Source organism: Phocoena sinus, chromosome 1, assembly GCF_008692025.1.
Source record: "Phocoena sinus isolate mPhoSin1 chromosome 1, mPhoSin1.pri, whole genome shotgun sequence".
Lineage (NCBI taxonomy): Eukaryota > Metazoa > Chordata > Mammalia > Artiodactyla > Phocoenidae > Phocoena > Phocoena sinus.
Window position 1 is genome coordinate 31,587,543 of NC_045763.1, and position 144,179 is coordinate 31,731,721.

The 144,179-nt window shown below is 42.0% G+C and overlaps 4 protein-coding genes and 1 pseudogene across 7 annotated transcripts; 1 reads left to right on the forward strand and 4 right to left on the reverse strand.

Annotated features, from left to right (window-relative positions):
* Positions 1-20,198: 20,198 nt before the first annotated feature.
* Positions 20,199-35,528, reverse strand: RRAGC (Ras related GTP binding C). The gene is made up of 7 exons (XM_032630121.1): positions 35,138-35,528; positions 33,236-33,439; positions 32,069-32,268; positions 29,420-29,534; positions 28,097-28,239; positions 25,926-26,074; positions 20,199-21,737 (listed from the first exon to the last, which is right to left on the reverse strand). Exons 1-7 carry the CDS (start codon positions 35,372-35,374, stop codon positions 21,586-21,588), a joined length of 1,200 nt encoding a protein of 399 aa, XP_032486012.1. The 5' UTR covers positions 35,375-35,528; the 3' UTR covers positions 20,199-21,585.
* A 3,278-nt stretch (positions 35,529-38,806) lies between these two features.
* On the reverse strand, positions 38,807-45,932 carry MYCBP (MYC binding protein). Its single transcript, XM_032630170.1, has 5 exons — positions 45,824-45,932; positions 45,557-45,629; positions 41,684-41,732; positions 41,309-41,438; positions 38,807-40,038 (listed from the first exon to the last, which is right to left on the reverse strand). The coding sequence occupies exons 1-5, from the start codon at positions 45,905-45,907 to the stop codon at positions 39,994-39,996; spliced, it is 381 nt and encodes a 126-aa protein (XP_032486061.1). The 5' UTR covers positions 45,908-45,932; the 3' UTR covers positions 38,807-39,993.
* A 1,099-nt stretch (positions 45,933-47,031) lies between these two features.
* Positions 47,032-48,878, reverse strand: GJA9 (gap junction protein alpha 9). The gene has a single exon (XM_032630109.1). The coding sequence runs from the start codon at positions 48,714-48,716 to the stop codon at positions 47,172-47,174; it is 1,545 nt and encodes a 514-aa protein (XP_032486000.1). The 5' UTR covers positions 48,717-48,878; the 3' UTR covers positions 47,032-47,171.
* Positions 48,879-55,221: 6,343 nt separating this feature from the next.
* RHBDL2 (rhomboid like 2) lies at positions 55,222-111,393 on the reverse strand. 4 transcript variants are annotated; one of them, XM_032630133.1, is made up of 9 exons: positions 111,147-111,393; positions 86,012-86,093; positions 84,260-84,526; positions 79,618-79,766; positions 75,398-75,510; positions 62,694-62,794; positions 60,967-61,027; positions 56,556-56,617; positions 55,222-55,788 (listed from the first exon to the last, which is right to left on the reverse strand). In XM_032630133.1, exons 3-9 carry the CDS (start codon positions 84,503-84,505, stop codon positions 55,609-55,611), a joined length of 912 nt encoding a protein of 303 aa, XP_032486024.1. In that variant the 5' UTR covers positions 84,506-84,526; positions 86,012-86,093; positions 111,147-111,393; the 3' UTR covers positions 55,222-55,608. The 4 variants fall into 4 exon arrangements, with proteins under 4 accessions (XP_032486024.1, XP_032486031.1, XP_032486047.1 ...); XM_032630140.1 differs by lacking the exon at positions 111,147-111,393 and adding an exon at positions 87,162-87,512; XM_032630156.1 differs by lacking the exon at positions 60,967-61,027 and having other exon boundaries at positions 55,233-55,788; positions 111,147-111,285.
* Positions 80,218-80,965, forward strand: LOC116757608 (annotated as a pseudogene).
* Positions 111,394-144,179: the final 32,786 nt, after the last annotated feature.

Sequence of the window (144,179 nt, forward strand, 5' to 3'; positions counted from 1 at the left end):
AGGTCTTACGGCAGCAAGAGTCCTGGTGTGGGACACCTGGATGCCTGGGAGTGACCTTGACAAAGACTTTCCCCCTGGATCCTCAGTGTCCCCACCTCAAGTGCCATGATAAGGCCCAATTTCCCGGAACCTGAAGCAGATCGCGTCCCTGACCAGGGTGTAAAGATGGCCGCTAAGCCAAGGCAAATTCAGGTGGAGCCCCCTTCCTCCTAGAAAGCAGAGAAGCCACCTGGAGAGAAGGAACTTGACTGCAGAAGGGAGGGGAGAGGGTGTTTGTAAACCTCACCTGCCCAGGAGGCAGCTCCCAAAAGAGTAACACAGGACCCTGAGGGCAGAGCCCCTAGGACTAGGACTTGGATCCCCAAAGAAAGAGGCCAATGAAACAAATCCATGAATTCGTACCATACACTCCAGAGACATCAGGACTGACCCCAGCCCCCTGGGTCCCACCTCCCCCCTACTCGGGGAAGGACAGTGTTTGCCCCATCACCATCACCACGGCCACCTCCTCTACACAAACAAACCTCTCTATCCAGTGGCTGGGCCCAGGTCCCGAGGTGTGCCAGCCAATCGCTTCTTCCCAGAGGTGCGGCCGTGGGGATGGGGAAAGGAGGGGTGACTCAGCCAGCCACTGTGCGTCTTGGGTGGGGGAGCGTCGCCGTGGCTAAGAGGCCGTCAGTGACTGACCCAGGGTCACTAGTGCGAGGCTCAGAACGCCCGTCTGGGGCCCAGAGAAGGGAGAAGGCTTAACCGTGGGCAACTTCTTAACAGACCGGATCGGGATAGGTCCGGTGGCCCCCGCTGCGGGCCCTGCACGCGCATCCCCGGCTGCCAGAGCTGAAAGCGCCGCCACCCCGCGGAGGTCCTGGAGCCCGGGACGCCGCGCCCTCGGACCTCGCGCCGGGAGAGCCCGGAACAAGCCCCCGCTCATTCCAGGCAGGGGAGCCTGGACTGCTTCCAGCAACCCTCTTCCTCTGGTCACTTGGACTCCGTCACCCCGGGTTTGCGTGCCCACAGCAGCGCCTCCCACGGACCAGCCCGCGGGGCCTCCGGCCGGACCCTCCTGAGCTTGGCGGCAGCCTCCGCTGAGCCCCCGCCGGCCGCGGGGCGCGGCGGAGACCAAGGCTGCCATCTAGCGGGCGCGGCGGGTAGGCGCCGTGAGGGACCCGAGCCGGGCCGGGGCGCGGAGGGCTCCCAGGGTCCACTGCAGCCCGGACGGGTTTGGAAGCCAAGCATTCGGAGCAAATTTCAGCACGAGTTGTGTGACCTTGGACAAGTCCCCGACCCTTCCTGAATCAAACCTGCGTTCCTGGTAAAACGGAGAGGGTACGACTTCTCCGCTCAGGGTCGTCGGGAAACACGGGACGGGGAGAGAGGCGCATCCCCCTTCCTCCAGGCCAGTCCTCCGCGCGTCCGCTTCACACCCCACTCCTGCCCAAATGAGTCTTGAGCAAACCCAGTCCCCCAAGACGGTAGAAGAAGGCGGCGCCACGGAAAGCCAGCAAAGCAGGAATCCACACTGAACAGCAGGATCCTTTTCTAGGAATTGTAAACCCAGAATTGTAAATAAAATGCTAATGATTTATTCGTGCTCAAACTCCGGGGGCTGCGTCGCAGCTTTTGAAGACAATTCCAAGGGAAACTTTCCAGGAAGGCGGGCCTCCCCGCTGCGCCTTCCAGGGCTCTCCGGGGGCTTAACAGGCAGTAGTTCTCTGCGGAAAGCTCTGAACTGCCCTTGACTGAGAACTGGATGGGGTTAGAGGAGGACTGGTCTTTTCCTTCAGTCTACAACTGAGTCAGTCCCCGTCAGCACACGCTCATCATTCATTCATCAAATATTCGCCCATCACCAAGTCCCTACCAAGCCCTTAGCTGAATCCTGGTGGTCCAAACAGACGTAGAATTCACATCTGGTTGGGGAAGGTTGACTTAATAAATGATCCCAGAAATAACTCCATGCAAATTACAGTAAGGGCCTCAAAAAAAAAAAGAAGAAGAAGAAGAAGAAAGGAAAGAAAGAAAGAAAAGTATAGATTTTTAACTTCCAGGATGGATTCCATAAAAGTTCTGGAAGCTTCCAGGGGCTCTGGGGGTGGGGCTGGGGGGTGGGGCTGGGGGGTGGGGCTGGGGGTTGATCCTGTAATGCGCCTTGAGGGTCCTAAATATTTTAAGGTATTTCTTCAACGGATGGGCTTTAAAACAAATGAACAAACAAACAAAAATAATTCAGCAAGATGCGTATACATCTGCTGCTGCCATGGTAGCCGTCGTGATGCCTGACCTGGCTGGGTAAGGTTGGGGTCACTGAGCCCATCAGACCGCTGTCCAGCCAGCCCAACCCACGAAGCAGCGCAGACAGCCTCACTTTCAGCTGCTTCTCCCACCAAAGCAGGAGGCTCAGAGCCAGCCCGAGAAGCTTCGGTGGCTACAAACCCTACAACTCAGAGCAGAGAGACTGGAGCAGCCCCACTCAGCTCTCCAGAGCTCTCTGCCAAAGCACATCGCAGGCTGTGTTTATTTTTAAGAAGACCTCTCTTCCCCACATTCCCTTTTATGTAATTTCTTGAGAAATGGTGAGTTTCTGGTTAACACTGACCTTTCTAAGGTCTTTTGAATATAAGACACAAACGTTACTAAAGGATGATCAAAATTCCTGCCTCCGTCACTAAGCTGGTTTTTGCACTTGGGAGACCTCCATCAGCCCACCAAGGAAACAGTTCCTTCATGACTGGTCACTGGAGACCCTTTTGTAGAGGAGATTCAGGCATCCTGCAGAGGGCTGCTCTGAAGAACCTTTATTCTTCCCTTCAGTGGACAAATGTTCTTGATATCCTGCTGTGGACTGACTCTATACTGGATCCTGGAAATGTAAGACAGATAAAACAGCTCCTGCCCCTAGGGGGCTCGCAGTCTGTGTCAGGCTCTTCCTTTGCAAAGCAAGGAATTCTGGGATTCCCTTCCCTGGCCTGGCCGTGTGGAGATCGGACCCCAGCACAAACCTGTGTCCTTTAAATTAGTGTATGTTCACTACCAAACCTAAGGTAGATAGCTAGTGGGAAGCAGCCGCATAGCACAGGGAGATCAGCTAGGTGCTTTGTGACCGCCTGGAGGGGTGGGATAGAGAGGGTGGGAGGGAGGGAGAACGCAAGAGGGAAGAGATATGGGAAACATATGTATATGTATAACTGATTCACTTTGTTATAAAGCAGAAACTAAAACACACATTGTAAAGCAATTATACTCCAATAAAGATGTAAAAAAATAATAAATAAAAATAAAACAATCAGGTCCCTAATGCTCTAAAAAAAAAAAAAAAAAAAAAGTATGGCATATAATCAGGAGAGCCAGAACCAAAGCCCAAAAGACAACCTCTCTGAGGCACCCTTGTTCCAACTCCCACCCTCTAGGCTGAGCTATATCACGCTTATTTCACAGGGCTGGGTTCTAATAGGTTTCTTTAAGACAATTTCCGTGTAAAAAAAAAAAGTACAAGCAACGAAAATGAACAAAATTCAAGTACAGGAAACAACATGGATGAATCTCATAATGTTGGAGCCAAGAAACAAGACACAAAAGAACACATACATACAAGATGATTCCATCTATCCAACGTTTAAAAGCAAACAGCAATAAGCTATTTGGGTGGGAACGTTATGCAAAAAGGCAAGGAAATGGTCAAGGTAGGATTACTTCTAGGAGGGATGGGGTTGGGATAAGGAAGGGACATACAGTGGGCTTCGAGGGAGTGGGTAAAACTCTAGTTCTTAACCTGGATTGTGGCTGCAGTAGTATTTGCTTTATAACTTATTTGTCAAATCATGTCTGTGTTTTATTCACTTTTCTATATATGTGTGATAGCTCACAATGAAAAACACATTCAAGAAAAAGGAAGAAAAGGAATGTCCAGCCTATTTTTTAAATGTGTTAAAATTTTTTCAAACTGAATTCTTCAGTTTGGGTGTCTCTACCCTGCCTGAATTCTCTATAACTGCTGTATCAACCTTCTGTTTGATTCCCTCATGTGACTGCAGCAAGGTCTAATCCTGACTCAGCTTTATAGATACAGAGATGGGGAAGAGCTCAGCCCAGGAGACTTGACTTCTAGTTCTGACGTGTTACTAATTCACCGTGTGACCCTGGGCAAGTCCCTTTCCTCTCTGGGCCTCAGTTTCCTCGAGTGCACAATGAGGGAGTTAGAGGAGATGATTTCCCCAGGCCTGTAGTTATGTGAGAGGTACCTAGTATGTTGGATGAGATTTTCTCTGTTCTAGAAACCCCTTTCCATCTCCCATGGGACCCGTACCCTGGAGCCAAGCAAATCCCACAGTGATGTCACATTGCAAAGGAAGTGAGTGGTGAGTGTACATCCTAAAAGCAAGGCCATTAAACACCCAAAGTGGCTGTCTGAAACTGCCACAAAGGCTGTTCCTGCAGGGTGGGCACCCCATCTCTCACCACTTCCCTGAGTCCACACCTAGAGAATCACGGCACCGTCAGTTCTCAGATGCCACCCCTTGGCGGAGGCAAGAGCTGCCTTTGGGCATGATGGACCCTGGGGACACGAACACCGCTAAAATCCCATTGATTAATCATGTCCCACCCTTGGATCAATGGCTGGCATTAGGCGAGCTTAGCACAGTTTTATTACTCTGACTGGCCTCTTGCAGATGTTATAGATGAAGAAACAAAACGAGGAGGAGAGGGAAAAAGGACAAAATCATTAGTCTGAAAGGAGCAAAAGAGCATCCTCTCTATTTTGTATTCAGATTTAGAGCGTCACTGGGAGCACACACAACAATCCATTTTTATGCTGTTTCCAGAAGTTCAGTTCAGCCTCCTGACTTCCCGCTTTACCTGATAGCTAAAATCCCAGGAGCATCTGGGCCATAGCAATGGCCAGCCTGGCCTCTGAAGCCATTCCAGGACCCCGCCAAACACTAAGGTCCCATTCATTCATTTGTTTCTTCATTTCTCAAAAGGGCAGAAGGCTTTTGCCTGATGTAGGGAAACAAGCCTAACCCTCCACCAGATAATCCATCTTGAAAGGGTCCTATTTGCTCTGAAGGTACTGGTCCTTCCACAGGACTTGTAGAGAAACCTGCTACACACCCAGTCTCCACCTTGCCAAAGCTTTGGTTCCAGCGGAGGAAACCCTCGGCCTCTGCTCACTGAAGCTCTACCGAGAGACGCTTTGAATTAAGACCAGAAATGCTTTTAAAAGACTTGGGTCCCTGGCTTCTAATGATGACCTCTTCCTTAATTTTGTGATGGCTTCATCTGCCTCCTTCCATCATCTAGGTAGCTATAAAAAGCTAAACACCTCCTACTAACCCCATTAGGATGAAAGCGGAGGATTTTATTATTCATTTTTAATAGGAAGAGGCTCAAACTCCCTCAGGAAGTGTAAAAGGTAGGGTTTTGATGTATCTGATGTGGAGAGGTTGCAACAAAGCAGAACCCCTGAGAATGGGAAAGCCTTGTTGGAGGACGAACAGGAAAGACTGGGGTGACCGGCTCTGCACGGAAGGCAAGGATCTCAGGCAGCCCCGACCGACTCCTCCAAGGTGCAGACTGATCTCAGAACCTGCCTGGGAATCCAGGAATAACCCGAATCCCCTAGAACACCGTCTCCTGATAATTGTCTGTTAAGCATTTGCAACTCACACACAAAGGTAACTAATCGGAATGGTTCCCTCCAGGACCACGCTGTTCATAACAGTAATAAAGCCCCTGCCACAGACAGCATCATTATCCAAACGCCATTAATGTCAATATTCATATCAAATGCCATCTGGCAAAGGAGCCTGCAGGCCTAAACCCCTCCTACTCTAGGACTCTGCAGCCTGGTGGGGTGAGGGCGACCCACAGCCCTCCTCCTCTGCAGCCTGATGCTCAGGACGGGCCTGCCTGGGAAGCCAGGGCCCGGCCAACAAGCTGATCCCAGGAGGGGACTGAGGTATATGCAAGGAAGAGCAGGACAGGAAGGGTAAAAACATCTAATTTATTCACTGCCATTGACTTTTCTTCAAGTCTTCATTATGAAGATGCCACCAATTTCTCCTTCACATTGTCATAATAGGAAGCTGACTGAGTATTTATACAAACCTTGAAGGGATCATTGTTTGGAAGACAAACAGAACTTAACCGCCCGCCAGTCCTCGGGGTGGCCTTGCAAGAGCGTCACATCCAGAACCCCACACTGAAGTTGAAAGAGCTTTCTGCAGGGAGTAATTAGGTGACCCCAGAATACAAGTTCTTCCTGGAGAGGGAGGCTGGGTGCTTCGGGCACAGCTCAGCTCCTCCTCTGGGCTGGATCCTGTTTCCCCAGCCCCTGCATCCGTGTCACTGGGTGGCCTTCTGAGAACCAGGGGCCAGCGGGCCATGAGGCCATCATCCTTGAGCGTGGGCATGTGAGGGCAAGGGAGAAGTAGGGAAGCTTGTAGGTGTGGGCTTGTCAAAGTGGTGCTGAGCACAGGCAGAAAGAAATATAGGAGCAGGCTTCAAGGAGATCCTCACAAACCATGCTGAACCTCATTTTTCCCACTGTCAACTGTATCTATTATGATTATAAATACCTATAAATGAATCAATGCATACCCGCTGCACAGGGCTATGGTGAGATTTTGAGTGAAGCAGTAGTAGAAGCTGATGATTGATGATAGTGATGGTGTTGATGGCTACCATTTATTGAGTTTAATATGTGCCAGGTACAAGGCTGAGTGCTTCATGTTTTACGTCATTTAATCCTCACCACAATCATGTGAGGCTAAAAAGAACTGATCTCCATTTTATACAAGATGAAACAGAGGTTCAGAGAAGTTAGGTAAGTTACCTAAGCTTACCCTAGCTAAATAACCTAGTAAGTAAGAGAGCTGGAGTTTGACCAAATCTACCCAGCTCTAGTGTCCAAGCACTTGACCACTATTCTGCCCCCCTCCCAAAAGCATTTTGTAAGCTCTGATATACTGAGCACAGGATCTTGAGTGAGAAGGCCAGGGTTCCAGTCCTGGCTCCACCGATTCCTAGCTGTGTGACCTTGGGTTTGTCACTTTGCCTCTCTAGGTCACAGTTTATCTGCCTGCCTCACCGAGTGGCTGTGATGCTCTTAGAAGATGAGGTCTGAGACTTTACCCTAATGGGTAAAGCACTGTACAGATGAAAAGAGCAGCCACGATAAGCCTCGCTCCTAGGAGAGCAGCGTGGACCAGCAGGAAACAGCTGGGGAGCAGTGGAGCAACTGCAAAGAGGAGTGCAAAAGGGAAGCACCAGGGAAGGAGGCTCTGTTTGAGCCCAGTGTCTGAGGCAGCCAGAAAGCAGAATGACCGTTTCCAGCCACTGTGGGCTCTCTAGAGAGCAGACAAGGCCCAGGGAGATGTGAATTGGGCCACAGGCGAAGGACAGGCCTTTGGCCCCACAAAAGCCTATCTGGGGACAATGCACTCCCAGAACCAGGGGCCTGGACAGCGGGAACGGGAACATAATTGCCCTTAGCAGCAGCCGTAGCACCTTTCATACTGAGACATGACTGGCTGGCAGCACCATTTAGAACTGCTCTGACATGTACTGTCTCAGGGAAAGTGAAAAATGTATCACAAGACAGGAAGCTCTTCTCTAACCCCACTTGTAAATCCCTTTGCAAGAGATACAGGACTCAATAAAATCAAAAGAAAAACAAAAAGAAGTGAGCTTCCCAACATTGGAAGCATCCATGCACAGCCCACCAGGGCTGTCCCAGGGAGGAATTCCTTCATTGAGAGGGAGGTCTTCAGTCCCAGAAATGTAGTTCTATAGCCACCCTTTGTAATCACCCAGCACAAAGTCTTCATATGGGAGACAGGGACAGACTTGGAGAGGAGACACAGCTATTTTCTGGAAGAATCGAAGTCTTTGACACCAACACAGTACTGTTCCCACTCTATGTAGCTCCTGTGATAAAGTCGAATCACCCCATATCCCCTCTCATTCCCTGCATGCCTCTTGGGGCCAGCATGGTGGACTCGTGCCAAGGATGGGGTAAGTTTGGAGGTCAGGACAGGGCTGGGGTTCCCTGGCATGGGAGAGCAGAAGACACCACTGCCAGAGGAGAGCAAAGTCAGAATGCAACTCAGACTCCGGAGCAAAGAGACACATCCAGCGCGGCAGGTCAGGATCTAATGGGAAATCTGTGTAATTGCACCAAATGCCAGCCAGCATTTAGAGCTCACCTTTACAGCCAATGAGGACGTGACTCGTGGCTTGGTCAGCCCTGTTCAAAAGAGACCTGGGTAGGATGGGTGCTTGGAGTGAATAGGAGCAGTTCCTGCCACCAAGTACCCAGGTGCTAACACCCTGACCTTGACCACCCACTGGACCTCTGAAAGCCTTGGGCACATCTTCTTTGACTCCAACCTAATACTGCAACCCTGGCAGAGGGAACTTTTTCCTTTTCCACTTTCCCCTAATGCATTCAGGCAGAAAAGTCATTAATACTTCACAAAGAATGAAAAATCAAAGGAGGAAGACAATTTTTTACTGTATTTTTTAAACATTTGGGTAAGAAAAATCAGATGTCAAAAAAAAATCCCCATTTACATCTTTTAAAATACGAGCAATTAATATTTTCCACGGAGGTTCACGCTCCCTCTCTCCATTCTGTTTGCAGGGTATTGTTAAGCCATGCTTGGTAATTTGTGGCATGTTTAAATATTCAGTCTGTATTTCATTTGGGCTCCACATTTAATTCAGCCAACATGTTCATTTTAAGATCAATACTGTCATAACTATGTTGAAAAATTAAATTATTGTAACTTTATTTACATTTCTTAAAAGTACTGTGAAAATTCTTAACCAGGACCTAATCAATGTTAGAGTCTAAAAATATGCCACTCTGCATGAAGCTATGAAAAGATTAATGTACATTTTTTTACAAGAAATTAGTAGCTTAATGAAGTGGATAAAAACGCTGTCACGGTTTTTATTGGATCTAAATTGCATGTAGTGGAGGTACAGTAAGTGCCTTCTACATAATGACATAATGAGTCATGACTGGTGCTGGAAGGCTAATTTGCCCTTAACTGACACAAAACCAGGGAATTAACATCCCAGTCGCTCTACGCCAATAGCAGATGCATTATTTCATTGCAGAGCAGGGTTTTTAACTAAACTCTTAACTGTAGAAATATTGATCTATTCTTCTGTGAAATGATGAAATTGGAATTTTTTAAAAGGACATCTTAAATTATGGCTGTTGCGGTGACATTTGTTTTCACAGTACCACGTCTGCCGACAGAGCAGATGCAACAAGAGAAGTTTGATGAGGCTCCTACCTGTGTTACGGAGTCTTTAGTCAGACGAGAGAGGAAGGGGAAATTTTGTATGAGAGAAAATGCTGGAGTTTGAGAAAATGACAGGCCGTCTACAGGAGCCCCAGTTCTGGAGAAAATGTTCTTGGGCATTGTCCCAGCCCATGAACTGGTTTACTTTGAAGAGTGTTTAGTGCTTGAAAGTTGTTTGGGGTAAAACATCACCAAAACAATGATATTCAGCTTAAGTCTGAAATAATAGTTTAGTGGTTCAAGGTAGTCTGGGGGGAGTTGAAGGAGCTAGAGACCCTTGTAAGACACAAGTATAAACTTAGAGACACTGTACTACCATGGTTTCAATTTTGTCGTACATTCATTCATTCTGCCTCTATTTATTGGGCACCTACCAAGTGCTAGAGATGGATAAATACAGTCACTTCCCTATGGGGGCTAATGATTGCTTCTGTCAAACAGTGCAATGCAACATATTTCTTTGTTTAACCAAGTGAATTAAAATTCTTCTTACTTTGAAAGTTTTGCAATAAACCTGGTAATAACGGCAGATACTTTGAGCTATCGCAACCCAGGAATTTAAAAGAAAAAAGAACAGTATACCGACTAGCAGATATACATCTGACACCTCTCATGTGTCTCTCTTGACACTCTCTTGACAAAAAATAATAATAAAGACCGGCAAAATCAGATTCTTTGTGACGGAGGAGCTGGGAGACCAAACCTATTTAACTCGATTCAACAAGCTTATATTATGGTCATGACGTAAGCCTGGGCACCCAAAGTAACTACATGTGGTTGGATCCAGTGGGTCTCAACAACACTAACGGACAGTGAGTCACAAGGGGACAGCCTTATTTAATTGGTGTGGGATGGTCCTGGTATCGCTATGTTTTTAAATCAGCCTCAAGTGATTCTAGCGTGCAGCTGGGGTTCAGAACCACTGCTTAAAAGGCATACGATATAACAACAACAGAGACTGCTCAGACCACACTAAGTTGGAGGACTTGATGATCAGGCTCTGACTAGGAGGGAAAAGGAAGAGAGCCACACGTGGGCCAGGTGAGGAAGCACAAAAGAGGTGCAATTTGATGCACTGGAAACCGCAATCAATTTAGTCTCCCTACTCTGAGTCTAGGACCATGCTTGCTCTACTGCGTGTTAAAAACCACTAAACCTCTCTTCCTCATCTTCCCTTCAATAATTATAGGATATTTTTAAATGCGTATATAAATATATATGCTTAATTATAAAAAGGATACATATTCATTGTAGAAAAATTGGAAAACACTGTTTAAAAGGTAAAAAAAAGAAGAGACTTTAAATCTGTTATTTTAAAGATGTATACGGATCAATCAATTTTAAACCATCCTAAAATTGACTGCTAAAGCATGTATGGAAGATTCTGTCCTTACACTCTCATCCAGCATCATCCCTTGAAAAAAATGTCCATTTGATAAAGAGAAAGGGAAGCCCATTGTTTTTTTTAATTTGCATTTCTTCTATTACTTGTGAGGTTTTATGGTTTGTCATGTTTTGGGCCTCTTCTACTTTGTGCGTGCATGCCACATACTAATATTTTTTCCTTGTTTTATTTTGGAATGTGTTTCTTACTGATTTGTAAAATTATATGAAGAATATTAACTTTGTTGAGAGCTCCCTGGTGGCCTAGTGGTTAGGATTTGGTGCTTTCACTGAACCCGTGGCCTGGGTTCAATCCCTGGTCATGGAACTGAGATTCCACAAGTTGCTCAGCGAGGCCAAAATCTATATCTATATCTATATCTATATTATATCTATATATAGATAGATAGATATAAAGTTTGTCTATTACACATTGGCAAACATTTTTTCTGGTTTAATCCTGTTTTGTTTATAGTACATTTTGACATAAAGAATCTTTCCATTCTTACGGGGGGGAAAAATAACAGAACTCCTTGTTAATGGAGTTCTCTAATATCTTTCTTTTATTTATTTATTTTTACATCTTTATTGGAGTGTAATTGCTTTACAATGGTGTGTTAGTTTCTGTCTAATATCTTTGTTTCTCCTCCATACCCTCTTTGAGTGTTGACAAGCCCCTGGGACTTGGAATTAGAAGATCAACATTCCCTTACCAGCTGTGTAATTTAGGGCACCTGACTTCACTTCTCTCTGAAGCTCTGTTTTCCTTCACCTGCATCTCAACTTTTGTCAGGATGAAATTCAGCCACCACTCTAATGGCAAAAACTCTGCTATCCCGTTCACTGATAACATCCTCAGGACCTAGAACAGAGCCTTATACTCAGTAGGCACTCACTAAATATTTGTTAAATTAGTGGAAAGCATCTGGCCTGGACCCTGACCCAGGGCAGGCAATCGGTACATAGTGGTCACCCACAGCAAGCCCAGACATCACTGTCTTGAACGGGTCAGAATTTGTATCTCCTAGTCCTGCCGTTTACACTTTTTCCATTATTCCCCAGCCCAGTAATGTATGTATTGAGTACATAGTCTAAGGACGGGCCTGTTTTGAGCACCCCTGGTGGATACGAAAGAGGGCTACTGCACAGACTCTGCCCTTAACTTAGTGATGGCTCTTGTAGGATTTCATTACACATATAGAATAATTAAAAGAGGAGATGAGATGGGCCAGAATGTGGGCCAGGAGTCTTACTGAGAAGTGAGATCAAGAAGGGAAAAGCAGGGCTTCCCTGGTGGCGCAGTGGTTGCGAGTCCACCTGCCGATGCAGGGGACACGAGTTCATGCCCCGGTCCAGGAGGATCCCACATGCCGCAGAGCGGCTGGCCCCGTGAGCCATGGCCGCTGAGCCTGCGCGTCCGGAGCCTGTGCTCCGCGGCGGGAGAGGCCACAACAGTAAGAGGCCCGCGTACCGCAAAAAAAAAAAAAAAAAAAAAAAAAAAAAAAAGGGAAAAGCAGGACCAGGGAAATCTTGTTAAAGGAGGAGGTCCCCAGCAAGGGATTTGAAGGATGAAGACATTTCTGACATACAGAGATGAGAAGGCTGGTAAGGCCAGGTGGTAAACCATGATCCAGGCTTGCTTTTTTTCCTAAGACTATTGGCCTAATGTGCTACTTGACCACAAGACAATTACATTTTATATTCATGATTTCACTCACCGGGACTATTTTACTCGCTCATTGGCACTCACACCATCTGCTCACGTACTGGTTTCAAGAAAAGCTCTCCTTTTCCACTTAGAATCGGAAACCCAGGGAAAAAATGTGAAATCCAGAACATTCAGCCTAGTCAGGTTTTCATTTCTGTTCTAAATCAGCCTCCTAAGTGGTTTGTGTTCAGACTCACAACTGTTCTTCACCTTTCTGAGTGCAGACCCATTGAAGAATGAGAAGAAAAACCAGGTTCCTTCTGTCCAGTTGGTACATGTAATTTTGCACACAAATGCAGGAGCCCTCGAACCCCTGGTAGCCCGTCCAATGACTCCTAGAGTCATATAGTGAACTCCTTGCATCAGAAGTTGGCCCTGAAAAGTATCCAGCAAACCCCAGGCTTCAAATTCTGTAATTATTATAATCTCCTGGGCCTGAAGAACATTATTTTTGGCATATTGCAACTGGCCACAAAATCTGAATCTTTCTGGTTCACTCCTTTCCAGAGATGATTTCCTTTCTCACTCACTACCTGCCTGAGTTCCTAGCTAAGAATCACAACCCACATAGTGTGTAGGTGTATAAGTTAGGATAATATCAACTGCTACAACAAATCAAGTCCATAATCTCAAAGACTTCACATCAGAGACATTTATTTACAGTTTATGTAACATTCCAATGCAACTGTTTCTTGTTAGCAGATAAGCCTTGCACAATGTGTCCGGGGGATCCAGGCTCCTTCCACATCAGGGCTCTGCATTTTCAGCAGTGTTGCTGTGCTCATTGGCAGCCATCTGGTGGAAAGAAAGGATCTTGCATGGAGGATCGTGCATGAGAGGATTTTATGGGCTAGGCTTGGAGTGCTGTACACCACTTGACTCACATTCTTACGGCCAGAATTCAATCATAACAGCCCATAATTGCAAGGGAAGCTGGAAATGTTATTCCTGTGCCCAAGAAGAGAAAGCTTGTTTGGTGAACAGGTATCCTGCCTCTGCCACAATGGATGACTACATCTACTCTCAAATTGCTCTTGGGCAAGCTGTTCAGAGTCCCCATTAGCCATTTTCCTTCCTCCTTTTGTAGACTCAGCCTCTAAGGAGCTCTGTTACTACCAAGAAGGCAGGCCTTTGCTCAGGCATCAGATAGATGGGACTTCAAGTTCACGTTCTGCCAGTAACTAGCAATAGTTCTTGGAAGTTCTCTCTGGGCCTCATTTTTCTTACCTGTAAAATGGACCACAACACAGCTCCAACCTCACGACATTGGCGGATTGCATGAGAAGCACAAGTAAAGCTCTCAGCACGATAGCTGCAAGTTGTAAGCAGTCAAATAGTCTAATACCAATGCTAACTGCTAATAATAATTATAACAAAAATAATGCTATTATTATCATTGGCTAGTCCAGATTTTGAAAAGGAAGAATCTAAGAGACAAGCCGAGGCTCCTGTAAGAATTGAGATAAAATGTGATACAGGTCTGGCCTGGGTAAGATAAAAAAAAGAATACCAGTGTTCAACAAGTACTTTTATAACCATTATCTTGAATCTGAAGAAATCAAGAATAAATAATTTCAGGATTTAATAAGTACATTGGGGGCTTCCCTGGTGGCGCAGTGGTTGGGGAGTCCGCCTGCCGATGCAGGGGACACAGGGTTCGTGCCCAGGTCTGGGGAGGATCCCACATGCCGCGGAGCGGCTGGGCCCGTGGGCCATGGCCGCTGGGCCTGCGCGTCCGGAGCCTGTCCTCCGCAACGGGAGAGGCCACAGCAGTGAGAGGCCCGCGTAACGCATAAAAAAAAATAAATAATAAAAAAAAATAATACATGGGAAGAAGAGAGTAAAGGACCTATAGAGTTGAAAAATGGTCCTGCTGTCCAGTTCAGAGGTTTTTCCCAAGTCTCCAATACTCCTAGGCAAAATTTAAGGTCTATTTTGTTCTCACCCATCAGGTCTCTCACTGCATTTCACATTTCAGTCCACCTGGTTTTCCTCTCACTGCAAGGATCATTCTGACTTCTTTCCCAGCGATCCTCCTTCCACTGATCTACCGTGGCCTTTGCTTAGTCCTGCCCCCACCAGCTCAGTGTCCTCTCTCAACCCTCAGCTCAGCCCCCTTCCCCTCCTTCCAGCCTCATCACTTGAGTTGTCCAGAGAACATTTCCACTAAGATCCTATGACCCCTGACACTTAAATGAGTTCCTTTTTGCCAAATAGCCTGCCTTTCTCAATGATCCCATTTCCATCAATACCCTGCCACAGGGGTCATGTAGTGAGGAAACAGAGCCCAAGGAACCTTCAGTCCTAGAATCTTCTCTTCTAACCAGGAGGGAACTACAATGCAGCAATAAAAGCGTCCTCCAAGCACAGAAATGGCAGGCAGCTCCAATTTCCAAACACAGCTATTGGAAATGGTTAGGGCTCTAAGGTTTACTTCTTAGCTCATCTTGAAAAACTGTAAAGCCAATGCCTTGGCTGGGACAAGGCCCAGTACAAAGAGTTCCACCATTGCTTTTCGGAATAAGATAGGCTCAAATAATTAACATTCCCTTCTCAGCTGACTCATTACCTGGAACGGGAAGTTTGCATGCCTATTTGAATAGAGACAGGAGAGAGAACAAAAGGAAAGAGCATATACAACTTATCAAAATGAGTGTACCAGCACCTCTCTTAAAAAACAAAAACAAGGGACTTCCCTGGTGGTCCAGTGGTTAATACTTGTGCTCCCACTGCAGGGGGCACAGGTTCGATCCCTGGTCGGGGAACTCAGATCCTGCACGCCATGCAGGCAAAAAAAAAGAAAAACAGCAAAAAGACATTGCAGAAGATTAATATTCCATTTTTACAGACCAAGCTTCTGTCTGTTCTGCAGGCTATGTTGTATTAAACCAAATTAAGTGTCACATGTCTCCTGCTATTTCATCACTTTAGCTCAAAGATGCTTTTCTTAATTGAAGTATAGTAGATTTACAATGTTGTATTTGTTTAAGGTGCACGGTAAAGTGATTCAGTTTTATATATATATAACTATATATAACTATATAACTATATATATATGTGTATATATACACATACATGTATGTTTTTCAGATTCTTTTCCATTATAGGTTATTACAAGATATTGAATATAGTTCCCTGTGCTATACAGTACATCCTTGTTGTTTATTATATATATAGTAGTGTGTATCTGTTAATCCCAAACTCCTAATTTATCCCTCTCCCGCCTTCCCCTTTGTTAACCATAAGATTGTTTTCTATGCCTGTGAGTCTGTTTCTGTTTTGTAAATAAGTTCATTTGTATCATTTTTTCGATTCTACATATAAGTGATATCACGTGATATTTGTCTTTCTCTGACTTACTTCACTTACTATGATAATATTTAGGTCCATTCATGTTTGCTGCAAATGGCATTATTTCATTCCATTTTTATGGCTGAGTAATATTCCATTGTATATATGTACCATATCTTTATCCATTCCTCTGTCGATGGACATTAGGTTGCTTCCACGTCTTGGCTACTGTAAGTAGTGCTGCTATGAACATTAGGGTGCATGCATCTTTTTGAATTAGAGTTTTCATCTTTTCTGAATATATGCCCTGGAGAGGGATTGCTGGATCATATGGTAGCTCTACTTTTAGGTTTTTTTTGTTTTTTTTTTTTGTGGTATGCGGGCCTCTCACTGTTGTGGCCTCTCCCGTTGCAGAGCACAGGCTCCGGGCGCGCAAGCTCAGCAGCCATGGCTCACGGGCCCAGCCACTCCGCGGCATGTGGGATCTTCCCGGACTGGGGCATGAACCCGTGTCCCCTCCATCGGCAGGCGGACTCCCAACCACTGCGCCACCAGAGAAGCCCTGCTTTTAGTTTTTTAAGGAACCTCCTTAAAAAGGTTTTCCACAGTGGCTGTTTCCACAGTGGCTGCGACAGTGTAAGAGGATTGCCTTTTCTACACACCCTCTCCACCATTTAGTATTTGTACACATTTATTATTTGTAGACCATTCTAACCAGCATGAGATGATACCTCATTGTAGTTTTGATTTGCATTTCTCTAATAATTAGCAATGTTGAACAAAAAATTGCTTTTTAAAGTATAAGGATCTTACAGTGGAAGTTGCAGCACTTTTCCAGAGACACGTTGGTAGTAACGGGTACTTGGAGGGGCCAGGGGGTAACTAGTTTCCTTCCACTAAGTTCCTCATTATAACTGTCCTTTTGCAATTTTCTCAATTACATTTTAAACAGTTCTGAAGATGCATTGATGTATCTAGTTCTTTTTACATTAAAATTTGTCTTTGTAGAACAAAGTCACAGCTGGGGCTTGTGGAGAGATGATATGCCCGTGGAAGGATAACGTGCTAAAGCCTTTCCTTTGCAGTGTTTTAGCTCTCAAGTGTGAAATAATTACAACAAACCTCATCTGAGGCAAAAGAAAGTGATGAAAGCAGATATTATCATTCAAATATGTGGCATTTCCTTCCATGGGAGTCTTTAAGAGCATACACATCTACAGCAGATGGCTTAGGGAACAAGTCGTTCTGCCTGCTATAGGCATGAGGATGGTGTGGTCTTCTTAAAGCCCCTTTGTAACCCGTAATCCATGAAACAAAGAATGTTATGACCTTCATCCTCTCCAACCCCTTGTTAAAAAGCTGATAATGAATAGAAAAAGTGAAAATCACAAACTGCTTCACTGCCAATACAGTGTCTCAAGTCATCACTGAATATGATTTCAGGAGAAATAACTTAAGCAATCCTTTGGATCTCTAAATTAAGTGTACACTTGGGTGATACAGGTAATTTAAACTTTCAGAACAGAACCAACGGGCAGGAGCCGGAAAGCTTGAGTTTAAATAATACAACACCGCCACCTACAGGTCAAGCACTAAGGAAATGGACACTGCAGCCAGACCGGGTAAAAAGCTAGACAAGCTACTGCCCACGCCAGAAAAGCATCACTGCCTTCACATGAAAGCTGCAATTAAGGGAGGCTTCCCCGGTGGCGCAGTGGTTGAGAGTTCGCCTGCCGGTGCAGGGGACACGAGTTTCGTGCCCGGGTCCGGGTCGGGAAGATCCCACATGCCGTGGCGCGGCTGCGCCCGTGAGCCATGGCTGCTGAGCCTGGGCAGCCGTAGCCTGTGCTCTGCAACAGGATGAGGCCACAACAATGAAAGGCCTGCGTACCGCAAAAAAAAGAAAAAAAAAAAGCTGCAATGAGGGACATTTAAGTGAGCACGGGTTTTTCTTTAACATACGGGATATTGGAGAAACTACAGAGTAGAAAATACGCTTTCCCCATCACTACCTATAAAGACAGGTGATGAGCAAGTCACCAAGGAAGCAGAGAACAGACCCACCATGTCAAGGTGCTGGGGAGGGCGAGTGGTTAGACGGCTTTTGTAGAAGATATGGCATTTAAGCTGACCTTGGTAGGATGAACAGAATTTCTATAAGCCAAGGGAAACAGATTCCAGGCTGAAGGAACAGCTTGAGCTACTAATCTCAATTGTGAAAATGCACAAAATTTCCTCTTATTTTACCACCAGTTCACTAAAGGTTGTATTAAGACACTTGGGAAATGGAATAAAAATCCTATTTCCAATCCCACTGAAAATATTCCAGTAAAGTGTCCTTTGGTATATTTATTATATGCTGCTTGAATAGGCATTTCTTAAAACAGTCAAACTTAGGAACGTGGGATACAAACCAAGGTAAACAGATTTCTCTATTGCAGGTCTTTTCAGAGAATATTTGACTGTACATAGTAAATCTCCAAGAGACTACAGAAGGCTGTTTCCAAAGTTTAACTATAGAATTCATGTTCTGCAAAACACCCCATGAGTAAATCCTCCCTCCCTACTAGGGAAGCAAGGTCAAGTGGTGATTCAAGGATGCAGGCTCTAGAATCAAACTGCATGGATTCCAATTCTAGCTCCACCACTATTAGGCCTCTCCAGGCCTGCTTCCCCATCTGCAAACAGAATAGAGGACCTACCTCACCAGGTACTGTGAAGATTACATGAGGTAATACACATAGAAACCACCTGAAATAATCTGTAGTAGGTGCTGTCCCTTCATGTCCCTCCTGTGTGCTCTTTACACGTCCAGTCTCCCAAATCTGTAGGAGCAGTTCGAGGAAGATGCTATTAACAGAAATACACTCCAGCTATGCCCAGCTGCCACCTATAGTCCCTTGGAAGACTGTGCTCCTTCAGGGTTTCTGGCAGAAAGAAGGGGAGTGTTTTAAAGTTACTTTGCTAGCTTAGGTGAAAAAACAGAATGATATACGCTAATTAACCTCTTCTGGATATAACTGGAAGAGCTTTCAGCATTTGCAAACAAAACAGGACAGATAGAGGTCTTAACAAAGCCCACGAATCACACACATTAAACTTGTGACAATCTTAATTTTATCTTTAAAATTGCTTGTTTTCTTCTGTGTACACACAGAAATTCTAAATGTAGGAGGTAAATTAATACAATTCCAAATACCTTGAGCATTCTGTATTGGGATATCATTACATACGTGTCTGTGTGTGTACATACATGCATGTGTGAATGTATATATGAATGCGTGTGAACAGGAGAGGCAGTGGTATGTAGAACAGCTCAAACACCCTGCTGCAAAAGATTTAAAAGGTTTTATTTTACCATCTCTCCCAGCTCTCTGAGGTAGCCAGCTGAAGATAAACACCCATTGAGATGCAAAACATTTCAGGCAAACCCTCCTTGATTTCTGATTTTTCCATTTCCTTTTCCTGAGTTGTCCCCTTTCTTCATTCACTTTATTTCTATTCCACCACTTTTCACCTGTTCTCCTTAATCACTCCCTGAATTTATAATTTTCCACAGTAGTAGGAAAAAATATTTCTTGGGCACCTATATGCCATGGTACACTCATCTTGAGGCATCGTCTCCATTGAGCCAACGGGAGCCTGAGGCTGGAGATGAAGGCAGGCAGCACTGGGCTGCAGCACAGGCCCCCACTTCACTACTGACTAGATCTATGACTGGGTTGCCCCCTGGTTTACCCAGAACAGCGTAGTTTACACCCATTGCTCTGGCATAATTATTAACAGCATCCCTTCCACTCTCAACAGTACCCTGATTTGGAGTTTAACATGTTCATCCCGTCTATTACCCTAGACAATGTTCTTTACTCCTCTGGACCTCAGTTCCCATAATTTGAAAAAGGATACAGGATTAGATAGTAATTTTAAGCTTTCTTTTAATCTATTTTTTGTGATTTCCAATTGTTTTAAAATTAAAGTAATCCAGTCATGAAATTAAAGATCTTTCAACCTCTACTTCCCTCCTTTCTATAAACTGATGTATACTTTACTCCAACCAGTTGAGACCCAACCTAACTATGTAAGCAGAACTTAACATTGAAGGATCAATAATGAGTATCTCAGAAACTGAAGAAATGAAAAATGAGCTGGAATCAGTGCAAATTTTGTATAGTGTATTCTATTCATCTCATCCCCTGAACCACTTCCTGGTTTGGATATCATACATCAATTATGCCAGGCCCTGGATACTCCCCACCATGAGTGAGATCTGTTGGTATGAAATACCATTTTTACCTAGACCTCCTACCCTAAACAGAAACGGGCCAGGAGATGGTGTCTGGACACAAGGCATGAAATTCCTGCAACAGGACAGAACTTGAAGTCTTGAAACATAAGGCATTTTAACCATATGAGGCAGCAAAAGAAGAAATGGATGACAGAGCGGGACAAGCCAATGTTCCATCACCCCAACCTTCTATTACCTTAGGCAAATAAAAAACTTATTCTGGAGTAAATACATTTATTGATACCCATTTTATATAGTTCAATGAAATAATCTATAAATATAAAAGCATTTTTTTTTTGGATATCACCATGGTCCATGTAAATACTCAACAGTCAGAATCGTCTGCAGGAAGCACTCCAAGTCACACGGTTAGGTTTACAGACCTGAATATACATATTTCATTAAACAGTGGCACTTATGTACTCAAGTGGTCCAGTGGCTTTGGAATACATGACTACTGGGCATGTGGAGTAAAAATAACGTGTAAGTTTAAGTCAATGGAAAAGGGTATCAACCTTTAACAAAAAGAAACAATTATGAATTAATATCCTAGGTGAAGAAAGTACCACAGTTGACACTTGGCGTCAGAATACTGAAGACGAAGTATGTTTAACGACACGTCGTGGTGCCATGTGCTCTCTTCAAGTCCCAGTGGGCAGTCCACCAGCGCCTTAGGGCCATTCAGGATCAACAAAACAGCAATTCTTAAAGGATCTCGATAGCTTAGAATAAAAGGAATGTGGGGGCTGGTATCAAGTTTAAAGAAAAGTGAGCTACGTAATTCAGTGACATAATGCATTTCCCTCCTAAGAGGAGGAGATTGCGGGGAAAACAAAATTTTTTTTAATTCCCTTTGTTACAGTGATCAGAATCATTTATCTAACGTGGGAGCAAGAACCCAGATATCTGGTACTCAAAACACAGGTGCAAAAATTTTCTTCTGTTTTAAAGTTTGTTCTTCAACACTTCCGAGGGAACTAATGCAGCGGCCACTGTTGAGCCTTGCTCTTGACTTGATGCAGCATAAAATTTTCTCATTTCCTCAGAAACAAATACAGGAATGTCCTTTGCTGCAGTCAGACCATGTGTCTTCTGAGTTAGCAAGCAAATGCATTTAGAAGGTCTGAGGTGTGCAAGGTCCAAAATTGAAATCTGAGAGGCAGTGTTAGAACTTAAGCAAGGCAGGATTTTCAGAGACTACTCAAATGAAAATCTAAGCGAAGCATATAAAAACTCAGTTCTTTCTATTATTTTCAACTGGTAATTGACAGCAACATTCTCTGGTAAGGATGGGTAAGTGATGTTATCTCCAGGTCCAAAATATCCCAACTACTTAAAGTAGGACCCCCAAGAGGAGAAAGACACTTGAGGTCTGTGGTCTATAGAATTCTTTTTTGCCATTTTTTTAAAAAAAAGAAATAGTAGCTTCGGTTGCACACCACTGGTTGAAGGGGTTTTCATCCAAATGAGAAACTCTACCCCTTGTCTCTAGTGCAACAGGCACCAGACTCCCACAAGCGGCAACTTCCATGTCCTGTAGCACATGGCATCTGACCCTGGAGTGAGGAATAAGCTGGCACAGACCCCGACCACCGGCATTCAGGCTAGATGGCATTTCGCGGCGTGCCGTTGTGTGTCAACGCTTTCAGGCTGGGGGCACTGGTCTGGTGACCACAGCTCCTGTGAGAAGTCACACCCACCTCAAAAACCTCATGAATAGCTTTTCGGAAACAATGGAAGTTGTAGTCTATTAAACCTGCAGGAGAGAAAAAGGAGATCAGGCCTCCTGAATGTCAACTGTGAGACTATCTACTAGGAAACATTTGGTGACGGAAAAAAATAATTGATATGTATTTAAAAACATATATCCAATTGAGGAATTCTTCACACTGGAAACATGATGAAGCGTATGCCCAAGTGTTAACACTGGTCACCTCTGGGGCCTGGAAGTGAACAGGGTAAATAAAAAAGCAATCAGGAAGACAAATTTGCTAAGAAAATTTACAATGAAATCTAAAGTCAAAGTAAAATACTTTTTGATTTATCAAGCTTTTCCTTTTACAAGTCTCTGAGGCAGCCAAAGAAAAGCTGAAGTGAACAGTTGGAACAGTTTTGCAAACTGCTTAGTAGAGCCATGGGGTTGGGAGGTGTCAGAGGGGCCCATCAGGCAGAGTCTCAGGAAGCCTGCTTCCCCTATATGGGAGGTAAGGCAGCTCCGTTCTCATCTGCTCTATGAACTAGCTTCCAAATAAGATTTCGGTCAAACAAAGGGCTCCCTACAGGTACGTATGGACATATGACCAATTCTGGCCACTGAGATAAATGCAAGTGTGTGAGACTTCTGTGAAGTCTCCTTAAAAGAAAGACTTCCCTATTCCTCCCCATTCCTCCTTAATGTCCAGAATATGGATAAGATTGCTGGAGCTCCAGGAGCCATTCCAGATCACGAGGAGAACTTGAGAATAGAAGCCAGTGCTGAGAAGGGCAGAGCAGAAAGAGAGGACTTACGTCCTCGAGGATACTGGGACGTAAAGACAGCACACGAGAAAGAAATCACAACAATCTGATGTTAAAATGACTACTGTGAAGTCCAAAGGTGGGAGAGCCAAGTGCAGGGCAAAAGCAGCAATGAAAGCTTCAGGTGTGAGGCAGAGCTCTGAGGATACGGGCAGGATTTAATCAGGCAGGAAGGGAGAGCAGAATCACAAGGCAACAGCAGGGAGCTGGCAATGAGGAAACACAGCACACAGGTGGAAAACAGGAAACAAACTGGTCTGGCTGGAGATAGAGGCAGAGAATTTTGGGGAAAAGTACTGAGAATGGAGTCTGAATAAGCAGGTTAGAGTCAAATTACGGAGGTCCTTCAGATTCAGGAAAAAAATAAAAGTTTTAATAAGCTCAACTACATTAAAACTGACTTCTATGCAAATGGTAAAATTAAACTGACAATCAAGGAAATGTGAACACTGGCTGGATATTTGATGATATTATGAAATCACTGTTTTTTTGGTTTTTTTTACACAACTACTGATGGTAATACTGCTATGTTTTAAAAAGCACACTACCTCTTACAGACACCTGCTGAAATCTGTATAGACAAAATGATTTGATGTTAGAGATTTGCTTCAAAATAACCCAGTAGGGGGCTTCCCTGGTGGCGCAATGGTTGGGAGTCCGCCTACCGATGCAGGGGACACGGGTTCGTGCCCCGGTCTGGGAGGATCCCACAAGCCGCGGAGCGGCTGGGCCCGTGAGCCATGGCCGCTGAGCCTGCACGTCTGGAGCCTGTGCTCCGCAACGGGAGAGGCCACAACAGTGAAAGGCCCGCGTACCGCAAAAGAAAAAAAACAAAAAAACCCAGTAGGGAAAAAGGTATAGCAAGCAAATAAGAATGGCTATGATTTTGATAACTGTTGAATCTGGGTGATAGATAAAAAGGGGTTCCTCACATTATTTTATCTACTTTTTTATATTTGATCGTTTCCACAACAAAAGAGCAAAAGATAATAATTTAGTTGTGAGGAGGATATACAGCAAATAAGACTGACCATGTCTTGATGACTGTGAAAGCAGGGAGATGGGTATATGGAATCGCTGTGCTAGTCTACTTTTGTGTATATTTGAAAATTGCCATAGCCAAAAGTTTTTTAAATTTCTAAAGATTAGAATGGAGAGGGCTTCCCTGGTGGCGCAGTGGTTGAGAGTCCACCTGCCGATGCAGGGGACACTGGTTTGTGCCCTGGTCCGGGAAGATCCCACATGCCGCAGAGCGGCTGGGCCCGTGAGCCTGTGCTCTGCAACGGGAGAGGCCACAACAGTGAGAGGCCCACGTACCGCAAAAAAAAAAGATTAGAATGGAGAAAAATAAAGAACTCCTAAGTACAAAAAAGACACAGTACAAAAAAGATAAAAGTATATGAACAGATAAATTACCAGAGAAGACACCTGAACAGACATAAAAGGGTACCTGCAGTGAAAAAGATGCTTGCTCTAACCCGTAAAGAAATAAAAACCAGGTCCAAATGAGATACCATTTCACACCTACCAGACTGACAATAACTAAACAGTCTAACAATATCAAACATTATCAAGGACATGAAGTGACAAGAACTCCCACAAAGCACTGTCTGGGGTGAAAATAAAGCCACTTTGGAGAGCAATTCAATAATGCCTAATAAAGCTGAAGACATATGTCCTCTATAAATTCCACTCCTAAATACTTATTACTCTTGAGAAATTCTCCATATGTGCAAAGGCAAACTTGTTCATGAGCATTTCTTGCAAATCTATTTGTAATCTTAAAAATCATCTACATGTCCAGCAAGAAGAATATAAATTGTGGTATATGCAATCCATAGACTACTGTGCGGCAGTGACAACTGAATGAACGAACTGGAGCTACATCTATCGATACGGATAAATCTCAAAAACAATCTTGAATGAAGAGAAACAAGCAACTTGCAGAAGACAACTTACATTTGGACATCATTTACACAAAGATACACAATACCCTATATTGTTTAAGGATAGATATGAAGTGAAAGACTAAATCATGCACAGGAAAAAGAAAACACTACATTCAACAGAGCGCAAGAGGGGGTTTCAACTGAGAAACACACAGAAGACAAATATGTATTTGTCATGTTTCAGTTCTTAAGCTCAAAGGTGAATACTCACATTTTTGTTGTACCCAGAACACTTTGTACATCTAAAATATTTCATTAATATCAACATCAGTGAAATAATATTAATTCACTCAATATTAATTAATATCACAAAACCCAAGCAGAAAAGCAGGGACTTGTTGCAGTGAATAACAGAGAGTTACTATAGATCCTTGAATAGTTAAATAACATAATAAAAGGAATTTTCTGAAACCTAGTCTGCCTTTAGAATAAAAGATGATACGTGCTGAGCCATTAATATATATGTTGAATGCAGCACCACAGGCTGGAGGAATGAGGACCTGGATTGGAGTCACCAACAGTGTAAACGGAAAGGACACCCGAGAAACAGTTCCGAGAAAGTTCCAAGAAACATGGTAAGATTTGGTGAAAACTGAATGTAAACACAGGAAAAGAATGGAAAAAGGAAAACACAGAATGCTCTCTGTGAGATAATCTGCAAGAGCCTCACGGGCAATTACACCATACGATTACCTGACGGCACATAGCTAAGCTTGGACACCAGAAAAATGGCGTAATGAGTAACAGAAGTAGAGTAGCCGGGATGGTCGTGAAACAAAGGGGAAAATATTCATCAGTTTTTGACACCATGGACAAGTTAAAATATTTAAGTGAAGATGTCTTACTAATAGCTCCAAACACAGGCCCAAGCCAGAGTTGGAGAGGTGAATTTTTCAATCACCTACACAGAGAAGATTGACTGAAGGCATGGATGAGATGTGCTGACCAGGAGAATTAAGTGAAGAAGTGAGCAGGAGACCGGGCTCTGAAGAACACTCAGAAAAAGAAAAAGAGAAGAAACAGGACAGGTGGTCAGAGAAACAAACACGTAGAAGAACCCGGAGAGTTCTGCTTTAGGGAAGCAGAGAGAAGAAAGTTTGAGGGAGGAGGGATTGACAGCACATGCTTCAGAAGCCTGAAGAGGCCACAGAATGAGAAAAGGCCACTGAATGCAGCAAGAAGAAGACCTAGTAACCTCTCAAACAGCTTCAGCAGACTGGTTCAGGTGGAAGCCAAACCGTAGGCAGTTAGACAGGTAATGGAAGGATGTAAAATGAGAGAGGCTGGAATAAAAAACTTGATTTAAAATAAAAGACCAAAAAAAGGCAGGAGAAAGTCTGCACTGTACGTGGACGGGAAGGCACAAAAGTAGTCTGAGCTGGTAAATCCTCTAACACTGCAATATTGTTTTTTCTTGCTTTCAAGAACCTAAGAAATTATGACAAAGAACTTAAAGAAATCTTTTTAAAATGCATTACCTTTTCGTTCAAAACTTTCTTCCCTAAGGATGCAGACCAGTGCCAAAAATTTAGTCACCTCCTTTAAATACAGGACCGTTGTGTTATTCAGCTTGATGATGGCCATAGATTCTTTGTCGTAAGCACTTCCACTTCCATCTTCCTTTAACCTGTTTTAAAACAAAGTATCATCCATTAGAGGTTTCCCAACTCAGCATTTTGTCATATTTGCACAACAATAAGGGTTTCCACCCAGTTTCCTGAACGTCTTTTGAGAAAGGAGAATGCCCGCTCTCCCTTACTGGAACAGAAGCTGTGTTTAGCTATGGGTGCCCAGCCCATGCTGCAGTATTCATTCCATGCGCTCACATCACCTTCTTCACCTAGGATGCATGGAACACAGCAGGTTTCCAATATTCCCTCACATTAATTGGCGCTGACACCCTCTACAAATAAAGAAGGACCTGAAATATGAAAACTGCCATCAGTGAAAAAGGAGTAAATACAAAAACTAAAATCAATAAATACGGTCCCATTCAAAAAACACAAATCAAGAGTCAAGTAAGCAGGACTTCCTGGTGGCACAGTGGTTAAGAATCTGCCTGCCAATGCAGGGGACACGGGTTCGATTCCTGGTCCAGAAAGATCCCACATGCCACAGAGCAACTAAGCCAGTGCGCCACAACTACTGAGCCTGCACTCTAGAGCCCGCAAGCCACAACTACTGAGCCTGCGTGCCACAACTACTGAAGCCCGTGTACCTAGAGCCCGTGCTCCGCAACAAGAGAAGCCACTGCAATGAGAAGCCCGCGCACTGCAACAAACAGTAGCCCTGCTCGCCGCAACTAGAGAAAGCCTGCGCGCGATGAAAACCCAATGCAGCCAAAAAAAAAAAAAATCAAATAAGCAGCAAACTGAACTTCAATAAAGCATACCGAATTGCACACATGTTTTGTGTTAAGAATACAAAGTAATGGCTATTTCTCTTCTTTTTTATAATGTACTTTATCACATATAATGTAGTTTACAGTGTACCTTATACTGAAAATAAATTTTATAACTAAATTTGATTATTTTAATTATAAAAATTGGTTTATGAAAATTTGATTTGTTTTAAAGAAAAAGCGAATGTTCTATTCATCCATTTTTAAAATTAGGAATAGGAACATGAAACTCTTCTGCATAACCTACGGACAAAATCTCATTTTCACTGTGGAAAGAATAAAAACAAAGGAGAGCATATAATCACAAAACTGAAAAAGAGACAGGAATGCAAGACAAGAATAGACAGGTAAAGAAGAGGTAACACAAATGCATTCTCCTACCCAGAGGCAGCTGGACAAAGACACTGACAAGTTAGGCAGAGAGAGCAAGGTAAAGGGTAGGGACAGAGAGATGAAAGAGGAATTTAGACTAGGTGGAGCAGAGAGGAACAACAGATAAAGGACACAGGTATCAGAAAGCAAAGGTAATGTCAGAGCATCGAGAAAGTGCATTGTGAGGACTGACATTAATACATGAGATGAATCAGGGCTATTAGAGGCTGCAGAGGTTACTGGCTTTTGAAACACCAGTAAGTTCACCAAAGTTTTCACTTGTCCTCTGGGTTATTCTACAAAATCACTTCTTTGCCAACTTTTACAAATTTCTGTATAGAGTGTGGTAAATATGCATAAAACAAGAGTTTATATTTTAGAGACTTATTTTGGAAACTTATATGTATAGGCCAAATGTTTATAAGTTCTTCTGACATCCAGAATTCTGATTTCCTTGTTTCTGAGCTCTCTGAAAGATTAAGGATCCCTCAGTTCCACAAAACCTGAGATTAAATCAGGAACCAGTACATACTTTGTTATTCAGAGTGTTTTAAATAAATTAATCTTATTTATTGATCTAGCTAAGTTGCAGTAGTGAGAAGACACAGTACAAACCCCCCAAATAATAGCGGGTGAAACTTTCAGTGATAGTAAATCTGGCACTAGTCACACCGCTCTTATCCACCTATGCTGAAGGAGTAAGACCCAGCAGCCCACCCACACAGAAATCATGCTCCAAGTTGAAGCACTATGGTCAGAACAATCCTACTTCATACACTACTTGCTAGACGCCTCAGAAATTAATCCCCCTGACAAATCAAGCTGGTAGTCTTCCCCGTGTCTGAGATCTTGCAGAAATATATATGTACGACTTACCCATATATACAAGACACATCAATTACAACATCAATCATGTCACAGCAAAGTTCATACGACTGCATATCCACAGGAGAACTGTCTGTTGCAATGTAGATTTTGCTGACAACATCGAAGAGAAAAGCTTTTTCAATACCTGAATTCTTGAAAAAACAAAATTGAGTGTTCATTTTTTTTTTAAGAATCACAATTTGTGAACTTATCAAAGATCTTGAATCACTGATTAACATCCAAGAGCATTTTTAATTATACAACCTAAAACCAAAAGAGCAAATAGTACTTGCTTAGGAGACACGTCTCTTATCCAAAGAATAAAAGTGGAATTATTTCTCTACTCTGATTTACTGACATAATCGCACCAGTCAAATTTGTTTTTTCTTCATCCTCTTTACTTAAATGAATTATTTCCTAAGACGCCACACACACACCCAAAAAAATCTCCAAAAATCAAGCCACGCTACATTTTCAATAATCCTTTTTGTGGCAATAATCAATCTCTGATTCAAATGACCTTGCTACCAGAAAGGCTTGATGTGGCAAAGAATGTTTCACGTCAACATCTAGCATAACTCAAAAAGCCCAAAGAATTGGGATCACTACACATTGAGTCCTTCAAAGAAATGTTTGGGAAATATAGTGGCTGAATGCTAAATTTATTGGAAGAATATCCTTTTTTATTAAGCTGAATCCTCAAAATAAGTAATGTGAACTATGACACAGATTATAGTTAGCAAGGAAAGGATCAATTTTTCAATGTGACCTCCAATAAGGCAGAGATTAAGTCCAATTCCCAAAACCCAGTCTACCCTACTTTCTACTCTTCCTTCAGGAAACAGATACCATGAAGATATTAATTCAGAAAGCATGAAAAAATTTCTCATCAGGGCATTTTAAAACAAGAAAAAGTGAGTATTAAGGAAAAAAATTCAGAAAATAACTCAAGCCTTTTTTTTTTTTTTTTTTTTTTTTTTTTTTTGCGCAGTACGCAGGCCTCTCACTGTTGTGGCCTCCCCTGCTGCGGAGCACAGGCTTAGCAGCCATGGCTCACGGGCCCAGCCGCTCCGCGGCATGTGGGATCTTCCGGGACCGGGGCACGAACCTGTGTCCCCTGCGTCGGCAGGCAGACTCTTAACCACTGCGCCACCAGGGAAGCCCTCAAGCCATTTTTTAAATGTTTTTATTACTTACTTTACACTTAATTGTATTATTAGTCCTTAAGCTTGATTCAGACTAATTCCAGCCATTTTTTGGAGAACTTGATAACACAAATATATTCAACAAAAACGGAACCAGAAACTACAGTGAATTAAATAGCTCACTTACTGATATAAAGATATTTAATAGATTTTCCAAGGTCGGTAGTTGTGGGATAAGTTTCTGCACCACCTTACTAAAGGCTTCAAATATTGAATGGTCATAGATACTAGTCAAATAAAAGCTGAAAAACACAACATAGTTTGATTAATTTGAAAAATCTTAAGTCCAGTGACAATTATCATGATACACAGAATTTTAAGTTTCTTAACATTTGATTTCCGTAAGTTCAAATAAAGCCTCTTTATCTTGTGTACCATACCCATCATGAAAGATGACAAATGCAGTTTCCCCACCTGGCTTGTAGCTCTCCATCCCTTTATTGCATTTACACAGAGGGCAATTGAGGCAGTACACAGGAAAGCATTTTCAGATGCAGAAACCTGAATATTCAGCTAAGTCTTTGCAATCTGATCCAAAAACCTTGGTTTCTTAAGCCCATAACTGACAAAAACCAAGATAAAAACCAAGAGAAAGCTCATAGGAGATAGGTGACATTCATTAAATAAGAATACAATACAGGTCTCTACTAAAATGTTACCGCTTCAGAAAGTTCCCTCCTGACCCCCCTACCTAAAATAGTACCCCTGTACCCATTACTTTCAACGCCTTTCCCCTAATTTGTTTTTCTTCACAGCACTGATAAGCACTTAAAATTATACTATACAAAAAAAAAAATATACTATACATTTATTTATAAATGCTTCTGAGCTGTCTCATTCATCAGAATATAAGCTCCATGAGGACAGAGACTCTGTCAGCCTTGCTCACAGCTGCAGGCCCACTACCCTGAAGAGTGCTCATAAACATTTGGTGAATAAATGAATGAATAAAACTGGAGCTTAGAATTTATGTAAATAACATATTATGGAGAATGAGAGCAGGGGCTCTAGAGAGAATGGAAAAGCTATCTGGAGGCCTAAGAGGATGCACAGTGAAGTAAATTTGTAGATTTAACAAAACACGTATTTGAGAGAGAGAGACCTTTAACAATAACAGTGTGGTCAATTGTACCTACTTTTTCACTCAGGAAATATACTCTTCGTTATAAAGTTGTATCCATTACATAAACACAAATTACAAAGTCAGAGACACATAACTGTTTATATCACACTTTGTACCTAATTTAAAGATACTTTCAAAGAGCTCACCTAAGAAGCTAACCTAGATGGGGCTCTAATCTAGATGTCAGAACAATGGCACAGGTGAGACCAAGATGATTCCCCCCCACAGGCACTAGGGTCAAAGGAATATTTTGGCAACGTGATAAGGTCCTGCAGCAACTATGAGGCTTGGAGGTGGATGGGGGCAGGGAAGAACCTCCAAGCCACAGGGCATTTTATAGTAAGCTAAGTTTCTGGAAATTGGAAATCAAATACAGCCTCATCCATAGGCCTGCTAGTTATTAATAAAGCTTAATGCTGTTAACAAGGCCTAGGGTCCCATAGAGAACTGGAAAAAGGGATGGTGCGTACCAATGAGGTGGGATGCCCTGGAAAGGGACACAGACATGGTGTTAAGGATCAGAAGGGTTCCCATGGGCACTGGAGAACACAGGACAATCATGGCTTAAAATCCATCATTCATGGTGAAAAAATAAGATTGAAGAATTTTATGGGAAGATACTTTCACTTTCTCCTACAAATACTGCTGAATTTTTTTAAAGCCTGAATTACTTGCACATATTTTAATCCAGGCTAGAGGTCAATGAGACTTTTCTATGTGGTTTCCTAGGAGAATAACAGAAAGATCTTGGAGCCAGCGGCCCTAGAGAATATTAGGGGTTGAAAAATGGGGGTTGGCTTGAGCCTATAGAGAAGTCATTATAACAGACCAAGGATAAGGAAATAGCTATGGTTTGTCTCTCGCCTGCTTCCCCTTTAAGCTGTTTATATCATCAAAAGAACATTTTCTTGGGTACTTTTTATTAGTCATTTCTACCTAAACCATAAAAAAATAAATAAATAAGATGTAGGAAATATTTCTTATACACTTTCAGAACACAAGTACACAAGTCATCAATCCTATCTAATAGGTGTTCTTTAATAATTTCTTAATATTTAATTATGAATCGGCAGTTCTTTAAACTTAAGAGTTCTTTAAACTTGATAAGATACACTCACTTAACCCAATTTTTAGAGATTCATAAAAGCATAAGTGTTTTAAAAAGCATAAACAAGATATATTACAGTCCAGACATTAAAGTGTACCCTCTTTAAAAAGCTCTTCCTACTGAAACAGACACTGTGAAAGCTCAAGCTACAGACTTTTACAACAAATGCGACAGAGATTCCCTGAACTGAGGCAAGAAGGAAAAAAAAATAATAATAATGAAACCAAGAGAGGGGAGCCCCAAAGCAGATTTATGCCATGAGGAAACAGCCTGACTCCAGTCTCTTGAGATGAATTTGTAAACACACCTACAGAAACACACTTCACATGACTTCCACCTCTGGGAAAATGCAAAAAAGGGGGAAAGTAACGTCTCAGTAACATTAGGCTCCCAAACCTGCTTGAATTCAACAACAAAGAGATCAAAAACATTACAGATTTGGGAAGGGTATACCAGTAACAGAGAGCTACGTGTCTGTAATGACAGAGATGGGAATACATTTACACACTTTTCAGGGCTCTCATATCAAACACACAGGTTGTTACCTAAGGTGGAGTTTTTCTAGCCCAGCATCTGCAAGGTCATCATTGGCCCTTTGATGAATGTCCCTCTGTGTTTCTATTTTGTGATCATCAGACAGACCATCAACTTTGTGAATAAAAACCTCAAAATTCATGTCTGGGTTAACTTTGTAGGCTTTAGAAACAGTAATGTGAAGTCTTGTTAAAGCCTCCATGTAGTCATCCTGTAAGTCAGAACAAAATATTTTTTAAAAAGAAATCTTAAGTTAAGAAAGCCTCAAACTACCTCTTTCCCCAACCACAGAAAATATATTATCCTAATTATTCATAAATATTCAAACATCCAAATACATTAACTTATACCACTAAACAGACCTTCAATCGCTCAAGATAAAGAATTCAGCTACCAAGTTAATGCTTGTAATTTTTAATACTGATAATATAAGGAAAGGAAATGGGAAATGGACACTTCTTCCCAATAGAATTTTTAAAGTAATCCCAGCTCTGCCATTTATTAGATGTGTGACTTTAAGCAGGTTGCTTAAACTCTGTGATCTCAGTTTACTTATCCATAAAATCGGAATTACAGTACCTACCTCCCAGTTTTGTGAAGACATTAATTAGGTCATGTATATGAAAGCAGCCATTACAGAGCCTGTCACTCAGAAAGCATTCCTAACTAATGCTTAAGCTTAGAAGAAGTAAGATTCTTAAGGATGGAGACACATCCCATCAGTCTGAGTGCCCGCCACATGCTAGGCCCTCAATAAGTGCTCCTTGGGCTAAACCCTACTTGGTCAACTAAAGAAACTATTCACTTTAATATTTACTGACTCAGTTCTCACATTCCTTCTTACATTATGGGCACTGATGAGACCTTTTCAGTGAGTGACATCACTACTGTAATAGCTAATAGAGTACAGCAATATCTACTATTAACAAAAACGGAACGCTGCTCACTAACTAGAACTCAGGGATATAAACCATATCTCCTAGTCATCTGATATTCTGTACTTGTACAATGGCATGCCTGTTCCCAAAGCACCTCTGCAGGTACATCTCTCGCACTGTTAGGGAATCTACTGGCAAAGAAATAAGCTGCAAGAAGCACATGACAAATAAACAACTTTCCTTTGTTCCTACATCTTCCATCACCAAAGAAGAAAAGTAAACATTATCATTTCTAACTACCTGTGCGTCAATGACATATATCAAAGCTCCTGTTCCCCTGAAGATCATCTCGTAGTCAAAAGTAGGGTCGAAAAAGTCCATTTGCCCAGGAAAATCCCATATTTGGAAATTCACAAAGGAGCTATTTGAAATGTCATCTTTGTAAATCTTGTTGGTACTTTCCAAAAAGAGGGTCTCGTTGGGTGACATTTTATGAAACACCACCTGTCAAAAGAAAGAAAACAATTTAATGACTATTCCACTTTTTATTTAAAATACAGAACTCCACCCTGAATTAACACAATTTAAAGAACTTGATCCTATAGCAAAAATTTTAAAAGAGGTAAAAAGTGAATGGTGTATCCACTGGTATCCACTATCCTTTAACTTCTAACAGAAGACACCAAATTATTGAAACCAAATCACCAGAAAAGCTGAAACTTTTCTGCTATTTTCTGTCTGTATTCAATACTAGCAGTAGCAATGTCTCTCATTTCAGTTTGATTTTTTTTTCTGTAAAACTATCAATTCTGCCAAAATCTGCTTTAAGATTATGAAAACTTATAAAGTTTAAGCAGTTTTGTTCACTGAAAATTTATCAGGCTCTGAGAAATAATCAGAAATGAAACTGACTGGACCCTGCCCTCAATGGGTTTGCAGTCTTGTGGAAGAAATGAAACAAAGGCAAATTATACCAAGCAGAAAGTGACATATTGAGGAAGAAGGAATATATGTGGGGAGGGGAAAGAATGGGAGTTGACAGGGAAAAGACCGCTCCCAAAGAAATGGTAAAGGCAATTGTTAAGAATCAAAATTATCACAATCTACACAATTCTAACACAAAACTAATTTGCCTCTCTGTTACTTTCTAGATGAGGAAAATGGATAGTTACTCCCAAGGCTTAGATAGTGAGTAACACGTGAAAAGAATTAAAATCAGTTTGCTAAAAACCTACCATAAATGTACTCAGATTTTGCTGTAAAGGTAAAAGATAAATAAAACATAGTAATCCATTACATGTGGAAGAAGGCTACTTCTTAAAAACATCATGTCTACAGAATATCATGCAGAGATTTATTTTGGAGAGACCTCTGCAACAGAGTGGAAAGGACAAAAGGCCAGGTATCTAGCATTTTATCGTCAGCTCACTTTGTGTGTAAGAGCCATGGCTGCTGAAGGAGGTGAACCCTGCCTCTATTTCCCCCTTATTAAAAAGTGAGGAACCCTCCATCCGTTCCCGACATTCCCCAAGTGAAAGCACATGGACTGACAAAGGTCTGCAAATATTCTCCAGGTCTCAAAATTTTTGTAGCCACACACAAACGGGGGAAAATCACTAGTAATTATACTCACCGGGCCACAAGTACTAAAATAGGTGGAAGAACAGCCCCCAAATCCCACAAATGTCACAGTGAAGTCTCCTTCGTACTAGTAACAAGAGGAGGCATTACAAAGGCCAAAGAGTTAGTCACTACTCTTTCTGACGCTGCTCCCTGGGGCTCACCTGGGAAGCCCTGAAAACTCAGATCACCTGAAGTGAGAGGCACAAACACAACCGGGTCCGGGGAGGGAGTGTGGGAAGTTCTCCAAGTTAGAACCGGGGAACAAGTCTCAGTTTCGTGAATGGCACAGGGGCTGGGTCCCAGGAGGCGAGGTCCCAGGCGGTGCCACGGACACCTGCCTCGCTCCGGCCACTCGGGGAGCGCGGGGACCCAGTCGGCCTCGGCTGACCTGGGCGTGGACTCCAAGATCGGGGTCCCGGCGAGGGCCGCGCCCGGGCTCTGCTCCCCGGAGGAGAAGAGAAAGTGCGCTGGGACAGCCCGGCCGCCGCCCTCCTCGGGGCCTCCCCCCCGGCGGCCACCCGCGCCCCCGGGTAGAGGAGGGAGGGGGAGGGGCGGAGGGGCCGGCGAGGCCCCACTCACCTTTTGGATGGAGGACTTGCCGCTGCGCCTGAGCCCCATGAGCAGAATCCTAGGCTTGGAGCTGTCAGCGCCCCCCGGGCCACAGCCTCCGCCGGCCCCCGCCCCAACCCCGCCGCCCGCCGCTGCCGCCTCCTCTTCTTCCTCCTCCACGCCGTAGCCGAAGTCCTTTGGGAACGAGTCCGCCGGGCCGTAACTGCCGGCGAGGGGCGTCTCCTCCGCCCCGTACTGCAGGGACATGGTGCTGGAGCCGCCGCCGCCCGCGCCCTGACAGGCCACGCCAGGCCGAGCCAGGCCGCCGCCTCCCCAGGCCGCCGCCGCCACCGCCCCCGGCAGCCGCCACCGCCATGCGGCCCGCCCCCCGGAGCCCGGCTCTCATAGGCTCGGCGCCCGGGCCCGGCCCCTCATTGGCCGCCCGAGCTGCCACTCGGGAGCAGCAAGGTAGGTGGTGCCCGTCACGTGCTCGGAATCACCTGACTCGGAGCCGTGGAGGGGGGAGGAGGAGTCACGAGGAGGGTGGCCCGGCCCGACTGAGCCCTGAGCCCTCTGCCCTCCGCCCCAGCCCGCACTTCGGCCCTGCCCAGCCACGTACCTTGTTCCTCACCGCTCTCCTACTTTCTTCCGGGCTCCGGAGGCCATCGCAATAGGAGATGCTCTCTGGGCACTTGGGAGAATTGACTGTCCTCCTACTACTATTGTGCTCGCCCAACCAGTATTTATTGATGCCCGCGAAGTCCTGGAGCACAAGGGGCACAGAACTGGAACCGCCTTGGACCGTGCCTGCGCTCAAGTTGCTCCAAGATTAATGGGGATCGGACCTCTGCGTAAGTAGCTTCCGTACGAGATATCAAATCGTAAGGTCAAAGGTACAGATAAAAATGCTCGGGAGTTGGGTGGACGCATCTCTAAGGAGCTGGCGTCTGAATAGTTCTAGAAGGATGGATATGGTTGGGATGTGCAAAGGTATGGAGGAAGAGCCAGCTAGAGTGAGGGCAAAGCCTCAACCAAGGCAGAGTCATGGGTGAGATAGTTCGTTCTAGCAGGTAACTGGACCCTGATAGGAAAGCAAGTGCAAGCAGGGGAGAATGTCTTATCCTTTTTCTTCAGCAAATCACTGACAGTGAATACTCCTGCCACTTCACACTCATCAGGACCAGATTCCCCCTCCTCCCCACCCAAAGTCTACTTCTTCAGTAATCCTGTCCACCCATAGAACATTGCATCTTCTATGACCTCCTTCAGATCAGAAACCAAAGGAATGAATAAAGAAAGCAAACCAAAGCAAATGCTTATCACCAATATGTTTGGGGAAGCTAAAGGAATTTTTACTCTTCGGTCAGGCTTTAGAATTGGAAATTTGACAAAAGAGGATCCTCTTCCTGAAGGGGGCATGGGTGGTGGTACTGATCTTCCAAGGAAACTAACTTCTTGATTGTGAACGGAAAGCATGTATGCAAATCTGGGACTTGGCTCTGTCTGAACGTCGAAGTTAAAGGTAGGACACATACTTAGAGGTCATCTAGTCCAACCTCTCACCTAAAGAGAATCCACTCTACAGTGTCTCTGACTGATAGACATGCAGCATACACTTCAATAGATGCCAGGGAAGAGAGCTCACTATCTCAATAGGCATCCAGTTCCACTGTGGTAAAACTTTGTTTAACAAGTCTCTTATTCAGGCCAAAAATCACACTCCCTGGAGCTTACATACCAGAGTCTATAAGCAGTGGTCATCATCTTTTTCATGACAGCACCTCACATATTAGATTACAGTCTTCATTACCCACTGTCTTCTCTGTTCCACATTAAACATACTAAGTTCCTTCAGCCATTCCTTCTACAGTAATGTCCAATAGCACTTCCTGTGATGACAGAAATGTTCTACATCTACACTGCTCAATTGTTGCTAGTGTGACTGAGGAACTGAATTTTTAATTTTGTTTAATTTTAATTGCCAGATGTGGCTAGTGGCTACTGTATTGGACAACACAGCCTTATAGTTTCAAATGCACTCTCCTTTATATGCAACTGAGCTTGTCAACATCCATCAAATGTCTGACACCTACAATGCAATACTGACCAATACAGCCTTCAGGGTGACTGTTTAGCACCTGGACAATATTTCTATTAATGCTTTCCAGAATGGATTTTTTTTTTAATATACATGGAGTGTAAGTGGTTCACATTGATAGTCACTGGAACTAGTACTTTGTCAGCAATCCTAGTGACTAAACTTGTATAGCTACATTTTTTAACCTAAATGTAACACTTGATATTTGAACTTTTTGGCTTAGGCTGTGAAGTTTAGGTACTTCAAGTTGTTGATCATTTTCAAGCTCATTTCAATATAGTCTACCAACCAGCCCTTCCAACTTTGTGGCACTTAAGAGAATTAGCATTACTACCATCTGACCCATATGTAGTCCTTTACAATTTGCAAGGTACTTTTACATCCATTATGTTTAATTTGATCCTTACCATACCTTGTGAGGTAGGCAAGATAACGAAATCTACATTTTATAGATAAGGCAGCTGAAACAAACAGGAACTAAATAGATTGGATCCTTTTTTACTCCATTGAGCATCTTCTTGTATACTGTCTTCATTCAGATCCTTGCTAGAAATGTTGAAGAGGACCTCCAGAGGCCAGGCTGACCCTGAATTCATAGCACTGACTGATACAGCAGTTTAAGCAGGTCAGTTCCCCCAAAAGGTCTGATTATCCAACCCACAGGTTGCCATTCTGTTCAAAAGGATGGTACAAGAGACAGTCATTTGACTTACATAAATATTAATACCAGTCCCATTGGGAAAAAAGCAAATGAGGGTTGGCTGCCAGAAAAAATTTCTACTTGCCTGTCCACAAAGGGACTGTCATACCAATTGCTTAAGGAAGCCAAGTTTCCCTCTCTTCCAAAACTCCCATGGGGCCATGTTTTATTATTATTTATGGTTCTTAGCACATCCTGTCCCACATTGTAGTTGGTTACATACGTGGCTTAAAGCTAACTTCAAGTCATTCACCTTTATAACACCTAGCACTCAGCCCACTGCTGTCCATATAAGAGGCACTCGAACCGGTAAAACATAAACCAATTCAAGTAAATGTTCTTCCAACTGTATCTGACTCCCCTCCAAAAACAAACTTGTGACTAGAAGAGGCACAGACAATTGCCACATTCCTGCCAACATGACTGATTAAAATGCCCTTATGATTGGCTTGGTCACAGTTTCCAGAAGGTGCTGAGGCTTTTGCTAGTTAAACCAGCTTTCATTGGCTTTTGTTTTCTATGTGTGTTTTCACCAAAAAATAAAGACATTTCTCTAACAATAGGGACAGAATACATGAAATAGGACTACTACTTTTTTTTTTTTTTTTGCGGTACGCGGGCCTCTCACTGTTGTGGCCTCTCTCCCATTGTGGAGCACAGGCTCCGGACGCGCAGGCTCAGCGGCCATGGCTCACGGGCCCAGCCACTCCGCGGCATGTGGGATCCTCCCAGACCGGGGCACGAACCCCTGTCCCCTGCATCGGCAGGCGGACTCTCAACCACTGCACCACCAGGGAAGCCCAGGACTACTTCTTAATAATGCTAGTCAGTCAATAAGGAAAATAAGTGATCAGTAACACAAAACATCTGACTGTAGGTGTTCCAAGAAAGGAAAAAGGACTAACAAACAAGAATATAGTGCTTTACCATTTACAAATCTTTCACATACATTCCATTTGACCCTCACAACAACCCTGTGAGGTAGGCAGCACAGATATTACTCCCATTTAACAGATGAGGAAAGTGAATCTCAGAGCAATTAACTGATGTGCCCAAGGTTCTACAATTAGTAAATAATTTGTATTTATATCAGTCTTTGGCCTAAAAATTCAGCACCCCACCTCCCCTCATACTTGCCTACCTACTTCACAGGGATAATGAAGATAAAATGAATTCAAGGCTAGAAAAATACTTTGAGGGAAAAAAGCACTATATAATTATACCCGCAAACTATAATTTTCCACGATATATGGCTCATTCCCCTTCTTGTCCCAGCTTGTGCGTGAACCCAGAATTTTATATTGCCTCTGTTCTGTGTTCAGCTAAGCAACAAGTAAGGCAGGGGAACAGTGTGATTCTCTTTAAAACTATATAAATTACAATCAGGATAACTGCTATTATAGCAAGTTGAAAAACAACACAGAAAGGCCAATGTGCAACTGGGACCCACGGAAGCACACAGTAAAGCAAGGCAACATTATCAGATAGGGCATGATTGCATAGAAGGAAATGTGGTGTCAGAGTTCACACTGGCACACACACAGTTATCTAAGGCAAAGTGGTGGCAAAGAAGAGTCATTTGTTCCACATTATATAAACAAGAGCAGAAGATTCATGAGACCCCATGCAACAGTATCTTATGTCACACAGATCTCTCCAGCTGCCTACAGAGACTATAAACAACAGTGTCATCTTCATTTTAAAGAATGACTGTACCTGTGTTCATGTCCTGAACTAAACCAAGGAATAGCTCCACGCTAAACTTCCTTGGCTAAAATACAACCAGTACCATCATTCCTAGTCAGACTAATAAACAGAATGTCTTTTAAGGTAATGAATTAGATGGCTGTGTTTAGATGTTTTTTCAGGATTCCCTTTTGATTCTCCTGCTTTTAAGACCCAAAGAAAGTTATATTGAGTTTTTATTGGTGATTCTAAGTATATGTGTTTATAACAGTTAAAGTGTGGTAGGTGAATTTAACATATTAAAAGAGTACTATAGCATCTGTTCAGAAAAGATTATATACTATACAAACTATTCAAGTCATACAAAACCATTTTTCAGTGTCTTTTCAACTGAGAAGAATCCTATTCAGCACGCTTCTCCTCCTGAGGTGGTTCATACTGAGCAAGCTATGGGGCAAAGACAGAGGAGTTTAGGTGAATTTGATTCTAAATTGGGTAAAAAACTCAGTAGTAACAAAACGAGTTAACTATTCAATTTAATTACTGAATCAGTAAGTTTATATTAAAATCCTATCCTTTTTAAACCACTCAGTGATCTTAATATTTAATATAATCAAACCTAGTGAAAGTTCTTTTTAAATAAACCTTTAAAATTACTGGGAAACTAAAACTTAATTCCCATTCATGACTGCACTACACAAATACTTGATATGCAATAATATATATCTTCCCAAAGATGTTGTGGCTTCTAGTAAGGTATAAGCCACCATATTCTTTCTCTCCACCATAAGTTTACTGAACTTTCTCCTAAAAAGCAGAAAAAAAGAATTATGTGACATACATTAATCTAGCCAGTCAATGAGGAGCAGCTAACGCTTTTGACTTAAAAGGTGCCAAAAAGTTGTGTGGCATCTACACACTGTGGGATCTTGGATAATTTCAGACACGGAATTTTCTGTTATGCCGAGCGGGGGTCTGCTGCAACACTGTGCTAAGATTTGAGTTGTTCCAGTTAGCTGTCAGATTGGAGAAGCTAATTAGACTTCACTGTGCTTTAGTTTCCTCACCTACAAAATGGTCTGTGCACCTGTGTGACTTATCTCACAAGGCTGAGAAGATAAAACACATCATGAGAAATGCCTAGAGTCACGTGAAATGCATTATGTGATTCAGATGTGGTAAAACCTCAAAGACTTAAGAGTTGACTAGTTTGAGCTTTATGAAAATTCTCACGGAAGCTTAAACAAAGAAAAAACTTCAGCAACAGACAAAATTAAGGGCAAGCAAATGTACCGAGGTTAAGTGCAAACAAGTTTACAGAGTTAACACATTACAGGGCCACCACGTGACTGCGCAGACTGTGCGCTGCCCAGTCTAAGGGGTTCCATTAGCAAAGCAGTGGCCCTGTATCGACCTATTAAGTCAACTGCCTAAGACTCTAAGAAATCTCCATTTACTTATAAACCACTAATCATTAACCAATATTTTCATCTTTTTGTCGATGCAGGTTCCCAAGAACCTCTTCTTGACCACACTTTGCTCATCCTATTTACAGTTTGCTTGTGGTTTTCTAGACAGGGCATCAGCTTGGCCTTGCAGTTAACTGAGATTGATATTCACCTGCCTCCCTCCCCTACTGTCCATTTTAGTGAGGTTTTGGTCATATAATCATTAAAGGTGACATTATTTTTAATATGAATTCTTTCAAAAATTTTACCTTTGTTTTCAGTTTTTTATTTTCTTCTACAATAGCTTCATATTTCTCTTTCATTTCTGCCAATTCTAGGCGAAGCAGCTCTATTTCTGGATTTTCTGGGGTAGCAGCTCCTAAGTGATGCTTTAAAAAACTAATATAAAAGTTAAGAATTTACTTGAGCTCAATGAAACTAATGAAATAGCCTTTTGAAATAATTCTCTGATGAGAGTTACCCCACCCTACCACAAATATTTACCCAGAGATCAAAATCCAAATAACTCAAAGAAAGTAATTTTTTCAGTAATCAAAAGTATTTTAAAGGTTATTATCTATGTGAAAATATAGGAGTTCAAAAAAATAAAGGCCTTTTTCTGACTTGAAAAATGAAAAGGATACTCCAAAGCACTATTAGGTTTCTCTGGTTCTTCATATAAGGCTACCAAAACTGCAAATCAAAAAGCAGAAAAAACAACAATTAAAGTCTTAAATTAAAATGGCTGAAATCATATTCCATACCCCAGTAAATACTGAGTGTCTATTATACACCACGCACATTGCTAGGACTGTCCATACCATGGTGAACAAGACAGACAAGGTCGCTGCTCTCAATGAATTTACAGTCTAGTGCAAAAGATAAACAAGGAACTAGACAAAGAAAGACTATCTAGCAGCAATATAGGGTAATGGGTTATAGGAGCACATTGGAAGAACACCTGACTCAGCCCAGGGCACCAGGGAAGGCGTCCCCAAGAAAGAGAAATAAGACCTGAGACCTAGGCAGTGGTTTCAGATAAAAAGGGAAGGCCAAGGGCAAAAGAACAACATATTGAGGAACTGAAAATTCAAGTGTGTCTAGATGGAGTTGTGAAAAGGGGGGCAGGAAAGGTGGTTAGGGAGGAGACTAGAGGATCCTGCAAGTTCAGTCAGGCCTTGGTCCTAAGAACAAAATGGCATGTAATTAAACAGTTATAAGCAGGGAAGTGACAGGATCACTCTTGACTCCTGTGTGGAAGACAGACAAGTGGGACAAGGATTTAAAGGCAGGAAGAGCAATTAAGAGGCTGATATGGTCATCCAGTTTAAAGAAAGTGACCTGGGAATTCCCTGGCAGTCCAGTGCTTAGGACTCTGGGCTTCCACTGCAGGGGGCACGGGTTCAATCCCTGGTCGGGGAACTAAGATCCCGCGTGCCTCGTGGCGCAGCCAAAAAAAAAAAAAAGGGAGAGAGTGACCTGCACTAGAGTGATAGAGGGATGAAAACAAGGTAGATATGTTTGAGAAAAACTGTAGAGAATCAACAGTGCTATGGTTAACTGTTGGAAGGAAGAAGCTCTGAATTCAAAATGTTCTTCAAGAATGAAGTTTCACACACAACATGCTAAACAACTACCAACCAAAAACTCTACCAGTAATCAACATGCTCAAATCAGTATTAAAATATATACTTTAGTGGTTTCATATACAATAGTTCATGTCAGCACTACCTTTTCCATCTTATTATTGAACACATTCCTTCTAGGATATACTACTCAAGTAAAAATCTCTAAACCAGTGGTTAATTTTTTTGTGCACGGAACTCTTTGAAAAATCTGATCAAAGACAAAAAACTCTATCTACACACAAAAAAATGTGCATATCTAGACCCCAGTTTAAGAACACCTCATAAACCAACTTACATGCTCCCCTTTTATTTTTTTAGAGTCGTAATAACCCTTCAAATATAGACCGTATTAAAAAAATCAAATGGGCAACTAATACTAACAACTTACGTTAAGTTCTGATACTCTTCTAAATGTACTTACAGCGCTGTTTTTTGAGAAATTGGCATATTTACATCATCACTACCCTCTCCTCTCCTTCCCTCTTCTTTCAGTGTTACAGTACACTTTAATTCCTCTACTTATTACCTTTTTCTTGAAACTATGTACTCAAGCCTCTGTTTCTTCTTCCATTAATTTCCACTGATCTCTACCAAATTCTAACTTTATAAGACATGAATCCTCTTACCCTTTCTTCCCCTACCCTTTCTTTTAGCTTCTAAGTTTCTGTCAGTGGTAGTTACAAGGTTGATAATTACAGAACATCATGTAAGTGTCAAGTTTCCTGTGCTTTTCTATAGATGAAATATACCTCCTTTTAAACAGACAAGAACTCTATACCCAGTGTTTCCCTTTTTGCCTTAGCAGCCAGGATTTTCAGAGGTTGATACAGTGCTCAAAATAACTAAAATGCCTCTTCTTCCAAATGACTTATCTTTATTTTCAGCCATTCCTATAGTGTTTGTTTTTTTGTTTTGTTTTGTTTTTTTGCTGTACGTGGGCCTCTCACTGTTGTGGCTTCTCCCGTTGTGGAGCACAGGCTCCGGATGCGCAGGCTCAGCAGCCATGGTTCACGGGCCCAGCCGCTCCGCGGCACGTGGGATCCTCCCGGACCAGGGCACGAGCCCGTGTCCCCTGCATATGCAGGCGGACTCTCAACCACCGTGCCACCAGGGAAGCCCCCTATCGCATTTTAATGTTAGCGTTTTAACGTGGAAATAAGCTGGATAAAAATTATAAGTTAAATCTGTGTAAAGTACACAAAATCAAACTTTAAATAGATCATATCAGTAGATACTCTGTTGTCTGATGTTACTTAGGAGACTGGAAATCTAGGAAAGTTGAGAGGGAATACCAGTAGATGTCAGTAAGGGAAAAGAAGCCTCTCGTGGTTTCCAGTCTCTCATGAAGGAAAATCCATGTATGGCCACAAGGCTGAATATCTTCATTTACCTCCCACTATCATCACTTCTCTGTCCTTACCAGTGTATGTTTCATTCACTCCATCCAGCCACTCTGGCCTCCTTACACTTCCTGAAACTCAACATCACACTTCACTCATGTCTCTGCTCAAATGTTCTTAAGAGAGGCCTTGCCCCACCACCCTATATAAAATGGCACACCCATCCTCCTTATGCCCTTACTTTGCTATGTTTTTTTCATAACACTTACCGCTGGTTGACACTATGGTTTATCTGTCTCCCCCAACTAGGATATAAGTTCATTTAGAGCAGGGACTTTTTTTTTCCCCCAGTGTTTTATCCCCGGTGCCTAGAACAGACGCCTGAATAAAATGGTTAAATAAATGAAAGAAGTGCGCTTGTGGAGTTTTTTGAGGGGTGGGGGAGGTCGATGAAATTCCAAGAGTCTGTGATACCTCCCCAGGTGACAGCACAAGTGCTTTCATGTAGTCCCTTAAATGTTTACTGAAACTTATTTGCAAAGAGATAGGAAACTGGTACCTGAACCTAAGGTAGCAACTCAAAATTACCAGCCCATGCTTGGGAATTAAAAGCCTTGCATTCTGCTAAGACCCAGAGTTGTTATTCTCCCAGAATTTTCTCCTAACTTTTGCTTCTGGCCAAAGAGCAGTTACCAAATTATTTCCCAGATATTTACTGTACTTCTCGTAGGGACCCAGATCATCATCCCTGCCAACTCCTCTGTTCTGCACCCTTGAAAGTTCCAGCCAGTGAGTTGAATGATACATAACAGGAATTCGCCTTACGGCTTAGCTCATGAAATAAGCAGTACCCACACTACCTCTTGGAACCCTCCAGTTTCAAGCACCTTATTCATCTACTTAGATCTTGAACCCCAGAGTAAGAGATACAGTGTAACAGCTTCCATTTTTTAAAGTGAAAACAATATAACCGTTTTGATGTGCCCTCAAGCTCTTTAAACTGTGATTCTACTTTAATTGTGAAATCTGCACAAAGTAGGAACTGATACAGACTACGAAACTGGGTTCCGTTGAAAAGCCACAGCCAAACCGCTACTTCGGGGATTAAGTTCACTTAGCTACTTTATAGCCCGCTTTCAAACCTGGTCATCGCCCCACTTGCCCTTTGTTCAAAGGAAAGTGTTTCTGTACAGGATTTTGAGGGCTCCGAAAAAAGTGTCAGGAGGGAGGAGTTGGGCTCTCAAGGTCTTTAGCAAACATGCTCACTGCGGCTGCTCAAGGCAAAGCAACGGAAGTTGGAGGGACTTCACAACAGCTGCAAGAGTTTGACTCCCTGCGGCGAGAGCGGTAGCGAGTGCGAGGCTACCCAACCCCGGCGGCGGCCGGCAGCCAGGCGTGAGCCGGTCCCCGCTGAACCCCGAGGCCCACCTCGCTGAACCCGGGACGAGTTCCACCTGTTCCCCTCCTGCCCCACGCCACGGCCCGTCTGGGGCGCTGCGCCGAGGAGCACGACGAGGTCACGAGAAACCCTCTCCTGGCCCATGCTCACCCTTGGTCAGCGTGTCCAGCACCCCCGACTTCTCCAAGTACCTCCGGAACTGCTCGCGCTTCGAGTCGGCGGCCTGAGGAGACACGGCGGGTCAGTGGCCGAAGCCCGGGGGCCGGAGCAGGAAGAAGGCGCTGGGAGTCCGGCAACGCCGCCTCCGCCTCGCCACCTCAAGCCCCCCAGACCTGCGCGCGCGCCCCCACTCCCACCCAAGCCGACCAGCGGCTGGCTACCGCCCGCACGCCCCCAGCCACGCCGCGCCCCCCTCACTTTGTAATGGGCCATAGTGACAGCGGCAGCGGCGTAGCTGGCGCCGGAGACCGTGGCGGGAGGGCTCGGAGCAGCACTGCTCATGCGCGGAAGGGCGCGCGCGCCTGCGCACTTGCGAACCACGGTTCGGGACCGCCGGGGTGTGGCCCGTTTTCATGGTGACCAGGACGCTCTGAATGCCCCATAGCGAGCTGAGCCCAAGGAGGCTGCGTACGCCCGCCCCTCTGTCTAGCAAAGCAGCACTCCTCCTTCCTCTTCCGGTTCTCGCAGAGATTCGGTTACTTAGTAGGAGGCTGGGTTTTGGTAACTCCGGACAAGTGTCCTGGTGGGGCCAAAGGTGGGCGGGGCGCCAGGGGGCGGGGCCTACTGAGCCTGGAGCATTAGAACTCATTCTAGAGAATGGGGTCTCCTGACACCGGGAGTGGGCGGACCTGTCTCAAGTAGGACCTCCGGAGCTCTGGCAGCGTGTGTGTGCTGGCTTGTCGACCCCCATCTTGAAAAAGGGTGCACTAACGAGGGCAACCCTTGGATTTCCAATGGCTAGAGGACTGCTTAGAATCGTCTGTTTGGGCTCCAGCTCTTATATTTGGAGTCTCCTTGTTTTGTGGCCAACTTGATGTGGGCCTCCGGAGGGTGAGCAGTAATGTGCTAATAATAGCACTTTTGAGCGCTTACTGTGTGCCTGGCAGTGCATTAAACACATATGTTTCTTATTTTAATTCTCACACCGTCCCTGTAAGGTAGGTACTGTTAGTAAACTGTCAAGTATAGATAACCAGTGAGTAGTAGAGCCAAGACTCCGATCCTGGCACTGAATCACGATGCTATCTATAAACTGGTGAAAGAAAGCGACCAGTCTTTTTAGGATTTTATTTACCTAGATAGCAACATTATGATTATATTCAAGACAGATCAGGTTGCAGTCTATAAAGAAACTGCGTTAAGTCCCAGGGGCAAACAAAGTATAATCAGTGTCCAGAAGTAAAAGATGAATAACCAAAAGAGGGAATTACATAGATTAAGAACAATCTCTGAAGGCTGTGCTCCCTTCAAGGAAAAACCTGGTTCCATTTAGCTTTGATTCTGACATGTGATTTTCCCAAAATTAGTGTTATTCTGAAGGGAGCCTGTAGAAAAGTAGTCCTGATTTGGTAACTCTATGTCTTTGAAGTTGAAACTAGTCCTTCCCAATTCAGAATTAGCGCCATTTTCCCTTTTTTAAATGGGTTTGCAGTTGTCTGTCTAAACAGCTGGTCTGTAGAGCTGCCCTGTTTTTTCTGTGCTCAACCATCATTAAGCTACTTCTTTGATAATGTAATACACAGAATGTCTAAAAGCCAACAGCTGTTCAGATCTGAAGGTCTGTGGGAGCCCGCCTACCAATGAGGTTGTTTGTCAGCGACACTAAATGATTTGGAGGACAAGCAGTAGGGTTACTGCAGGTTTTGACCAACTCGGATTCAAAGGACAACCCTCCCAAAGAATCAGGAGTGTCTGGAATGTCAAGTGGATGGAAGTCTCCCTGTGAAGGAGGAAGCGTTCTGATTGTGCTCTCTCTGAGCTGGCCCTTGACGTTACCTTTAGGAGGTGATGCCTGCTTTTCATTTTCTGCAGAGGGACCCCAAGTAGCACGAAGCCATTTCGGTTTCCAGGTGTAGTTAGCTGGCAGAGAGAAAGCTGTTTGGGGTGACTGCCCCGTGTGGTTGTTCAGATCTATAGCACCACCTGGAAGAGAACAGTGACCTTTAGAGTAGTGGTTCCTTTTGCTGTCTTTGCCATCAATTTCTCTTTTTCTCCTCAACTGGTTACCATTAACTTCTTTTCCAGATATTTTATGAGTGTCTCCTTTATTACTTGAGTTGATGTTTTGAAGATGACCACAGGTAGTACTAAGCATACACATCTCAGAAAGTAGCATTTCCTGTTCATCCAAAATGCCTTTGTCATCATTTCCACTGTGATCATCTGGATCTGTCTGAAATGCAGGTGGATTTAAACCAGGGTACACTGCTGTGTGTGTTTGCTTTTCCACTAACAGACTGTAATCAGGTGCAGAAGAGAATCGTTTCAGTGAATTTGCAGATGTGTTTTGATATTTGGCAAGGTTTTGTTTTGACTTGTTAGTACAAAATTCATTATGTTCATCCTTCAATTTATATTGTCCCCAAAGCCCTCTTTTAATCTTTTTAAAACCTAGATGGAATATTTCTAGAACATTTAAGAAAAGTGAAACAGTAGCTATGGATTGCATAAATAATAGGAATATCGTCTTTTCTGTGGGTCTTGAGACAAAACAATCAATTATATTTGGACACGGGTGGCCGTGGCATTTAAATAGAGGCTCTAAGTGAAATCCATATAAAAGATACTGTCCAATCATGAACCCAACTTCAACCACAGAGCGAGTGAGAATGTGTATCACATAAGTGCAAAGCAAGGTTCCTCTGAGTGGAGCTTTATTTAGTTTCCTTTGCTCAAGCTGACGCAGTTCTTGCTCCAATCTCTTCCGATCCCCAGGCATTTCAAGCTCTACCTCCTCCAGTTCACCCCTCAGTTGAGCTTTCTTCATCTGCCTCTCCTTCTCCAGAACTCTCAGTTGGTACAAAGCATGGCCCATGTAGACCAGGGATGGTGAAGACACAAATATCACCTGCAAAACCCAGTATCTAATGAGGGAGATAGGAAAGGCCTGATCATAGCATACATTTCTGCAGCCGGGTTGTTCTGTATTACAGATGAAGCCAGACTGCTCATCATTCCAGACATCTTCAGCAGCTACACCCAGAACAAGCATTCGAAATATGAACAGGACGGTGAGCCACATCTTTCCAATCATGGTGGAGTGGATGTGAACTTCCTCCAGAATGCCTCCAAGGAAACTCCAGTCCCCCATGTTTATTTAGTCAGCCATCTTGGCTCTGAACCCCATCAAATAGGAGGCAGGTAAGTTCTTCCAGTCTGTGGGGTGTGCTATTTCTTAAGGCAAACCTACGGCCAAAATATGAACAAAGCATCACTCTTTCAGCATGCTGGTTGCTCTACTTTTTTCCCTAGAAAGTTGTAATAATCTGTTACCAAGAATATGTTTAAGATGTCAGGAATATAAAATAATTTATGTTTAGACCTTACAATGCAATGGGAAAAAAAAAGATACCTGGAGGAGGGGTGTATATATTCCCTCCTATGAAGAATAGAATTATAGGAACTCCTATAAGAAAAGAGTCTTCTTACTCAGCTGAAGTTTGTTGTTTTATTTTTTTTAACTGAGAACTTTTGGAGAGGTTCCTAAAACTACTGACTTGATCTTACAAACCTATTAAGATTATTTTATATAAAAACTATAACCAAAGTCAATGATTTTAAAATCTCATTTATGCACAAAGGAAAAGGCATGTTTCAGTTCATAATCCAGTAAGATACAGCATTTAAAGAAACCAAAAGAAACAAATCTGGCTCTCACTATAAGAATGTAGATTAGGACTTCCCTGGTGGCGTGGTGGTTGGGAGTCTGCCTGCCAATGCAGGGGACACAGGTTTAAGCCCTGGCCTGGGAAGATCCCACATGCCCTGGCAATGAACAGTAGCTTCTGCTCTCCACGGCTGGAGAGAGCCCGCATGCAGCAGGCAAGGCCCAACACAGCCATAAATAAATAAATAATTTAAAAAAAAAAAAAAAAAGAATGTAGATTAGTTTTTTAATCCACATTTAAATGTCTAAATTCTAGTTTCTTTCTGGCAGTTTTTGAGCATTTTCAGAAATCATTTCAGTAATATATTTATGAATATTTATGAAATTATTACTAACTTTGCTGTGAAAATTTTCCAAAAATTCTCAACTAGTTTGTACTACCAGGATGTTATTAGATATTGCTTGAAATAAATGGATCATTGGTACAGTGGTAGTATTATAGAAATTTTCATTATAACAGTATTTGACCTTTTTAAGACATGTAGCTTGCTTTGTGGAGGGAGCAGTGGGGCAAGTTATAATATAGATGCTTGGATTATGAGCCAGTAGGTTCCATATTAGAGTTGATACCCTAGGATATCTAAGAGAAAGTATATCCCAAAGGAAAGAAAAAAAGAGTGAATGTTTTCATTCACTTTCATTTAACATAAATGTATGTCCTATATCCCTTATAGAAAGGGAAATGATACACAATCAAACAACATACTGGGATATTATAGCTACAAGATATGTGCATCACAAAAATCCTATGAGGTAGGTATGTTGTTCCCCCATTTTACAGATCAGGAAACTGAGGCACACCTTAAATTACCCAAGATTACACAGCTACAACTGGTATTCAAACTCAATCACTGTGGCTCTAAAGTCAGCTCTTAACTGTTTTACTAAACTGTTATTTTTCCTCTCTAAGCACACTTGAAATTTTCATGAAAGAGTTATTAAGAAATCATCTGTTTTCTCTTACAAGTTTAATTATTTACATTAGGTATGTCAAATAGTGAAAGTTTTGACTTTTTAAATAACAGGTTCTAGAGTCTTTAGTTCCTCTTTGAAAGCTTTATATAGTTCAGAAGACTTGCAGAGGCATCAAACTTCTAAAATTGAGTTGTATTCCTGAGATAGAGAAAATTTCTATTTGACTTTATTATGTTAATAGTACTATACTCTTTGACCCAACAATCCAAAGCATTTTAAAGTGTAAGCAAAGATATTATTCTTGTTGTTTATAATAATCATAACTTGAAAATATCCAAAATAATTATCAATACAAGAAAGACTGTATTGTTCATATAAATAATAGTACATCCACAGTGTGGTACTATGCAACCAATAGAAGTAATAAATATATACTAACATAAAAAGACATTGATATATCGTTTCAGTAACATTCACATTATAAAACATAGAATAATATGGCCCCATTATTGTACATTTATTTATATGTAGAGATGCGTCCAATAAAGCCTAGGATATTCTTCAAAATATTAACTATGATTATCTCTGGGTAGTGTGATTACAACTGACTTAATTTTTTATAATTATATATATTTTAATTTTTTCTTTTACCATGAGCACTTTACTGTTAAAATCACCAAAGGAAATGAAAGTTTTTTTTTTTCCTTAAAGGACAAGTGCATGGTATTTCCTGAAAGAAGAAGTACTATTATTTAGCTTCAAATCTTAGGTCCTAAAGCTTTCATAGCAAATGACACAAATACTAATATACACAGATACAGTACTATAGAGTTCAAAAGAAAACAAAAAAATTTCAAATGACTCTTAATTAGCTAAGACAGAGAGATTAACACAGACCTTTCTCAGTTTAGGTAAATCTGAAGCAGATCATGCTTAAAAGTTATAGCACAGCCATCTTCAGCTTAATCTCTGAATGTGTCCCTTTGCAGATGTAGAGCAGATTCAGTTTGGTTCAGTGCAGTGAGTGAGTCAGGCATCAGCTAAAATCCATCTCCCTGTCTTCATTCCTGCTTCTAAAATAGCGCTACCCAATGGAACTTTTTTTTTTTAATCCGGTGGAACTTTTTGCAGCAATGTTGGAATAGACTCCATCTGCACTGTCCAATAAGATGGCCACTAGAAACACATAGCTACTGAGCACTTGCAACGTGGCTTGTGTAACAGAGGCACTGAGTTTTAAATTTTATTTAATTTTAATTAAATGTAAATAGCTACATGTGCTTAGTGGCTACCTTATTGGGCAGCACACATAAAGAATATTTCCAACATTTTAATACTACAGCACAGTTTAGGAGACTAAAATTATGAGCCCCAAATTAAGCTGAATAAATGGCTCCTCTATAATTCAGAGATGTCACATTTAAAACACCAGATGTTTGTGTGCTTTTTTAATGGTAACTTTGCCCCGCTGGGAACCCAGAAAGACATCACAGTTTTTGGTAATGTGAGCGATGTTTCTAGTACCAGAATAATCTAACTAGATAATAACTTCTTAGCCATCAGTCTTAATAATCAATGGGTCATGTCCGATTTCATAGTTAGATGAATCCTGTTTCTCTGTCTAGTTTTCTATTATTAACAATTACATTGCACTTTAGGTCATTAAAGATCTCTCTTCAGAGCTAGTGACCTAGTGGGTTGGCAATGGCAGATAAATATTTCTTCCCTGGGCTTCTTTGCCAACTATAGCTAATTTTCAAATTAAATGCAACCCTTTCATCAGGAAAATATATATATATTCATATTTGTATAGTATGTATTATATAAATTATATATTATGTGTAATATATAAATTGTTAGTAAACTTAAAAAACACTAAGCTTCATTAGTAGTCAGAGAAATACAAATTAAAATAAAGTATTATTTTTAACTATCAAAATGTAAATTTTTTCAAGTTTTATAATACCTGCTTTTGGCAAAAGTATGAGGAAGCTGTTACTCTCATATGCTATCAGTGAGAATATAAATGTATACAGCTGTTTAAAAGGTAATTCAGGGGCTTCCCTGGTGGCGCAGTGGTTAAGAATCCACCTGCCAATGCAGAGGACACGGTTCGAGCCCTGGTCTGGGAAGATCCCACATGCCACGGGGCAACTAAGCCCGTGCACCACAACTACTGAGCCTGTGCTCTAGAGGCCGTGAGCCACAACTACTGAGCCCACGTGCCACAACTACTGAAGCCTGCATGCCTAGAGCCTGTGCTCCGCAACAGGAGACGCTACCGCAATGAGAAGCCCGCACACCGCAACGAAGAGTAGCCCCCGCTCGCCACAACTAGAGAAAGCCCCAGCAACAAAGACTCAACTGAGCCAAAAATTAATTAATTAATTTTTAAAAAGGTAATTTAGAGGGCTTCCCTGGTGGCGCAGTGGTTGAGAGTCCACCTGCCGATGCAGGGGACGCGGGTTCGTGCCCCGGTCTGGGAGGATCCCACATGTCGTGGAGCGGCTGGGCCTGTGAGCCATGGCCGTTGGGCCTGCGCGTCCGGAGCCTGTGCTCCGCGATGGGAGAGGCCACAACAGGGAGAGGCCCACATACCGCAAAAAAAAAAAGGTAATTTAGGGAATTCCCTGGTGGTCCAGTGGTTAGGACTTGGAGCTTTCACTGCCATGGCCCGCGTTCAATCCTTGGTCAGGGAACTAAGATCCCACAAGCCACGTGGCACGGCCAAAAAAAAAAAAAAAGGTAGTTTAAATCTATCAGAATTAACATAGCATTTCTGCTTCTGGATGCTTGAAATAACCATTCATTCATTCATTCATTCTCAAAGACACACTGCACGTACTAGGATGTTCACATAGCACTGTTGGTAATAGTACAAAATCAGCAACAACTTAAGTGTTCAATAGAGGAATGGTTAAATAAACTATTACATCTTTATCATTAGCAATTCAGAGAATAAAGATCTCTAGAACTAACAGAAAGATCCCTAAGTCATATTATAAAACAAGTTACAGAACAATACATGTAGTGTGATCTCATTTATCTTGTTAAAAACCTTCATTCCAGGGATTCCCTGGTGGCGCAGTGGTTGAGAGTCCGCCTGCCGATGCAGGGGACACGGGTTCGTGCCCCGGTCCGGGAAGATCCCACATGCCGTGGAGCGGCGAGGCCCGTGAGCCATGGCTGCTGAGCCTGCGCGTCCGGAGCCTGTGCTCCGCAACGGGAGAGGCCACAGCAGTGAAAGGCCCGTGTACCGCAAAAAAAAAAAAAAAAAAAAAAACCACTTCATTTCATATTTACATTTAAATAGCTAAAACAGCGAGATCAACCCAAAACTTTCTTAGTGTAGGTAAATCTGAGAAACAAATCATGCTTTGAGAAGTTACACCAAAGTCATCTTCAACTTGTTCTCTGAATTTATCCCTTGGGGGGCATAGAGCAGATTCAGTGCAGTTCAATGCAATGAGTGAGTCAGCCATCAACTGAAAGGCATTTCCCTTTCTGCTCATCCTGAGTTGAAAAAGGTCTAGGAGAATATACACCCAACTGTTGACAATGGTCATCACAAGGGAAAAGAGCAGGTTTGGGGTGGAAAGGTAAAAGAGTTTCTAAGTTCTTTGTTTAACCAAGAACATAACTGTATTCTCATACTCAAATTTTAAAGAATTCTGAAACAAATCCCAGATCAGCTTTCCTCAAAATGCTAAAATACTACTTTTCTCACTATAATTAAGCATGTATCCTCCTTTCAGAATACAGCAACATGTTTAGGGGGGTTTTAAATAAAACATGCTTATGATAGAAGAAGAAAAAATTGTCTTTCCTGCGTTCAGGTGACCTAAAACTACTATTTTGGAAAAAGAATGGCCAGCAATCTGGGTTCCATACAAGAAAAGGACACAGGCATCCCAGCTTTCAGATATGACATTTTACCTTTTGTAGATACCCACTCATAGAAGAACCACTAGCCACGTAAAGGATGAGAATCTTATCATAGATGAGACTCCAAAAAAAGTCCAGGTACATAGTGTGCACGAGAAAGGTAGTTCCAGGTTCCTTGGGATCCTAGACACACTATTCAAATCTTTTTGTTTTGTTTTGTTTGGCTGCGTTGGGTCTTTGTTGCTGCACATGGGCTTTCTCTAGTTGCAGCGAGTGGGACTACTCATCGCAGTGGCTTCTTGTTGTGGAGCACGGGCTCTACGCAAGCGGGCTTCAGTAGTTGCAGCACGCGGGCTCAGTAGTTGTGGCACACGGGCTTAGTTGCCCACACTATTTGAATCTTAAACTAGCAATCCAGAGAATTCTTCTATAAGGTATTTCTACCATTCTTGGTACACCCTCAGAAAGGTTTCTTCCCATACTCCCATGATACTATTTTTTTTTTAATAAATTTATTTATTTATTTATTTGGCTGTGTTGGGTCTTTGTTGCTGTGCGCGGGCTTTCTCTAGTTGCGGCGAGCATGGGCTACTCTTCATTGCGGTGCGCGGGCTTCTCATTGCGGTGGCTTCTTTTGTTGCGGAGCACGGGCTCTAGGCGTGCAGGCTTCAGTAGTTGTGGCGCGTGGACTCAGTAGCTGTGGCTCGCAGGCTCTAGAGAGCAGGCTCAGTAGTTGTGGCGCACGGGCTTAGTTGCTCTGCAGCATGTGGGATCTTCCTGGACCAGGACTCGAACCCATGTCCCCTGCATTGGCAGGCAGATTCTTAACCACTGCGCCACCAGGGAAACCCCACCATGATACAATAAACTTTTGGTATTTGGGGAACACAGCAGTGATAGACCAGGAGGGCAGGAGAATATGGGCTGTCAAGTCATTACCAACCTTTAAATCCTGCCCCCTCTTAGACAAGTTACTTGATTTTTTGTAAGAGTTCCCATATCCTCCTCTCTAAGACAGAGAGTAATAGCTGCCTTTCTGGGTTGTTAAAAAGATGAGCAATAATGCATGCAAAGCACCCCAAACAGTGACTTATCTACTCGAACAGTGATGGAAAGTGATAATCAATAGTCTGACAGATGTGAAAAGTTTTTATTTTCAGCATAGAACATTATTTGTGGATTCTATAAAGCAATCTCTATAGTATACCCTCCTAGGAGAGTAAGTCTCTTTTAGAGGATACATACCCTCATGCAGCATGCCTGGGAAAGAGCCAATCTTTGGTTCTCACTTCCCTTCCCTTTTCTTTCTTCCTCTTCCCCCTCATGCACAGACGAGCCCCTTCCTTAAACCCTAACTCCTTTTGTAAGCAGTCTTTGAAACTGGCGACTTCAAGGGTGTTTTGTCCTCTTTATAAAATTGTTAGCATTTGCTGGGACTTCTCTGTTTCTTCATAGAGAGTTCTCCAGTTTTTTCCCAGATGGCTCTTTTTATTAATTGGTTTGTGTTAGGGGCAAGTCAGTTCGCTGGGGATAGGAAAATGTTGAAAAACACGGCAAATAAGACGCAAGCTAAATAAGCTGCAATTGCTATCCAAAACCTTGGATCTTTCAGCAGTGCCTTATCAAAGCAGCTGAACACGGTATAACCAATGGACATCCCAGCAAATCCACCTGCAATGTGAGCTGCAAAAGACACCTTGAGAAAAAAGGGGAAAAAATGGGAATCAGTGAAGAAAATGTTAATTGCATATTTCAGCTGTTTAAGAAACAAATACCATCCCAGTCAAAGAGTCTTAAAAGTCTGAACAGCAAGGTGGTGAGACAAAAGAGACAAAAAAACTCCATGTGCACAGAGAGGAGATATTCCAAATCATGCAAAGCTAAAAAAAATATCAGTTCACTGACTCTGAGTACACAAGACAGAGCCATCATTTTTCTTTATTCTTGGTCATCATTGCGTTTAGGATGGTTCTATATAAGGCCAACCAAGAGAGTAAGAGTTGAGGTGCCATGAGGGATCTCTATAGGAGCATAATCTGATCCCACATAAATGGCATGTCTAAATTAAAAAGTACACACAGATAGTCAAACAGAAACTACCAAATTCAAAGACCAGTTTCAATAAAACTGGAAATCTTTGTCAGTTTTCTTTTTATTGTAAATTCATCTGGACCCAAATTATTGCTGCTTTCCAGTCCGCATTTTATTCTCTGTGAAGTCCCTTCACTCCTGTTTTTTGGAATAGCTACCAGTATAGCAGGTGCAGAGAACTAGAGCCAGTTGTCAGGGCTATGAGAGAGAGAAGTGAAAAGGACAATCTAAAAGGCTGATTTCCTCAGGAATTTTCTTAACTTCCAAGTGTAAAACTGACTGTCCTAAATCTCAGAATTGTTGCCCCTATTTGGTGACCCTTTTTAGCTATTGATATGATAGGTAATTTAAAAAATAATAAACTGAACTCACCGGGGACCCATTTGCAGGGACAAAGAACCTTCTGTAGAGAGCAAATCCCATGTCCGACACAACTAGAAGGGAAAACAGCCCAGTGAAGCCCCACGATCTCCAAAATAGTGCGCCAGTTATTTTTGGCGCACTAAATAACAACGTTTATTGAGACTCTGTGCTAGGTACTGTTCTAAGAGTTTTACATGTACTAACCTGCATCATTAATCCTCACAACAGCCCCATGAAATAGGTACTATCATTATCCCATTTTATAGATGTATTGATCCAACAAGTATTTATTGATTATCTCCCATGTGCAGGCACTACTCTAGATGGTGGAGATACTGCCGTGAACAGATCAGACTGCCTCATGGAACTGAAAGTCTAGTTGGGGAAAGCAAATGAATAAGTAAAACATACAGTATTGTCAAATGGTGCTTAGTGCTATGGAGAACACACAAAGAGAAGAAGGAGAATTGGGAATGCTGGGAGTAGAGTGTGATTTTTTTTTTTTTTTTTTTTTTTTTTGGTACGCAGGCCTCTCACTGTTGTGACCTCTCCCGTTGCGGAGCACAGGCTCCAGACGCGCAGGCTCAGCGGCCATGGCTCATGGGCCTAGCCGCTCCATGGCATGTGGGATCTTCCCGGTCCGGGGCACGAACCCGCGTCCCCTGCATCGGCAGGCGGATTCTCAACCACTGTGCCACCAGGGAAGCCCTAGGGTGTGATTTTTAACTGGAGAGTCAGGGGGGATCTCAAGGAGAATATGGCATTTGATAGAGATAAGGGAGCAAGCCATGCTGACCTTTGAAGTAAGAGTCCTCTAGGCAGAGGGAAGTGCAAAGTCCCTAAGGCAGGACCATCCACCTGGTGTGTTTGAGGAATACCAAAGCAGTTGATCTGGTCCCATAGGTGGTTTTCAAAGGATGGTTCCCTGCCCCACTGGGATCCCAGCATCACTGGGAACTTACTAGAAATGAAAATTCTCAGGCCCACCCCAGACTTACTGAACCAGAAACTCTAAAGGTAGGGCTCGGCAGTCTGTGTTTTAACAAGACCTTCGGGTGATTCTGGACTAAAGTTAGGGATAAAGTAGTAGGTGATGAGATCAAACAGAAGCAGATGCAGATCATGTAGGGCCCTTATGGACCACTGTAAGGACTTTGACTTTTATGCTTTGAAACTTTTGAGCACAGGAGTGACATGTCTGACTTACGTTTTTAAAAGATGATTCTGGCTGCTGTATAGGAAACATACTCTAAGGAAGCAAAGACAGGAGCAAGGAGACAAGCTACTTACTACTACTGTAGGAACCCAAGTGAGGAATGACGGTGGCGTTTTATACATAAAGAAACCAAAACACAGAGGTTAAGTACTTGCCCAAGGCCGCCCATCTCAGAGGGAGTAGTGGGATTTGGGAGGCTTCACTCTCACCCACCACACTAATCACCTCTGATTGCCATCAGGAGAACAGAAGATGGGCCCAAAAAGGAAATGAGTCCACATTTTCTAATGGAACACTGAGAGCCAGAGCTTAGACATTCCTCAAATAAGTCAGATCTCTGATGCTAAAAGAGCTTCCAGGTTTCTTGGCTTAGAAGAACTCTGCCCTACGTGTGCACTTGGAAACATCTCCTGCAGCTGTCACATTCCACATCCATCCCCCAATTCCCTGTGCTCTACTTAGCGAATGTCCTAGGAGACAGAAAGACCTAGTCCTTGCCTTTGGGAAAACAGCATCAGGACCATGTGTTCTGGCTAGTTTCCCTTTCAATATAGTATTGACACTGAAGTCACTGGATAGAAATTGAGGTCGAGGAGAAGTACTCAATGTTAATTTAATTGTAAATGACTATCACACAAAATGCTGGATAAATGTGGCTATATTGTTTTTTTGATCATTTGCAATTCCTGATCCAGGGTAAATAACAGAGATAGGGCTAGGAAAGTATAAGAAAACCACTGCTGGAAAACAGGGTTGACTTACTGGAAACAGTTACTTTGGTCTAGTCTTCCACAGTAGGAGACCTCCTTTCAAAAACTCTCTGTAACCCTTAGCATGTCAATTTGGCCACTTCTGACTTACACCTGCCTGGCCCTTTCTGCTTCCCAGGGGAGTTTACTTCTAAGCTGCTGCAGTCTCTAAACTGAGACCTGTCTTCCCACCTGAAAAGAAGCCCTCATTCCAATAAACCAAATCACTGTCTTCAATAAAATTTGACACTCATTTTAAGGGAGCTGCCTTTATACGGATTTTTTTGAAGGATGAAAATGTGAGATTTCCTGAACTTTTTCCGGGGAAGGTCAGTTGCTTTGTTAAAAAACAGATCCAACAAATAATGCTTAATGAAGGAAGGTCCTAGGGCCAATTGTCCTTCACAATTAGGAATAATATTTACCATTAAAAAAAACCCAAAAAACTATACATTTTCCCAAGGAAACATGTTTAAAATTAAAATGTACTTGTATTTCATTAATCTGGAGTTTGTTCTAACTTCTCTCATTTACAATAGTAGGTAAACCAAGCCAAAGAACTTTTAGAAATGGCCTGTGGGGAAGGTTGATGTTAGTGTGTCCTACCTATGTTTGTAGGATATAATAAAAGCACATCATTCAGTGATTGTATTACTTACCTCAAGAGTGACAAAATGTTTAAAGCAACTATACCCCAATTAAAAAAAGAAAAGAAAGAATGACAGAATGTTACATAAACTATATTTGGAGATAACCCTGTGCACGAGGAAAGAGCTTTTACTCCAACATTAAAGGGTATTAGAGTATGAAAACCTTTTCCTCACTGAGGGTTTGAGGCTTATTTTACAAAAGTCATTCATAATTACCTGAAAGAAACAGATCGACTGATGACCCAGATAACTTGTGTAAGAATATTCTTCTGTCTAAGGACTTGTCCCTTGGTTCTGGTTGTGACTCAGACGGCTCTGCCTGCACAGCAACTCTCCTAACTAACTCCCAGACATCCGTCCTCCTTTCTGCGCTGACTAGTTTCCCTCACTTTTTGGATTTCTTATGGAGAAAAACAGTATATATGGTATGGTATAGACTAGAAACAAGTCACTTCTTTTCTCTCGGGATGAAATATTGTTTTTACAGTTAAAGCGTTCATAAACTTAATTTAGTCTCTTTTTTGAACTCTTGATACCAATTTGCAGAATCATTTTTTCCTACTCTGTGGACAGCCAAAAGCTTAGCCTGTATCAAGTGTCACTTCTGTCTTGGCCTTCAAGTCTGAGCCAACAGTCTGGCCCCAGGGTCAGCCTTCTCCCCGCATTCTCCCCGCACCCTCCATGCAGATACAGCTTCAGCAGGAGCAGATCCAGAAATACAAGTTACCAGCTCTGCCTTCACTCTTGTTTGCTTCTACTCTGTATGGCCTGCCACGCGTCCAAAATGCTGACTTTCAGACACGCCTAAAATTCCACCTCTTCTCCAGACTGAACACACTTCCTAAGTTCTTTCGGCATGTAATTCTAGACTGTCATTCCTGGAGATTTCCAAAGCCACACCAGTCATGCTCCTACTTCCCTGACCCCTCTCTTCCTTCACCTCTGCTCTCATTTTCAGTCCTCAGCCACCGCTCCATGCTTATATCCTAGATCAGTTTTTTTTTTTTAAACTGAAATTGAGGAAGAAAATGGATTATATGAATGGTTTTCAAGCTCTGCCTTTCTGACAAAATCATACACAGAATCTAATGTATGAACAAGAAAAATCCAGTATATAAAACATAAATGACAGCAGAAAGTAACACAACATTTTAAATCAACTATACTCCAATAAAAAAATTTTTTAAATAAAAAATTTTAAACATCCAGGGGCTTCCCTGGAGCCGCAGTGGTTAAGAATCTGCCTGCCAATGCAGGGAACAGGGGTTCAAGCCCTGGTCCGGGAAGATCCCACACGCCGCAGAGCAACTAAGCCTATGCGCCACAACTACTGAAGCCCGCGTGCCTAGAGCCCGTGCTCCACAACAAGAGAAGCCACCGCAATGAGAAGCCCGCGCACTGCAACGAAGAGTAGCCCTTGCCGCAACTAGAGAAAAGCCTGCGTGCAGCAATGAAGACCCAACGCAGCTAAAGATAAATAAATATTTTTAAATATATATATATTTTTAAATCCATAAACGATGGTATTGTGGTTGAAGTGGACGGAGTGCCTCAAGCCCTACTCTCTTGACTCCCCACAGTCCAGAAAGAAACAGAGGCACCTCTAAGAACCACCCACCAGGGTCTGTGAAAACTCCATTCACACCTGTCTGCTTAGGGCTCTGAAGCCGAACCATTCTTTCTGACTCTAGGCTGATGGAGGCTGATGGTCATCCTACTTGTTAGTGTTTGGGAAATGTGAGAAGGTCTTCTGACGGTTGAACCCATAAAATTGAAGGTGTGAAGTGTTCACAAGACACACTTACTTATAAGGACGATGATGAGTAGTCTGATAATTCCAAAGGCAGGAATCATTTCTCGAAAATTCTTGCAAAGAGATAAATAATAATATAAGCTATCTATTGGCAAATGAAACTTCAACTGTCCTCCCCCTTCATCTGCTTTATCATTTAAAATAAAGTGTGAGTGTCAAATATTTGCAAAACAAAGCATCCGTGTAACAGCCCAGTTTTCAAATGTAATTTGGGAAGCACAATGCTGGTGCACTTTGGAGTGAAAATGAAACATGATATTAAATTCCTTGATATAAAGTAGACACAATTTTATTAGCAGGAAATAATCTAAATATAAGTAACAAAAAATCAACACTTAATAAGTCATAGATAGTTAATGCATGTTGTCAAACTAAATCTGATGGAATATTTCCAAGTTTTTTGGTTAATATTCATTTGATACATCTTTACCCTCTTTCTAAGTAGGAGTTAGCAAAGACAACTAAAATTTGAGTATTACCTTTATTTTTTTAGATAATTTCAAAAAACGTTAAATGTCGGTCGGTCCAAAAACAACCCAGTTGGATTTTAGCTTTGAAAAATCTCACACCAGCTTGCAGTACCCTCGTGTGTTACTAGAGGACAGAGCAGACTCAGAAAGATACTCCCACTTCAGCCCGCGTTACCTCTCCCTTCCCTTTCAAGTTAACTCTCTTCCCAGAGAGTAGAGATGCTGAAATAGCTGTGTTTATTCTAAATCAATTATTTTCAAATTGTTGTGACCATGACCTACAGTAACAAATAATTTACATAACACACATAAATCAAATAGTACTTATCCTTATTACACGTGATGTGTACTGAAATTTTTGTTTGTAAAGGGATTTTCACAATCCCTTCAGCTGCGTTCACAACCACTGATGGGTTGCAATCCAAAATTTGAAAAACATTTTTCTAAATGACTTCTATTTTTTGAACAGTTTTTTAATTGATTCATATTTCTTCCTCCTAGAGTATCTTTAAAGCACACCTATGTGGTTAAAGGGTTAATTCAGTCGGGATTTTAGCCTGTTTTAAAAAGTGGTTGGCATCTCACATACTATATCATGGGCGTGTAAAATGGTATGCAACTTTGGAGGCATTTATCAATGAAAATGTAAAGCCTTCACCCAGTAAATCCACTTCTAGGAATTTACCTGCAAAAAGAATCACACAAATGCAAAAAGATAGGTGTGAAAGAACATGCCTTACAGCATTATTTTGAAATGTGAAAAGCTGTAATCACCCGAGATTTCTTTTCAATTAAGGATTAAATGTCGGGATACAGCTATATAGAGTGTGATGTGGAGCGCCTGAAAAGGCTGAGCTGGATTTCTGTGTACTGCCATGAGTAGATAGGATACTTTATGTTAAGATGCAGAACAATATAAGGGTAGTTCCATTTTTGTAGCATTACTATTGGTAGAATTTTGAATACACATAGAAAATGTCTGAAAGGATATATATCAAACTGTTAACAGATACTAAACTGGGAACTTTGACTTCCTATTTTTCAATTTTGAATTTTATTTAATATTCATTATTTTTGAGATCGGGAGAAAAAAATAAAGATAAAATATGAAAGGAAAACTCTTGTGGCCAAATGGAAGATGTGTTCTTAGTAAATATTGATAAATGAAGATGCCCTGAACCAAATACCAGTAATTGTTTAAAAAAAAAAAAAATTTAAGGTCCATAGATTCCACTCCCAAAGTTCTTACCACTAGAACATTCATGAAATAGCCTCCCATCAGAGCATAGACTCCTCCTGAAGCACCCACAAGAGATTTGAGTGGGTCAAAGATGGAGCTGGCTAGAGATCCTAAAGAAATAAAACACAAAGAATCAGATATGACTATAAAAATCATGAAGGATAAATCTTTCTAATCTAAGGTAAAAGTTGGGGAAGCTTGGACAATTATATTAACAAACAACAAATTCACTTTGTCCCTTCCATACTAGAAAAGTATAGCTATGTGGGCTAACTCCCTCAATTTTTATGAAACATTAAATGTTCAATATGAAGACAGTATAACGGTGATGAAAACACAGGCTCTGGAGCCAGAATAACCAACTGTGACTGGAACAAGTTTCTTAACGTCTCTGTGCCTTAGTTTCCCTGTTTACAAAATGGGGATATTAATAGAACTTACCTCAATGGGTTGTCAGGAGAAGTAAATGAGTTTATATGTGCATCATGCTTAGAACACTCTGTGACATGTATTTTATACTTGTTAGCCATTGTTTCAAAATATCCTACATGTTCAGCCAAAACTATCAAAATACCTGAGACATTCCAACATTTTATTATCTAAAGGCTAGCTTTCTCATGGAGTCAAGTTGTGGTCTCAGAATCCTTCTTAACATACTATTCAGTCACATTCACCAGGCAAGATGAAACCTATTGCTAACCCAATCTTATATTGCCTGAACCAAAACAAGACTTTAGAACCACCTTATGAAACTCTGAGGTGTTCTCTCTGTACTGCTTAGTTCTATTCCTCATTCTCTTGCCTTCAAGGCCCTCCTTCATTCCTTAGGATACAACACAATACAATACCTATTTTATGCAAAAAAGACAAAGTGTCTGACCTTAGGAATCTTACAAATGGATGAGCAAACGGTTATCATAAAATGCAGAATATAACAACTACTATGATTTTTTTAATGTAATAAATTTGCTATGGAAGCATTTAGGGAAGAACGACTTTCTCAGCAGAGAGGTGGAAGCCCTGCTACTCTGAGAGGAGGGAGATAGCATTTTGATTAAACTCTGAAGACCCTTTAAGATTGAACAGGGAAAACAAGGGGGAAGAAGGTCAGGACTTGGGGATCTGGAATAGCAAAGACATAGAAACAAAGTTATATGGATGACTGAAGATCAGTGAGAAGTCGTCCATTAGGATTAAAGCAGTGGTTTTCAAATGTTAACCTACAAACTAGGGCTGGGGTGGTTGTGTCTTAATCATGAGAAATTTATTTTTAAAATACAGATGTCCACTTCTGGCCACAGTGAAGTGCCAAGGATAAAATTTTTCCTCCTGCTTGAAACAGCTGAAAGTAGTGGACAAAATACACGAAACAATGGTCTTCAAGATACTGGACATCAGATAACAAAGGACAGTGAATCCTGAGAAACAAGAAATAAATAAGATGAGTTGACTAATTGCCCAGCTTACTGCCTTGAGAGAGACTGTAGGCTGCAGTACATGAAGGGGGAACCTAGGCAGATCACAGTAAACTTTAAGTTGATGAGATAGAGTCTAGAGTCTAGGTCCATATAGATCCAGGCAGCTAGAGTTCAGACAGCTTCCAAGTAACTTAACTGAGTTACAGAACAAATCTAAGGAATGTTTATAGGAATATAATAATATCCACCATCCAAAGATAAAATGTCTAGCATCCAGAAAAAAATTGTCAGACATGCAAAGAAGCAGGAAAGTATGACCCATAATGAAGAGAAAAAAATCAATTAAAACCTAACAAAACTGGGAATTCCCTAGCAGTCCAGTGGTTAGAACTCCAAGCTCTCACTGCTGAGGGCCTGGGTTCAATCCCTGGTTGGGGAACTAAGACCCCACAAGCCATGTGGCACAGCCAGAAAACAAAAAACAAAAACAACAGACAAAAAAACCTACGAAAACTAAAAAAAGAGTTACCGTAGATGATCCAGCAATCCCATTCCTGGGCAAATATCTGGAGAAAACTATAACTTGAAAACATACATGCACTGCAATGTTCACTGCAGCACTAGTTACAATAGCCAAGACATGGAAGCAACCTAAATGTTCATCAACAGATGAACGGATAAAGAAGATGAGGTTAAAAAAAGAAGTGGTATACACACACAGTGGAATAGCACTCAGCCATAAAAAAAGAATGAAAACAATGCCATTTGCAGCAACATGGATGGACATAGAGATTATCATACTACATGAAGTAAGCTAGACAGAAATACAAATATAATATGATATCACCTATATGTGGAATCTTTTTTTTTAACATCTTTATTGGAGTATAATTGCTTTACAATGGTGTGTTAGTTTCTCCTTTATATGGAATCTTTAAAAAATGATACAAATGAACTTATTTTCAATAGAGAAATAGACGCACAGGCATAGAAAACAAATTTATGGTTATTAAAAGGGAGGGGGGAGGGATAAATTAGGAGTTTGAGATTAACATACACACACTATTATATATAAAATAGATAACCAACAAGGACCTACTGTATAGCACAGGGAAATATACTCAATATCTAGTAGTAACCTATAAGGGAAAAGAATCTGGAAAAAAAAAAAAATATATATATATATATATGTATATATCTGAATCACTTTGCTGTAAACCTGAAACTAACACAATATTGTAAATCAACTATACTTCAATTAAAAAAAAAACCTACCAAAACTGACACAGGTGTAAGATTTAGCAAGTAAGGGCGATAAATAATTATTACAACTATATTCTCTATGTTCAAAAGTTAAATAGCACTATATAAGAAATGAAACAGGCTCAAATCAAACTTCTAAAGATGAAAACTACAATGTCTAAAATGAAAACATAAACTTGTTCAGTTGATTGGCTGATTAGACATTGCAGAAGAATAGATTAGTGAACATGAAGACATGGCAATAAAACTATCCAAAATAAAACACACAGAGAAGGATATTTTTTTAAATGCATACAGCATTAATGAGCTATAGGTCAATTTCAAGCAGTCTTCTGATATGTATAATAATAAATACATAATTGGAGTCCCCAGAAAAGAGGAATGAAAGCAGATACAGAAAAAAATACTTGAAGAAATTACGGCCAAAGTTTTTCCAAAGTTTTATGAAAACTATAAACCCACAGATCCACGAACCTCAACAAATCCCAAACACAAGAGACGTGAAGAAAAGCACACCAAGGCATAACAAAATCACATTCTCAAAACAGTTAAAATGCTTAAAAGCATCCAGAACAAAAAGACACGCTTCATACTGAGAAACAAAGGTAAGGATGACAACAGATTTCTCACTGGAAACAATGCAAATGAGAAAACATTTTAAAGTACTGAGAGAAAAATACTGTCAAGCTATAATTCCAAACCTAATAAAATATATTACAACAACGAAGGCAAAATAAAGATTTTTTTTTTCAGACATACAGAGGCTGAAAGTATTAATGACTAACAGACCCATGCTAAAAGAAATGTTAAAGGAAATCCTCAGGAAGACAAAAAAAGATATCAGATGGAAATATGGAGCTACACAAAGGAATGAAGAGCATTAGAAATGGTAAGGATGTGGGCAAATATACAAGATTTTGTTATTATTTAAATCTCTTTAGAAGTTCATTGTTTAACAGTTAAACTATTAGACTAACTACTAGGAATAATAAGGGAACTTATCAAGGTTGGAGGATACAAGATCAATATACAAAAAATGAACTGCATTTCTATGTAATAGCAATGAAAAATCAGAAGTAGAAATTTTAAAAATAGTACCCTTTACAGTACATCAAAAATATGAAATATAGAAATAAATCTGACCCCAAAAATGTGTAAGACCTAAACACTGAAAACAAAAAAGATGTTGAAAGGAATTTTGAAAGACCTAAATAAATAGAAATCTATACCTTGTTCATGGGTTGGAAGACTCCAATATTGTTAAAATGTCAATTCTCCCCAAGTTGATCTAAAGATTCATTGCAATCCAAATCAAAATCCCAGTAGACTTTTTTGTAGAAATTGACAAACTGATTCTAAAGTTCACATGGAAATGCAAAGGACCTAGAATAACCAAACCAACTTTGAAAAAGAGCAGAGTTGGAGCACTGACACATCCCAATTTCAAGACTTAATAGAAAACTACAGTAATCAAGACAGTATGGTATTGGTGTAAAGATATACAAATATATGAGGGAAACACAACAGAAAGTCCAGAAATAAACCCACATATATATGGACAATTGATTCTGACAAGATGCAAAGGCAATTCAGTAAAGAAAGGATTGTCTTCTCAACCAATGATGCTGGAACAGTTAGACATTTACATTCAAAAAAGTGACACTTCAATCCATACCTTGCACCATGTATAAAAATGGATCGTATACCTAGATGTAAAGCCTAAGATTATAAAACTTCTAGAACAAAACACAGAGAAAATCTTTGTGACCTTGGGCTAGGCAAAATTTCTTAAATATGACACTAAAAACATAATTCCTAAAACTTAAAAACTGATAAATTATACTTAATCAAAATTCAAAAATTTGACTCTTCAGAAGATACTGTTAAGAGAATGAAAAGACAAGCAGCAAACTAGAAGGCAATATTTGTAAGTCACATGTGTGATAAAGAACTTTTAATAGGGACTTCCCTGGTGGCACAGTGGCTAAGAATCCACCTGACAATGCAGGGGACAAGGGTTCAATTCCTGGTCCGGGAAGATCCCACATGCTGCAAAGCAACTAAGCCCGTGTGCCACAACTACTGAGCCTGTGCTCTAGAGCCCATGAGCCCACGTGCCACAACTACTGAAGCCCACGTACTCTAGGGCCTGCATGACACACCTACTGAGCCTGCATGCTGCAACTACTGAAGACCAAGTGCCTAGAGCCATGCTCTGCAAGAAGAGAAGCTACCACAATGAGAAGCCCGTGCACTGCAATGAAGAGTATCCCCCTGCTCACCGCAACTAGAGAAAGCCCACATGCAGCAATGAAGACCCAACGCAGCCAAAAATAAAAAAGAAATTGTAATAATAATATATAATAAGGAATGTAAAGGAATGCAATTCAATTTTTTTTATTTGGTTGCACTGGGTCTTAGTTGCGGCAGGCGGGCTCCTTAGTTGCAGCATGTGGGCTTCCTTAGCTGTGGCATGCATGTGGGACCTAATTCTCTGACCAGGGATCGAACCCAGGCCCCCTGCATTGGGAGTGCAGAGTCTTAACCACTGCACCACCAGGAAGTCCCTGTAATTCAATTTTTAAATGGGCAAAAGATTTAAACAGATACTTTACTGAAGAAGATATATGGATAGCAACTGAGCACATTAAAAGATGTTCACCATCATTCTCATTAGGAAATGCAAATTTAAACCCAATGAGATACCTTTATATACCCAACAGATTGGCTAAAATTAAAAGACTGACCATACCAAGTGTTGATGAGTATATGGAGGAACTGGAACTTATGGTGGGGATGTAAAATGGTACCACTTTGTTACCATGCGACCTAGTAATTCCACTCATAGGTATATACACAAGAGATCCACACAAAAACTTGTACATGAATGTTTATAGCAGTATTATTCATAATAGCCAAAAAGTGAAAACAACCCAAATGTCCACCAAATGGTGAATGGATAAAGAAAATGTTGTATATCCATATAATGGAATGTATCCAGCAGTAAAAAGGAATGAAGTACTTATACATGTTCCAACATGGATGAAGGATGAAAACATTATGCTAAGTGGAAAAAAGAGTCAAAAAAGATCACACTTTATGATTCCATTTATATGAAATATGCAGAATGGGTAAACCTAAAGAGACAGAAAGTAGATTAGTGGTTGTCTAAGGCTGGGGAAGGGATTTGGGGTGAGGAGTGGGGAGTGACTGCTGATGGGCACAGGGTTTCTTTGGGGCACAAAAATATTCTACATTTAGATTGTGATAAAGGGCGCCTAACCCTGTAAATTAATTTAAAAACATTGAATTATACAGTTTGAATGGGTGAACTGTATGGTATATGAATTATATCACAGTAAAGCTATTTTAAAAGTTTGGTAGTTTCTTAAAAGTTAAATGTAACCCCATGATAGAATCCAGCCATTCTATTCCTAGGTATTTACCCAAGAGAACCGAAAACATTTGTCCACATGAAGACTGTACACCAGTGTTCATAGTAGCTTCATCTGTAATAGCCCCAAACTGGAAACAACCCAAATGTCCATCAACAGGAGAACGGATAAACAAATTGCTGTATATTCCCACCATGAATACTACTCAGCAACAAAAAGGAATCAACTATTCGTACACACAACAACATAGACAAACCTCAGAACAATTATGCTGAATAAAAGAAGTGACAAAAAAAAAAGAATACTCCATGATTCCATTTATATAAAATTCTAGAAAATACAGCTGAACCTATGATAATCAGTGGTTGCCAGGGGAAGGTGAGGGAAGGACAGGGAGAGGCAGGAAGGTGAGATTCCAACAGGTTACCGGAAAATGTGGCGGGGAGTAACAATCACTACCTTGACTGTGGTGATAGTTTCATGGTTATATATACATATCAAAACATCAGCAGTTATTATATGTCAATTATACCACACTAAACAGAAAAACAAAAGAACACAGATCCTAGGGCCATGTTCTCAGAGATTCTGATTCAGTAGATCTGGGTGGGATCTGAATAACTTCAGTTGTAACAAGCTCTCCAGGTGCTTCTGACCGTCAGTCAGGTTGGGGGACCCTGAGCGGAGTGCAGGCCGGCGCTCCTCAATCTTTACTAATCACGTGTGGATTTGTTCAAATGCAAGTTAGTAGGTCTGGTGTGGGGCTCAAAATTCTGCATTTCAACAAGGTCCCAGTTGATACCAATACTGCTAATTCAAGACTACACTTTGCCAGGAGCAAGGGCAGGGAAACTAAAATGATGTTACATATGAAGGAATCTGGGAAAAAAGCAAAGCAATGGGAGAAATGGATGAAAGGGGTCAAAAGGTAAAAATAAAGTATTACTGCTTCCCTCACTTAAAAAAAAAAAAAAGCAAAGCAAGAAAGACACTGAGCAGGAAGAAACTTCCAGAGGTGATAGATATGTTTGCAGCATAGAATGTGGTGATGAGTTCACGGGTGTATACTTAAGTCCAAATGCATCAGGTTGTATACATTAAATATGTACAAAATTTTGTATGTCAATCACACCTCAAAAGTGATTTTAAAAAAGTTTTACCTTGTCTCCCTCTAACCTCTTCATATATAATTTCTTTTTTAAAAACATAATAAAGAAGCTTATTCTTCCTTAAAAAAGAAGAAGGAGAAGGAGGAGAAGAAGAAAAGAATGAAAGGCAGTGGGGCCAGACAGTGGAGGGTAACACAGAGCAATCTTGGACATTTCAGCTTTCTATCGGCCACTGTAAATGTTTTAGCAAGGGTGTAATATGATCTAATCTGTGTTTGAGGAAGGTGACAAGCAGCAGCGTGAAGGAGAGACTCGCACGGCAAAGAGATGGCCTGCCAAAAGTTATTGCAAACATGGGCAGAGGAGGTGAACAGGTTATTCACGTTCTCTCTTCTCTCTCCACTCTGAAACTGGGGCAGAGCTGATTCCACAGGCTGAAATCAAGCTGTGGGAGAAGCAGGTATAGGAGCTGGAGCCAGGAAATACGGGTGTGTGCAGGGACAGAAGGAGGAGGTGGGAGAACAGGATCCACAGAGATAGGAGGGAGGTAGAATGGGGAGCTGCATCGCTAAGCCTGGCCAAGCCCATCTCCTTACCGTGTCTCATGATGGTTTCCTGCTCTCTGTCCCCCCTGCTCTGGGAAGCAGACACAGTTGTGATGGGTAAAATTTTGAGCACCACCATGGGTCAGATGGTGTGTCCCACCCCCCGCCCAAATATGTTGAACTCCTAACCCCCCAGCACCTCGGAACGTGACCTTATGTAGAAATAGGATTGTTGCAGATGTGACTGATTAAGACAAGGTCAGATTGGAGTATGGTGGGCCCCTAAACCAACATGACTGTGTCCTTATAAGAGGAGGAGACAGGGACACATGAAGGGAGAACGCCATATGACAATGGAAGCAGAGGTTGAAATGCTGCAGCTGCAAGGCAAGGAGCCCCAAAGACTGATGGCCACCACCAGAAGCTGGGCAGAGGCAAGGACAGGTTCTCCCACATAGGTTCCGGAGGGAGCATGGCCCTTGACACCTGGATTCAGACTTCTAGCCTCCAGAACTGTGTGACAATGCAGTTCTACTGTTTTAAGCCATCCAGTCTGTGGCAGCCCTAGGAAAGTGATACAACTACCCACTGCAGTATAGGTAAATTCACTTACAAATGACATGTATATGTACCACTGCAGTATAGGTATATTCACTTATAAATTACATGTATATGTACCACTACATGTATATGTGTTTAAAAACACAAAAACAGAATTTTAAAGGATGGGCTATATTGGTTACACAACATTTTAAAATTATTTTTACTTCATTAATGATATAAAAAATTCTTATCAAGCAATAAGAAGACATGGAGGAAGCTTAAATGCATATTAGTAAGTGAAACCAATCTGAAAAGGCTACATACTGTATGATTCCAATTATATGACATTCCAATTGTATGACATTCTGGAAAAGGAAAACGATGGAGACAGTAAAAAGATCAGTGGTTGCCAGGGGTTGGGGGATGGGGAAGGATGAATGGGTGGATCATAGAGGATTTTTAGGACAGTGAAGTTACTCTGTATGATACTGTGATGATGGATACATGTCAGTATACATTTGTCCAAAACCATAGACTGTACAATACCAAGGGTGAACCCTAGTTTTCATGGACTTTGGTTGATTGTGATACATCAATGCAGGTTAATCAATTGTAACGAGTGTACCATTCTGTCGATAATGGAGGAGGCTGTGCCTGTGTGGGGGCAGGGGATGAATGGGAAATCTCGGTAGCATCCTCTCAGTTTTCCTGTGAACCCCAAACTGCTCTAAAAAATAGTCTTTAAAAAAAAAATCTTTCAATGAGCAGTGTTATTAAATAAGCATTATTTTTAAAAATCCTGGTTAAATATCATGACACAGAAATGCAAAGATATACTTCTAAGTTCAATTATTTTCCATGGAAGTTTTCTCTTAATCACTGTCATTACCAAAATATAAAATTTAAAAACAATGTCCAGTTTCAAATGGAAGAACTGCATCATTACCTATACTTATTCCAATTATGCAAAAATTTTGTTGTCATGTGGCTATTAATTCCCACCTTTCCTAACATCAGTCATGTGTTCTTGCAAACTAATCAGAAAGTGTTACAGTCAGTAAGTTTAAAACCCGCTAAAACTCTTCACTGAGAAATTTTAAATCAGTTGAGAAAATTGTTTCCTGGCTTTTTAAGTGTGAACTTGTGAGAGTTATTGCATCTTCTTCAGGAGCAAAATCACATAATTATGGAATGATTTCCATTGACCAGTTTTCAAAATGCCCCTTTCATAGCATGAGTATCTTTGGAAAAGTAGTTACATTATCACTCCTTAAGAGAAATATACTATTATGTCTTTGAAGAGACATATTTTGTGTTTGTCTTTTCAGCAACATCTGTTAAGTAGCTTACTACTGAAAGCTTTTTGTTATCACAGAGAAAAAGAAAATTAGACACCCATCTTTATGTAAAAGAAAAATGCATAATCTTTAAAATGAGCAAAAAATCAGAGGAATCCCTCTCACTGATTTCAGGACTTATTACATAGCTACAGTGGTACTGACTATGTGGTATTGGTGGAGGGGTAGACACATTGATCAATGAAACAAAAAGGAGAACCCAGAAATTGTTCCACAAAACTACAGCCAGGGCTTCCCTGGTGGCACAGTGGTTAAGAATCCACCTGCCAATGCAGGGGACACAGGTTCGAGCCCTGGTCCGGGAAGATCCCACGTGCCACGGAGCACCTAAGCCCGTGCGCCACAACTACTGAGGCTGCATTCTAGAGCCCATGAGCCACAACTACTGAAGCCCGTGCACCTAGAGCCCGTACTCCGCAACAAGAGAAGCCACCACAATGAGAAGCCCATGCACCACAACGAAGAGTAGCCCCCCGCTCGCCACAACTAAAGAAAGCCTGCGCACAGCAATGAGGACCTAATGCAGCCAAAAATAAATAAATACGTTTATTAAAAAAAAAAAAAAAAACTACAGCCAACTGATTTTTGACAAAGGCATAAAAGCAACTCGGTGAAGGAAGAATAGTCTTTTCAACAGATTATTCCAGAGTATTTGGATATCCATAGGCAAATAAACAAACAAAAAGAAAATCTAAACATCACACTTTATACAAAAACTAACCAACTCAAACGGATCATATACTTAAATGTAAAGTGCAAAACATAACTTTAGAAGATAACATAGGAGAAAATATTCAAAACAGGGTTCGGTGAAGGGTTCTTAAACATGACACCAAAAGCTTGATTCATAAAAGGAAAAATTGATAAACTGGAATTCATCAAAATTAAAAACATTTGCTCTGTGAAAAGACCCTGTTAAGACAATGAAAACACAAGCTACAGACTAAAAGAGAATATCTGAAAACTACATATTTGATAAAGGACTGGGATCTGGAATATATGAAGAATTCTCAAAATTCAACAGTTTAAAAAAATCTAATTATTTAGAAAGTGGGCAAAAGACATGAACAGACATTTCACTGAAGAGGATACACAGATGGCAAATAAGCCCATGAAGAGATGTTCAACATCATTAGCCATTAGAGAAATGCAGATTAAGACCATGATGAGATCACACATGTGTGAGCACAGCTAAAATTAAAAATAGTGACAGGGACTTCCCTGGTGGTGCAGTGGTTAAGGATCTGCCTGCCAATGCAGGGGACATGGGTTCAAGCTATGGTCTGGGAAGATCCCACATGCCGCGGAACAACTAAGCCCATGCACCACAACTACTGAGTCTGTGTGCCACAACTACTGAAGCACACGTGCCTAGAGCCCGTGCTCCGCAACAAGAGAAGCCACCGCAATGAGAAGCCTGCACACCACAACAAAGAGTAGCCCCCGCTCGCGGCAACTAGAGAAAGCCCACGAGCAGCAACGAAGACCCAACACAGCCAAAAATATTAATTAATTAATTAATTTAAAATAGTGACAAATGCTGGTGAGGATGCAGAAAACTGAGTCACTTATACAATCCTGGGAGGAAAGTAAAATGAAACAGCCATTCTGAAAAACATTTTGGCTGGTTCTTAAAAAACTGAATATACAACTACCATACAACCCAACCAACTTGCTCTTGGACATTTATCCTAGAGAGATGAAAACTCATGTTCACAAAACTGTACTTATGTTTGCAAAAACCTGTACACAAATGTTTATAGCAACTTCATTTGTAACAGCCAAAAACTGGAATGTCCTCCAATGAGTGAAGGATTAAACTTGTGGTGCTTTTCCATCCACACCATGGAATACTACTCAGCAACAAAAATGAACTATTGAAACGTGCAACAACCTACATGAATTTCCAGAGACTTATGCTGAGTGAAGAACGCTAATCCTGAATGGCTATATACTGTATTATTCTATTTATATAACATTCTTGAAGTGAGAAAATGATAGACACAACAGATTAGTGGTTGCTAGGGGTAAAGGAACATGTAAGGGGTGGGCGAGAAGAGGGTATGGCTGTAAAAATGCAACTGTGAGGAATCTTTGTGGTGTTGGAAATATTTTGTACTTTGTATCAGTGTAGATGTCCTGATTAGGATACTGTACTACAGTTTTGCAAGCTGTCACCATTGTGGGTAACTGGTTAAAGGGTACATGGGACCTCCAGGTACTTAACTTCTTACAGTGTAAATCTATAATTATCTCAAAATAAAAAGTTTAATTTTTTAAAGTTTCTAAGAAATAAATGGATAGATAGGAGTTCTAATATTTTCTGCCCACACCCTAATGAATCATCTTTGGCACACCCAGTATGAGAGATCATTGGCATTTGCCGCTAGTCCCAGGGTGATAGTCCCTACCCAGTCTTTGGGTCCCTTTAGCTATTCTCAACATTCTCTTGAAGTTATCTTCCTTAAATGCAATCTTGATCACCTTATTTCCCCAAATCATTAGTCTTGACAAATAAGGACCTTCTGGCTTTAGTCCTTTATCCAATATATACACCTGAACACCAAACTACTCAGTTTCCAATGGCACAAAACCCTGTCTGACTGTGAGGTACCTGAGAATGGGCACAAAGACCTCTCTATACTCTTATCTTATCTCTAATTAACGTATTTCTAAACTCATCAGGTACCCTAGCACGTATGAGGAATGCAATAAATCTTGATTTAAAGGTTTATTACCGGGCTTCCCTAGTGGCACAGTGGTTAAGAATCTGCCTGCCAATGCAGGGGACCTGGGTTCAAGCTCTGATCCGGGAAGATCCCACATACTGCGGAGCAACTAAGCCCGTGAGCCACAACTACTGAGCCGGTGTGCCTAGAGCCCGTGCTCTACAACAAGAGAAGCCACCGCAGTGAGAAGCCCCTGCTCCCGCAACTATAGAAAGCCCGTGGGCAGCAATGAAGATCCAACGCAGCCAAAATAAATAAATAAAATTTATTTTTTAAAAAATGTTTATTACCTTTGTTTATTACCTCCTAAGAGTCCAGAGGTGTTGATTCTGTGTTGCATTCAGAACACTAACCTGCAATCACTCCTGCCAGGTACACCAGCCCCACGCGGAGGCCTTTGTGGACCATTTCCAGGGGGATACCCAAAACGAGTTGCATAACAAGATTCCCCAGGACGTGCTGAACTCTGCAGAGACAAACACAGTTGTCAAATACTATGACTAGCCCAGGCAGTTATTTCCTTGGGAGATTAACAGGCATTGATGTGTTGTTTCTAGTTAAGAACTTGCTTAACTTGAATTCCACTTTCCAATTTTTTTAGGCGACTTTTTAAAAAAATAAAATCTTACATGAAGCCCCAATATGTAAAGCAGATAAAAGGACATTTTAGAAGTACACTTTTTTTTTTGTTATGGCCGCACTGTGAGGCATGTGGGATCTTAGTTCCCGGATTAGGGATCAAACCCGTGCCCCCTGCAGTGGAAGTGTAGAGTCTCAACCACTGCACCGCCAGGAAGTCCCAGAAGTATACGTTTATTTTATAAGCTCTGTTTTACAACAATTACTGATAATGTCAAACAAAGAGCAATGAGGCTTCTTTAAGGAAAATAAGCTTGCAGTTACGGGGTTTAGATGACAACTGCCATCATATGTCAGCTTCGGCATATGCTTTTGTTTTGGTTGCATAATAGTACTGAGAAAATACTAATTCACTCATGTTGAGTCTAAATTTTAATAGATTTTTTTTTTTTTTTTGGCTGCATTGGGTCTTTGTTGCTGAGTGCGGGCTTTCTCTAGTTGTGGAGAGCGGGGGCTACTCTTCCTTGCGGTGCGTGAACTTCTCATTGCGGTGGCTCCTCTTGTTGCGGAGCACGGGCTCTAGGTGTGCGGGCTTCAGTAGTTGTGGCACACGGGCTCAGTAATTGTGGCTCGCAGGCTCTAGAGCGCAGGCTCAGTAGTTGTGGTGCATGGCCTTAGTTGCTGCGCGGCATGTGGGATCTTCCTGGACCAGGGCTCGAACCCGTGTCCCCTGCGTTTGCAAGCGGATTCTTAACCACTGTGCCACCGGGGAAGCCCCGAAATTTCAATAGATTTTTAAACAACCTGTCTTGCAAGTTCAGGATAGTCTTTAATGAAACAGAGATGGGAAGAGAAACTTCATTCCCATTTCTACATTAAAAAGGTTTTTTCTTTTTAAGTTTACCAGAATGAAAAAAAAAAGAAGTTACCTAGTAACAATAGCTAAAGTTGGTATCTCCCATGTACCATAATTTGGCATATAACATTTTTGAGTACAGATGCTTTTTATTATACTTTTTAAATAGGGAAAAATATTTTTAAGTGAAATTCACATTATTTTACTTGTCAAACCCCACAAGCATCTCTGGAGAATCTCTGAATGTAATTTAGCAAATTACCACATTACAGTAATCCTTAATTTACTTGACATGTAGCACAATGCTTTATTTTTTTTTAAGAGATTTTGGGTTAAACCAAAAAGTTAAAAAATAACACAGGTGTTGAATCTTCCACAAAGTGCAGCCGCTTTCATATTAGTTTTAGGGATTGTGTTTTTGAATTCTAATTTACTTAAAAGATATCCAGCAGACCATTGAAGAGGTTCTCTGGGCAAACCCTACAGAACAGATTACTTACATTTAGGCCACATGTGCATCTAGCCACAACTATCACTGTACAAGCCATCTTCAAAGACGTGAGACGTAACACATAATTCAGCACAGAAGAGCCTAGCCAGGACAGTTACACCAATCTTATGGAGACCTCAGACATAAACAGGTTTTTGAAATATGTGCACCTTGTGAATTGGAACAAGAAGTTCAAAGAAAGCTATCCCATCCTGTCCTCTGGGAACAGTGTGAGGACAAAGTGACTAATAGCACAAAACCCCAAAGAATCACCCCAAGCACTCTTTCCGCTGCTCAACAGCTAGAGTAGAAGTTGCATAATGCTGAGATTCTGTCATATACCCAGAAGAGAAATACTAATTTTTTTCATCCAAATTCTATGCACCCTTCAAGGTCCAGCTTGAATCCATGTCATCTGTGAAGCCATCCCCATCCTGATCATCCCCTTTTTCTGTTTATATTTATGTAGTTAATCCAACATCCATTTCTTTATCCCTTGTCTACCTCCTCCAGTGAGGGTAGAAGAGCTGGTATTGATTTTCCCAATCTCTCTTAGCTAGGGGTAACCAGGTCACGTAGTCCTGGCCAATGAGACACAGGTAAGAACACTGCTAGGAGACTTTTAAGAGAGTCTCTATCTAAACAAAAGGGATGGATGTCACCAGTACCTGGTACTACCTCTTCCCCCTTCCTGCTTTGAATGCAGAGCTACAGCAGCCAACTTGCAACCATGACAGAAAGGCGAAGGGAAAAGCAGAGATGTCAGCACAGGATCAAGAGTCCTGGCTTCATTAAACAGATGAACCAACCAGCTACCGATGGGCTTCTTATATGGGCAAAAGATTTACCTACATTTGTTTAGGCCCCTGTTACATTTTCTTGTCACTTGCATCCAAAAGCATCCCTAATTTATACAACCCCATATGTGACATGTCCTACACAGCCTTGCGAATTCTTTTTGAGCACCTTACTATATGTGTCAGATGCTGTAAAAATTGTTAAAACCATTGTCTCATTTAATCACAGCAACCTTATGAGGTAGGTACTATTACCCCATTTTAGAGATGTGGAAACTGAGGCACAAAGAGGTTAAATAACTACAGTATACTGTAATACTATACGGCCTTGCATTACTATTTAACTGACTGCTCCCCCTTATAATCTTAAAGTCTTTGAGTGCAGAAGCCACATTTGCTTCGAACATACTTGTTAAATGGAAAACTAAAGTGTGGAAGTATCCACAGAAACGGGGCAATTGGTGATTTTGTCCCTAACTTGTCAAGCCTCTGAGCCCTGTGTCCTGCCATGGATCCCTATTTAGCCACTGGCCAGAGTTATCTTTCAAGGTCCAGGGCTGGGTAGGTTGCATACATGAAGTTGGCCTCATCTGAAACCCCAGGAGTCCACCAGAGAGGAGGGGCCAGCAGCGAGCTGCTCACTGTCTGCAGTGCGCATGGTGAATCACGGATTCTGAGCAAGGTCAGAAGGCTATTAGCATTTAAGAAACTGTAAGCAGGGACTCCTCTGGTGGTGCAGTGGTTAAGAATCCGTCTGCCAATGCAGGGGATACGGGTTCGAGCCCTGGTTCGGGAAGATCCCACGTGCCATGGAGCAACTAAGCCCATGCACCACAACTACTGAGGCTGCGCTCTAGGGCCCACGAGCCACAACTACTGAGCCTGTGAGCCACAACTACTGAAGCCCGCGCACCTAGAGCCCATGCTCCTCAACAAGAGAAGCCACAGCAATGAGAAGCCCGCGCACCACAACGAAGAGTAGCCCCTGCTCACCGCGACTAGAGAAAGCCTGCGTGCAGCAACAAAGACCCAACGCAGCCAAAACTAAATAAATAATTTAAAAAAAAAACCTGTACCTACCAAAAATGGCAGGCTCCACATCACCTATTGCTTGTATTATTCTAAATGAACGTTATTATACACTCATCGAAAGGCTCAGGAATTAATTTTTTAAGTGTTTGGCAGAGGTGGGGAGGATGGCACTGATGATTCACATTTTCAAAGGAACATTTAACAACATCACACAGCTTGAGGAACACACTTTTGGTTTGGTAACGATTTCTCTTCTCATTAATGTTCCTACATACATACCAATATTAGGCAGTTACAATGCAATACAAAGTACACTGGACCTAGAGTTAGCACTAATGGGTTGAGATCCTCACTCTACAACTTAGCTGTGGGACACGGAGCAAGAGTCTACATCCCGTAAGCCTCAGACACGAAACAGCAGGAGTAATACATGACTCCTAGGGTTGCCATGAGGATCAAACAAGATTATGGACGTGAAAGTGCCTGATCAATAATAAAGCACCGGGCTTCCCTGGTGGCGCAGTGGTTGAGAGTCCGCCTGCCGACGCAGGGGACGCGGGTTCGTGCCCCGGTCCGGGAAGATCCCACATGCCGCGGAGCGGCTGGGCCTGTGAGCCATGGCCGCTGAGCCTGTGCGTCCGGAGCCTGTGCTCCGCGGCGGGAGAGGCCACAACAGTGAGAGGCCCGCGTACCGCAAAAGAAAAAAAATAATAATAAATTAAAAATTAAAAAAAAAAATAATAAAGCACCGAACAAATGCTCGGGTTACAATGACTTATAGTCACCTCTGATATCAGTGACTTAACTGTCAGTCCTTACCCAGCATGCACCAGCATGTATGAGATAAACCTCCAGGCTTCCTCCCTCTTCTCAGGCCTGTAGATAAAGGGACTCTCCAAGATGCCGGAGTCCAAGGTGATCCACTGTTTCTGCGGCTTCCACACAGCATAGTAAATAAACACTGCCAGCTGGCAGGGAGGGGCAGACACAGATGTTAACCACACCTTCTGCAGAGAGAGGCCCCATTAAAGCGCACGGGCACTACCTCTGTTTCAAACAATTAGCTCTCAAGGGGGCCACTCTCTAGCATGTGCTCAGAAGATGACAGGAATTCAATTCCCTGCCATATATCTGACCATACAACTGTGGGCACTTCCTCCAGCGATCAGGAGCAGCTGTAGACCAAACTGCAAAGAAGAATCTTTCGAACCCACTTTCCCGTCTTAAATACCCACTGCCCTCATCTTCCCACACTCACTATTTGGTCGTTCATTTACAACTTAATGTGAAATTAAGTCACTGCTGGCTTCTGAAGAATAGAGGAGGGAAAGGGAAAAATAGTAACTTTGAAGTGGAGAAGCCTGGCAAATATGACCTTAGCCAAGTGATGAAGGTGAACGTCACAGGGATGTCGTGTGGATGTCCCCTGTCCTGGGCTACCTGACGTGATCTGATGAGAAGGGTACTTCACTTCTGTGGTCTTCCTTCCTCAAACCCATAACTTCAGTCTAATCACGAGAAAAACATCAGACATCCCAGACTGGGGGACATTCTACAGGATACCCGGCCAGTACTCCTCAAGACTATCAAAGCCATGGAAAGCAAAGACTGAAACCGGGAAGTGGACTTCGCCTCCCCAGGAGTGGTGCGTCCGTGCACGAGCCTCGCGGGTCTGCGGCGGCAGACCTCGTAAGGTCTGCCCTTACGAGGGGTGAGGGGTAAGGGCAGGGGCAGGGGCGGGACGGCTGCCGCCACAGCCGGGAGTCAGAACGCATTCGACGCCATCGTGATGGCGGATGAGAGGTTTCACGGGGAAGGGTATCAGGAAGGCTATGAAGAAGGAAGTAGTTTGGGTATGATTGAAGGAAGGCAGCATGGCACATTTCATGGAGCTAAAATCGGATCTGAAATCAGGTGCTACCAAGGTTTCGCTTTTGCTTGGAGATGTCTCCTGCACGGTTGCTCCACTGAGAAAGACAGCAAATAGATGAAGGTCTTAGAATCGTTGATTGCAATGATTCAGAAATTCCCTTATGATGACCCTACTTATGATAAACTTCACGAAGACTTAGACAAAATTAGAGGGAAATTTAAGCAGCTTTGTTCATTATTAAACGTTCAGCCGAACTTTAAAATTAGCACAGAAGGTTCTGGACTTTCATTTTGATAACAAACAGACAAAGCATCGAGGAACAGATGTTCGTATGTTAAGTGTTTAAAATATGATTAAAGGCAAAACAATGATGGGGGATTCATTGTTTTGCAGGGAGGGTTCCAGCTTGGCCAGTGAAAGGGCTTCCTTCCCCTGAGGTCTGCCTGCATCACCTCGGTGCCCCCCACAGGGCCCCTCCGCACAAGCCCATCCTTTGTTGGGTCCTGTCTGCTCTCCAGTCTGAACGCAGCCCTGGCAGAGCCCTCGCCGGGCTGCTGTCTCTGATCCAGGATCCAGGCCGTTGGCTCATGGGTTCTCGCCACCTGGCAGGCCTGGCTAGATATAGACTCAGGTTGGCTCTGGATAGGATAAACCTCCCATTTAATGCCCCCGGGCTTTGGTCAGTGCTCAGAGGGACAGTTTTTTTAAAAAATGAGAGCCACAGGGTAGACACGAAGCAGGTTAATGGGAAAGAGTGATGGGTACTGTGACATTTATTGAGATGGGCCAGTGCTGTGACCTGCTTCTCATGTTTTATTTAGTCCCTTCAGTAGCCCATGAGGTGGGCGTTATTCCTGTTTTATAGTCGAGGAAACGGAGGCCCAAGGGACTGCCTGGTCCAAGGGCAGTGGGCGGCAGAGTTGGGAATCCAACCCCCATCTCCTGGTGCCTGCTCTGGAACCCGCGGTCGCAACCACAGGCTCGGGGTCCCTGCCTGCAGATCCCCGCTGTGCCCCGTGGAGCCCTGGGGCGTCGCCTGTGGCCATGGACGTGGGAGTCTGGCTGAGAGGAGGAAAGGCCAGCCCTGTCCCCAGGGAGCCCAGACATGCTCTTCCTGTGTCCCGGGGTGGATGGGGCTCTGCAGCATCAAAAATGGTCAAGGGGAGGGGATTTTAAGGCCACCGCCCTATGTGCAGAAACTTTGGAGCCTTACTGCAGCCTTCCTTTTAGTGTGAGTTCTCTGTCTTCTGCCCGGACTTAAAGGCATCGTCTATACGTGGTGAGGTCCTGGCAGGCCAGTCCCCCGTGAGATGCGTGGCTCCCGGGCATTTCTCTGCAAGTGATGGCCCGTGTCCAGGCCCCTCGGGCATCCCGGCCAGAGCCCTCTTCCCACCCGCTACTGGCCCAGGGAGCAGATTTGGAAGCCGTGAGTGAAATTAGCACACGGGTAGCCGTGAATCTGCTCCAGATTTCAAAATCATTCCAGAGCGTCTGGGTAGACTGTGCTCCCCTGGCAGCTGCTGGGGGAACTCTGCGGGGCCTTGGACGCTGGCCCTCACCATGTGCTGAGGAGGAAGAAACGGCTTCTAGTTGTTGGAGGACAAGACTCCGCCTTTATCGTGCTTGGCTTTCTTATGTGTGTCTCACTGTAAGTTCATGGCCTGCAGTCCCAACCTCAGTTCTGCGGAGCCCAGGACCGGGCGCACGGCCTCAGATGTGCCTTTGTACAGACACCAGCAGCGCTCATCTCTGGCTGGTGGAATGAAAGGGCTTTTGTTGTCATTTTCCTGGGTGGATTTTTGTGTTTTCTAAACTATCTGTTTGGACAATGTATTATTTTTATAATTGGAGAAAAAATAAACAGCATATTTTAAAGCAAAAAAAAACAAAAAAAGGACTGAGACACTGTCACAGATCAGAGTAAACTGGGGGGAATGTGAAAACTAAATGCAGCATGGTACCCTGGGTTCGAGGGTACAAGAGGGACAGAAAGAGGACACTAATGGAAAAATTGGAAAAGGCCAAATTAAGCCTGTAGTTTAGTTAATACTAATATACTAATATGAGTTTCTTAGTTTTGACAAATGTACTATGGAAATATAAGATATTAGCAATGGGAGAAATTGTGTGAGGGGTATACAGGAACTCTCTGTACTATCTCTGCAAATTTTCTGTAAAGCTAAAGTTATTCCAAAATAAAAAATTTGCTTTAAAAAAGATTTTTTTTTTTTTGGCCATGCCACATGGCTTGTCGGATCTTAGTTCCCCAACCAGGGATCAAACCCGGGCCCCTGGCAGTGAAAGCGTTGAGTCCTAACCACTGGACTGCGAGGGAATTCCCAAATTTGTTTAAAAAATTTTAATTAGGAAATTCTCTGGTGGTCCAGGGGTAAAGAATCCACCTTCCAATGCAGGGGACGCAGGTTTGATCCCTGGGTGGGGAACTAAGATCCCACATGCCGTGGGGCAACTAAGCCCGTGCGCCACAACTAGAGAGAAGCCCGCAAGGTGCAACAAAAAAAAAGACCTTGCATGCCACAACTAAGACCCAACGCAACCCAAAAAATTAATTAAATAAATAAAATAATTTTTTTTAAAAAATGGCCTTTGGCCTTCAACTATAAATCTTACCCCCAGGTCTCCAGTCCTGGCCTACCCTGTAGATTTTAAACTTGCCAAGCCTCCACAATTACATGAGCCAATTCCTTAAAATAAATCAATCTCTCTCTCTCCATATACATGTGTATGTAGATAGATGATGGATACATAGATAGATAATGTGTGTGTGTGTGTAAGGGTGTATACATCCTATTGGTTCTGCTTCTTTAAAGAATCCTGACTAATACAGTCCCTGATAAGGAAGTTGAGACATCAGTGGGAATTAAGAGGAGGACTTCCTAATGGCCCTAAAGTCACACCCCACAGGCAGCCATCCTCTGTCAATTCCTTTATGAGGCATCATGGTGTGGGAGAAAAAGCTGGGTGAGATAAGGCTCAGGAGAAGCCCAGTCCTGGCCAAATAACTAAGTATGTGGCCTTGGGCAAATCGCCCCACATCTCTAGGCCTTGCACTCTTTTCTGGAAAACAAAAGGGCTGACTAGACCAGAGTCTGAAGCCCACTACATGCTGCCCATAGTAGACATCATTACAGGATCCCATTTTTTTTCCTACTGAAATCTGGAGGCAACTTATAATTCTTCTAAACATATGGCTCCTGATAGACCTTACCAATCAATCAAAGTTGGTTCATGAGATCAAACCAATTTGCAACCCCAAAATTATTTGATTTCTAAAGTCCCCACAAACTAAAATGAAACGAAACCACTAAAACTGTGGTCACTGCTGGGCAGGGGAGTTGTTTGAAAAATAAAACTCAACCCTTCCCTAAAAGTGACTGGGAACATAAGAAAAACCTGGGAAGGGAACTCTGGAGAGGGTGAGGTCGAGTTCTGTGTGTGCTGTACTTGCCATCGCCAAGCTCTCCTCTTACGTTTTCCAGTCTCTTATCTAGACGTGATCTAAAGCCGCAGTGTGTGTGCAACCCCTCAGAGGTCCTTGCACCAGTGCCCACCACCCCGAATGCTTACCTCAGCAATGCTGATGGAGATGATGAACACAGGGGGTGGGAGGCAGTTAGCTCTTTCCAGGTATGTTCTTCGCACTGGTTCAGGAAGCATCCATTTTGAGACAATCCTGTGGACCTTTTTAAGCCTGAAGGGATCTTTACCTGCCCTGTCCTCTCTCATTTTCTCCTCTTCCAGCATTTCTTTCATCTCTCTATCCCTATTCAGATTCACATCCTCTTCCATTTCCAAATTATGAGCAGCAGCCATTATCCTGGGTCCACCCTCCACCTGAAAGGGACATGAATGTCAGGGAAAAACAGATGACCCTATAGTGTTTGGGCCATGGCTCTTTCCTGGGCTCTCTGGCACAACCATTGGTTTCCAATGTCTTTCCTGTGTGTTAATAGAAGGCAGCTGAAGATCTGGTGCCCAAATATACATAATATCCATACCCTCGTCACTAGTGTGTAATGGTGAAAAAGTACCAGAGTCTCCCCAGTTGAGGGAGAGGACTCCCCAGAAGTCATTTATGGATTCACCTACCGACACCATCCAAAGGATGGACTGGAAATTTGGGATGGCAACTCTACTTCATATACCAATTCCTTCCCCTCTGCCACTGACTCTCAAAGCAACCACTACTGTAAGAAGTAGCTTTGCCACGAGGTGAATTATCTCAGAGCCCAAACCACACTCACTGCATAACTGAACTCAGTTTTGCCCAGCTTAAGTAAATAATCTCCTTTCCCTTCTTAGTTTCATCTTGCTTCTGCTCCCAGGCCAAACACAGATCTCTAGTTTCTGATTCAGAATCAAAAATGATTTACTGAGCATTGACTATATATCAGGTACTACGCTAGGGGCCCCATTATAGGTTAAAAACTTCGCTTCCCATTCCCCCCTCAAAAATGATTTAAACCCACATCTTCTCCTTCTAAATTATCAGTGTCCTTTCTAAAATGCCACCTTGCCCATTCTGTAGCACTTGGGAGTTAAGTAGACCCTTCCTTACTGGTTCTCCAGATACAACATTAACACCCTCGCTAAAACACATCTTCCCAACAATTCTCTGACATCTGACACTCTTGGCTGAGTTCCTACTAATTTCCACATCCAGTATTCCCTTGAACTCAATCCTCAATATCCAAACACTCAAGGATTTATTCAACAGATACCTGTTGAACACCTACTCTGTATCAGGCCACCATCCCTATCCCAAAGTGTATAAAATGTCATGCAGGAGGCTGAGGTCAATAAAAATTACACAAATAATTGTACAGTTACAGCTGTGCTAGGTGATACCAAGCAGATACATAGGTTACTGAGGCAGCATGTCTATAACAGTGAGGCCTGCTCTCCATACTCTTTCCTCTCCCTGTGTCATGGTGCTAGCTGTACTGTCCTTCTCCTTTTGGTTTAGTTCTGTTATATTTCACTTCTGGTTGAACTATTTAAATCTTTCAATCAAATGTTTTCAGGTCAAAAAAAGGGGTGGGGGAGGCTCAAATATATTAAGGGAAAAAAATAATGTTGCCAGATACTACATAGAGTACAATCCAATTTTTGTAAAAAGTAATATATTGTTACACAGGAAAACATCTGGAGAATTAACCATGATTATATCTGCATGATAGGATTTCTTTAGATTTTTGCCCTCTATGCAGGAGTAGGTACAGATTTTGTGTACCCTAAAGCTTAAACAATTAGGGAGGGGGGGTTCTTTGGAAAAAATAATTTAAAATTACAAAATAAAAAAATTATAAATGTACATACACTGCTTTAGAAGGAGCCCATGCAAGTAGAAGTCTGAAGATTATACTTTATTAGTTTCACAAGTAATCCAGCCAAAACAATCCTAAAAGAGAAAAACAAAACAGGAGGTATCACACTCTCTGATTTCAAACTATATAAAAAGCCACATTAATCAAAACAATATGGTACCGGCACAGAAACAGACACGTAGAGCAATGGAACTGAATAGAGAGCCCAGAAATGAACTCATACTTATACAGGCAATTAATCTACAACAAAGGAGGCAAGAATATACAATGGGGAAAAGATGTCCTCACACCACATACAAAAATAAACTCAAAATGGACTAAAGACTAAAATGTAAGACCTGAAACCATAAAACTTCTAGAAGAAAACGCAGGCAGTCTACTATTTAATATTAGTCTTCGCAATATTTTTTTGGATATGTCTCCCAGGCAAGGTAAACAAAAGCAAAAATAAACAAACGAGACTACATCGAACTAAAAAGCTTCTCCACAGCAAAGAAAACTATCAACAAAGGAAAAGGCCACCCACTGAATGCAAAAAGATGTTTTCAAATGATATATCCGACAAGGGGTTGATATCCAAAATATACGAAGAACTCATACAATTCAACATCAAGAAAACAAACAAGCCGATTGAAAAACGGCCATAGGGAGAGACTGGTTCAAGATGGCAGAGTAGAAGGACATGCTCTCACTCCCTCTTGCGAGAGCACGGGAATCAAAACTGACTGCTGAACAATCATTGACAGGAAGACACTGGAACTCACCAAAAAAGATACCCCACATCCAAAGACAAAGGAGAAGGCACAGTGAGACGGTAGGAGGGGCACAATCACAATAAAATCAAATCCCATAACTGCTGGGTGGGTGACTCACAAACTGGAGAACAATTATACCACAGAAGTCCACCCACTGGAGTGAAGGTTCTGAGCCCCACATCAGGCTTCCCAACCTGGGGATCTGGCAACAGGGGGGAGGAATTCCTGGAGCATCAGACCTTGACAGCTAGTGGGATTTGATTACAGGAATTAGACAGGACTGGGGGAAACAGAGACGCCACTCTTGGAGGGCACACACAAAGTAGGGTGCATATTAGGACCCAGGGGAAGGAGCAGTGACCCCATAGGAGACTGAACCAGACCTACCTGCTAGTGTTGGAGGGTCCCTGCAGAGGCACGGGTGGCTGTGTCTCACCATGAGGACAAGGACACTGGCAGCAGAAGTTCTGGGAAGTACTCCTTGGCGTGAGCCCTCCCAGAGTCCTCCATTAGCCCAACCAAAGAGCCTGGTACGTTCCAGTGCTGGGTTGCCTCAGGCCAAACAACCAACAGGGAGGGAACCCTGCCCCACCCATCAGCAGACAAGTGGATTAAAGTTTTACTGAGTTCGGCCCACCAGAGTAACACCCAGCTATACCCACCATCAGTCCCTCCCATCAGGAAGCTTTCACAAGCCTCTTAGATAGCCTCAACCACCAGAGAGCAGACAGCAGAAGCAAGAAGAAGGACAATCCTGCAGCCTGTGGAACAAAAACCACATTCACAGAAAGATAGACAAGATGAAAAGGCAGAGGACTATGTACCAGATGAAGGAACAAGATAAAACCCCAGAAAAACAACTAAATGAAGTGGAGATAGGCAACCTTCCAGAAAAAGAATTCAGAATAATGATAATGAAGATGATCCAGGACCTCAGAAAAAGAATGGAGGCAAAGATTGAGAAGATGCAAGAAATGTTTAACAAAGACCTAGAAGAATTACAGAACAAACACCTAGAAGAATTAAAAATCAAACAAACAGAGATGAACAATACAATAACTGAAATGAAAAATACACTAGGAGGAATCAATAGCAGAATAACTGAGGCAGAAGAATGGATAAGTGACCTAGAAGACAGAATGGTGGAATTCACTGCTGTGGAGCAGAATAAAGAAAAAAGACTGAAAAGAAATGAAGACAGCCTAAGAGACCTCTGGGACAACATTAAACTAAACAACATTTGCATTATAGGGGTCCAGAAGGAGAAGAGAGAGAGAAAGGACCAAGAAAATATTTGAAGAGATTATAGTCAAAAACTTCCCTAACATGGGAAAGGAAATAGCCACCCAAGTCCAGGAAGTGCAGAGAGTCCCACACAGGATAAACCTAAGGAGAAACATGCCGAGACACATAGTAATCAAACTGGCAAAAATTAAAGACAAAGAAAACTTATTGAAAGCAGCAAGGGAAAAATGACAAATAACATACAAGGGAACTCCCATAAGGTTAACAGCTGATTTCTCAGCAGAAACTCTACAAGCCTGAAGGGAGTGGCATGATATACTTAAAGTGATGAAAGGGAAGAATCTACAACCAAGATTACTCTACCCAGCAAGGATCTCATTCAGATTTGATGGAGAAATCAAAAGCTTTACAGACAAGCAAAAGCTAAGAGAATTCAACACCACCAAACCAGCTCTACAACAAATGCTAAAGGAACTTCTCTAAGTGGGAAACACAAGAGAAGATAAGGACCTACAAAAACAAACCCAAAACAATTAAGAAAATGGTAATAGGAACATACATATCGACAATTACCTTAAACGTGAATGGATTAAATGCACCAACCAAAAGACACAGGCTCACTAAATGGATACAAAAACAAGACCCATATATATGCTGCCTACAAGAGACCCACTTCAGACCTAGGGACACATACAAACTGAAAATGAGGGGATGGAAAAAGATATTCCATGCAAATGGAATTCAAAAGAAAGCTGGAGTAGCAGTATTCATGTCAGATAAAATGGACTTTAAAATAAAGAATGTAAAAAAAAAAAAAAAAAGAATGTTACAAGAGACAAGGAAGGACACTACATAATGATCAAGGGACCAATCCAAGAAGAAGATATAACAATTATAAATATATATGCACCCAACATAGGAGCACCTCAATACATAAGGCAACTGCTAACAGCTATAAAAGAGGAAATTGACAGTAACAAAATAATAGTGGGGGACTTTAACACCTCACTTACACCAGTGAACAGATCATCCAAACAGAAACTTAATAAGGAAACACAAGCTTTAAATGACACAATAGACCAGATAGATTTAATTGATATTTATAGGACATTCCATCCAAAAACAGCAGATTACACTTTCTTCTCAAGTGCACATGGAACATTCTCCAGGATAGATCACATCCTGGGTCAAAAATCGAGCCTCAGTAAATTTAGGAAAATTGAAATCATATCAAGCATCTTTTCTGACCACAACACTATGAGATTAGAAATCAATTACAGGGAAAAAAACGTAAAAAACACAAACATGTGGAGGCTAAACAATACGTTACTAAATAACCAAGAGATTGCTGAAGAAATCAAAGAGGAAATCAAAAATACCTAGAGACAAATGACAATGAAAACACGATGATCCAAAACCTATGGGATGCAGCAAAAGCAGTTCTAAGAGTGAAGTTTACAGCAATACAAGCCTACCTCAAGAAACAAGAAAAATCTCAAATAAACAATGTAACGTTACACCTAAAGGAACTAGAGAAAGAAGAACAAAAAAACCCAAAGTTAGCAGAAGGAAAGAAATCATAAAGATCAGAGCAGAAAGAAATGAAATAAAAACAAAGAAAACAATAACAAAGATCAATAAAACTAAAAGCTGTTTCTTTGAGAAGATAAACAAAATTCATAAACCATTAGCCAAACTCATCAAGAAAAGGAGGGAGCAGACTCAAATCAATAAAATTAGAAGGCTTCCCTGGTGGCGCGGTGGTTGGGAGTCTGCCTGCTGATGCGGGGGACGTGGGTTCGTGCCCCGGTCCGGGAGGATCCCGCGTGCCGTGGAGCAGCTGGGCCCGTGAGCCACGGCCGCTGGGCCTGCACGTCCGGAGCCTGTGCTCCGCGGCGGGAGGGGCCACAGCGTTGAGAGGCCTGTGTACTGCAGATAAATAAATAAATAAAAATTAAAATAAAATAAAAATAAAATTAGAAATGAAAACGGAGAAGTTACAACAGACACCGCAGGAATACAAAGCATCCTAAGAGACTACTACAAACAACTCTATGCCACTAAATTGGACAACCTGGAAGAAATGGACAAATTCTTAGAAAGGTATAACCTTCCAAGACTGAACCAGGAAGCAACAGAAAATATAAACAGACCAATCACAAGTAATGAAATTGAAGCTGTGATGGAAAAAATCTTCCAACAAACAAAAGTCCAAGACAAGATGGCTTCACAGGCAAATTCTATCAAACATTTAGAGAAGAGCTAACACCATCCTTCTCAAACTCTTCCAAAAAGTTGCAGAGGAAGGAACACTCCCAAACTCATTCTATGAGGCCACCATCACCCTGATACCAAAAGCAGACAAAGATACTACAAAAAAAGAAAATTACAGACCAATATCACTCATGAATATAGATACAAAAATCCTCAACAAATACTAGCAAACAGAATCCAACAACACATTAAAAGGAGCATACACCATGATCAAGTGGGATTTATCCCAGGGATGCAAGGATTCATCAATATACACAAATCAAACAGTGTGATACACCATATTAACAAATTGAAGAAGAAAAACCATATGATCATCTCAATAGATGCAGAAAAACTTTTGACAAAAGTCAACATCCATTTATGATAAAAATTCTCCAGAAAGTAGAAAGAGAGGGAACCTATCTCAACATAAGAAAGGCCATATATGACAAACCCACAGCAAACATCATTCTCAATGGTGAAAAATGGAAAGCATTTCCTCTAAGATCAGGAACAAGACAAGGATGTCCACTCTCACCACTATTATTCAACATAGTTTTGGAAGTCCTAGCCACGGAAATCAGAGAAGAAAAAGAAATAAAAGGAATCCAAATTGGAAAAGAAGAAGTAAAACTGTCACTGTTTGAAAATGACATGATACTATACATAGAGAATCCTAAAGATGCTACCAGAAGACTACTAGAGCTAATCAATGAATTTGGTAAAGTAGCAGGATACAAAATTAATGCAAAGAAATCTCTTGCATTCTGATACACTAATGATGAAAAATTTGAAAGAGAAATTAAGGAAACACTCCCATTTACCATTGCAACAAAAAGAATAAAATACCTAGGAATAAACGTACCTAGGGAGACAAAAGACCTGTATGCAGAAAACTATAAGACACTGATGAAAGAAATTAAAGATGATACAAACAGATGGAGAGATAAACCATGTTCTTGGATTAGAAGAATCAATATTTTGAAAATGACTATACTACCCAAAGAAATCTACAGATTCAATGCAATCTCTATCAAATTACCAATGGCATTTTTTACAAAACTAGAACAAAAAAATCTTAAAATTTGTATGGAGACACAAAAGACCCCGAATAGCCAAAGCAATCTTGAGGGAAAAAAATGGAGCTGGAGGAATCAGACTCCCTGACTTCAGACTATACTACAAAGCTACAGTAGTCAAGATAATGTGGTACTGGCACAAAAACAGAAATATAGATCAATGGAAAAGGATAGAAAGCCCAGAGATAAACCCACGCACCTATGATCAACTAATCTGTGACAAAGGAGGCAAGGATATACAATGGAGAAAAGAAAATCTCTTCAATAAGTGGTGCTGGGAAAACTGGACAGCTACATGTAAAAGAATGAAATTAGAACACTATCTAACACCATATACAAAAATAAACTCAAAATGGATTAGAGACCTAAATGTAAGACCGGACACTATAAAACTCTTAGAGGAAAACATAGGAAGAACACTCTATGACATAAATCACAGCAAGATCCTTTTTTATCCACCTCCTAGAGAAATGGAAATATAAACAAATGGGACCTAATAAAAATTAAAAGCTTTTCCACAGCAAAGGAAACCATAAAAAAGCTGAAAAGACAAACCTCAGAATGGGAGAAAATATTTGCAAACAAATCAACAGACAAAGGATTAATCTCCAAAATATATAAACAGCTCATGCAGCTCAATATTACAAAACAAAAACCCAATCTAAAAATGGGCAGAAGACCTAAATAGACATTTCTCCAAAGAAGACATACAGATGGCCAACAAACACATGAAAAGATGCTCAACATCACTAATCATTAGAGAAATACAAATCAAAACTATGATGAGGTATCCCCTCACACCAGTTAGAATGGGCATCATAAGAAAATCTACAAACAACAAATGATGGAGAGGGTGTGGAGAAAATGGAACCCTCTTGCACTGTTGGTGGGAATGTAAATTGATACAGCCACTATGGAGAACAGTATGGAGGTTCCTTAAAAAACTAAAAACAGAATTACCATATGACCCAGCAATCCCACTACTGGGCATATACCCAGATAAAACCGTAATTCATAAAGACACATGCACCCCAATATTCATTTCAGCACTATTTACAATAGCCAGGTCATGGAAGCAACCTAAATGCCCATCAAGAGATGAATGGATAAAGAAGATGTGGTACGTATATGCAATGGAATATTACTCAGCCATAAAAAGGAACGAAATTGGGTCATTTGTAGAGACGTGGATGGACATAAAGACTGTCATACAGAGTGAAGTAAGTCAGAAAGAGAAAAACAAATATCGTATATTAACGCATATACATGGAACCTAGAAAAATGGTACAGATGAACCGCTTTGCAGGGCAGAAATAGAGACACAGATGTAGAGAACAAACGTATGGACACCAAGGGGGTGAAGCAGGGCTGGGGGTGGTGGTGGTGGGATGAATTGGGAGACTGGGATTTACGTATATACACTAATATGTATAAAATGGATGACTAATAAGAACCTGCTGTATAAAAAAATCAATAAAATAAAATTCAAAAAAAAGAAAAGAAAAACGGCCAGAGGACCTGAATAGACATTTTTCCAAAGAAGACATACAGATGGTCAACAGGCACATGAAAAGATGCTCAACACCACTAACCATCAGGGAAAGGCAATCAAAACCACAATGAGGGACATTTCCTGGCAGTCCAGTGGTTAGGACTCCACACTTTCACTGACGTGGCTGAGGGTTCAAGCCCTGGTATAGGAACTAAGATCCCACAAGCATTGAGGTGCGGGCCCACCCCCCCACCAAGAAAACTACAATTGCGAATCACTTCACACCTTTCAGAATGGCTGTTATCAAAAAGTCAACATAACAAGTGTTGGCCAGAATGTGGAGAAGAGAACCGTCATGCACTGTTGGTAGAAATGTAAATTGGTGCAGCCACTATGGAAAACAGTATGGAGGTTCCTCAAAAAATTAAAAATAGAACTACCATATGAACCAGCAATTCCACTTCTGGGCATTTATCCAAAGAGAACAAAAACACTAGAACAGATATATGCCCCCCTATGTTCATTGCAGCATCATATACAACAGCCAAGATATGGAAGCAACCTAAGTGCCCATCAATAGATGAGCGGATAAAGAAGATGTGGTGTGTGTGTGCATACACACACACACAGGAATATTTCTCAGCCATGAAAAAGAATAAAATCTTGCCATTGGCAGCAACATGGATGGACCTAGAGGGTATTATGCTAAAAGAAAGGAATCAGACAGAGAAAGACAAATACTGTATGATTTCACTTATATGTGTAATCTAAAAATCAAAACAGGGACTTCCCTGGTGGTCCAGTGGGTAAGGCTCCAAGCTCCCAGTGCAGCAGACCCAGGTTCAGTCCCTGGTTGGGGAACTGGATCCCACATGCATGCCACAGCTAAGAGTCCACATGCCGCAACTAAAGATCCCTCATGCCGCAACTAAGACCCAGCACAAGCTAAATAAATAAATAAAAATTAAAAAGTAAAATAAAAAACAAAACAAATGAACAAACACAACCAAACAGAAACAGAGTCATAGATACAGAGAACAAACAGGTGGTTGCCAGAGGGATGGTGGTGGGAGGAGGTGAGAAAAAGGTGGGAGAGTAAGAGGTACAAACTTTCAGTTTCAAAATAAATGTCACAGATATGAAATGTACAGTGTGGGGAATACAGTCAATAATTATGCAATAGCTTTGTATGGTGACAGATGACAACTAGACTTTTCATGGTGATCATTTTGAAATGTACAGAAATAACGAATCCCTGTGTTGTACACCAGGAACTAACAGTGTTGTAGGTCAATTATGCTTCGAAAACAAACTCATACAAAAAGAGATCAGATTTGTGGCTACCAAAGGGGTGGGTGGGAGGGGGAATTAGATGAAGGTAGTCAAAGGGTACAAACTCCTAGTTATAAGATAACAGTACTAGGGATGTAATGTACAACATGATAAAGATAATGAACACTGCTGTACATTACAAATGAAAGTTGTTAAGATGGTAAATCCCAAGAGTTCTCATCACAAGGAAAAATAATTGTTTCTATTTCTTTAATGTTGTGTCTATATGAGATGACAGATGTTCACTAAACCTACTGTGGTAATAATCATTTCGTGATGTATGTAAGTCAAATCATTATGCTGTACACCTTAAACTTAAAAAAAATAAGATATAATAAAAACAAAGTCATATCTATGAGACCTTTGCTGGACCCTGAAGTCTCAACCACTGTACTATTTCTTCCCTCCCCTTGTGGCCTAGTGTCTTGAAGGAGGAGTTTGTATCCACTAAACATCTTATCATCTGCATCACCCACTGAAACTGCTCTGCTGAGTTATGCCCTTAAAACAAGTCCACTTCAGTCATGATGTGAGTCCTAAGGAAGCGTGCAGAGCACCCCAGTCTCTTCAAAGCACATCCTCATGCAAATTCTCGCGTACTCCTCCGAACAATCCGGGAAGAAAGAAGACAAGCAGTATCTTCCCAATTCTCATCTTCACCCTTCCTAACAGAGCTTCCTGTTGCAATCCCTTCATCCCTGCCTTTCATCCCAACCATATTCCATCCCCTGGCTTCCTTCTCCCGCTCCCCAGCCACAGGTCACAGAGGATCCTCTGCACACTTCAGCGACTCTGTCGTCCTGCAACTGGACTTCTCTAACGTGGTGGAGAAAGACAGTGTCAAGGTCACTAGAGGGCAGGTACACAGGCTAGACAGACCTGGAAAGTGGTCATGTCTTATTTTTATGTGCAACCCCAGACAATAGCCCTGGACCTGGGACTATGAGCCATAGAATGGGGGGGGAATGGGGATTTATATGTTTCATCGGTACTATACAGAGTTTCAGTTTGGGAAGACGAAAAAGTTCTGGAGATGGGTAACAGTGTAAATGCAGTGAATGCCATGAATTTTACACTTAAGAACGGTAAAAAAGGGTAAATTTTATGTCACGTATATTTTACCACACACACAAACACACACAAACTAAACGATAATATTAATGTTTCAAGGTCACTGTGAAGACTAAATAGAACATACTGTTTGTCACCAGCATGGGCTTAATCAACGGTATCCAATGCTACTGATATTTTCAGCTCAGTCCAGTGTATCTGAACTTCCTAAATGGCCCAAAATAAAGTTTTTCACTGGAATTTTTTTTTTAAGTCATGAGCCATAAAGCCGGATGACTGGGATTAAACCACAGCTCTACAACCTATCCGCTGTAAAGTAACCTTAAGTAAGTCACTTAAATTCTCTGAGCCTCAAATTACATTTTTTAAGAACTGTGATAAAATAAACATAAAATTAACCATTTAAAAGTGTACAATCCGGTAACGTTAAATACATTTGCAGTGTTGTGCAAGCATCACGACTATGTAGTTCCAGAACTTTTTCATCGCCCCAGACAAAACCCCCATACCCATTAAGCAGTCACTCCCCATTGCCCCCTCCCTCCAGCCGCTGGCACCCACTAATTTACTTTCTGTCTCTATGGATTTACCTATTTTAGATATTTCATATAAATGGAATCATAAAATATGTGGCCTTTTGAGTCTGGCTTCTTTTACTTAGAAAAGTCTTCAAGGTTCATCTGTGTTGTAGCATGTATCAGTACATCATTCCTTTTTATGGCTGAATAATATTACATTGTATAGATAGATATACTAACAAAACCATATTGTTTATCCATTCATCTGTTGAAGGGCATTTGGATCGTTTCCACCTTTTGGCTACTGTGAATAGAGCTGCTATGAACATTCCCATACAAGGTTTTATTTGAATACCTGCTTTCAATTCTTTTGAATATATACCTAAGAGTGGAATCGCTGGGTCATATGGTAATTCTATGTTTAATTTATTGGAAAATCTTCAGATCCCATTTTAAAGTCGGGATCATGATAGCACTTACCTCATAGCATTATGGGGGAAATTATTTGAGACAATGCGTGTAGAGCACTTAGAACAGTTTCTGGCACATAGTAAACACTCCATAATTGTTAGTTATTACTGGCTATGGATGGATGGATGAGTGGGTGTGTGGATGGATGGACAGATGGAAGGGAAGGGGCTGAGTCTGGGGTCTATTTTCACACTGCAAGTTACTAGGAATCAGGTCACAATTCATTTTCAAATGTATTCCATTAGGCAAGGTCCCACATTACAATAGGTTATATCTAATAAATTTAGGGAAGAAGAGAATTTCCCTTTTATTTATTTTTCCCCAGTAACTTTGCTGAAAATAAAGGCTTCTTACCTCCCACTCACCCAGCTTCCCAGGGTCAGACATTAAGTCTGTAGAGATAACGATTTTATTAATTTTCTTTGCATATTGATGCTAATTTATAGTTTCTTTCATGTCTCATAAATGGCAAAACGAGTATGGATTTAAGATCAGCAGCTCTTAAACACAAATATTAAGGCACTTTAAAAAATAAGTTCAATTAGGAGTGATTAACATTGTGTTAATAAGCCCTATTGTAAATTTAAATATCATACATGATCATTTCATGAGGAAAGTTCCACATTGTGAGTAACACAGCTTTATATCTATAAAAGGAGCTAGAGAAACAAGGATTACATTTCCCCGCAATTTTTCTTTTTTCCAGATTTCAAAATTTCCAGAAATGTTACGACTTCAAGCCCATCATTTTAGATATTTTAGTGAAATATGTTTCCTGTGCTGCAAAGGTATCTGACCCATTCAGTTTAGCTAAGACTCACTGTGTGTCTGCTTTCTTCCTTGGCACGTGCAGTAAAGGGATCTGACATCTAGACCTACCTATTGTAGATTCCAGAAACAGATGAACATGTTGGTAGTGATGGTGGCATTTTGTTTTGACCTCTCTTCTCGGTCAGACACTGTCACACTCTGACTTCTGTACCTGTCTGGGTGCCTGTTCTTGAGGACAGAGGCCCCTCTCTGGTTCATCTCATCTCCAGCATCTTGTGCTTGATGCTCACAGGTGCTGCTTCTAGTCTGACATTCCCCGTCCCTGCCATTCCTGTCTATCTTCTGCACCAACACCTGAGTTTCTGAGCACAATTCACCACATTGGAAACATTACTGACCAGATTGGCAACAATGAAAAAGACTGATTCATGCTTACAAGGCTGTGTGGAAATGGGTGCAGTTTATGAGGTATAAATTCACGCAGCCTTTTCACAAGGCAATTGGGCAGCATCTATAAAATATGAAACGCATATACCTTTCAACAGAACCTTTCTACTCCTAGAAATCTATGCTACAAATGTACTTGAGCGAGTACTCAAGGCTATCTTTCAAAGATGTCCAGTGCAGAACTATTCAGAGTAGTGAAAAATTACAAAGAACCTGAACGTACTTTAATTGGCTTGTTGTATTTTCTGATAGTTCTACTTCTGAGGTAGTTCATCCTTACACTGTGCTGAAATCTGCTCACCAGCCCTTCTGCTCCTGGGTCCAAGGTTTCCCTCCCTCGGGCCTCACAAAGCAAGTCTAATCTAAGATCATGTCATTAATTGTGTAGGTGTGGCCTGTATACTCCATGGGTTCTATAGGTCATAGTTGGGATAGAATATCTGAATTTTCTAGATTACCAGAATTTTCAGAGGCTCAGTCTGACAGCACAAGAGCCTCAAAAACAAGCCAGCAATGATTACAACACATTACAGTCTCACAGAGATATAAAAACATCCACAGCTATCAAATTATTTCCTTGGTTACTCTCATCACAGTGTTACTCATTGAGTGAAATTGTTTCCTACACTGACTCTGCTTTCTTACTCATTAAGCAAAGATCATGCAGGTTTCTTGAGCTTTCTTTAATGTTGACTTGATATTATGCCTCACCTCCTACCTCTTATCTGCAGGAAGTGGCTGCCAACTCTTTGTTGAAATACACACGAAAACACACACACACACACACACACACACACACACACACACACATTCAGATCAAAAGTGGGTGGCCCTGCTGTGAAATGTTCTCATCTTACCCTTAGGGAACAACTGGGGGTGGATTGTTAAAAAGAATGTTGGAAGAGTAGGAAAGACTCATAGCCTTCTGGTTAAAAATGGAGATGTTCAAGAACCAAAGACCTTCCCTTCAAGTTACCAATTATTCTTAAGAAGAGGAAAAGTGGAAAGAACTTTCCTACTTCCTGACCCTACCTGGTATAAGCATTGCTCGTGTTACGAGTCATGTAGCCAGTGTGTTGGCCAAGGATTGGAAAGAGCAGGCTGTGCTCATTTATCCAGAACAATCATCTGCCTTTTAAAAAAAAAAAATCTGTAGAAGAAGAGATTTCCATAAGAAGATTTAGGACTCTCCTGGCAGTCCAGTGGTTAAGACTCTGCTCTTCCACCGCAGGGGGCGTGGGTTCGGTCCCTGGTGGGGGAACTAAGATCCTGCATGCCACGTGGTATGGCCAAAAAAAAAGATTTACCCAGGAGACTCGACATTGGCAAGGGATTTTTCCAAAGACCTTTTAGGTGCCCTCATTCACTATATACTGATATGGACAGAGTAAAGGGACAAAGTAGATAAATAGTTATTTCCACCAGAGGATTGTAAGTAAAGAAAAAATTATGGGAGACCCTTGTAAGTTAATGATCACTCAAGAAAGCAGGTTTGCTTAGCAGCGAAATCATGCTACAGAAGCATGAGACATGCCCCCAAACAATAACACAATGGTGGCATGAGACCCACATCCTGTCCAGTGAGCTCAGTAAGTTAACGACCCTTAGGACATGCTCTCTGCACACATAAAAAAACAATAATTTATGGAAAGGTGACATGTCAAAGTAAAAGACCCTCATTGTACTGAGACCTGAAATAATTTTTCCATAGTGCCATGACAGTCCTGGCTTGACCACGTAGGGACAAGAAAACTCCCCGCCCCAACATAGAGGAGGAGCTGATGATGGAAGTGTGACGTCTACTCAAAAATGAGGAAGGTGGTCTTTTCCCCCTCCCCACTTTTCCTTTGATTATAAAACTGTAGCTCACTAAGTTCTTCTGGCACCTTCTCACCCGCCCGATTGTAAGCATCACAAGCGTCCTATTCTAATAAATCACTTCTTATCTATCACTTTGCCTCTCGCTGAATTCTTAATGCACTGACACATAAAGGATTGGAGGTCCTCAGAGCCCCCTGAAATGCCACCTAGCAGTTTCAATACCACATAGTGTCTCCCAAAATTGTTATAAATTATAGCCAGAAATTTTTAAGTCAATGACTTCCATAACCAAGCAGGACCCTATGGGGCCTTCCCGGGACAGACCTCTCCCTCATATCCTCTGCTTTAGCTCCTCTCTGAAGTACCTAGATAATAGTATCTGATGCACATTTCCTGAGTTGTTTTGCAGATGCTAAACCACCAACCAAATGGAAGACGTTAACTACCTGATGATCGTGACCACATAGTCCCCAGGCCTACTGGATCCTAAGGATTGATAATGTTAACTCCTGTGATACCACCCTGTTACCTCACCATCAGAGAATTGTATACCAGCTGATCACATACCTTGGGTCACGCCTCCCTCACCTTGCCTTTAAAAAATGCTTTGCTGGGCTTCCCTGGTGGCGCAGTGGTTGAGAGACCGCCTGCCGATGCAGGGGACACGGGTTCGTGCCCCGGTCCGGGAAGATCCCACATGCCGCAGAGCGGCTGGGCCCGTGAGCCATGGCCGCTGAGCCTGCGCATCCGGAGCCTGTGCTCCGCAATGGGAGAGGCCGCAACAGTGAGAGGCCCGCGTACTGCAAAAAAAAAAAAAAAAAAAAAAAAAAAAATGCTTTGCTGAAACTCATCGGGGAATTCAGGTGTTTTGAGCACTTGCTGCCCTGGACTCCTTGCTTGGTGCCCTGCAGTAAACACTGCACTTTCCTTCACCAAAACCTCGTATCAGTAGATTGACTTTAGCATGTAGGCGAGTCAACCCAGGTTTGGTTCTATAACACTTCCACTGTATTCTTTTGATAACACATGTAATGGTCATTTGTCAGTTTTCTCGGCGAATTCCTCATCTCCTGAATCTGGGTGGGCAGCAGGGACCACTTCCCAGTACAAAAGCTAAAAATGCTCAGTACTCACTTTTCCAGGTCCTTAGGCAGCTAGAGCTCAGGTATGTGACCTAGGCTTGAACAATCAGCTGCATTTGCTTAGAATTTGGGGGACTGGAGCTGGGGATGGGGAAGATTCTTACAGCAGTGTACTTTAAAGCGGTGGCCGCGGTATCTGGTGTCCATCCAGCCTTGCCATTGGAGTCAGTGTGGCACCCAGAATCCAATGCCATCTGTGTCTGTGATGCAGGCTGAAGCGACGAGCATGCAGCAGCGACAAGGGGGCTGTCTGCCTACCTGGCTCTGTGATTTTGGTGTACTTGTAGGTGCCTGGTCTCCGTGTGTTTCTGCTTATTTCCCAAACTTTGCTTCCTTCCAGTGATTTTGTAGTCTACCATGATATTATGATATACTAAGAAATAAATATTCGGTCTTCATCCCCAGTTCCAGGCACTGATCTAAAACCCCTGGAATTTCCTGAGTGATAAGGGTGAGAGGAGCATCTTTTGTTATTCATAGTAAGTTTTTTTCAACTGTACCTGAGTTTATGCTAATCAAGTGATTCTTAGAGGGTGGGACCTGGTTACCAGAGGAAACAACCATGTGATTAGAGGGTTGGAACTTTCAGTCCCCACTTGTGGGATAGGGAAAAGGGCTCGAGATTGAGTTTAATGACCAGTGGTCAATAATTTAATCAATCATCCCTGTGTGATGGAACCTCCATAAAAATCCTAAACAAATGGGTTTGGAGAGCTTCCAGGTTGGAGAACAGATCAAGGTGCTGCACCCAGAGAGGGTGCGGAAGCTTTGCATCCCTTCCCCTTGCCCTATGCACCTCTTCCATTTGGCTGCTCCTGCGTTGTAATCTTTATACTAAACTGATAATAGTAGGTAATGCCCTCTCCTGAGTTCGGTGAGCTATTCTGGCAAATTATAGAACACAAGCGGGGGGCAGGTCACAGAAACCCCCAATTTATAGCCATATTTGGTCAGAAGCACCGGAAGCCCAGGCTTGCAGTTGGCATCTGAAGTAGGGAGCAGTCTTATGGGACTGAGCCCTTAATCTATGGGGTAGCCAGTGTCAGAATTGCATGGTGTGAAAAACCCACACATTTGGTGCCAGAAGTGTGAGTACGATGAGCGAAATAGATTTTTTAAACTTTACTACCCAGTGGGCATTCAATAAAATTCATTTACTGGTGAATCAGCCAGAATCAGAATCAGAATCCCTGGGCTTCCCTGGTGGCGCAGTGGTTGGGAGTCCGCCTGCCGATGCAGAGGACGTGGGTTCGTGCCCCGGTCTGGGAAGATCCCACATGCCACGGAGCGGCTGGGCCCGTGAGCCATGGCCGCTGGGCCTGCGCGTCGGGAGCCTGTGCTCCGCAACGGGAGAGGCCACGGCAGTGAGAGGCCCGCGTAACACAAAAAAAAAAAAAGAATCAGAATCCCTTGCAACCAAGACCCTAACTACTACACCTGAATAGCCAAGGAACTCTTCTAAACTCTATCTGGGGTCTTCCTGTTGCAAGCTAAACTCACTTCTTGTTCTGTGTCTGGGAGACACAGTGTAAGGACAGCACAGAACTAGGGGATCTGTTTTTCAGTCTCACTCTGCCACTTCCTGGCTGTGTGACCTGGAGCAAGTCTCTTCCCAGCACTGAGCCACAGTCCTCTCACCTGCACAGGGAACACTCTGGACCAGACCAGCGGTTCCCCACACTGGCTATGCCTTAGAATCCCCTCAGGCATTTGTTTTTCAACATTTGTTTTTATACAGATTCCTGGGCCCCAGTCCTGAAGAAACTAATTTAATAGATTTAGTAAATTTCTGACACTTATACCAGTGAAGTGGAGGCCTCAGCACCTTTGAGAACCACAGACAAGGCTCTCCAAGTTCCACTCCATCTCACAATCTCTGTGATCTTCGGAAGGCAGACACAGTTTTATTGCTGTATTCCTCATGCCCAGAAAGTTCCTGGTGCACAGGTGTTCAGAAAAGTATCTGAGTAAAAGGTAAACAAACTCTCTGCAACTTTTATGTAAATCTAAAATTGTTACAAAATATGAAGTTTATCTAAAAGAATACTGGAAGGAAGAAGGGAAGGAGAGAGGAATTCCACATACACCACCTTAACTAAGAGTTTTGTGTTACTTTAAACTGAAAAGTACTTCCCCTCATACTTTTCCTCTGCACACGCCCTCCCCGCCCCCCCCTCAGGCCTCCAGAGTAACTTGCTCAAGGTCATACAGCTAGTGAGGAGAAGGCTAGGACAGGAGCCTTTGAGGGTGTCTGACTCCAAAGACCCCGTGTGTTGCTCTGCCCCGTGATCTCTAGGTAACAAGTGTTCAAGAAGTGTGCATATTTATTTTGATTATTTTCATCCCATCCTTCCCTCTTCCCTAACCTCCCTCTTCTTCTTCCAGCTCCCCAAACAGGCCCAGACTACACCCTAAGAATTCCCAGATGGGAGCTACAAAAGAACTGGCAGGCAGGGCTGGGAATCCCCACCACTCCCATTCCTGCCACAGGGAATCAAGATGGAGACAGGCGTCCAGGAAAGGAAAAGGATTTGATTCTCTGAGAACCCGAGGACTAAGTTAGGCTCACCTTCCCTTCTTCACCTCACCCAGGAGAGCGCTGCCAAGGGCACCAATCTTAGGACAACTCCTCTTTGGCAGAAGAGGCTTTCGATCATTCACTTGTGCTGTTTCCCAGCTGCATTCAAACAAGTAGGTTTCAAACATCTGAATTGTGTTTTTTTTAAACAGCTGGCCACCCGCTCATCGGTACCAGGGAGGCCCTTGCAGAGGCCAAGTCCAGCCTTGATGTGGCCAGGGTGCCCAGGAGGCTGGGCGACAGACTGCGCTGGGTGTACCCAATTGCTGTCCAGCTGGGCCTAATGGGGAGACTTTTGGTGGTGTTGCTAGGCAACCTGGTAATTGGAGAGGCCACATTGGCCTAGGGGCCACAGAAACTAGCAGCCTCCTTCATCACACTGCAAACCATTATTATGCCCCATCCCAGAGGCCTGCAGCAATCGTTCTGTGGTTATAGCCTGAAAAAGTGCTTTTTTAGCTCCAGAAATTAAGAACCAGCTTTTCAAATTTATAGGTTTGTGGTTGTGGTTGTTTTCTTTTTGCTACATCTCTGAGGATACACTTGAAACAAATAGGCAAAGGGTTTTAAAACAAAAAAAAGAAAAAAAAACGAAAAAAAATGCCTTCACAAACCACCTTTTCCAAAAGTTTTCCTTCTTCCTGAAGCAAAGCACACTTGCCCTCAATTGTGAGGGCAGCTAAGGTAGGGAATCCCACAGCTGTGGCTGCGGTTGCGTGGGGCTGGGCACCAGGACCTTGGTCATGTACAAGACCTCTCAGTGGAATAACTTCTTTGTGTCTCTCCCATTCAAAGACAATCACGATACCTCCCCTTCCCAACCCACAGAACCACTTTCACTTGTGGGGATTTGTTTGTTGGTTGGTTTGTTTTTTGTTTGTTTTTTAAATTTTCGGCCATGCCATGCAGCTTGCAGGACCTTAGTTCCCCCGACCAGGGATGGAACTTGGGCCTAAGGCAGTGAAAGTGCTGAGTCCTAACCACTGGACTGCCAGGGAATTCCCATCACTTGTTTGTTTGTTTGTTTTTTAAGATTTTTCTTTTTGATGTGGACCATTTTTAAAGTCTTTATCGAATTTGTTACAATATTGCTTCTGTTTTATGTTTTGGTTTTTTGGCCACGAGGCATGTGGGATCCTAGCTCTCTGACCAGGGATCGAACCCGTACCTCTTGCGTTGGAAAGTGAAGTCTTAACCACTGGACCTCCAGGGAAGTCCCACTCATGTGTTTTTGTTTGTTTGTTTTTGGTTTTTTTCTGTACGCGGGCCTCTCACTGTTGTGGCCTCTCCGTTGCGGAGCACAGGCTCCGGACGCGCAGGTTCAGCGGCCATGGCTCACGGGCCTAGCCATTCCGCGGCATGTGGGATCCTCCCGGACCGGGGCACGAACCCGCGTCCCCTGCATGGGCAGGCGGACGCCCAACCACTGCGCCACCAGGGAAGCCCCCACTCATGTTATTTTGATGAAGCCTCCCAGCTGCCTTGTGAAGAAGACACCATTTTTATTCCCATTTTACAGATGAACGACTAAAGCAAAAAGAGGCACCCATGAGTGCACACCTAGTCATAGCAAAGCCAGAGCAAAATCCCATTCTTCTGAGGCTAGATCCTGATCTGCTCTACTATACCCCACTGCCACCCCACAGAGCTATTTAAGATATTACATATATTTGTGTACTCTATTATAATATGAATAATAGTAATAATAATACATACTGGTGTAGAGACAAAAACATCATCTTGTATCTCATACTATCCTCAACACATCATCCTTATTGACTGTGGTCAGGCTTTCAAAGCTGCCTAATGTACACTAAGGAATAGAGTCTGGAAGAATTCCCAAAGACAGACACGCTATGTAACTAGGTTAATGACCTAGCCCACCAGAGCGCAGTGCTCTGCAACAACCCTCCTTAATTCAAGGCGTTCGCTCTGTTTGGTAACATTATGATACTGTGCCTTAAGTAAGGAGGCAGAATCATTGCTTTCGTTAGATATTTCCAGGTATTTTTCAAAAAGGCTTTCACTGCCTCATCTACAACGGTCCACTGATATTGACCAACTGTGCTGATCTGCACAGGACTAGGGATTTCTTGGGATATGGGACTTAGGGTGCTAAAATCAGAATAGTCCTGGGCACACCAAGGACAGCTGGTCACCATCTACCTCAGAATCCTCTGGAGAAGTCAGGTGAAGATGGCTGGTTCTAATCCTAGGGCAGTAGTTCTTAACCTTGGATACACATCAGAATTGTCTGAGGAGACTGTAAAACAGTGTTGCTATCTGAGCTCACCCCGATTAGTGGAATTAGGGCCTCTGGAGCTAGGGCCTGGGCACTGGGATTTTTTAATGTGCAGCCGAGACTCAAACCCCCTGCCCTAGAGATTTGGATTCTGGGCTGGGGTCTTGCCCAGGAATCTGCCTGTCTCTTTAACAACTTCCCAAGGGATTCTCATATACACTATGGTTTGATAACCAATGAACTCTTATGTGATGTGTGACTTCATTGGACAACATACCCTGAATGCCTTGTATATGTTAGGCTCTGGAAACACAAAGAAAAAAACAAAAACAAAACCACTTCCTGTTCCCCAGGCCCTCCCTATCCAGTGGGGAATAAAGACTGTAAATTGTTCCAATACAGTATACAGTAGTCCCCCCTTATCCACAGAGATACATTCCAAGACCCTCAGTGGATGCCTGAAACTGCGGATAGCACCAAATCCTAGACATACAATGTTTTTTTTCCTATAGGTACATACCTATGATAAAGTTTAATTTATAAATTAGACATTAAATATAATAACTAATAATAAAATAGAATAATTAAAACAATATACTGTAATAAAAGTTATGTGAATGCAGTCTCTCTCCAAATACCTTATTGTACAAAGTTAATGCCTTTTCCATCTTAATTAAGCACTTATCATGCTCTGTGGCCATAACTTTTGCAGTTTGAGGTGAGACAGCAAAACTAGCACGAAGTTCTTTTTCCTTCTTCACAGTTTCACAGACAGAAGATTCATTTTTACCATAGATCTTAGCAACCTCAGCATACGATATTTTTTCTTTCCTTATTTACTTTTTTGGCCACTCCACGCAGCTTGTGGGACCTTAGCTCCCCTACCAGGGATCGAACTCGTGCCCCTGCAGTGGAAGCACAGAGTCCTAACCACTGGACTGCCAAGGAAGTCCCCATTTTTCTTTCCTTGTTAAGTCGAGAATTTTCACCTTTTCACTTAAGGGAAGCACTTTATGGCTTCTCTGTGGCATATCCAAATTGTCAGCATTACTACTCTTGCGCTTTGGGGCCATTATTAAGTAAATAAGGGTGACTTCAGCATAAGCGCTGCGATACCTCAACTGATAACCGAGACTGCTACTAGGTGAACAGGCAGGAGACACTGGACAAAGAGATGATTCACGTCCTGGGCCAGATGGAGCAGGACAGCTCGAGATTTCATCAAGCTATTCAGAACAATGCACAATTTAAAACTTTTGAATTGTTCATTTCTGGAATTTTCCATTTAATATTTTCAAACCAAGGTTACCTCAGGTAAGTGAAACCAGGGGAAAGCAAAACCGCAGGTAAGAGGGCGAGACTACGAAACTCTGGTTTAGGCTTAAAAGTGGGTCAACATCATCAGGGTAGTTGTGGTTATTCAGTTTCCAGAAGCCCAGTGTGGCAGATTAGAGATGGAGCATATTACTTGCCATTCCTCCACTAAAAGGTGGGTTTGTTTCCCCACTTTGAATCTGGGCCAGTCCTGTGACTGGTTTTGACTGATAATGCACAGCAGAGGTAGTGCTGGGTACCTCCCAAGGCCAGGGCTGAAGAGATCTGCAGTCCCACTTTTGTTCGTCTTAGAATACTCCCTCTTTGAAGCCTGACACCATATAAGAAGGTCAACCTACACTGAGGCCACCGTGCCTTGAGGAAGCCCAAGCTACTCACATGGAGAGAGAGGCCACATAGAAGAGCACCAGGGTGCCAGGCCTATGAGTGAAGCCTTCTTGGACCTTCCAGCCCAGCTCAGCCGCCAAGGGAATGACCCCAGCTGACACCACATGCAGCAGAACTGCTCAGCTGAACTCAAATTCCAGACCCGCAGAATCATGACAAAATCAAATGGTTGTTGCTGGAAGCTACTACGTTTCATGGTGATTTGTTATACAGCAATAGCTACCAGCGCTCCTCAGGAGAACTAGAAGACGACCTGACATCCCAGACCATTCTGCCTTCCCGTTAGCACTGTTCATCTTCATACCCCTCAGCAGAGTAGACTGCAGGGGTCTCACCTGCAAGAGCCTCCCAGTTAGTCTCCATCTCTGCTCCTGCCCCCCTTCCAAAACAGAACCAAACCATAAATCAGAGTACATCAACTCTCTGCTTAAAAATCCTTCAGCGGGGGCTTCCCTGGTGGCGCAGTGGTTGAGAGTCCGCCTGCCGATGCAGGGGACACGGGTTCGTGCCCCGGTCGGGGAAGATCCCACGTGCCGCAGAGCGGCTGGGCCCGTGAGCCATGGCCGCTGAGCCTGCGCGTCCGGAGCCTGTGCTCCGCAACGGGAGAGGCCGCAACAGTGAGAGGCCCGCGTACCGAGAAAAAAAAAAAAATCCTTCAGCGGTTTCCCATTGTCTTCAAGATAAATACAGGATCCTTACTATGGCTGATAAACGCTGCGTGACCCAGCTCCTGTCTTTTTTGTAGCCTTCTACCACGCCCCCAACATCTCTGTGCTGCAGTCACGGGGCGTCTTCCTGTCTCAGGCACACACCAAGCTCTCTCCTGCCTCAAGACTAGCTCCTTTTCGGGCCTCTCTGAAGTGGCAGGCCTCCGCCCACCCCACATTCGCTATCATATACCCCTGCTAACTCACATCTAGTACTTACCACTATCTAAAAATATCTGGTTTGTTTATCTGTTGTCTGTAAGCTCCAGGAAGGTAGGAAATGTTTCTTTTTTTTACTCCATCTAAAGGTGCTTACTAAGTGTTTGCTGAATAAACCATCAAGTAAGTGGAAGAAGGAAGGAAGGAGGAAGTTTGGGGTCATAGAAAGAGCACTACAATTACCGCACTCAGAAAACCCTGGTTCTTGCTCTGCTTCTGTCCCCCACCCCCACCCCCACCCCACCCCCCCCTTACCTCCAGGCAAGCCACTCACCTCACCTGATCAGGATCCCCACCATGATGTGCCTGGCCGGTGATGTTATTTATGCCATACACGTGTAGTCTTCATGTTTTTTGCTCATGAATCCCCATAAGAATTTTGGACAAGCTATGTTACTCTCATACATTTTTAAGTCAACAACTAAAATTATTTCTCACAAATTAAAATTGGTTCCAAGACAGAATTTTCTGGCATAGTCTTTATTAGAGACACGCTTTAGATATATCTTCATCCAAGCCTTGGAGCTACAGAATTAGCCTGTTCAGTTTATGGAAAATGTCTACCATACAATCCAATTGTCAAAACCAGTCCTCACTGTCAAGCCAGTGAGTCAAACCAGAATAATTTTCTGTCTATGAGAGAATCCACCTTCATTTTTTTTCTTGTTGCCTTTAATTAATTAATTTTTATTGAGGTATAGCTGACTTACAATATTATGTTAGTTTCAGGTGTACAACATAGTGATTCAAAATTTTTATAGATTATATCCATTTAAAGTTATTATAAAATATTGGCTATATTCCCTGTGCTATACAATATATCCTTGCAGCTTATTTTTCAGAGTAGCCTGAACCTCTCAATCTCCTACCCCTATTTTGCCCTTCCCCCTCCCCCTCCCCCTCCCCCTCCCCTCTCCCCACTGGTAACCACTAGTTTCAGCCTCACTAAGCCCCTTGCAATTCCAGCTCCCACCCTCCACTAGGCCTTTTCAGGAGCATCTCCCTCTGCTAGAATATCTTCTCTCTCTAATTTGTTCTGGCAAAGTCCTAACGTTCTCTTCAAGACTGTCCTAAACCTCCTTTGCAAAGCCTTATTAAGCATCTACCATGCGCGTGCCATGGTGCTAGGCACTGGATGCGGTAGCGAACAAACCAGACATGGTAAAATTAAATGCCCCTCTTGGTCCCCTCAGCAACCTCTGCTCCTGTCTAAGGTATGGTTGTCTTCTTTGCATTATCACTGTCTCCTCCACAAGGCTGTGAAAGCCCTGAAGATAGATTCTTAATAGGGATTCTTCATCTTTGAATCCCTATTATGGAGCCCACAGAATGCATCAATTAACGTTTGTTGAATTCATTTACTCACAAAGGATTCATTGACCATTTCTCTATCAGGGACATATAGGGTGCTTGTTATAAACTGTGAACACAGACATGGCCCCTGCCCTCTTGGGACTAATAGAGCACTTGACTAAATGAATGAAATATGAATGAGTGAATTAATAAACGAATCAGGGAAGGAGTGTGCTCTTTCCCACTTGGATGAAGCAGCCCAGAGCAGGAGATTAGAGGAAGTGAGAAGCCCGTGTCTAGGAAGTTGGGGGAATGCTGATGCCCTTTTGTTCTTTCTGGTACACAGAAGCTTGAAGGACAGCAAGGAGTTAAACAAAGCCCATGGAGTCTAGAGTCTGAGCCAGATTTGAATTCTGGTTGCACTACTTTTTAGCCATGTGACCTTAGGCAAATCCCTTTGTCTGTTTGTATCTTCATTTCCTCCTCTGTAAAATGGGGCTGTTAATAATGTAACAGGGTTATGATTAAATGAGATTATGCATTTAAAAGCCTGTCACTTGAGGCCAGGCAGAGGTGGTTTTAGGAACTGGTAGTTCCCATCTTTGGCTCGGTGTGAGTATGCAAATTCAGAAACACAGCAGGAGAGCCTTCCTTTCCTTCCAACTAGAGGTTCCAGCCCTGGTCGGTGTTCTTACCTCAAACCCGCAGGAGGTGCTTTCCCTATTCAGCCCCTCCCTTCACCACCTCCTTCACTCCCAGCTCAGTGTTTCCAGGTCTGCCCAAGTGCCTTCAAGGCCATGGGTGTCTGACACATCTTTACAAGATAGAGAAGGTGGCAGTTAGGGAGGGGCATGGCAGGCAGGGGGCCAAAGAAGAAGGAAAGAGTAGAGATGTTTCTTGAGGCCCCACTGTGTGCCTGGCACTCGGCTTGGTGCTTGACACGTATCGTCTCATGTCATCTTCATAACAATACTATTTAGAGATGCGGAAACTGAGGCTCAGGAAGAGGTGGGATATAAATCCAAGTGTGTCTATGACTCCAAAATGAGTTTTCACTCTGCCACGCTGGCCACCAGATTATAGATGATCACTACACATTTGTGAAATAAATTTCAGTTTTCTTATTCCCAGGAAGAGCGGAAATTGTGTGTCCCACCCCAAACTAACCCCAGCCCTACCCAACCCCAGCCCTACCCACCAGAGAGAATCCAGCCACTTGCTCAAAGACCGATGAATAAACAAATGAATAGTAACAGATGAAGGAGTGAACAGAATCGCTCAGACACCTGTACCAGAAAGGAGAAAACAAATAACCTTGGAGAATTGCTGTGCGGGAAGAAGCCAGAGATGTCTCCCCTGGCTGTGGTCTCTGGGGCAGAGGTCGGGCAGCACAGGGCTAGGATCTGGCTCAGCCGGAGGGAGGAAAAAACTGGGAGGCAAGTCACTGAGAATGGGATGAAGGGAGAGAAAGAAGGCCAGTGATTGACCAGCGCTGGGAGGGGCAATGGCATTACCTGGTCCTCCGGCCATGGGGGAGGGGGGTGAGTCAGAGCCAGCCCCCTGACTGCTGGCCCAACCTGCTGTCAACTTTTTCTTTTTTTTGCGGTACGCGGGCCTCTCACTGCTGTGGCCTCTCCCGTTGCGGAGCACAGGCTCCGGACGCGCAGGCTCAGCGGCCATGGCTCAAGGGCCCAGCCGCTCCGCGGCATGTGGGATCTTCCCAGACCGAGGTACGAACCCGTGTCCCCTGCATCGGCAGGCGGACTCTCAACCACTGCGCCACCAGGGAAGCCCCGTGCTGCCAACTTTTAAAATGAAAGTAGCAGGATCCCAAGCGGCCACTCATGAAGGCTACTGCGGAAGGAGGCTGCCAAGGGAGCACCCTACGTTTGGCTCTGGGCCTCGGGCTCTCCCCCCACCCGCCAGACAGAGGGGCCCGGTCCACCAGCTACCAGCTCTCGCAGCTTACCTCGGGGAGGCCAAGGGCCGTTCCAGGCAGGACAGACTGCTCCCCCCGTGTTCCAGGACAAGGGACTGCCTCAGCTGCCCTGAAGTTCCCGCCCTGCCAGGCACTCCTAGGTCCCTCCCCAGATTAAAATCCTCTGCACAAGTTCCCTCCGGCCCAGCCCCCGGGGGAGGGAGCCCGAGGAAATCCCCTCCCAGCCCTGAGACGGCCTGGGCCGGTCCAGCCAGCTCGGCAGTCTCAGCCCTGGGCTGGCCCTGGATGAATGAGTCCTCTCGCTCCGCCTGCCTGGGACTGAGCCAGAGAGCCTGTGACCGCCCCTTAGCTCTTTCTCGTTGGCCGAGGCCCTGAACTCCAATACTCTTCCAAGTCCTACCCTCCTGGGTCTCCTGCCCGGCGTTCTTAGCTCTCTGGGGAAAGAGCTCAGCAGGAGGGCTTCTTTCTTTTCCCCCGCATTCCTATTTCCTAATTCTTCTCACTGGCTCAACTCGACGAGAAGCCGGAGGGCAAGAGAGCTTATTGATGCCATCCACAGGGGTCAGCGTCCCAAGACACAGAGCAAGGCAGAGCCGGGTAGAGAGAATGGATGGTGGAAGGGCAACTAAGGAGAAAAAAAACAGTCTTCCCTCCTGCGTTTGTCCGTTACTCACATACAACTACCACACAACACTTCTGACACCAGATGTGTGGGTTTTCCCCACACCAAACAATTCTGCGACAGCAGCTGAGTGTCCTACAATTTATCTCAGTTCTGACATGACCTACCTGAAGAGAGTGTCAGATCCCACAGATGAAGGGCTCAGACTGCCCTCCACTTCAGAAGCCAATTGCAAGAAGTAGGTCCCCGGCTCACCCACAACTTCTGTCCAATTTAGCTACAAATCAGAGGTTCTCGTGTTCCCTTCCTGAGATATACAGGGTGAGGTCTGGGAGGGTCCCAAGCACAGGAGTTTCTGTCCCCGTGGAGTTGGGATGTACCACCCTGCCGCTAGGGTGTACCAACCTGGAAGATCCCCACACCCCCTGATATTGGGATTTTATGGAGGCTTCCTCAGGTAGGCATGATCGATTATTAACTCCATTTCCAGCCCCTCTATCCTCTCTAAAGGAGTGGAGGGAGCCGGGTTGAAAATTCCAATGTTCTAATACTGGCTTGGTTTTCCTAGTGACCAGCCCCATGCAGGAGCCCACAGAGAGTGGCCTTGTTACAACAAAAGATGCTCCTTGTGCTCTTATCTGGACTTAGGAGTTTACAAGGGTTTTAAGAGCCCTGTGTCAGGGACAGAGTCAAAGACCAAATATTACAACAAAAAGATGCTTGCGGCGCTCTTATCACTTAGGAAATTACACGAGTTTTAGGAGTTCTGTGCCGAGAACCGGGGACAGAGACCAATATATGTATTTTCTAGTATCTCACAGAGGGGAAGCAAACAGCTAGAAAAAAGATATTTAGGAGTTGCACAGAAATAGCAACTGAAGCCCTGGGATTGGGTGAGATCACTCAGGGAGAGCAACCAGAGAAAGGAGAAAAGGAAATCTAGGACAGGACTCTGGGAAACACCAAGGGACATGCAGAGCATGGAGCAGGGGAAAGAAAGAGGAAAGGCCAGTAGTGAGAACCAAGAGTTTGAGTCAGTTCGAGCTGCTATAACAAAATACTATAGACTGGGTGGCTTAAACAACAAACATTTATTTTTCACAGTTCTGGATGCTGGGAAGACCAAGACCAAGGTGCTGGCAGATCAGTGTCTGGTGAGAGCCCTCTTCCTGGTTTGCAGATGGCCATCTTCTTGCCATATCCTCACATGGTGGAAAGCAGAGAGAGGAAGCAAGCTCTCTGTTGTCTCTTCCTAGAAGGGCTCTAATCCCATCATGAGGGCTCCACCCTCATAACCTAATTACCCCCCAGAGGCTCCATGTCCAACACCATCACACGGGGGGCTTAGGGCTTCAACACATGAAGTGGAGGGAGAGGGAACACAATTCAGTCTATAGCACCAGGCATCCTGTCCACTATAGGGATTGAGCAGGAAGGCCATAAAAGCAGATGAGAACTGGAAGGAACAGAGCAAGTAGGCTGAAACGGGGAGGGATGGCACTTGGAGATGCCGCAAAGCACTAGAGCCTTTTGTCAGGAGCTTAAGGGAGTTGCACCCCATCCCTATTTTCTAACTAAAGTAGGTGGCAAGGTCACCCGTTCAGAGTTAGAGGGAAAGAAGTTCAATCAAAGATTGAAGGAAATTGTCAAATGTTTGAAAAAACGGTTAGGACGAGGGAAACATGACCAAAGTAATGTAGAGGCTCACAGAGGGGGTGGTGAGAACCCAATCAGAATGACACAGATTAACAAAGAGGCAAGAGTGAGGGGCCCTCAGGGAGTGAGAAACCAGGGAAAGCAGATAGTGCCCTGAGTGATATGACATTAAGATCATTGCAAAATGGACAAGACTCATGGGGAATGCCACCAACACCATACGCTCCCAGGACTGGAGGGAGTTTTCCCATAGATGGGAACTGTCTACAGAAAGAAGGTCCTGCTCAAAAGGACCGAGGGAAGCCATAAAAGTGCAAAGAGCGTCTGAGGCCAACAGTGGCAGCGCTGGGTCACAGAACTGCACAGGGACAGTGGCTGTGCCTGGTCAACTCCAGTACCCAGTTCTCCCCACCAAGTAAAGCTGGACCCAGGCTGCCAAAGACACCACTCACTGAACAGTCCAACCCTCCAACCAACCCCCCTTGTTCTTCCTTCACCCTCAACAAGCTGCTTCCTGATTGTGATTTGGCTTCCCAACCTGTGTGATTTCAGAGAGCAAAGGTGTCTGCCCACACCCAACCCACACGTGACTTAGGGAGCTCTCAGAGAACAAAGCCTGTATCTAATGTATCTCTGTGTCCCCAGCACCCAGCACAGGGATCGGCATTGAGTTGGGGTTCCAAAAGGTATTTGAAAAACAGATCTGGGGAGGGCTGATATACCCTTAAGTACATTTTGTAAATTAATAAATTCTCATTCAGGGTTTGTACACTGGTTGCTTACGATCTCATTCATGTGGATCAGTACCTACAAATCACTTCAGTTCTGAAATATTGACAAGCTCATGTATCCAAGCTTGAAAAATTCAGAGTCTGACCTTGGACTGTGGTGAACGCCAGGGTCCTACCCCCACTTTTAAAATTTTATTTTATTGAAGTATAGTTGACTTACAATGCTGTATTAATTTCTGTTGTACAGCAAACTGATTCGGTTATACATCTATACTTTTTCATATTCTTTTCCATTATGGTTTATCACAGGATATTGAATATAGTTCCCTGTGCTATACAGTAGGACCTTGTTGTTTATCCACCCTATATAAAATACTTTGCATCTGCTAATCCCAAACTCCCAATCCCATTCCTCCCCCACCACCCTCTCCCTTGACAACTGCAAGTCTGTTCTCTATGTCTGTGGGTCTGTTTCTGTTTTGTAAATAAGTTCATTTGTGTCATATTTTAGATTCCACATATAAGTGATATCATATGGTATTTGTCTTTTTCTTTCTTTTTTTTATAAATTTATTTATTTATTTTTATTTTTGGCTGCGTTGGGTCTTTGTTGCTGTGTGCAGGCTTTCTCTAGTTGCAGCGAGCGAGGGCTACTCTTTTTTTTTTTTTGCGGTATGCGGGCCTCACTGCTGTGGCCTCTCCCGTTGCGGAGCACAGGCTCTGGACGCGCAGGCTCAGCGGCCATGGCTCACGGGCCCAGCCGCTCTGCGGCATGTGGGACCTTCCCGGACCGGGGCACGAACCGGTATCCCCTGCATCGGCAGGCGGACTCTCAACCACTGCGCCACCAGGGAAGCCCGCGAGGGCTACTCTTTGTTGAGGTGTGCGGGGTTCTCATTGCAATGGCTTCTCTTTTTGCAGAGCACGGGCTCTAGGCACGCAGGCTTCAGTAGTTGTGGCACGTGGCCTCAGTAGTTGTGGCTCACGGGCTCTAGAGCACAGGCTCAGTAGTTGGGTGCACGGGCTTAGTTGCTCCGCGGCATGTGGGATCTTCCCAGACCAGGGCTCGAACCCGTGTCCTCTGCATTGGCAGGCGGATTCTTAACCACTGTGCAACCAGGGAAGTCCTGTCTTTCTCTTTCTGACTTACTACACTTAGTATGATAATCTGTAGGTCATGTTGCTGCAAATGGCATCATTTCATTCTTTTTTATGGCTGAGTAGCATTCTATTGTATATAAAGATCATGGCCCTCTGGGGTCAGTGAACCAGGCTTCTTTGTAAAGCACCACACTTAGCACCATCCCTCCTCGCCCAACCAACATCATGAGACCTAGAATATCTTTTCCCTGGGAATTCCCTTGCGGTACAGTTGTTAGGACTCTGTGCTTCCTCTTCAGGGGCCTGGGTTCAATCCCTGAACAGGCAACTAAGATCCCACAAGCCTCACAGCCAAAAAAGAAAAAAAGTATCTTTTCCCATTTAGATTTTGCATTTGAAATTTCTACAACTGTTTGTGTGGCTTTTTTCCCCCTCCTACAGCTATTAGCTGCTCTGGCAAAGAACATAGTAGGGTGCTAGGACTGATTCGGGTTTGGGTGCTACAGAAGACAAGGGCCAAGTATCTTTCCAGCTCACCACACCCAGCTCCTCCCCACACCATCCCTCCAGACTTTGGCTGTCATATATGTAATCCATGCCCAGCATTGGTCTCAGTGACTGGACCACAGAAGAAGGACATTTGACTCAGGCTGGGCCAGTTTGTTTCCTTTTCCTAAAAATTGGCCATAGGGGAAGAGAGACTCTACTCTGTCTCTTCTTATAGCTGTAACTAAAAGAAGTTAACCTGGGAGCTGCAGAGAGCTCCTTGTGTGGAGATGCGGGGTAAAGAAATATTTTCTTGGAACTCTGAGCTTGCCACAGTGTATGGAGAAAATTCCAGTCTTTCCCCCTGTGTGTCTCCTCTTCTACTCATACAGAACACTTCTCTCCTGACACTTCCGGTCATCAAATGTGTGACCACCAAGCAATTTTCTGTGACACCAGCTGGGTGCCCTACAATTTAACTCAGTTCTGACACTATCGCCCTGAACAGAGTGTCAGATCCCACAGGTGAAGGGCTCAGTCCCACGAGACTATCCCCACTTCAGACGTTAGCCAGTCCCAAGTAGTGGGTCCCCAGGTTACCCACAACTTCTTTTTTTTTTTTAATATATTTATTGGATAATTGCTTTACATTGTTGTGTTAGTTTCTGCTGTACAACAAAGTGAATCAGCTATATGTATACATATATCCCCGTATCTCCTCCCTCTTGCGCCTCCCTCCCACCCTCCCTATCCCACCCCTCTAGGTGGTCACAAAGCTTCGAGCTGATCTCCCTGTGCTATGCAGCAGCTCCTCACTAGCCAACCATTTTACATTTTTACCCACAACTTCTATCCACTTGGTTACAAATTGGAGGTTCCCACGTTCCCCTACTAGGGTTTGATTAATTGGCTAGAGTGGATCACAGAATTCAGGGAAACACTTATATTTACCAGTTTGTTAAAAAATATGATAAAGTTTACAGATGAACAGGCAGGTGAGGACATATAAGATGAGGTCTGGGAGGGTCCCAACAGCAGGAGTTTCTGCCTCCATGGAGTTAGGGTGCATACTCTCCCAGTACATGGATGTATTCACCAACCTGAAAGCTCTCAGAACACCGTGCTATTGGCATTTTAAAGAGGCTTACTTATGGAGGCATGATCAATTATTAACTCCATTTCCAATCCCTCTACCCTTACCAGAGAAGTGGGGGTGGGGAGGTAGGGCTGAAAATTCCCAGCTTCTAATCATGGCTTGATCCTTCTGGTGACCAGCCCCCATCCAGGAGCCCACTCAGAGTCACCCCATTAGAAAGAAAGATGCTCTTACCACTTAGGAAATTACAAGGGTTTTAGCAGCTCTGTGCCAGGAACTGGGTGCAGAGACCAATACATATGTTCTATTATCTCACACATATCATAACACCTACCACAATGTATTTAAAGTACCTGAGTGTGTGTCTTTCTCTTTCCCTGCTAAAGGGCATGCCCTGAGATTATGAGTTCTTCAAGAACAGTAACCTTCACTGTTTCATCTTTGTATCCATGCAATTATGCCCCAAATCTGACGCAAAGTATGAAACAATGAATGTTTGCTGAACTTTCAAACTGGGCAACATAAATGAGGTTCCCACCTTTTCCAGGTGAAGGCTCCCTCAGCCACTAGCAGGTGTCAGGACATGTCTCTGTGGCTTCTGGCCACCAAGCTACTTGTCTGATCCATAGTGAGTGGTAAAAGTACAGGTGAGTCACTAGAGGTATGCAGAGTGACCACCTGGACAGCTCTGAGGCCCCAGTGTGTCAGGCTCTAACAGGAAGCAATTTAAAGTAGGCTGCAACACGGGCTTCCCTGGTGGCGCAGTGGTTGAGAGTCCGCCTGCTGATGCAGGGGACACGGGTTCGTGCCCCAGTCCTGGAAGATCCCACATGCCGCGGAGCGGCTGGGCCCGTGAGCCATGGCCTCTGAGCCTGTGCATCCAGAGCCTGTGCTCCGCAATGGGAGAGGCCACAACAGTGAGAGGCCCGCGTGCCGCAAAAAACAAAAAGAAAACAAAACAAACAAACAAACAAATAAACAAAAAAAATAAAGTAGGCTGCAACAAGTTACTCATTGTATTCTTCCAGATTGCGTGGAGCGTGTTCCCCAAATGCTGAGTTCTTTCCTCAATGTGTCAGATGAACTGCAAACATAAGCCTCCCAATAAATTAGCTTTCCTTATGGTTTTGTTTTGTTTTTTTTTTGTTTTTTTGTTTTGAGGTGGACCATTTTTAAAGTCTTTATTGAATTTGTTACAATATTGCTTCTGTTTTACATTTTGGGTTTTTGGCCACGAGTCATGTGGTGGGATCTTAGCTCCCCGACCAGGGATCAAACCCGCACCCTCTGCATTAGAAGGCGAAGTCTTAACCACTGAACGGCCAGGGAAGTCCCTTCCTTATGGTTTTTAGCGTTCTATGCCTAAAGGAAAAATAAGTTGTTAAAAAGATATTTGTTTATGAAAAAAGACATACCATTCACAGAAAACCCAATACAGCAGAACTTTGAAATAAAACAAAACAAAAATAAACAAACAAACAAAAACTAGATAAGATGTAAAGAAATCTTTTTTAATGCATGACTGACCTTGACTGGATGTGAGGAATCCCTAAGAGAAAATAGGAGTAAGCAATTGTGAGAATTGTATTTGCCCCAGTGGCATATAAAGATTCCTAGTGATCCAGCATCTGTGTTTTCATGGGTTATGGAGGTAAGGAAGCCTGAGTCTAAGGAGAGCAGAAGGTAAAATCAGAGGATAAGGCTGAGCCTCTCCAATCCCCTAACCACTAATATCCTCGTGGGCAGTGGGTAAACTAAAAACAAAAACCAAAAATGGGGGGTGGTGGGGATGCAGGTCTATCTTAACTTGGATCAGCGTAAAGTAAAAAATAAACAAACAAAAAACTCTCTCTCCTGAGAATTCTCTATCCCAAGAATTCTCTATCCCATACCTCCACTCATATATATTTACCTAGGGACATAGTCACTTTAGCTGTGTGACCCAAAACACTCCAAGATGAAAATTTAAAGTGTTTCTGGATTGGTAGGACAGACAGACATCTGGGAGAAGCAAACCCAAACTTCCTCTTGAAGAGTATCATTAAATCCAAGCCTCAAACATTTTCCCACAAAGTTTCAGCATGACTCACAATTTTTTTAAAAAGTCTCTAACTACACAAAGAAATAAACGCCTACAAGCAGAAGCAACAAACTAGAGAATTATACCCATAAAGATCACAGATATGGGCTTCCCTGGTGGCACAGTGGTTGAGAGTCCGCCTGCCGATGCAGGGGACATGGGTTCATGCCCCGGTCCGGGAAGATCCCACATGCCGCAGAGCGGCTGGGCCCGTGAGCCATGGCCACTGAGCCTGCGCGTCTGGAGCCTGTGCTCCGCAACAGGAGAGGCCACAACAGTGAGAGGCCCGCGTACCGCAAAAAAAAAAAAAAAAAAAAAGGATCACAGATACTGCTATCATCAGCTATAAACTATAATTTTATTATGTTTAATATGTTGAAATAAAGAGGGAATGAAAAGTACAACCAAGAAAAAGTAAATAGTAATGACAATAAGTCTGGGCAAATAACAAGAGATTCTAAAAATCCTCGATATTTTCCCCTTGTTTAATTTCACTACAGAAATTTAAGAACCCTTGAACTGCCAGAAAACCAACAGCAGGGTAAATGGAAGGATTAATATATGGGGCCTGCTGGCTGGCTGAGATCACAGTATTGAAGCTCACCATGCCACGAGTTACAGAGATTGCTGAAGGTTTTAATTTAGAGCTGCTGATCTTTGTAAGTTTCTCAGAACTTTTTTTGTGATAAAATATACATAACATAAAATTTACCATTATAACCATCTTTAAGCGTACATCTCAGTGGACTCTCATTGCTTCTTAAGTCTTCTCTTTGTTTTTGATGTTTTAAAGTTTCACTATTATGACTTTCTATTTATTTACTCTGTATTCATTTGGATTCCTGATTATGAGTTGATATTATTTATCAGTTCTGGAATATTCTTACAATGACCTTTTTGAAGAGCATCTCTCCTTCAGTCTCTGTTATCTCCTGCTGGATGGAACTCTGATTAGATGGACATTGGATCTTCTTACTGTCCACTCATTGTCTTTAAACTTCTGTTTTATATTGTCTCTCTCTTGGTTTCTGTGTTGTATTCTGCGTAACTTCTTCACACACAGCTTCTAATTCACTAAACCTTTCTTTCATTTTTAATCTGTGATTTAACCGATACAATGGATTTCTAATGTCGGTTATTACATTTTTTCTTTCTGTACATTTTATTGGATTCCTTTTCAACTCTGTTTGATTAGTTTTGATAAATTTAATTGAATATTTACATATTAATGATTGTGAGGAGTATGTTAAAATATCTTACTATAATAACACATTTATTAACATCTTATATCCCTACACTTATTCAAACAACTTAAATAACATAATTAGCAAGCTTGATCTAATGGACTTAAATAGAACACTGTACCTATCATTCCAGGACCACAAAAATATTTATAAAAATTGACTTATATTAAGTAATAAAGCAAGTCTCAAAACATTTCAGAGAAATCATATCATACAAATCACATTTTCTTATCACAATATAACTAAGCTAGAGATTAATAACAAAAAATCGACTTAAATGAAATATCTAGAAAAGGAAAATTCATAGAGACAGAAAATAGAATAGAGGTTACCAGGGGTGGGGCTGAGGGGTGGGGAAGACATGGAGTTACTGCTTATTGGTTATAGAGCTTCTGTTTGGGGTGATGAAAAAGTTTTGGAAATAGTGGTGATGGTTTTACAACATTGTGAATATAATTAATGCCACTGAATTGTACATTTAAAAATGCTTCAAATGGCAAATTTCATGGTATGTATATTTTACCAGAATAAAACATTTAAGAAAAATCCCCAAAAGATAAGCAAAACAAAAAATATATCTGGAAATTTAAAATACATATTTCCAAATGACCAATGGTCAAAAAGAAATCATCATGGAAATTAGAAAATACTTCACAATATTGTAAAGTGACTATACTTCAATAAAAAATAAATTAAAGAAAAAAGAATACACTTGAAACCAAACTATTACAGGCCAAAATTTTTGGCATGCAGCAAAAGTAGTACTTATAGAGAAATAATATATTTAAATAGTGCATTAAAGATCGATTGCTATATAAATGATTACCCCAAAACTTAGTGATTTAGTTTTAGCAACAGACATTTATTATCTCATACTTTCTGTGGGATAGAAATTCAAGAGCATCTTGGTTGGATGCTCCTGGCCTAGAAACTCTAATGAGGTGGCAGTCATCCAAAGGCCTGACTGGGGCTAGAGGATGAACTTTAAGGTGTCTCACTCATATTGTCGGCAAGTTGGTGTAGGCTGTTAGCAGGAAGCCTTCATTCCTCTCCTTGTGGACACCTGCACAGGTCTGCTTGAGTTCATACAACATGATGGCTGACTTACCCCAAAGTAAACAACCCAATGTACTTAGGTGGAAGCCACAATGCCCTTTATCATCTAGCGTCAAAGTCACACATCATCACTTCTACCACCATAGAAACCAGCCCTGATTCACTGAGGGAGGAAACTACTCAAGGGTGTGAATATTAAGTGGTAATGACCCTTGAGGGCCATCTTAGGGGCCCACTACTACAAATAGTGGAATATTAAAAGAATTTTTTCTTTAGAATCAGAAATAAGGCAAGAATGCCCATCATCACCATTTCTACTCAATATTATGCTGGAGGTGATAGACTGTACATTAAAAAAAGAAAAAGGGGAATTCCCTGGTGGTCCAGTGGTTAGGACCCAGTGCTTTCACTGCTGGTCCCAGGTTCAATCCCTGGTTGGGGAACTAAGATCCTGCAAGCTGCATGGCATGCATGGGCAAAGAAAAAGTAAAAAAAGAAAACTTTTTTTTTTTTGAAGAATTGGAAAGTAAAAAACAAAACAAATTACATGCAGGTAATTTGCTTACTTATATAGAAACCCCCCCCAAAAAAAAACCTACAAGCAATTTATTTGAATTAATAATTTAGGAAATTTATCAGCTTTATGATCAATATTCAAAAGCCAATTCAGTTGCTACATACCAGCAATTAACATAATATAAAGACCTGTAAATGATATCATTATAATATTTTAAGAATATATCATTTAAAAAAAAAGAATATATCATTAACTATATTTTTGAAAACTATAAAGTACCTAGGACAAATATAATAATATTTTCCAAAATACTGTTTAGATTTTATATATACACACATATTTATATATACACAGATATCTATATCTATATCTACAGCTGACTCTTGAACAAGGAAGGGGTTAATCAGCATATAACTTCGTCAGCCTTCCTTATCTGTGTAAGTGGATCCTGGAAGTTCAAACCTGAGTTTTTCACGAGTCAACTATACATTCATATACATATATATTTCTTAGTTATTTTTATTTATAAAACAAATACATGACATGGATGGCCCTAGAGACTGTCATACTGAGCAAAGTAAGTCAGACAGAAAAGGACTAAAATCATATGCTATTGCTTATATGTGGAATCTAAAAAAAATGATACAGGGACTTCCCTGGTGGTCCCGTGGTTAAGAATCCACCTTCCAATGCAGGGGATGCAGGTTTGATCCCTGGTCGGGGAACTAAGATCCCACATGCCACAGGAGAACTAAGCCTGCATGCTGCAGCTACTGAGCCCGTGCACTCTGGAGCCCGCACACCACAGCTAAAGAGAAGCCCATACACCGCAACTAGAGAAGCCCGCGCACTGCAAGGAAATATCCCACAGGCTGCAACAAAGATCCTGCGTGTCACAGCTAAGACCCGACACAGCCAAATAAATAAATAAAATTTAAAAATAGAAGTTAAAAAAAAGGTACAAATGAACCTATTTACAAAACAGAAATAGAGTCACAGATGTAGAAAACAAACTTATGGTTACCAAATGGGAAGCGGGTGAGCAGGAGGGATAAATTGGGAGATTGGGATTGACATATACACACTATTATATATAAAATAGATAATTAATAGGAACCTACTGTATAGCACAGGGAACTCTACTCAATACCTTGTAATGACCTGTATGGAAAAGAATCTAAAAAAGAGTTGATATATGTATATTTATAACTGATTCACATTGCTGTACAGCAGAAACTAGCACGACACCATAAATCAACTATACTCCAATAAAAATTAATTTTAAAAAATAACTATAAAGATAAGTAGGAAAAAATGAAAAAAATCAAGATACTGGCCATTCTGATGTAGAGGGAAGAGTTGGGATGGGGGGACAAAACACATTAGCAGCTACAAAAAGACTTTTAATATTACTTCTTATGCTTGATAAACATTCTTTTTATTTTTAGTATTTTATCACCTTGAACAATTTCATTGTAAACATCTTGTTATGGACTGAATTGTGTCCCATCCCAAAACTCATATGTTGAAGTCCTAACCCCAATGTGACTTTATTTGTAGATGGGATCTTTAAAGAGGTAATTCGGGTTAAGCGAGGTCATAGGGGTGGGGCCCTAATCCAATGGACTGGTGTCCTTACAAGAAGAGGAAGTGACAGCAGGGATGCAGTGCACAAGAAAGGCCATGTGAGGACACAGCTAGAAGGTAGTCGAATACAAGCCAAACAAAGAGAGGCTTCAGGAGAAACCAAACCTGCCAGCACCTTGATCTTGGCACTTCCACCCTCCAGAACTGTGAGAAAATAAATTTCTGTTGTTTAAGTCACCCAGTCTGTGGTATTTCGTTATAGCAGTCCAAGCAAACGAACATACCCATTATTACACATTTGTCTTTATATATGAGTGCTTTTATTTGTATAGAATAGATTTTGCAGGAGTTGGATCGATGGTTGCATATTTTTAATTATAGAAGATGCTGCCAGGCAGCTTTCCAAAAAGAACTAAAAAAATTTACATTTACGACAGCAATATATGAGGGTTAATTTTTCCTCAAAACCCCTCCAGTAATAGGTACTATTGATCTTTTTACTATTTACTGGTCCAATGGGTCTAAAGTAGTATTTCATTGAACTTTAACTTACATTTCTCTAACATGTCAGTTTGAACATCTTTTCAAATGGCTGTAGGTCATTAAGATTTGCACCTCTGTGAATTATCTCTTCCTGTCTTTTGTTCATTTTAAGTGGATTATTCTTTTCTTTTCTTATCAGTTAGTGAGATATTTATATTATAAATATTAATTCCCTATGCATAAGCCCAAAATTGAAAATATGTATTTTTCTAACCTATTTCTCATCAATTAATCTGTTTACAATTTTTTAAGCATACAAAAGAGCTTGAGGGCTTCCTTGGTATTGCAGTGGTTAAGAATCCACCTGCCAATGCAGGGGACACATGTTCGAGTCCTGGTCCGGGAAGATCCCATATGCCGCGGAGCAGCTAAGCCCTTGTGCCACTACTAATGAACCTGTGCTCTAGAGCCTGCGAGCCACAACTATTGAGCCCATTGCCGCCACTACTGAATCCCGCATGCCTATAGCCTGTGCTCCGCAACAAGAGAAGCCACCACATTGAGAAGCCCACGCACCACAACGAAGAGTGGCCCCTGCTCACCACAACTAGAGAAAAGCCCATGCACAGCAATGAAGACCCAATGCAGCCAAAAAACATAAATACAATAAATAAATTTATTTTTTAAAAAAGTTTAATTTTTACATGATAAAATATGTCTGGGCTTCCCTGGTGGCACAATGGTTAAGAATCTGCCTGCCAATGCAGAGGACACGGGTTCGAGCCCTGGTCCAGGAAGATCCCACATGCCACGGAGCAACTAAGCCCGTGCACCACAACTACTGAGCCTGCGCTCTAGAGCCCATAAGCCACAACTACTGAGCCCATGTGCCACAACTACTGAGCCCTTGTGCCACACCTACTGAAGCCCAGGCACCTAGAGCCCATGCTCCACAACAAGAGAAGCCACTGCAATGAGAAGCCTGTGTACCACAATGAGGAGTATCCCCCGCTCTCCACAACTAGACAAAGCCCACACGCAGCAGCAAAGACCCAATGCGGCCAAAAATAAATAATAAAATAAAAAAATAAATTTCAAAAAATATATGTCTATCTTTTCCTTACAGCTTCTGCATTTCCAGTATTGGCTAGGAAGATCTCCGTCACTCCTAGATTGTTCATAATATCTCCTGTTTTCTTTGCAGGGTTTTATGATTTCATTTTTCTACTGCCATTTTTTTGCAGTTTGATAAAATTTTTAACTTTTTTAAAATTGAAGTATAGTTAATTTACAATGTTCTGTTAGTTTCACCTGTACAGCAAAGTGATTCCGTTTTATATATATTTTTTTCTTTTTCAGATTCTTTTCCATTATAGATTATTACAAGAAGAATTTTAAACTTCTATTTATTCTCTGTGCTTGAAGCAGACATAATTATCTCTGAAAGTTCTGAATGACAAAATTGACAATGGGGTGTTCAGCTTGGGAAAATCCCATAGGTCATTTCTCTTTGGCCAGTGTCCCAAGTATATTCCACAGATCCTAGTCTCATTACATGATCCCGAAAGAAGGGTTTCTTGCTTAACTAAGTGTAGAAAATGTTTCATATTATTAACTTTCCCTTGAAGAGTCACAGTGCATGTCAGCATCATGAGGCTCTAAGAAGTCCTGTAACAAACAGACACGTCTGTTCAACTTTGCTTCACCTAGCACTTCCCAAGCTTGTCAGACCTCTTTCCTGTAACATTTCCCATAATGCCTGCTAACATGTTCATCCCCCAAACTAGCAATGCCCTCTAGGAATAGCTTTGGGGACTAAATAGGATATTTCCTGCCAAATTTACTTATAAAATAAATATACTGTTGTTTAATACATCTTATGGGATAAAGCTGGAGAAGGAGATTTTGTTATATTGTTACAGGTCACATTATGGCTAACTTTTCCCTGATTACCATTATTCTTTTTTTTTTTTTAAACAACACAAATTTATTATCTCAGTTTCCATGTGTAAGGAGTCTGGGTACCGGTTAGCTGAGTCCTCTGCTCAGTACCTCACAGTGTCGAAGTAAGATACAATCAAGGTTTCAAAGGGGGATATTAACTTATCTGAAGCTCACTGAATGTTGGCAGAGTTCATTCAGTTCCTTATGGTTGTCAGACTGAGGTCGTTGTCTTGCTGTCTATCAACTGAGGGCCGTTGTCATTATTCTTGAAAATGGAGATTATATTAATTATCTATTGCTATATAACAAACTAACCCCCAAATTTAGTGGCTTACAACAACAATAAACTACTATATCTTGGAGTGTTTGTGAGTCAGAAATTCAGGAGCAACTTGGCTGGGATGTTCAGGATCTTTCATGAGTTTGCAATAAAGATGTCAACTAGGGACTTCCCTGGTGGCTCAGTGGGTAAGACTCCACACTCCCAATGCAGGGGGTCCGGGCCCAATCCCTGGTAGGGGAAGTAGATCCCGCACACATGCCGCAACTGAGAAGTCTTCATGCCGCAACTAAGACACAGTGCAGCCAAAATATAAATAAATAAATGATGTTAACTAGAGCAACAGTCATCTGGAAGCTTGACTGGGGTTATAGGATCTGCTTCCAAGTGGCAAGGTGGTGTCAGCTGTTGGTAGGAGGCCTCAGTTCCACTCCATGTGAGTATCTCTCAGGGCTACATATTGTCCTCATAAAATAGTGACTGACTTCCTCAAAAGCAAGTTACCAAAGGGACTGAAGCAGAAGAGGCAATGTCTTTTATGACCTATTCTCAGTAGGTTAATACTATCACTTTGATAGAATTATACTGATCTCACAAGTCAGTCTTTATCAAATGTGGGAGGGGACATACAAGGACATGACTATCACAAGGCCAGGAACGTTGCTAAGAGAGTAAATCTGAAATGTTCTCACCACACACACACGCACATGCACACACACACAAAAGTAATTATGTTTTATATATTAGTGACATATATGTGTAATTATACATCACTAACATTGTGATAATCGTTTTGCAATATATAGGCATACCATATCATCAAGTTCTACCCCTTAAATTTATACAATGTTATACAATCAGATCTTAATAAAGCTGGGAAAAAATTTTAAATAATAAATAAATAAATATCACAAGGCGAGGATTATTGGGTGCCATCTTGGAGGCTGCTACCACAGAGATGCTGAACTATTTTGAAAATATTTCCCTCTCACCTCAGTCTCTGACATAGTAAACTGGAAATTAATGTGTACATACAACTGAATGAGACTAAAGAATTAAAAAGAGGGATTTCTGTGGTGGCACAGTGGTTTAGAATCTACCTGCCAATGCAGGGGACACAGGTTCGATCCCTGGTCTGGGAAGATCCCACATGCCGCAGAGCAACTAAGCCCGTGTGCCACAACTACTGAGCCTGAGCTCTAGAGCCTGTGAGCCACAACTACTGAAACCCACACACCTAGAGCCTGTACTCCACAACAAGAGAAGCCACTGCAATGAGAAGCCTGCACACCGCAATGAAGAGCAGCCCCCACTCACCACAGCTAGAGAAAGCCCACGCACAGCAACGAAGACCCAACACAGCCAAAAAAAAAAAAAAAGAATTAAAAATATTGAGAGCTAATGAAGGTCTGTTGAATTTTCTTGACAAATTACTATCATTCAAGCATTCCTTGAAACTCTGTCTTGATCATACCTTGAAGGGAGGTTCTGCTCCCATTTTCTATTAGCAGATTATTCATAAACAAAATGGGTTCTGTCTATTCTACCTTTGGGCAAATGTGCACCATGTCTTTCAAGTTTGTGGTTGAAGAAATAAAAACCAAAACAGAGCAAAACAAAAATAATTTTACTAGATTTATGGTATGCAAGTTACATGCAAAACAAAGCATGGTAGAAGTATCTCAGGAAGCCAAAGCAACCTGGAGAAAGTAAAAAGGAGATGGAGGAATCAGGCTTCCTGACTTCAGACTATACTACAAAGCTACAGTAATCAAAACAGTATGGTACTGGCACAAAAACAGAAATATAGATCAATGGAACAGAATAGAAAGCCCAGAGATAAACCCACGCACCTATGGTCACCATCTTTGACAAAGGAGGCAAGAATATACAGTGGAGAAAAGACAGCCTCTTCAATAGGTGGAGCTGGGAAAACTGGAAAACTACATGTAAAAGAATTAAATTAGAACATTTCCTAAAACCATACACAAAAATAAACTCTAAATGGATTAAAGACCTAAATGTAAGGCCAGACACTATCAAACTCTTAGAGGAAAACGTAGGCAGAACACTCTCTGGCATAAATCACAGCAAGATCCTTTTTGACCCACCTCCTAGAGAAATGGAAATAAAAACAAAAATAAACAAATGGGACCTAATGAAACTTCAAAGCTTTTGCACAGCAAAGGAAACCATAAACAAGACAAAAAGACAACCCTTAGAATGGGAGAAAATATTTGCAAACGAAGCAACTGACAAAGGATTAATCTCCAAAACACAAGCAACTCATGCAGCTCAATGTCAAAAAAACAAACAACCCAATACAAAAATGGGTGGAAGACCTAAATAGACATTTCTCCAAAGAAGACATACAGATTGCCAACAAACAAATGAAAAGATGCTCAACATCACTAATCATTAGAGAAATGCAAATCAAAACCACAATGAGATATCACCTCACACCAATCAGAATGGCCATCATCAAAAAATCTATAAACAATAAATGCTGGAGAAGGGGTGGAGAAAACGGAACCCACTTGCACTGTTGGTGGGAATATAAATTGATACAGCCACTATGGAGAACAGTATGGAGGTTCCTTAAAAAACTAAAAAGAGAACTACCATATGACCCAGCAGTCCCACTACTGGGCATACCCTGAGAAAACCACAATTCAAAAAGATACATGTACCACAATATTCATCGCAGCACTGTTTACAATTGCCAGGACATGGAAGTAACCTAAATGTCCATCGACAGATGAATGGATAAAGAAGATGTGGCACATATATACAATGGAATATTACTAGGCCATAAAAAGGAAGGAAATTGAGCTATTTGTAATGAGGTAGATGGACCTAGAGTCTATCATACCAAGTGAAGAAACTCAGAAAGAGAAAAATAAATACCATATGCTAATGCACATATATGGAATCTAAAAAAAACGGTACTGATGAACCTAGTGGCAGGGTAGGAATAAAAACAGAGATATAGAGAATGGAATTGAGGACACAGTGGGTGGAAGGGGAAGCCTGGACGAAGTGAGAGAGTAGCACTGACATACATACACTACCAAATGTAAAATGGATGGCTAGTGAGAAGCAGCCGCATAGCACAGGGAGATCAGCTCGATGCTTTGTGAAGACCTAGGGGGGTCGGATAGGGAGGATGGGAGGGAGCCTCAAGAGGGAGGGGATATGGGGATATATGTATACTTATAGCTGATTCACTTTGTTGTACAACAGAAATTAACACAACATTGTAAAGCAATTATACTCCAATAAAGATACATTAAAAAAAAAAGAAGCAGCTACCCAGGAATTTAAAGCTTATCAGCATCTCAGAGTCCTCAAGCAAATTAAGCCTAATAATCCTTCCTTGTAGGAGATTTTGTGCATGTGTTAAAAAAAAAAAAAAAAACAACCAAGTGTAGATCAAGGTCAATTGCAATGATTACTATAAATTTTTTCTGGACGAGACCTGATAATATTTCCCCATTTAGATCATTTGCTTAACTATTAAAAGGTAAGTAAAGAACTAAGGACAATTTGGTTGCAGAACATTTAGATTATTCTGACTGATTTACTCTGATTCTCACCCACCTTATTACCTTAATTCCACAGATTTTATCTCATCTGAATAAACTTGAAATTTAGTCTGAAAAAGAAGGTTTTCCAGGGCTTCCCTGGTGGCGCAGTGGTTGAGAGTCCGCCTGCCGATGCAGGGAACACGGGTTCGTGGCCGGTTCCGGGAAGATCCCACATGCCGCGGAGCGGCTGGGCCCATGAGCCATGGCCGCTGAGCCTGCGCATCCGGAGCCTGTGCTCCGCAACGGGAGAGGCCACAACAGTGAGAGGCCCGCGTACAGCAAAAAAAAAAAAAAAAAAAAAAGAAGGTTTTCCAGACCATAAGCCTAATTATTTGATGTTTCTTTCATTTAAATATCATTTAGGTTCCTCCTTAATAACAATCGCAAGCACTTACGGAGTACAGATTTTGTGCCAGACACTGTCCTAAGAGTTTTTACATATATGTTTATTCATAAATCCTAAAGCATAGAAGATTAAGTGATTCTAGCTGGTGGGTGTCAGAATCCAGATAATCTGGCACCAGATCCTGCTTCTCCTTAGCAAAGTATTGATCAAGGGTTTTCAGATCATGTTTTACGTAAGAAACATTGGTTGCTGTGGTAGATTAAAGACAGCTACAAATTCTTTGTCACTGTTTCCATTGAGAGGTAAATCTATTTCCTCTCTCCTTGAATTTGGGCTGGCCCTGTAATTTGCTTTGACTAAAATAATGTGGGGGGATTGATGCTGCTTAACTTTTGATGCAGGGGTTACGAGATCTCCAACACCTACTTCCGGTACTTGGAACACTTCTTGGAACCCAGCTGGCATGCTCTCAAGATTGTGGAGAGGCCATGTGAAGGATGACGGGGGAACTCTGGTCAACAGCTCCAATTGTTGAGCTCCCAGTCAACTGCCAGTGAGATGAGGGAGCCATCTTCCGATGTTCCAGCCCGTTTGAACCAGGCATTAATGAAGCCCCAGCTAATATCATAAAGGAGAGAAGAGCTGTCCAGCTGAGCTCAGTCAACTCACAGAATTGGGAGAAATAAATAGCTATGGTGGTTGTTTTAATTCACTAAATTTTAGGAACATTTGTTATGGAGCAATGGACAAACAAAGTAGTTGATGATAATAGATTCCGCCCCCTCCATGAAGTTAAATGGCAACCAGCTAATTTAAGGCTTAAGGAAATTCAGACTTCCATGCTGTAGCAGTGGTTAAGAATCCGCCTGCCAATGCAGGCGATGCAGGTTCGAGCCCTGGCCCAGGGAGATCTCATGCCGCATAGTAACTAAGCCCGTGCGCCACAACTACTGAGCCTGCACTCTAGAGCCCACAAGCCACAACTACTGAGCTCACGAGCCACAACTACTGAAGCCCGCGCGCCTAGAGCCTGTGCTCCGCAACAAGAGAAGCCACCGCAATGAGAAGCCCAAACACCACAAGGAAGAGTAGCCCCTGCTCACCTCAAGTAGAGAAAGCCCATGCACAGCAACGAAGACCCAAAGCAGCAAAAAAAAAAAAAAAAAAAGTCTTAAGGAAATTATATTACCAGGAAACGAAAACAAAATAAAAACTGAGATCTATTGTGCAACCCCTAAGGCACTCTCCAGTCCCAAATATTTTCCCAGTACAAGGAGTGACACTGAATCAGAACAGCTCCCTGGAGAGGAGTCCTCTCTTATCCCCCTCTCAAGGAGTATTTCTGAAGGATCCTGGACAAGGAAAATCTCTTCATGGTCATAATCCAGGATGACCAGATTCTCTAACCAAGGAATTTACTTACTGGAAGGAAGTGACCTCTACATAGAGCTGCACAGGTTGTTCAGTGTACACCTGCTATCATGTGAATGGTACCCTCCAGAAATGTAAATGTGGTGACCTGGTCAGAAAAATGAGTTAACGAATGAACATCTATGAAATGTGTAGGCCTTACCATATTCTATCAGGGCTTGGAATAAATCTGTATGTTGTATCTTATCCCCCCGCCGACTTTTTCTTTTTTTTTTTAATTTTTGGCTGTGTTGGGTCTTCGTTGCTGTGCACAGGCTTTCTCTAGTTGCGGTGAGCGGGAGCTACTCTACGTTGCAGTGCGCAGGCTTCTCATTGTGGTGGCTTCTCTTGCTGCGGAGCACAGGCTATAGGCACATGGGCATCAGTAGTTGTGGCACGTGGGCTCAGTCGTTGTGGCTCACGGGCTCTAGAGTGCAGGCTCAGTAGTTGTGGTGCACGGGCTTAGTTGCCCCGTGGCATGTGGGATCTTCCCGGACCAGGGCTTGAACCCGTGTCCCCTGCATTGGCAGGCGGCTTCTTAACCACTGTGACACCCATTTTTCCCTTTTTAAATGAGAGTTTTAACTGATGACTGCACTAATTTGCCAGGGCTGCCATAACAGAGTACTACTGACTGGATGGCTTGAATAGCAAAAGTTTATTTTCTCACAGTTGTGGAGGTTACAGTCCAAGATCAAGGTGTTGGCAGAGTTTTTTTTTTCTGAGGTTCTCTCCTTGGCTTATAGATGGCCATCTTCTCCCTGTATATTCCCTCTGTATATGTCTGTGTTCAAATTTCCTCTTTTGTAAGCCTACCAGTCTTACTGAATTAGGGCCCACCCCAATAACGTCTTTTAATTACCTCTTTAGACACTATCCAAATACAACCACATTCTGAAGTACAGAGGATTAGGTCTTCAACATATGAATTTTTGAAGACTATAATTCAGCCCACACAAGGTCATGCTGTTTTTCCTGTACTGTTTTATACATGGTGTATTGCTTATAGTTAAATGTATCATTTTGGCCATAAGTTGTAAGATATGAATCTGATTGAGATTAGACATCACCTAGAGATTCTGTGCTCAGAGATGGATTCAATAACTAGGTGTAATTTTGAATGTGAATGTGCTTGAAGTTGTATATGGTTTAATTGCATTGTATTACTTAGGGAATTTTTGGAAAAGTATGTGTGGGAAGAAAGATCACGTGTGTGTGCCTATACATATGTGTGTATGTGATCGTCAGGTGGACCATAATAAATACCTGTGGTATTAAACATCTAGCGCTCTTCCTTTGTTTTGGACACTAACTCCTCCCTTCTCACAATTCATGACTCCCATGGGAGATACCATATTTTTACATAATCACATCCCTCCTGGCCACAGTTGATTGGTCTGAGGAGGGCATTTCATTCTAGTCAGGCCAATTAAACTCCTTCTCCAGGATTTTTCAGGCTTGAATTGATAACGTTCATCCTTCTCCAGGGGTTGGAAGTTGTACATTGAAAAACTTAGGACCTGCTAGTCACATTCCTGCCATGTAGAGAAAGCCAGTTACCAATGAGAGGAAATGAAGCCAATGTGCTAAAAACAAAGCAAAACAAAACAAAAAGACAGAGACAAAATAGGGAGGGAGTCCTGCAGCCCACCTGTATTCCTAACTCTCCTCAATGCAACAGATTTGATGAGCCCAAAATATTTTTCCCATTTTGCCTAATATGGTTTGTATTGAGTTTTTCGGGGTTTTTTACAACCAAAAGAATCCTTATCAATACAGTATGTGATGGTCAATTTTATGTGTCAACTTGACTGGCTAAGGGGTGCCCAGATTAAACATTATTTCTGCATGTGTCTGTAAGAATGGATGGGATTTTCGGTATGAGATTAGCATTTGAATCCACGGACTCAGTAAGGTGGTTTGCCCTCCCAAATGTGAATGGGCATCATCCAATCCATTGAGGGCCTGAATAGAGCAACAAAAAGTAGAAGGAGGAATTCATCCTCTTTTGCTTCCTACTTGCTTGAGTTGGGACATCTCATCTTGTCTTCTCTGGCCCTCAGACTGAGATTTAAACAATCAGCTCCCCCGGTTCTCAGGCCTTTGGACTTCGACTGAATTACATCACCATCACCGGCTTTCCTGGGTCTCCAGCTTGTAGACAGCAGATTGTGGGACTTCTCAGCCTCCCTAACTGTGTGAGCCAATTTGATGTATCTATTCTTCTCCAAAGAAGCCTGACTAATATAAGCAAGATACATGACAGCACAGGTGAATACATACTACCACTTATTACCATACCTGTGTTAATGCAAAGTGTGTTCCTTAAACTGCAAATCTTGCTGGCAAAAGCCCTACCTAAGTGGGAGAATTTGTCTTCTTTATTTGTATCCATCTAGATTCTTAATTTCAAACAACAGAAACGAATTCTGGGTGTTTTAAGCAGAAAAGAAATTTATTAAAAGGATATTAAATAGCTCATAGAATCAGTGGGAGAGCTGAAGAGAAGACTCATATTCTAGGCCACACAATGAGAAACAGCTAATATCAAGGTGCAGAACTGGTCTGGTGATAAGGACACCACTGCCATGGCTGCAGAACTCTGGATATGACTGTGCCGATGATACAACCAGTGTTCAGTACTAGACTGACCACTACCTCTGCAGCCACTGCTTTTCCAGGAAGTGATCTTCCTGAAACAAATTTTTCTAGCCAGCTTTGAGGCAGGTGTGTTGGACTGGCAGAGCATTGTCCACATGCTGATGCTCTAGCTGCAAGGGATATGGAAAGGAAGTTCCTAGCACTTCAGCTTTTGTAGAGGATGACAGGCCCTATAGATTAGCTTCATAACCAAGAGGATTCCCCAAATGCAGGACAGGGGGTTCCAATGCTGAGGGCCCTAAAGAAATGTCAAGTGTCCACTACACCCTTAACCTTCAAGACCGCCCCTGTTAGGGACATCAACTTGAGACTGGCCCCATATACCTCACAGAGACTGCTACAAACAAGACTCACAAACTATAATGATCTATGCTCAGAGCTGGTTATTGAATGAGGGTTGATTTAAGTCAGGCACAGCTTTCACCAAGAAAACTGTTATCTCTGCCACATCAGAAAAGTGGGGAATTAGGAAGTTGTTTTCCCAACTATTGGTTCTGAGAACCCAACACCTTAGCCAAGATCTGGGGAAGAGGAAGCCACTGCCAGAGTGATGACACCTTAAATCCTCACATGCTGCCTCACTTCTCCCCCACTTAACTCAGTTCCAGATTCAACAAGCCCCTTAGGCACGCATCAGGGAATTTAAAACACATCCAGTGCTTCCCTGGTGGCGCAGTGGTTGAGAGTCCACCTGCCGATGCAGGGGACGCGGGTTCATGCCCCGGTCTGGGAAGATCCCACATGCTCCGGAGCGGCTGGGCCCGTGAGCCATGGCCGCTGAGCCTGCATGTCTGGAGCCTGTGCTCCGCAACGGGAGAGGCCACAACAGTGAGAGGCTCGCGTGCCGCAAAAAAAAAAAAAAAAAAAAAAAAAAAAAAACATCCAGCTGCAAGGAGGTTTGGAAATGTAGTTTTAGCTTTCCAGCTTCTGCAGTATAGGGAGGCAGGGTAGGAGGGGACTGGCACATATGTGGAGATAGCTATCTACCCTCTCTGCCTCAGATAGTATCATTCCACCTTTATTCAATCTCTGAATGCTACTTTTTAAAAAAATTAATTTTATGAAAAGATGCTTAATATCACTAATTATTAGAGAAATGCAAATCAAAACTACAATGAGATATCACCTCACACCAGTTGGAATGGCCATTATTAAAAAGTCTACAAATAACAAATGCTGGAGGGGGTGTGGAGAAAAGAGAACCCTCCTACAATGTTGGTGGGAATGTAAATTGGTGCAGCCACTATGGAAAACAGTATGGAGAGTCCTTTAAAAAACTAAAAATAGAGTTACCATATGATCCAGCAATCCCACTCCTGGACATATACCCAGACAAAACTATGATTTGAAAAGATACATGCACCCCTATGTTCACAGAAGCACTATTTACAATAGCCAAGTCATGGAAGTAACCTAAATGTCCATCAACAGATGAATGGATAAAGAAGATGTGGTATATATATACAATGGACTATTACTCAGCCATAAAAAAGAATGAAATAATCTCATTTGCAGCTATATAAATGGACCTAGATATTATCATACTAAGGGAAGTAAGTCAGACAGAGAAAGACAAATATCATCTGATATCCCTTATATGTGGAATCTAAAACAAATGATACAAATGAACTTATTACAACACAGAAACAGAATCACAGACAGGAAACAAACTTATGGTTAGTGGGGGTAGGGGAAGATAAATGAAGAGTTTGGGATTAACATATACACACTACTGTATATAAAATAGGTAAACAATAAGGGCCCACTGTATAGCATAGGGAACTCTACTCAGTATCTTGTAATAACATATAATGGAAAAGAATCTGAAAAAGAACACACACACACACACACACACACACACACACACATATAATAGCTGAATTACTTTGCTGTACACCTGAAACTAACACAACATTGTAAATTAACTATACTTCAATTAAAAAATAAAAATTATTATTATTTTTAAAAATATTTATTTAGTTAGTTGCATCAGGTCTTTATTTGGTTGCAGGTGGGCTCCATAGTTGTGGCATGTGAACTCTTAGTTGCAGCATGCATGTGGGATCTAGTTCCTGGACCAGGGATCAAACCTGGGCCCCCTGCATTGGGAGTACGGAGTCTTAACCACTGCACCACCAGGGAAGTCCCTAAAAATTATTTTTAATAGGCAATACATTCACATAGTAAAACAATTCAAACATTGTCAACAGTACGCAATGAAAAGTACCCTCCTCTATCCTCCAATCCTGAAGTTTTCCTCGCAAGAATCATTGACTTCTACCAGTTTCCTGCTTATCGTTCCAAAGATTATCTAAGGGTATGTGAATGTATAACTCTCCCTTTTTGTTTTATGTGTGTGGAGTATAAAATACACACTTTTTTTCTAATCTTTTTTTTTTTATTTTTAAATAAACTTATTTATTTATTTATGGCTGCGTTGGGTCTTCATTGCTGTGCTCTCCCTTTTTGTTTTATGAGTGTGGAGTATGAAATACACACTTTTTTTCTAATCTATTTTTTTTAATTTTTTAAAATTTTAAATAAATTTATTTATTTATTTATGGCTGCGTTGGGTCTTCGTTGCTGTGCACGGGGTTTTCTCTGGTTGCGTCGAGCGGGGGCTACTCTTCGTTGCAGTGTGCGGGCTTCTCATTGCGGTGGCTTCTCTTGTTGCAGAGCACGGGCTCTAGGCGCGCGGCTTCAGTAGCTGTGGCACGTGGCTCAGTAGTTGTGGCTCACGGGCTCTAGAGCACAGGCTCAGCAGTTGTGGCACATGGGCTTAGTTGCTCTGCGGCATGTGGGATCTTCCTGGACCAGGGCTCAAACCTGTATCCCCTGCACTGGCAGGCGGACTCTCAACCACTGCGCCACCAGGGAAGTCCTAATCTACTTTTAATAGCCAGTGAGAGTGAAGAGTCCTGGAGAAGATAAGGACAGTCTGACAATAAAGAGAGCTCCATTTCTTTTTCGCACAGTTTTTGTTTTTTTTTAAAAAACTTTATTTCTTATAAAATATTGCAAAATATTTAAACAACACAAAAAATGAAAACAAAAAAATGAGTGTGTCCCTCAAGCACATTTCCGAAAAACAACTACTCTAATCAGTTTGTGTATCTATCTATCTATCCCTGCATGTGTATGGTTTTTATAGCTTCGAACTTCTTCCTCTACATTGTTCTAAGTTCTTTGCTGGCCAGACTGTTGGTTCTGAATTTACCTTACAGCCCTGTAAGCTATTAAGACAATGGCTACAGCTTTAATTAATTCCTTAAATCGTGCGTCTCTACTGAGACTCCTCAAAGCAAACAAACATGCCCGATCTAACTGTGCGCTTGCCGCTCCTTGGTGGCAGACTCTTGATATTCAAGCTCCAATATTCCCTCTCGGATTCTGCCAAACTTCTCTAGGCAATTTCTGCAACTAATTCTGCATGTATTCCTTAATGCAGTGGAATCCTGTATTTTGTCCTCCCAGACTCCTCCCTCACTTCTGATCACAGACCTGTGACTCCCTGGGACACAGGAATGTGAGCGTAACCCAAAACAGGTGAATCAACATTTTCCCTGAGATTTTTCAAAGCAGAGTCGGGAGAAAGATGCTCCTTTCCTTTCTGGTTAAAATACTGTGATTATGTGACTCTGGAACTGTTGGCAGCCACAGATCCACCTTCAAGGTGAAATCAGAGTTATCTTCCATAGCAATTCTACTACGTATTAATAAGTTGTTTGTTTGTTTGTTTTGCCCATGCCGTGTTGCCATGTGGGATCTTAGTTCCCTGGACCAGGAATCGAGTCCGTGATCCCTGCAGTGGAAGCAAGGAGTCTTAACCACTGGACAGCCAGGGAAATCCCATGTATTAATAAGTTTTTATTACAGCTTGTTTGAGATATAATTCACTTCACATGGATAAGACCGATAAATTCTTTAGTATATAACAGGTAATATTTACCCTTTGCCATATACACAGGTTTAGGGATTAGGGAGTGGATATCTTTGGGGGCCATGGTTTAGCCTACCACATAGCATAATAATGCAATGTACCTCATAGAGCTATTGTGAGCATTAACAGAGTAAACATACGTAAAACTTGCATGTAAATATCTCTCAATAAATATTGGCTACTGTTTTTATTATTCATTTCCGAAATGTACCTTCTTGTTTTTTGGCCTGAGCACCCTTCCTATTTTGAGGGAATGTCCCATTTATGATCTCAGTGGGAGGGAGAAGCCCAAACTATATGACAGAAGGTTGAAAGGAGACAGGTATTTTCCTTCCCTCTCCCCTATCAACTGGCCATGGGCCAATAACCAGTAAGATGCTCAAGGCTGGGACACTTGTAAAGATTCAACTTGTGATTCTGAAAGGCTGCAGCAATGATATCAAGATTCTGGCAGTAACAAATACCCAGTGGTGGTGTCATGGTCATGCTTTTCTTAGTTCGGTCAAGCACTGTCTGATATGGTGTGCTTATTGGTCAGAACTCTCGTTCTAGACCACTTGATAGTGTTCAGATTGTACTCAATATATTCAAAATAGTTACATAATGGTGTTTTTGAGTTCAAAATATTAATATCTGCAATATGCTGGAAATCCTATTCTTTACGATATTTCACCTGAGTGAAAAAATTTAAATGTCAGCTTAAATATCTGCATAGGAGTACACAATTTTTCAAAATTTTCTTAGAAGATATGAAAGCAAAACTGTTTGCTCACTGCCCAACTTCTTTCTTTGTTGGAGTCCCATTGCAAATGGGACTGAGGGAAACTTTCGAACTTTATTAATAAGAGCTGTGCTAAGCATTTGAGATACATTACTCAGTTACTTTTGACAATTGACCTGTAATGTAGGTTCATTTTACAGGTGGGCAAATTAATACTCAGAGAAGTTGTGACTGGCCTAGGCTAACACAAGTGGTCAATAACAGAGCTGGGATTTGAAAACACATCTACCAGGTGCCCAGGTCTGTGTTTTAACCACGTCACTCTGTTACATGGCAGAGAGAAGAGTCTTCCACTGTCTCCCATCTCTGGGAATGATAATAGCTGCACCAGCAGTGGCCAGCAGCAGGGGCAGTCAGAGCCACACCAACAGAGAGGAGACACAGGATCAGCTCAGGAAGGGATGGTAAGAAGCCCCAAAGCACTGTGGTACCTGTTGCCAAGTTTCTGTAACCCAAGAAAGGAAGCCGAGGGGACCTCTGGTAACCTAAGAAAAGTCACCATTCCTATACCACATTGAGAGCTAGGAAGGGGAGCCTCTCCTGTCCTGTCCTGTCTTGGGCGGGGAAGGAGTGGGGGGACAACACAGTTGCTACCAGATAATTATTCCGCCTTTGTTCCATGACCCTTTAAACGTTCATGGTATTTAGCGACCTCTCTCTTTTTCTCCCTTTTATTTGTCATCCTCTACCAACTTTCTAGTCACTCCCGCTCAGAAGGAACATAGTATAGTGGCTGATTCATGAACTCTGACCCAGACTTTTTGAATCCTGGCCCTAACTCCTTTTTAGGTGTGCCATCTTGGATGTCTTAGGTAATTTCTCCATACCTTAGTTTCCTTTTAAAAATCCTACCATGTAAATTTGCATACTTCTGATCCATGCTTTTTAATAGCTGCATTAAATGTACCATACTTTACTCAATCACTGCTTGAATGATGAATATTCTCTTTAATCTCAGTTTGGCCGTTGCGAACAATGTGGCAATAAACATCTAAGTAGATATATTCCAGTGCTTTTCTTTCTTAGGGTGTCTACCCAGAAGTGGGATTTGTAAAAGAAAGGGTATGTTTTTATTTTTAACAGATGTTGCTGAAATGCTTTCTGGAAAAGACTCTACCAGTTTACAGCAATATATAATAATTCCTCTTTTTCAGCAATCCCAGCAGCAATAAATATTATCTGAATTTTTTAACTTTCACAGTTTGATAAATATAAAGTGATATCTCATTGTTACTTTATTTTGCATTTCTCTGGCTATTAGTGAGACTTAGCACTTCTTATACGCTTCTTGTCCATTCAGACTTGTTCCTCCGTGAATTACTTCGTCACGTCCTCTGTCCGTTTTTTCTACAGAGTTATCAGTCCCCTTCTTGTCTGTTTGTAGGTATTCCTTTCATGTTATAAATATTAACTTTCCATTCTCTCTATTGAATTTTCCTCCTAGATTTGTTGTCTCTTTTATAAATTCATTTAAAAGGTTTCATTTGGTCAAGTAGTTCTTTTATTTTATAATCTCTGAGTGTGCTACCCTCCTACATCATACCTAGATTGTACATATGGTCTCCTACATTTTCTTTCTTTTTTAAAACTTATACAAAATAAAAATAGTTGCTTTTATTTTAAAATGTTTTCCTCTTTAAATTATGTAAACATATTCAAATTTCACTGAAATGTTTTAAGCACCTGCAGTTTACACAGCTACTTTAACGGGGAAGGTGTCTTTTCTTCCCCTAGATTTACTGAAATATGACTGACAAACAAAAATTGTATATATTTAGGCTGTACAACATGATGTTTTAAAGGTGTACAGTAGGATGATTTTTTTTTTTTTTTGGTTGGGCTGCGCGGCTTGTGGGAATCTTAGTTCCCCAACCAGGGATCAAACCTAGGCCCTCAGCAGTGAGAGCGCAGGAGTCCTAACCACTGAACTGCCAGGGAATTCCCAGGGATGAATCAATATTGGTATGCATTGTGAAGTGATTATCACAATCAAGTTAATTAACACACCCATCATTTCACATAGTTACCTTTTGTATGTGCTATAGTGAGAACACTTAAAGTCTGCTCTCAGCACATTTTAAGTATACAGTATAATATTATTAACCATAGTCACTATGTTGTATGTCAGATCCCCTCCTAGATTTTCTTCCAAGATTTTTATTATTTTATTTTATGTTTATATCTAAATGATAATATTTAAACCATGTTTTGAAATTGTATGAGATGAGGTCAAATTATTTTCTTCCATATATAGAACCAGATTTGCAGCATCATTTACTAGAGGAACCATGTTTTTCCCTCTATGACAAATGACAGTGCTGTCATATGCTGAACTCTCTTATATTCTAATATCTAGTTCTAGATGTTCTGTTACTTTCCAATGGTATATTTTTATGCCAATGTTGTATTAATTTGTTAACAGCAGTTTTCTGAGTTTTCTGGTATCTAGTTAAGCAAGTAGTCTCCCTTCATTGTACTTAATTTTCATACTTTTCTTGATTATTCTAGGTTATATAGTCTTCCATATGGGTTTAAGATCATTTTAACAATTCAGTTCAATAGATTTTTAAAAAAACTGTCTGTCGGGACTTCCCTGGTGGTGCAGTGGTTAAGAATCCGCCTACCAATGCCGGGGACACAGGTTCAAGCCCTGGTGCGGGAAACTCCCACATGCCGCAGAGCAGCGAAGCCTGTGCACCACAACTACTGAGCCTACACTCTAGAGCCCATGCTCTGCAATGAAGAGTAGCCCCTGCTCACCACAACTAGAGAAAGCCTGCGTGCAGCAATGAAGACCCAACACAGCCAAAAATAAATAAATAAATTTATTTTTAAAAAAATAAAATTGAAAAAAAACAGCTGCCTGTCAGTATTCTAACTGGAATTGCATTCAATATAAATATTTTTAAATCCTTTTTGTTTTTATAACATTGTTTTCTTATCCAAGAACACATAACTTTCCATTTGTTTAGCTCTAATTTTATGTTGTTCAATAAGATTTAACCATATTCTTTATATATGACCTGTGATTTTGTTCAACTTATTCCTAGGGTATTTTTTTTTCTTTTTTTCCTTTTCTTGTTGTGGCAAAATACATATAACAAAAAATTTACCATCTTAACCATGTTTAAGTGTACAGTTCAGTGGTATTAAGTACATTCACGTTGTTGTGCAACCATCACCACCATCCATCCCCATAAATCTTTTCATCTTGGAAAACTGAAACTACATCCATTAAACAATAACTCCTCATTTCCTCCCTTCCCCCAGCCCCTAGCAACCACTATTCTACTTTTCATGTCTATGATTTAACTACTCTAAGTACCTCACATAAGTGGAATCATACAGTATTTGTCTTTTTGTGACTGACTTACTTCACTCAAGGTTTATCCATGTTATTGTAGCATATTGCAGAACTTCCTTCCCCTTTAAGGCTGAAAAATATTCCATTGTTTGTATAAACCACATTTTGCTTATCCATTTATAAGTCAGTGGATACTTGGTTTGCTTCCATGTTTTAGCTATTGTAAATAATGCTGCTATGAATACGGGTGCATGAATATCTCTTCAAGATCCTGCTTTCGATTATTTTGAGTATATACTCAGAAGTGGAATTGATAGATCATATAGTAATTCTGTTTTTAACTTTTTGAGCAACTGCCATACTGTTTTCTGTAGTTGCTATACCATTTTACATTCCCATCAATAATGCACAAGGGTTCCAATTTCCCTACATCCTCACCAACATTTGTTATTTTCTATTTTTTTATAGTAGCCATCTTAGTGAGTGTGAGGTATTATATCATTATAGTTTTAATTTGCATTTCCCTAATGACTAGTGATGTTGAACATCTTTTCATGTGCTTACTGATCATTCATATATATTCTTTGGGAAAGGTCTATTCAAGTCCTTTGCCCATTTTTGAATCAGTTTTTTTGTTGTTGTTGTTGTACACTGTTGTTGTTGTACACTGGATATTGATTCCTCACCAGATATATGATTTGCAAATGTTTTCTCCCATTTGTGGGTCACCTTTTTACTCTGTGGATAGTGTCTTTTGATGCACAAATTTAAAAATTTTTCATGAAGTCCAATTTGTCTATTTTTTCTTTTGTTGCAAGTGCCTTTGATGTCATACCCAAGAAATCCTTACCAAACCCAAGGTCATGAAGATTTTGTCCTACGTTTACTTCTAAGAGTTTTATTGTCTTAGGTCTTACATTTAGGTCCTTGCTCCATGTGGAATTAATTTTTGTATACAGTGTTAAGTAAGGGTCCAACTTTATTATTTTGCATGTGGATATCCAGTTTTCCTAACACTATTTGTTGAAAAGACTGTTCTTTCCCCATTGGCACCTTTGTCAAAAATCATTTGATCATACATGTGAGGGGTTAGTTCTGGGCTCTCTGTTCTATTCCATTGGTCTATATGTCTGTCTTTATGCCAATAACACACTGTTCTGATTATTGTAGCTTTGTAGCTAAGTTTTAAAACAGAAAGTGTGAGCCTCCAGTCTGTTCTTCTTTTTCAAGATTTTTTGGCTATTCCAGTCCCTTGAGATTCACTATGAATTTTAGGATGAGTTTTTCTATTTTGGCAAAAAAATGTCATTGAGATTTTGATAGAGATTGCATTGAATCTGCAGATCGCTTTGGGTAGTATTGACATTTTAACAATAGTAAGTCTTCCAATCCATGAACGTGTGACATGTTTTCATTAATTTCTGTCATCTTTAATTTCTTTCAGCAATGTTTTGTAGTTTTCATTGTACAAGTCTTTCACTTCCTTGGTTAAGTTAATTCTTAAGTATTTTATTTTTGGATGTTATTGTAAATGGAATTGTTCTTGTAATTTCCTTTTGAGATTATGAAATCATTTTCTATACACTGTGTAAAGAAAATGATTTTTGTGTGTTGAGTTTGCATCCTGCTACTTTGATAAATTCATTTATTGTTCTAACAAAGTCTTTAGGGTTTTCTACATACAAGATCATATCACCAGCAAACAAATAATTTTGCTTCCTCCTTTCCAATTTGGATGCCTTTATTTCTTTTTCTTGCCTAATTGCTTTGCTTAGAACTACAGTACTATGTTGAATAGAAGTGGCAAAAGCAGGCATTGTTCCCTTGTTCCTGATATTAGAGGAAAAGCTTTTAGTCTTTCACCACTGAGTATTATATTTGCTTTAGGTTTTTCATACATGGCCTTTATTGTGTTGAGGTAATTTCCTTCTAATCCTATTGTGCTGAGTGTTTTTTATCATGAAACAGTGTTGAATTTTGTCAAATGCTTTTTCTGCATCAATTGAGATAACGGTGGGTTTTTTTCTTCATTTTGTTGATGTGGTGTATTACATTGATCAATTTTTGTATGTTGAACAATTCTTACATTCCAGAATAAATCCCATTGGGTCATGGGTGTTTTTAGTATGCTGCTGAATTCTGTTTGCTTGT

What these genes read in the sequence shown, in the direction of transcription:
- MYCBP (XM_032630170.1), bottom strand. Translation starts at nt 45,907, where the DNA reads ATGAGCAGTGCTGCTCCGAGCCCTCCCGCCACGGTCTCCGGCGCCAGC. An exon ending in TCACTATGGCCCATTACAAA is followed by an intron (nt 45,630 to 45,823) that starts GTGAGGGGGGCG and finishes GTGTCTCCTCAG; the next exon opens with GCCGCCGACTCGAAGCGCGA. An exon ending in AAACCTAATAGTGCTTTGGA is followed by an intron (nt 41,439 to 41,683) that starts GTATCCTTTTCA and finishes CTTTTATATTAG; the next exon opens with TTTTTTAAAGCATCACTTAG.
- RRAGC (XM_032630121.1), bottom strand. Translation starts at nt 35,374, where the DNA reads ATGTCCCTGCAGTACGGGGCGGAGGAGACGCCCCTCGCCGGCAGTTAC. An exon ending in TATTAAATATCTTTATATCA is followed by an intron (nt 28,240 to 29,419) that starts GTAAGTGAGCTA and finishes TGTTTTTTCAAG; the next exon opens with AATTCAGGTATTGAAAAAGC. An exon ending in GATGTGTCTTGTATATATGG is followed by an intron (nt 26,075 to 28,096) that starts GTAAGTCGTACA and finishes GTTTTAAAACAG; the next exon opens with GTTAAAGGAAGATGGAAGTG.
- RHBDL2 (XM_032630133.1), bottom strand. Translation starts at nt 84,505, where the DNA reads ATGGCTGCTGCTCATAATTTGGAAATGGAAGAGGATGTGAATCTGAAT. An exon ending in CCTGGCAGGAGTGATTGCAG is followed by an intron (nt 62,795 to 75,397) that starts GTTAGTGTTCTG and finishes TTATTTCTTTAG; the next exon opens with GATCTCTAGCCAGCTCCATC. An exon ending in ATTTCATGAATGTTCTAGTG is followed by an intron (nt 61,028 to 62,693) that starts GTAAGAACTTTG and finishes TCTCTTTGCAAG; the next exon opens with AATTTTCGAGAAATGATTCC.
- GJA9 (XM_032630109.1), bottom strand. Translation starts at nt 48,716, where the DNA reads ATGGGGGACTGGAGTTTCCTTGGAGGCATTCTGGAGGAAGTTCACATC.